The following is a 132682-nucleotide window of genomic DNA, read 5'->3' as shown; positions in this document are numbered from 1 at the left end:
TAAAGTTAGTTAAACTGCCAAATGAAACGAGTTTAATCTGTTTTAATAATGAGAGGAAGGTAAATTCTGCTGCTTTGTTTTTATTGTTTCAGAAAGAAGTAAAAGTGAACCCGGTCCGCTTCCCCCGGGGTAATTATGGAGGCTTTTTACTGCCTGCATGGAGGTGAGAAGAGCCATGAGCTTTAATTTGATTAGCAGCAGGAGCAAATACACAGAGCCACTGTTCAGGATCCAAACCAGAACCGGAACCGAGCCAGGACAGACTTGGAGAAAAAACCCTCCAGAAATAACCTCTCAGAGCCAGAATGGCTTTGAAAGCTTAACTCACTGCGTTGTTTTCTTACAGATTTCCCTAAATGTGGGTCAGTCAAACACAACATTTTCCCCACAGAGCCAGGCAGTCTGCCCATTACTGGGAGTTTTTCTGCTCTTAAATGTGCCCTGAAATCTTTATTTGCTGGCGCAGGCGAAGCTTACCCTACAGGATTGTTGCTGCTGCTGCTGCTGCTGTGTAATTACAGTGAGGTAATGAGGATTTAACAAATGGAGAATGCAGATGCACGCTGTTTGCAGGTCACACTGCAGACACATCATGTTTACGGCCCCTGAAGGAGCCTTAGAGCCAAATTAAACCCAGTTCCCTCCGGCAAAGAAAGATGCGTTGGTTGGTGGAATAACCGATTAACTTCTTACAAGGTTGCACCGAAAGCAAAATATGGCCTTGCACTGCAAAAACACAAGACCAAGTAATTTTGGTGTAGTGCAGAGTGCAAATATTGTATTACTTGAAATAAGACTAAATTAATTCAGAAGTAACATTTCAGCAACAACAAGGTTGTTATAAGTCAATAATTTGTTAATGTTGATGAAAAGGTTCCAGTGGCTGATTATTTAACTTCTCACATGGTAAAAATGTCAAATGTTTTAATCTGCAAGTGGAACTATACGGAGCTAAATTGGAGCCATAAAGTTTTGCTTAAAAGGGAAAAAAAAACAATTGAAACTGAAAAACAGTTTGAAACTCAAAAATTATTTTGAAACTGACAAAAATTTTAACTGAAAAAAAAGTTCTGAAATAAAAAAAATGTTTTTTTTAAGTTTCTTGAAACTGAAAGAAATTTAAAGATAACATTGTTTTTTTGAAAATGAAAAAAAAGTTTTTTCAGTTGCAGATTTTGAAAAGTTACTTATAAGTTAGTTTTATTCTTGTTTCAAGTGTACTTAAATATTTGCACCTGAAACTAGACAATTTTTATTAATAATAATAATAATAATAATAATAATAATAATAATAATAATAATAAGTCTCAAACAAAAAGAGAAAATCTGAGAATAAACACTTTCGGTATTAAGAAAATGTTCCAGCCAAGAGGTGGGGTCACCCTGGACAGGTCACCAGTCTGCCACAGGCCAACACAGAGACAAACAACCACACACTCACACCTAGGGACAATTTAGAGAGACCAATTAACCTGACAGTCATGCTTCTGGACTGTGGGAGGAAACTGGAGTACCTGGAGAAAACCCACCATGCACAGGGAGAACATGGAGACTCCATGCAGAAAGACTGGGAATCGAACCCAGAACCTTCTTGCTGCAAGGCAACAGCTCTACCAACTGCACCACTGTGCAGCCCTATAAATTTTGTTCCTTAAATTTGAGAAAAAGTTTCTATAAAGTGTTTGCTTCTCAATTAATCTTTTGTTTGAGACTCCTGTTTTATTAAAATGAATACTTCAAGATTTTTGGTCTTTCATGCTACAAATTACTCCAGCGCACTGCAAAAACACAAAATCTTACTTTTGGTCTGGTTTCTAGTGGAAACGTTTTAGTACCCTTGAAATAAGACAAAACTAACTTACAAGTAACTTTTCATTAATAAATAGAACCTTGTTTTAAGTCAATAATTCCTTATAATTGGTGAAAAAATGTCCAGCTCCTTTATCAGATTATGTAATTTGTAACATGGGAAAAACGTCTTCCTATAAGTGGAATTTCATCAATATTAGTGAATTATTGACTTAAACAAACTCGTACATCTTGCTGAAAAGTTCTTTGTGAGTTAGTTTTGTTTCATTTCCACTAGAACTAGACAGAAATACTATTTAATGTTTTGCAGTGCGGGACTTTAGCGTTCCCGCTCCTGCAGTATTTGGGGTTTCTGATGTGTCTTCATCTTAGAAATCACTTCAAACGAAGCTGAATTATCTCTCTTGCTCTCCCTCTCTGCTCAGGGTGGAATGTGTAAACCAGATAAGAGCAAAGTTGCACAACTCCTCTGACAGATGTGGTTATATCACACAGCAGGAATTACACACAGAAAAGACCTCAGTTAATCAAATCAAGATGAGGTGGGTCCATGTGAAGAGCACAAACAAAGTCCTGCAGAAGGCCTCCAGCTCCCCCTGCTCTGGAGGAACCCCATGCCAAGACCCCTGGAGGGGAAACAGACTGCAGCGCTGCAAAAACAAACTCTGACCGAGAGTTCCTGTCTGGATTCCAATGCAAACATCTGCAGCTAACGCACAAGCAGCTTTTCAGCAAAGAAGAGCTTGTTTCAAGTCAATAATTCCTCAATATTGATGAAAAAGTTCAAGTTCTACTGGCAGATTGTTCCATTTATAGCCGTTACCTAGCAACCCCAGCCTAGTCCAGTGCGTTACCTAGCAACCCAGTTCTAGTTCCAGGGACAAATTATAACATGGCAACACTGTCTTGTTATAAGTGGAACTAGAACCTGATCATCAATATTCAGGAATTATTGACTTAAAACAAGTTTATATTTCTTGCTGAAAAGTTTTTGTAAGTTACTTTTGTCAAGGATATTAAGATATTTGCACTGGAAACTAGACGAACATCCTTGGTAAGATTTTGTGTTTTTGCAGTGAACCCCACATATTTTTGGTCTTCACTGGAAATACTGATGGTTATTTTACTAATAAAATTGAAAAAAATGTCTTGTAAGTTAATCAGTCAACCAGTGGAGCGATGACTTTTTAAACTCAAGATGAAAAAATGTACTTAAAACAAGCCCCTATATTTTACCGAAAGTTATTCATAAGTTAGTTCTATCTTAATTCAAATGTACTAAGATATTTGCAATAGAAAGTAGACCAACTTGGTAAAATTATGTTTTGCAGTGAATGTTTGGGTCTGATTGTGATTAAGCTGCAAAACTCTCTGGAAGTGACTCATCAAGTGTTTTGGACAATAATAACAATAATGGAAAACATTTAAAACAGCAACATTGTTTTATCTTCACAGCAAACTTCCAATTTTGTTTCAGTTATTCGTCTAAAAACTGCTGATCAAAGAAGAGAAACAGAATTAAACTTTTCCTGCTGCTTGGAAAACATGTCAGCACATGAGTCAATCCCTCTGCTGAGGTTTTCATGTCGTTGTGAAACAGGCCCGTTCAGCGCAGGTGGAGCAAATCTGTCACCATGAAACTGAGAATTTCACAATTAAAGATGATCAGACTGGGGAGAAAAATGATCCCACACCTGAATCAGATTCAGTCTGTCTCACTGTAAGTTAACATGTCTGCCACTGACACATGCAGGATAACTGCTGAAACCTTCAGAAGGGTGACGTCACACCTAAATAATTCATTTACTTCAGTTAGTTATAGTTTGGTTCTGATTCACACCAGAGACTATAGATACACCCTTACCTTCACTCAAAGTTTGACAGTTAGTTTCAGGGGGGAGGGGGTGGGGGGAGGTGGGGGAGGGAGGGGGGGGGGGCTAGAACCTTTCGTCAAAATTTTGACAGTTAGTTTCAAGGTGGGTGGTCTTGCGGGGAGGGAAGGGAGGGGCTAGAACCTTTCGTCAAAATTTTGACAGGTAGTGCTTTAGAGAGAAAACAGGTGTTTTGAGGACATTGGGGTGTTATGGACAGCGGCAGCTGTAAAGGGTGTCGTTGGTTTCTTTCTAAATAAACGCCGACCTATGAACAACTGTGGATAAGCAACTATAATAAATATCCTTAAATCTTCTTCTATATCGGAAATAATTGAACGCGTTGTTTTATTTCCTCCAGAATTGGATGCGGCTTGGATCGTCTGTAACGGACTAATATTTATCTTTCACTTTTCCCAATGTTTAAAGTTTTTACAGTGCACAACCACACTCCAAGAGTTGCTCCAACATGGTAAATTGTTTTGTTAGCTTTAAAATTAAATTATCTACAGCTTTTGTCTCTGACTTATACGCAGTTTGTTTTTTTGGCCCAATGATTTCTTTCCCTCCATCCGTTATCTTACATGCTTCAATGTGTTCACCAACAAAATATAGTACACCCGTAGTTGTTAAGGTTCCAATACTAAGAACTTATAAATTATCAATGTGAACCATCAGTCTGTATTAAAATATTTAGTACAATTTGTATTTTTTTATTTAGATTTGATGTTTTGATGTGAGCATTTGGATTTCTATCAATTTATTGAATGATACTCTGTGTAAATATTTATCAAACTAAATGGTCATTCAGGTTTTATATAGTTTTTTTTCTCTTCATTCATTGCATGTTGCAGAAATTCAAATTCATGCTGGCTATCGATCAACAATTCAATCAGTGAATCTTTGCTTTTTTTTTTTTTTTTATCAAGCAGCCCCTCTCACGGAGACTTACATCTTCTGACATCGGGCCCAGCTTATAATAACATTAGCCAAGTTAGCTGTTGGTACACTTACCTAAAGAATAAATCACGCTTGCTACACAACCAGGCTCCAAAAGTTGGTCACAACATGGTAAATCGTTTTGTTACCTTTAAAATTATCTACAACTTTTTTTTTTTTTTCTTGGTTCTAATGATGCTATCTGTTCAATAATGTTCACTAACAGACAGTACACCTCTTGTTTTTGATAAGCTTATAAATGATCAATGTGAAGTATCAGTACGCATTCAAGAAGATCACATCAGTCAGATTTCATAAAATATTATGATACTCAAAGGAATCAAAATTATAGTTCACAAAATTATATTTTCAGGGAGCTTCGACTGTATGAAAGGAATGATTGAAATATACTATGAAAATATTCAATTTGCAGAATCCTGATAATAAAACTTCAAATGTGAACTGAATAATTAGATTGCAATTAGACACAAAAGAATCAACTGTTAATTAGTAATCATACTATGGAAATGACTAGCAAGAGCTGAACAAACAAGAACTTGACTACCTCAAGAGATTTCACTCGTAATGAACCGTCTGACTTTCTTCAGCCGACTAAATTAATCTTACCAAATTTTTGCCAATGAGTAAACAGGTACTGAGTTTGAAGCGTGGATCAGATGCCTCCAGCCGTCTGCTAAAGCTAGACTCCGGCCTTCCTCACTGTAAAATAAACATTCTGTTTAATAAAGAGTTCAAGTGAACATCACTTAATTCTCATCAACTTGTTGTTTGTACTCATCTTAAACAGCGGCAGGAACTTTTGGATTTAAAAAGAAAAAAAAGATGCTTTACAAGTTTATCTATTTAAGTTGAGTCTGCAACAACTAGAATAAAATAAAAGTGAACTATTTGAAAGTAACGAGGATTTTGGGTGGTAAATGATGAGTTTAAGAATATTGTTTGTCAAAATCACACAATGTAACTACACTGATCTCCCTCAGAAGATGAAAAGACATGGTGACTGAGTTTTAGACACTAGTTGACAGCTCATGCAGCTTTTTACTAAACGGCAGCCCTAAAAGTATATATCTTTAAACTATGAATAAATACGCAAAATTTCATAATTATTTGATCCAGTGGTTATAGAAATTTGATAATAATGCAATTTGGGGATTGTTGTTTCTTAATGTCAGTGTTTCTGCTACTAGAGTGAGACAGTAAGAAGACAAGGAATAGGGTTAAACGAGGATTTAGAAATACAAAGATGATAGTTGTATTTACTGGGAGAAAGACTATGGCTAGTTATCAGGACAGAATGAGACCAGTAAAACTGTGGCGTCCATGCAGTTATCTGCAGTCACCTGCTCCAACAATTTATTACCCTTTAGGAACCATGTCTGGACACAAGGAGCAGGAACATCACAACATCCTTATATCAGATGTTTTTCATGCTTCTATTAGTGATTTAAAACTATTTCTAATTTTTGATGCCATACGATAGAAAGCAAAGTTGTGCATGAATGTAAAAGTCATTATTTTCTTCACCGACAGAAAAGTGTAATGTGTTTATTATGAGTAGGATTAACTGAGCTGAAGGAAAACAAAGGAGAAAATAAATATTCATTGATACAGAAGCGAATCAGCAAATATGAACTTATGAAACTATTGAACCTTCAAGAATCTTATGTTGTGTACGATATTTAAGAAAATAATACTGAAACCGCACTGATGAATTTCTTTATTTGACTATTATCTCTAAAATATGTTACTTTTTATGTTGAACACCAGACACATCTCACCTCTTTCCCACAGTTTTTCACTTAGTTCCACGACTGCCGCGGATTTTATAGTCAATTTTAAAAGCCAGCAGAAAGTCTGAAGCGATGGAGGACATTTACGTCAACATGGAGCCTGTTAGACAAACTGCATCTAATCACACAGGTAAGAATAAAGTTTCAAATAAATCTAGTATGTATTTAATTACATTTTGCTAAGGTTCAGGTTTTTGTTAAGGTTCGAGCAGCTCCAAAGAGAGGCTCCGCCTCTGTGCGGTTTTGGGAATCCTGAATGTTTTACTTTTGGCCGAACTCATCGCCATCAGTGTATGCAGTGAGTCTTGTTCTAGTCATCTTAAAGATGAGTACATTTTATGTTACTGTAATAAAAAATGTCATCGGCTCTTCTGAAATCAAACTGATCAAATAGCAACGGTTTGGAAAGCGTAAAGCTTGATGACTCAAAGTGTTGCAAAGAGGTGAATCATTACACTGTTACATGTGTTTGATTCATTTTCAACAACGGATGCATTTGCAGCCATTGAGGTTGGCGAACACCCTTATGTCACACAAATTTTGACGGGTAGTGGTCTAGAGAAAACAGGTGTTTGAGGACATTAGGTGTTATGGACAGCGGCAGATGTAAAGGTGGGAAGGGGGGAGTTTTACTGGTATAAATAGGGTTTCAGAATATGGTGCTCTACTCCTGGCTGTGGTCTGGTTCTACTTGCGTCATCATGTTCGAATAGTTAGCTCATTTTATACTTATTTAGAAGTTAGGTCATTTCATACTTAGTTCGTAGATAGGTCATTTTAAATTTACTTAGTAGTTAGGTCTTTTTATACTTGTTCATGTTTACTGGTTAGTTCATTTTAAACTTAGTTAGTAGTTAGGTCTTTTTATACTTGTTCATGTTTACTGGTTAGTTCATTTTAAACTTAGTTAGTAGTTAGGTCTTTCTATACTTGTTGATGTTTAGTAGTTGATTTTAAACTTAGTAGTTAGGTCATTTTATACACGTTCATGTTTTGTAGTTATGCCATTTTATGCTTGTTCATATTTACCAGTTAGTTCATTTTATACTTTTTAATGTTTCGTAGTTAGGTCATTTTATACTTGTTCATGTTAGTAGTTAGTTCATTTTATACTTGTTCATGTTTACTAGTTAGTTAATTTTATACTTGTTCATGTTTAGTAGTTAGGTCATTTTATACTTGTTCATGTTTAGTAGTTAGTCAATTTTAAACTTTTTTAGTAGCTATGTCATTTTATACTTGTTCATGTTTTGTAGTTATGCCATTTTATACTTGTTCATGTTTAGTAGTTAGGTCATTTTATACTTGTTCATGTTTAGTAGTTAGTTCATTTTATACTTGTTCATGTTTACTAGTTAGTTAATTTTATACTTGTTCATGTTTAGTAGTTAGGTCATTTTATACTTGTTCATGTTTAGTAGTTAGTCAATTTTAAACTTTTTTAGTAGCTATGTCATTTTATACTTGTTCATGTTTTGTAGTTATGCCATTTTATACTTGTTCATGTTTAGTAGTTAGGTCAATTTATACTTGTTCATGTTTAGTAGTTAGTTAATTTTAGACTTTTTTAGTAGGTATGTCATTTTATACTTGTTCATGTTTAGTAGTTAGGTCATTTTATACTTGTTCATGTTTAGTAGTTAGGTCATATTAAACTTTTTTAGTAGGTATGTCATTTTATACTTGTTCGTGTTTTGTAGATATGTCATTTTACACTAGTTCATGTTTAGTAGTTATGCCATTTATACTTGTTCATGTTTTGTAGTTATGTCATTTTATACTTGTTCATGTTTAGTAGTTAGTTAATTTTAGACTTTTTTAGTAGGTATGTCATTTTATACTTGTTCATGTTTAGTAGTTATGCCATTTTATACTTGTTCATGTTTAGTAGTTAGGTCATTTTATACTTGTTCATGTTTAGTAGTTAGGTCATATTAAACTTTTTTAGTAGGTATGTCATTTTATACTTGTTCGTGTTTTGTAGATATGTCATTTTACACTAGTTCATGTTTAGTAGTTATGCCATTTATACTTGTTCATGTTTAGCAGTTAGGTCATATTAAACTTTTTTAGTAGGTATGTCATTTTATACTCGTTCGTGTTTTGTAGTTATGCCATTTATACTTGTTCCTATTTTGTAGAAATGTCATTTTACACTAGTTCATGTTTAGTAGTTAGGTCATTTTATACTTGTTCATGTTTAGTAGTTAGGTCATATTAAACTTTTTTAGTAGGTATGTCATTTTATACTTGTTCGTGTTTTGTAGATATGTCATTTTACACTAGTTCATGTTTAGTAGTTATGCCATTTATACTTGTTCATGTTTAGCAGTTAGGTCATATTAAACTTTTTTAGTAGGTATGTCATTTTATACTCGTTCGTGTTTTGTAGTTATGCCATTTATACTTGTTCCTATTTTGTAGAAATGTCATTTTATACTTGTTCATGTTTTGTAGATATGTCATTTTACACTAGTTCATGTTTAGTAGTTATGCCATTTATACTTGTTCCTATTTTGTAGAAATGTCATTTTATACTTGTTCATGTTTTGTAGATATGTCATTTTACACTAGTTCATGTTTAGTAGTTATGCCATTTATACTTGTTCATGTTTTGTAGTTATGTCATTTTATACTTGTTCATGTTTTGTAGATATGTCATTTTACACTAGTTCACGTTTTGTAGTTATGCCATTTATACTTGTTCATGTTTTGTAGATATGTCATTTTATACTTGTTCATGTTTTGTAGATATGTCATTTTACACTAGTTCATGTTTAGTAGTTATGCCATTTATACTTGTTCATGTTTTGTAGTTATGTCATTTTACACTAGTTCATGTTTTGTAGTTAGTTAATTTTAGACTTTTTTAGTAGGTATGTCATTTTATACTTGTTCATGTTTAGTAGTTAGGTCATTTTATACTTGTTCATGTTTAGCAGTTAGGTCATATTAAACTTTTTTAGTAGGTATGTCATTTTATACTTGTTCGTGTTTTGTAGTTATGCCATTTATACTTGTTCATATTTTGTAGATATGTCATTTTACACTAGTTCATGTTTAGTAGTCATGTCATTTTATACTTGTTCATGTTTTGTAGATATGTCATTTTACACTAGTTCATGTTTAGTAGTTATGCCATTTATACTTGTTCATGTTTTGTAGTTATGTCATTTTATACTTGTTCATGTTTTGTAGATATGTCATTTTATACTTGTTCATGTTTTGTAGATATGTCATTTTACACTAGTTCATGTTTAGTAGTTATGTCATTTTATACTTGTTCATGTTTTGTAGATATGTCATTTTACACTAGTTCATGTTTAGTAGTTATGCCATTTATACTTGTTCATGTTTTGTAGTTATGTCATTTTATACTTGTTCATGTTTTGTAGATATGTCATTTTATACTTGTTCATGTTTTGTAGATATGTCATTTTACACTAGTTCATGTTTAGTAGTCATGTCATTTTATACTTGTTCATGTTTTGTAGATATGCCATTTATACTTGTTCATGTTTTGTAGATATGCCATTTATACTTGTTCATGTTTTGTAGTTATGTCATTTTATACTTGTTCATGTTTTGTAGTTATGTCATTTTACACTTGTTCATGTTTTGTAGTTATGTCATTTTATACTTGTTCATGTTTTGTAGATATGTCATTTTACACTAGTTCATGTTTAGTAGTCATGTCATTTTATACTTGTTCATGTTTTGTAGATATGTCATTTTACACTAGTTCATGTTTAGTAGTTATGCCATTTATACTTGTTCATGTTTTGTAGTTATGTCATTTTACCCTAGTTCATGTTTAGTAGTTAGGTCATTTTACACTAGTTCATGTTTAGTAGTTAGGTCATTTTACACTTGTTCATGTTTAGTAGTTTACTTTAAAATGAGTTAGTAGATATGTCATTTTATACTTGTTCATGTTTAGTAGTTAGTTCACTTTAAACTTATTAGTTATGTTATACTTGTTAGTGTTTAGTAGTTAGTTAATTTTAAAGTTAGTTAGTAGTTAGGTGTTTTTATACTTGTTCATGTTTAGTAGTTACTTGATTTTAAACATAGTTAGTAGTTATGTCATTTTGTACTTGTTCGTCTTTAGTAGATTGTTCACTTGTCTGACTCACTCTGTACCTTAAAGCACCACCCACTTTAGCTGATTTTTTATTTTTTCACATTTTAATTTTTCTGAGCCAGATTCAGGAGCAAGAATGTTTTCACAAGCTTTTTTTCTCATGACTTTATGCTGATTCTTATGCTTGTTTTTAGACTTTATGTACTGAGAATTATGTTGAACAGGATATTATGACTAGTGTCTTAGAAAATTGCTTCGTAAGTCAAACTTAACATCACGGTTTCTGACAACAGCTTCTTATTATCGCAAGGGTGACCTATACCTGCTCAGACACCAGGCTATGGTATGTCCATACCAACTGTCCAGTCCGTTGGACAAATTGTAACCTTTCTTAATATAATTCAGTTGATTTATATAACACTAATTTACAATAGGTAATCTCGAGACAATTTACAAAAAGTCATTTCCATTGTACTTAACAGTACAGCAATTTAAATGTATTAAGTCAGTAAAAAAAAAAAAGTTATCTGAGTTAAAAATGCAGATTGCATCATGTCATTGACATGTTATTGACTTGTTTATATGCTTCCCCCTGTTCAGATTACTTTTACCCTGTAATGTCTGATTTGATCTATATTTTCAGGTGAACCCTGTGGAACCAACATATACATTTGCTGCCTTCTTTTTTTTTTTTTTTGTTTCTTTATTACTGGACACAATTGGAGTTCCATAAAGTCTCGTAGTAAAAGTCACATTAAGACACAATCAGAACCCTCGTGCTGAACCAATCCTCAACACAACCATCCTCCAACTTTTGTTTAACATGTCAGAGTTTTAACAAGAAAGAAAAACACAGAGTACAACCAGTAAATTGTTGCTTTATAAATCACAACAAGTGTACATTTTATCTTTAGGTTTCATGTCAGTGATTCTTGAGAATAGGGACAAAATGGGTTTTAATTTTCCCTTTTTTTTTCATTTCTCAACCTTAAGTATGTAAAAATGACAAATGATGTTTTGGTAATGTAAAGATGCCAAGGTGCAGGCTCCCAGTTGCAACATAAATAAAAAAATAAAAAAATTACATTTTTAATCGATCTGATCTAGAACGTTGTCATCACCATCTGACAAAAATAAATATAAAATAATTTTTAATGACCCTATTAGTGATATTTTACTCATCTTACCGACAAATGCTTCTCAAGAAACAACATAAATATTATTTAAAACAAAAAAAAAACTACAAAAAGTACGTCTGTCGGAGTTGACACAGAACTGTAGGTGGTGACAAACTAGTGAGTAAAATGAAAAACTTGGTACATGTGATGTAATGCAATTTATTTATTTTAATGTATTTTACATAAATTGCATTACATCAGATGTACCAAGTTTTTCATTTTACTCACTAGTTTGTCACCACCTACAGTTCTGTGTCAACTCCGACAGACGCACTTTTTGTAGTTTTTTTTTGTTTTAAATAATATTTATTTTGTTTCTTGAGAAGCATTTGTCGGTAAGATGAGTAAAATATCACTAATAGGGTCATTAAAAATTATTTTATATTTATTTTTGTCAGATGGTGATGACAACGTTCTAGATCAGTTCGATTAAAAATGTATTTTTTTAATTTTTTTTATTTATGTTGCAACTGGGAGCCTGCACCTTGGCATCTTTACATTACCAAAACATCATTTGTCATTTTTACATACTTAAGGTTGAGAAATGAAAAAAAAGGGAAAATTAAAACCCATTTTGTCCCTATTCTCAAGAATCACTGACATGAAACCTAAAGATAAAATGTACACTTGTTGTGATTTATAAAGCAACAATTTTACTGGTTGTACTCTGTGTTTTTCTTTCTTGTTAAAACTCTGACATGTTAAACAAAAGTTGGAGGATGGTTGTGTTGAGGATTGGTTCAGCACGAGGGGTTCTGATTGTGTCTTAATGTGACTTTTACTACGAGACTTTATGGAACTCCAATTGTGTCCAGTAATAAAGAAACAAAAAAAAAAAAAAAGAAGGCAGCAAATGTATATGTTGGTTCCACAGGGTTCACCTGAAAATATAGATCAAATCAGACATTACAGGGTAAAAGTAATCTGAACAGGGGGAAGCATATAAACAAGTCAATAACAAGTCAATGACATGATGCAATCTACATTTTTAACTCAGATAACTTTTTTTTTTTACTGACTTAATACATTTAAATTGCTATACTGTTAAGTACAATGGAAATGACTTTTTTGTAAATTGTCTCGAGATTACCTATTGTAAATTAGTGTTATATAAATCAACTGAATTATATTAAGAAAGGTTACAATTTGTCCAACGGACTGGACCGTTGGTATGGACATACCATAGCCTGGTGTCTGAGCAGATATAGGTCACCCCTTGCGATAATAAGAAGCTGTTGTCAGAAACCGTGATGTTAAGTTTGACTTACGAAGCAATTTTCTAAGACACTAGTCATAATATCCTGTTCAACATAATTCTCAGTACATAAAGTCTAAAAACAAGCATAAGAATCAGCATAAAGTCATGAGAAAAAAAGCTTGTGAAAACATTCTTGCTCCTGAATCTGGCTCAGAAAAATTAAAATGTGAAAAAATAAAAAATCAGCTAAAGTGGGTGGTGCTTTAAGGTACAGAGTGAGTCAGACAAGTGAACAATCTACTAAAGACGAACAAGTACAAAATGACATAACTACTAACTATGTTTAAAATCAAGTAACTACTAAACATGAACAAGTATAAAAACACCTAACTACTAACTAACTTTAAAATTAACTAACTACTAAACACTAACGAGTATAACATAACTAATAAGTTTAAAGTGAACTAACTACTAAACATGAACAAGTATAAAATGACCTATCTACTAACTCATTTTAAAGTAAACTACTAAACATGAACAAGTGTAAAATGACCTAACTACTAAACATGAACTAGGGTAAAATGACATAACTACAAAACATGAACAAGTATAAATGGCATAACTACTAAACATGAACTAGTGTAAAATGACATGACTACTAAACATGAACTAGTGTAAAATGACATATCTACAAAACATGAACAAGTATAAAATGACATAACTACTAAACATGAACTAGTGTAAAATGACATATCTACAAAACATGAACAAGAATAAAATGAAATAACTACAAACATGAACAAGTATAAAATGACATATCTACAAAACATGAACAAGTATAAATGGCATAACTACTAAACATGAACTAGTGTAAAATGACATATCTACAAAACATGAACAAGTATAAAATGACATGACTACTAAACATGAACTAGTGTAAAATGACATATCTACAAAATATGAACAAGTATAAATGGCATAACTACAAAACACGAACAAGTATAAAATGACATACCTACTAAAAAAGTTTAATATGACCTAACTGCTAAACATGAACAAGTATAAAATGACCTAACTACTAAACATGAACAAGTATAAAATGACATACCTACTAAAAAAGTCTAAAATTAACTAACTACAAAACATGAACTAGTGTAAAATGACATATCTACAAAACATGAACAAGTATAAAATGACATAACTACTAAACATGAACTAGTGTAAAATGACATATCTACAAAACATGAACAAGTATAAAATGACATATCTACAAAACATGAACAAGTATAAAATGACATAACTACAAAACATGAACAAGTATAAATGGCATAACTACTAAACATGAACTAGTGTAAAATGACATATCTACAAAACATGAACAAGTATAAAATGACATGACTACTAAACATGAACTAGTGTAAAATGACATATCTACAAAATATGAACAAGTATAAATGGCATAACTACAAAACACGAACAAGTATAAAATGACATACCTACTAAAAAAGTTTAATATGACCTAACTGCTAAACATGAACAAGTATAAAATGACCTAACTACTAAACATGAACAAGTATAAAATGACATACCTACTAAAAAGTCTAAAATTAACTAACTACAAAACATGAACTAGTGTAAAATGACATAACTACAAAACATGAACAAGTATAAATGGCATAACTACTAAACATGAACTAGTGTAAAATGACATATCTACAAAACATGAACAAGTATAAAATGACATATCTACAAAACATGAACAAGTATAAATGGCATAACTACAAAACGTGAACTAGTGTAAAATGACATATCTACAAAACATGAACAAGTATAAAATGACATAACTACAAAACATGAACAAGTATAAATGGCATAACTACTAAACATGAACTAGTGTAAAATGACATATCTACAAAACATGAACAAGTATAAAATGACATTTCTACAAAATAGGAACAAGTATAAATGGCATAACTACTAAACATGAACTAGTGTAAAATGACATATCTACAAAACATGAACAAGTATAAAATGACATTTCTACAAAATAGGAACAAGTATAAATGGCATAACTACAAAACACGAACGAGTATAAAATGACATACCTACTAAAAAAGTTTAATATGACCTAACTGCTAAACATGAACAAGTATAAATGGCATAACTACTAAACATGAACTAGTGTAAAATGACATATCTACAAAACACGAACAAGTATAAAATGACATACCTACTAAAAAAGTTTAATATGACCTAACTACTAAACATGAACAAGTATAAAATGACCTAACTACTAAACATGAACTAGTGTAAAATGACATTTCTACAAAATAGGAACAAGTATAAATGGCATAACTACAAAACACGAACGAGTATAAAATGACATACCTACTAAAAAAGTTTAATATGACCTAACTGCTAAACATGAACAAGTATAAATGGCATAACTACTAAACATGAACTAGTGTAAAATGACATATCTACAAAACACGAACAAGTATAAAATGACATACCTACTAAAAAAGTTTAATATGACCTAACTACTAAACATGAACAAGTATAAAATGACCTAACTACTAAACATGAACAAGTATAAAATGGCATAACTACTAAACATGAACAAGTATAAAATGACATACCTACTAAAAAAGTCTAAAATTAACTAACTACTAAACATGAACAAGTATAAAATGACATAACTACAAAACATGAACAAGTATAAATGGCATAACTACTAAACATGAACTAGTGTAAAATGACATATCTACAAAACACGAACAAGTATAAAATGACATACCTACTAAAAAAGTTTAATATGACCTAACTACTAAACATGAACAAGTATAAAATGACCTAACTACTAAACATGAACAAGTATAAAATGACATACCTACTAAAAAAGTCTAAAATTAACTAACTACTAAACATGAACGAGTATAAATTGACCTAACTACTAAACATGAACAAGTATAAAATGGCATAACTACAAAACATGAACAAGTATAAAATGACATAGCTACTAAAAAAGTTTAAAATTGACTAACTACTAAACATGAACAAGTATAAAATGACCTAACTACTAAACATGAACAAGTATAAAATTAACTAACTAGTAAACATGAACAAGTATAAAATGAACTAACTACTAAACATGAACAAGTATAAAATTAACTAACTAGTAAACATGAACAAGTATAAAATGAACTAACTACAAAACATGAACAAGTATAAAATGACATAGCTACTAAAAAAGTTTAAAATTGACTAACTACTAAACATGAACAAGTATAAAATGACCTAACTACTAAACATGAACAAGTATAAAATTAACTAACTAGTAAACATGAACAAGTATAAAATGAACTAACTACTAAACATGAACAAGTATAAAATGACCTAACTACGAAACATTAAAAAGTATAAAATGAACTAACTAGTAAATATGAACAAGCATAAAATGGCATAACTACAAAACATGAACGTGTATAAAATGACCTAACTACTAAGTTTAAAATCAACTACTAAACATCAACAAGTATAGAAAGACCTAACTACTAACTAAGTTTAAAATGAACTAACCAGTTAACATGAACAAGTATAAAAAAGACCTAACTACTAACTAAGTTTAAAATGAACTAACCAGTAAACATGAACAAGTATAAAAAGACCTAACTACTAAACATGAACAAGTATAAAAATTTCTAACTACTAAGTAAATTTAAAATGACCTATCTACGAACTAAGTATGAAATGACCTAACTTCTAAATAAGTATAAAATGAGCTAACTATTCGAACATGATGGCGCGAGTAGAACCAGACCACAGCCAGGAGTAGAGCACCATATTCTGAAACCCTATTTATACCAGTAAAACTCCCCCCTTCCCACCTTTACATCTGCTGCTGTCCATAACACCTAATGTCCTCAAACACCTGTTTTCTCTAGACCACTACCCGTCAAAATTTGTGTGACATAAGGGTGTTTGCCAACCTCAATGGCTGCAAATGCATCCGTTGTTGAAAATGAATCAAACACATGTAACAGTGTAATGATTCACCTCTTTGCAACACTTTGAGTCATCAAGCTTTACGCTTTCCAAACCGTTGCTATTTGATCAGTTTGATTTCAGAAGAGCCGATGACATTTTTTATTACAGTAACATAAAATGTACTCATCTTTAAGATGACTAGAACAAGACTCACTGCATACACTGATGGCGATGAGTTCGGCCAAAAGTAAAACATTCAGGATTCCCAAAACCGCACAGAGGCGGAGCCTCTCTTTGGAGCTGCTCGAACCTTAACAAAAACCTGAACCTTAGCAAAATGTAATTAAATACATACTAGATTTATTTGAAACTTTATTCTTACCTGTGTGATTAGATGCAGTTTGTCTAACAGGCTCCATGTTGACGTAAATGTCCTCCATCGCTTCAGACTTTCTGCTGGCTTTTAAAATTGACTATAAAATCCGCGGCAGTCGTGGAACTAAGTGAAAAACTGTGGGAAAGAGGTGAGATGTGTCTGGTGTTCAACATAAAAAGTAACATATTTTAGAGATAATAGTCAAATAAAGAAATTCATCAGTGCGGTTTCAGTATTATTTTCTTAAATATCGTACACAACATAAGATTCTTGAAGGTTTCAATAGTTTCATAAGTTCATATTTGCTGATTCGCTTCTGTATCAATGAATATTTATTTTCTCCTTTGTTTTCCTTCAGCTCAGTTAATCCTACTCATAATAAACACATTACACTTTTCTGTCGGTGAAGAAAATAATTGACTTTTACATTCATGCACAACTTTGCTTTCTATCGTATGGCATCAAAAATTAGAAATAGTTTTAAATCACTAATAGAAGGATGAAAAATATCTGATATAAGGATGTTGTGATGTTCCTGCTCCTTGTGTCCAGACATGGTTCCTAAAGGGTAATAAATTGTTGGAGCAGGTGACTGCAGATAACTGCATGAACCCCACAGTTTTACGGGTCTCATTCTGTCCTGATAACTAGCCATAGTCTTTCTCCCAGTAAATACAACTATCATCTTTGTATTTCTAAATCCTCGTTTAACCCTATTCCTTGTCTTCTTACTGTCTCACTCCAGTAGCAGAAACACTGACATTAAGAAACAACAATCCCCAAATTGCATTATTATCAAACTTCTATAACCACTGGATCAAATAATTATGAAATTCTGCGTATTTATTCATAGTTTAAAGATATATACTTTTAGGGCTGCCGTTTAGTAAAAAGCTGCATGAGCTGTCAACTAGTGTCTAAAACTCAGTCACCATGTCTTTTCATCTTCTGAGGGAGATCAGTGTAGTTACATTGTGTGATTTTGACAAACAATATTCTCAAACTCATCATTTACCACCCAAAATCCTCGTTACTTTCAAATAGTTCACTTTTTATTTTATTCTAGTTGTTGCAGACTCAACTTAAATAGATAAACTTGTAAAGCATCTTTTTTTTTCTTTTTTAAATCCAAAAGTTCCTGCCGCTTGTTTAAGATGAGTACAAACAACAAGTTGATGAGAATTAAGTGATGTTCACTTGAACTCTTTTATTAAGCAGAATGTTTTATTTTACAGTGAGGAAGGCCGGAGTCTAGCTTTAGCAGACGGCTGGAGGCATCTGATCCACGCTTCAAACTCAGTACCTGTTTACTCATTGGCAAAAATTTGGTAAGATTAAATTTAGTCGGCTAAAGAAAGTCAGACGGTTCGTTACGAGTGAAATCTCTTGAGGTAGTCAAGTTTCTTGTTTGTTCAGATCTTGCTAGTCATTTCCATAGTATGATTACTAATTAACAGTTGATTCTTTTGTGTCTAATTGCAATCTAATTATTCAGTTCACATTTGAAGTTTTATTATCAGGATTCTGCAAATTGAATATTTTCATAGTATATTTCAATCATTCCTTTCATACAGTCGAAGCTCCCTGAAATATAATTTTGTGAACTATAATTTTGATTCCTTTGAGTATCATAATATTTTATGAAATCTGACTGATGTGATCTTCTTGAATGCGTACTGATACTTCACATTGATCATTTATAAGCTTATCAAAACAAGAGGTGTACTGTCTGTTAGTGAACATTATTGAGCAGATAGCATCATTAGAACCAAGAAAAAAAAAAAAAAGTTGTAGATAATTTTAAAGGTAACAAAACGATTTACCATGTTGTGACCAACTTTTGGAGCCTGGTTGTGTAGCAAGCGTGATTTATTCTTTAGGTAAGTGTACCAACAGCTAACTTGGCTAATGTTATTATAAGCTGGGCCCGATGTCAGAAGATGTAAGTCTCCGTGAGAGGGGCTGCTTGATAAAAAAAAAAAAAAAAGCAAAGATTCACTGATTGAATTGTTGATCGATAGCCAGCATGAATTTGAATTTCTGCAACATGCAATGAATGAAGAGAAAAAAAACTATATAAAACCTGAATGACCATTTAGTTTGATAAATATTTACACAGAGTATCATTCAATAAATTGATAGAAATCCAAATGCTCACATCAAAACCTCAAATCTAAATAAAAAATACAAATTGTACTAAATATTTTAATACAGACTGATGGTTCACATTGATAATTTATAAGTTCTTAGTATTGGAACCTTAACAACTACGGGTGTACTATATTTTGTTGGTGAACACATTGAAGCATGTAAGATAACGGATGGAGGGAAAGAAATCATTGGGCCAAAAAAACAAACTGCGTATAAGTCAGAGACAAAAGCTGTAGATAATTTAATTTTAAAGCTAACAAAACAATTTACCATGTTGGAGCAACTCTTGGAGTGTGGTTGTGCACTGTAAAAAACTTTAAACATTGGGGAAAAGTGAAAGATAAATATTAGTCCGTTACAGACGATCCAAGCCGCATCCAATTCTGGAGGAAATAAAACAACGCGTTCAATTATTTCCGATATAGAAGAAGATTTAAGGATATTTATTATAGTTGCTTATCCACAGTTGTTCATAGGTCGGCGTTTATTTAGAAAGAAACCAACGACACCCTTTACAGCTGCCGCTGTCCATAACACCCCAATGTCCTCAAAACACCTGTTTTCTCTCTAAAGCACTACCTGTCAAAATTTTGACGAAAGGTTCTAGCCCCTCCCTTCCCTCCCCGCAAGACCACCCACCTTGAAACTAACTGTCAAAATTTTGACGAAAGGTACTAGCCCCCCCCCTCCCCTCCCCACCTCCCCCCACCCCCTCCCCCCCCTGAAACTAACTGTCAAACTTTGAGTGAGAGGTAAGGGTGTATCTATAGTCTCTCACACCTTCAAATCAAGAGGGAAAAATGATACACTTACTGCATTTGTTATTTCTGGGAATGGTTTCCTGCGTTATGCCTCGTGCGACTCATCGAGTTCCGCCTTTATATACATTTAAGCACCAATCTTCTGCATTTCCACCAAGCATAAAACTGCACAAATTGAAATTACGAAATAATTCACTGAGTATGTAACTTTTATAAAATATTTGTACGTTTGTTGAAGCTGTCATCATGTCGTGACAGTTTGCTATGAGGCAGATAATGTATGAAAAACTCGAGCTCCTCTATCTTCTCCCAATGCTACCAAGAAAGAACCAATCAGAGCCAGGAGGCGGGCCTTACCGCTGCCAATCACTCCTCCCTTTTGCATAACCTAGCTAAGGCTAGTTAGCATGGCCACTGATGACAGCACATAAACAGTTTTCCTACAACGGTAAGTTGTTTCTTTGCCATTAGCACATTGATTGACAGCACTAAGCCCCGCCTCCTGGCTCCGATTGGTTGTTTATGGTGCTTTTATGGTGCAGAGGACATCAATCTTTTCACAGATTATCATATTAAACTGTCACAACAAAGTGATATTTTTAATAAATATATAAAAAACATATTTTTGATTTTAAAAAAACATATTTTTGATAAAACATAAATTTTAATAAATTGTGAAAAAACTCAGAAGTTTTGAGATTAATTTCAGAAATTTTGTAGAAAATCTTGAAAATTTCGGAGTTTCAAGAAATTTCCAACAGTTTCAAGTTGTGAAGCTCAGAAATGTCCAATTTTTGTTCTAGAAAATTTCTGGTATATATCTCAAAATGTCTGTGTTTTTTCCAACAATTTTTCAACTTTTCAAACTCAGAAATGTCAAATTTTTTTCCTACAAAATTTCTGACTGAAATTTATTCCTCTTTTTGTTTTGTCTTTTAAATTTCCAATTGCCCTAACACGCTGCCTAGTCAAAGGGAACGATATTATTCCCTTTGGCAGTCGCTGCCCATTTTTCTTTCTATTTAAATTGTCATTTTGATAAAATCCTTGAATCTCTGTTGGCCTCTGCAGGCTGACTTATATCCTCACTGCGGTTCTGACATGTTTTCTTCCCATGTCCGAGTAGAGAAAGCCATGAATGACTCACAGAGGAGACACAGAGTGACCTCACGGACAGGAATTCTGGGAATTTCTTCGTAAATGAGGCTCCATGTGTTTCCACTCAGTTTTCCGGGATGTGAGCAAAACCGCTGAGGTTCGGGGGAGATGGAGGAGGAACAGAAAACACTCGGAAAGGCTAGGAAGGAAAATGCTAAATCTTTAATTCCTCCTAATAAGAATACATTAGTTAGTATTTTTGAAATATTTAGTTTCGATGAAAGTTAGGCTGTATCATGCAAAAAAAAACAAAAAAAAAACCCAGCTGATTTGTAATCAGATAAAAATGTTGGAATCCGTAACTATGGCAACAAGATGTTTTGTTTTAATGACAGGGAGCAGCTGATTATCCTCTCAAGAGCTCAGATGACCCCTGAACTTTGACTCCAAGAGCAGCGAGAAAGCCACAAAAACAAAAAGTATTTTTGTCTTGTTTTGAGATCAAATATCGTACTACACATGAAATAAGTCAAAACTTAACTAGAAAGTTTCCAGCAACATATAGGAGCTTTTTTTTTTTAGGTCAATAATTCCATGATAATGATGAAAATGTACTAATTCCACTGGTAAATATTTCATTTATTCCGTAGTCAACGGGCACAGAACCGTTACCTAGCAACACCAGCTAAGCCCAGCCCGTCACCTAGCAACCAAATTCTAGTTCCACTGGCAGATTATTTCACTGATAATGGGAAAAATGTCTTGTATGTGAAATAATACAAAAGTGGAACTTTTCTTAAATCAATATTTAAGAAGTATTTACTTAAAACAAGCTCCTACATTTTGCCGAAAAGTTACTTGTATGTTAGTTTTGTCTTATTTCAAGTAAAGCAAAGGAGACGGATTAGGAAAGCTTTTAACAACTGATAAACAGTAAATTCTTGAAACAACCTACATATTCTCTTTTTGCTCTTATAATTGAGCAGTTTTTTGGTGGGATGCCACGTTTTTATGTATCTATGAAGAATGGCGAGGGAATAAAAGTAAAACGATGGTTAAATAACTTGAAAATGAGAAATTTGCTTCGTCATAACAAACTCTGCCCATCCGCTTCTCCTCATTCTGGGATCAGCCCAGCATGAGGATCAATCCATTCGGATCCTTCTCGCCGGCCTCCTTCCTTTTCCCACTGTCCTCTCCTCCCCTCTGCCTCCCTTGTAAGGCTGGAAGGTCATTGCAGAGGTCAAAGTCGTCGCCCGCCTGGAACCAGCGAACAGAAATAGACAGCAGCAGAGAAAGAGAGGAAGGGACGGGGCCGGATGGCGGCGTTTCTACGTAGCACTGATTGCGAGTGAAGCAAGGACACAGAATACGTGTCGTAATTTATTTTTCTTGAACCCTGAGAGTCAGGACATTGTGTACAGTCATCTCAAAACAATATATTTAAAGTGAAACTGGAGATTTGAGGGTGGGATTGCTATCAGTGGGTGGAAATATATAGCTAACAGTTAAATAAAGGACATAAAAATATTTTTATTTAAAAATTACAGTGGAGAAGCAATAAACTATCAATCCTTTTTCGCATACTTTTGACTAACAACAAATTAGTCAAAATCCAATATGGCTGCTGTTGCAGTGAACTTGTTTTTTCTTTTTCACACCTCTGTTTCTTTGTACAAAATAAAATACAGTACTGTGCAACACTTATGTCTTAATATGTTTATTTACTAAGTGGATGCATAACTAGCAATTGGAATAATCTGGAAATGATGCAATCAAATGTTTGCTTTCCAACTTTAATTCATTTAACCACATAAGCATCAAACAAAACAGCATTTCTGATGTAGCTTATTAGCTTTACCTTTTGCTAAATACGACATTGTTTTAACATTTAGCGTTAACTTTTGCTAACTATCTTTCTGACACGTAGCTTTAGCATTAGCTTTTGTTCATTGCTGTGTTGGAAAAGCGCTTTAAGGTTGACTTTTACTAAATATCGTGCTGGTATAGTGATTTAGCATTAGCATTTGTTACATATCAAGTTGCTATAGCACTTTAGCATTAGTTTTTGCTAAATATCATGCCAGTGAGGTGATTTAGCTTTAGAACAACTAAATATTTAAGATTGCTTTGGATTTGTACAACAAATGTTTTAGTTTGAGGTGCACAAACTAAAACTACAGCCTATTTCAGATCCTATACTTTTTTAATTTAAGGTTTTTGTATGATTAGTGGCCTGAAATAGACAGCACATACTTTTATTTTTATTTTTTCTTTGTATGTGTGTTTGTTTCTTTTCTTCAAATGATCAATTCGATGGAGATAAAGTCCTAATAGAAGTATATATATTACATTTTTATTCTAATTTCAACAGTCTATTCTGCAGCGTCCAAAGTTAATTAATTGCAGCTGTGATTGTTTAGCCTCAAAACTGGTTGGTAGTAAATTTCACTCAAAGATTCAAGAATATTGCAGCAACAAAAATGAATTCACTATCTAATAATCTGGTTTTTTCCCTTTATTTAACCAGGTGAACCCCGTTGAGATCTAGATCTCCTTTTCAAGAGGGACCTGGGCAGAAGTCTGCAACACACAGCAACCTGGTTACAAAATAAAACTAATTAATACATAAGCACAAATGTAAAACAACAGAAAAAACTTTTGTTCTCTTAGTAGACACTTGAAAAAACAAAAAATCCATTTCTGCTTTAAACATAAATCACTGTTTTGGATTCAGAGACACGACATTGTTGTTTCTCCATCTCTGTGGTTCCTTGTTATGTAAAGACGACTTAAACGTCACTTTATATCCTGCATGTAACTCACAGTGTGGAAAAAGCGCTAAATCCTCCCCTTTGGAACCGGGGACCGTATCAGTGTTCTCATCTGACTCACTGCAGGAAAGAAAATAGGTGTATTTTTAAAAATGTCAGCCGCTTCCTTTCTCACACTGCTTGAGAGTTGAAGCCAATTACCTTCATGGTAATTTAGGGATTATGGGATATGAGGAGCGCAGTTCAGTTTATTGTGCAAACATGTTTACATGTAAGTTACTGACGGACAGAAAAGACCTGGGAACGTCAGAGGATCAAATACAAGACAAACAAACATCCATCTCATGCCCTGTTGGTTCTGGAAAGCTTCCAGATGGATTTAGGTGTGTGTGTGTGTGTGTGTGTGTGTGTGTGTGTGTGTGTGTGTGTGTGTGTGTGTGTGTGTGCGTGTGCGTGTGCGTGTGTGTGTGTGTGTGTGTGTGTGTGTGTGTGTGTGTGTGTGTGTGTGTTATACCCAATAGTACAGAGGTTGTCAGGTTTGATTACCAGGAGAAAACCGGACAGGACGACTTTCTGTTTCCATTCTGAAGGAAGAACCCAGGAGATTTGGGTCCAAAATCCGGTGGCATTGTTTACTGCAGCGCCGCAGAGTGTGTTTGTGTGTGTTTCTGTGGAAGTGAACATAAGTGTGGGAGGAGGCCAACCCCGTCCCGGTTTAAATTTAACCTAGGGCTGGATGGGCCTCTCAGCGGCGGGAAGTTAGCTTGTTGATGTTGGAGTCTCTGGGAATGAAGAAGGACGCCATTCGTCACTTAAAACAAATGCTCCGTTCGGAGGGAAGCAGTTTCATGTTTCTTGGTGCTGTTTTGCTGATAAACCTGTTTACTGGGAGCTGATATTTAGGTCACATAGTGAATAAATTACATTTTTGCTGCAAAACGCTTAAAGCTCAGTAGTATGTAAAATCGACATTTTAGAGCTTTTCATCTTGTTATTTTTCTCAAATCAAATTCAAACCTGGAGTGCTGCCTTGATTCTTAAATCTCCGTCAATCTCCATGGCAACCATTCAGTTGTGCAAAATGCCCGGATGGACCTAGCTCCACCTTCAAGACAAAGCTCCTCCTTGGAGCTGCAGTTTCCAAGCTTCAGAGCAGCACTGCCCCACTCAGCTCCTTCAGACTAGCCAGCAGCAATTAGCAAACACCTGGTGGAGCTGCTGAGCTCATGATAGGAGCTACCTCTCAGTGAAACGCTCAGAAGTAGCTCCTATACTGCGTTACCAACGCTATTGTGTTGGTATAGCTCCTTAGGGTTAGCTTTTGCTAAATATTGTAGTGGTTCAGCCCTTTAGCATTAATGTTGGCAAAATATTTATAGACTATCTGCTTCATATTTAGTTTTTAAAAAAAAATAAATCTATCATAGAAAATTCACTTTTCACACATTGTTGCACTTTCATGCATTTCTTACAATCCAAGCACTTAAAGAAAACCAACCTGTTGTTTTTGTTGCAACAATATTTTGTGTCTGGAAAATGAGAAGTTTCAAAAACCTCCCAAATTTTGAGTCATGTTAGACAGGCACTGCACCGTTACCTAGCAACCTCAGGAAAGTCCAGCCTGTTACCTAGCAACCCCAGACGTAATGTATCAAAATGTATTGAACGTGTTTTGTAAAGTCCACAGACCGTTCCTAACCTGTTAATAGGTCACCTTTAAGGTTCACAGTTCAAGACAAAGCAAATGTAATTTCAAATTCTGCAAGAAACATCCCTCTGCTGATCCTCAGAGGTTGTTTGGTGGAATATCCATCCATCCATCCATTTTCTTGCACCCTTTTTCCCTCAGTGGGGTCGGGAGGGGTGCTGGTGCCCATCTCCAGCCAACGTTTCGGGCGAGAGGCGGGGTCACCCTGGACAGGTCGCCAGTCTGTCGCAGGGCAACACAGAGACACACAGGACACACAACCATGCACACACACACTCACACCTAGGGGCAATTTAGAGAGGCCAATTAACCTGACAGTCATGTTTTTGGACTGTGGGAGGAAACTGGAGTACCTGGAGAAAACCCACGCACGCACAGGGAGAACATGCAAACTCCATGCAGAAAGACCCCAGGCCGGGAATCGAACCCAGAACCTTCTTGCTGCAAGGCAACAGCTCTACCAACTGCGCCACTGTGCAGCCCTGTTTGGTGGAATATCAAAACTTAAATAAACAAAACAGACACACACAAGCATCAGACTCTTTTAAAATGCCACGATGCTCGTCTCCAGAACCAGATAAACAGGACAACTACTTCACAGCAGAAAGAGAGCCACTGTTTTCCCCCCTGGCAGGAAAAGTACCGCCTCCATCGGCTTACAAATGATCCATCAAGGACAAGGAATGGGACCAATATGGAGGCGAAGGGTGGAAGAGGAAAACTGGAGGAGATATGGAAAGAATGTGTTTTTATGACTGTAAGGTGGCGATCGAGTGATGTGGAAAAAAAACCTCACAGTTTCCAAACTGATGTTAAGATGATTAGATCAATAACGTTAACGGCATTCTGTTGTGGAAATTTAATGAATTATTCCTTTAAAAACTGTTGACGCATTTTTCAAGCCATTTCTGTTTTGAGAACTTTTAGCCTGTTTCCTGTCAGTCAGATTCTATTTAAGCAATTAGTCGATGCTAATTGTCGGTTCAGGGTTTTAAAATAGGTTTTAAAATGAGTTTGGGTAGCGTTCTTTTACTTCTAAAGAAAACTAAACACTGCATTTCAAATTTACTCTGGCTTTCTTTATCTGATTCGAACATAATAATAATAATAATGATACGACAATATCCTCACATGTGAGACTGCCACTTCACCAATCAAAGCAAAGTCCTGCAGCGAGCAGGGCGGAGCCACTGAGAGTGAGAGCCGAGCAGCTTTTCTGATTCACTACAATAAAAGGTCATGCCACAGCATCTCGCTTAGATTTAAGTCCAGACTTTGACTAGGACACGCTAAAGGTTCATTTTGTTTTGAAGACAAGTAGTTAGAAAGCACTAATTGATCTGTTATACTTCACATTTGCCAAGTAAACCTAAATATGATGTTAAAGATGATAAAAATGAAAAACAGTTTGTGAAAGAATTGGCTCACTGAAAAGAGCCAAAACATCAAATCAGGAGAGGAAAAGAAGTGGCTGAATTAAACAATTATGCAAAGAATTGATAGCTGTGGTGTATTGTGGCTACTTTATATATGTAAAAAAATTATTTCTGCCAAAACACACAGAAATATTTTGATTAATCTCAGAAATTCTGGAGAAAAATTCTCTAGAAAATTTTAGCTTTTGAGATGTTGAAAATGTACTAAAAGAAAACTTGAAATGTTTAAGAAAAGTCTCAAGGAAAAACATGGGATATTTTTAATTTTGAACTTTTAAATATTTGCTAGAAAAAACTTTTCAGATAATTCCCAGAAATTTTCTAAAAAACAAACAAAAATCTCACTTTGAAAGTTTTGCAAGAAAATATAAAACCTTTGCGCAAAAATCACAGAAGTTCTCGACCATTTAAACTCAGAAAATGTCTAAAAGAAGAGAAAAAATTTTTTGCAAATTTTTGTCTTTCCAAACTGGGAAATTTCCATTTTTTTAGTTCCATTATTTTTGACATTAATGTACTCCTCCGTTTTTCTTTTTCCATCTACAATGGCCCTAATACATGACCTTAAATATAAGTGACTCATTTCAGGTTACAGTAATGGAAATTTTGGATTACTCCAGGTCGTCTTTGTGTTGGGGTTTCAGGTGGTTTGTGTTGGTTGTGACTTGTTTTTTCTGCTCCGTTCCTGATTGGCTGCTGAGCTCCGGCTGGTCATGACTGAGAATCACCTGCCAGTGAACGTAAGGTTGAGTCAGACCAAGACGCAATGCTGGAATGTCCCAGATCCTCAGGGTATTTCAGACTCTAACCTCTAAAATTTCCTATTTTCTTCAAGTAATTTACCGAGAGTCTTTTGGGCCCATCTTTGCAACTAAGGAGGATCGACCTGGAGTCAGCAAAGCTTCAGTTATTACAGCGAGAAACTAGAAATCAGGCTGAAATCTGGGTGTAGTGATGGACTCAGACCTGAACCTTCATAGCCACATAAAGACAGTTACAAAGCCGGCCTTCTATCACCTGAAGAACATTTCCAGGGTTGGCGGACTGACGTCCCAGCCAGATCTAGAGAAACTCATCCATGTGTTTATCTTTAGTCACATTGATTATTGCAACAGTGTCTTCGCAAGTCTGTCTGAAAAAAATCATTCAGATCCAGAACGCTGCCGCTGGTGTTCTGACTAAAACCAGGAAGATGGAGCACATCACCCCGGTTCTAACGTCCTCACACTGGAGAATGGACTTTAAAAGGGCCGTATTGTGTATTACTATGGGTTTCAACTGCTTCTAAAAACTACGCAGCTGATTTTTCGCAATGATTTAATGTTTTTTGGTGTCTGGAAAATGAGACATTTCCAGAACTTCCAGAACGTAAGGTCACAAATCAGGAGGCCCTTCCACTGGGGTTGCTAGGTAACCCCAGTGGAACTCTTGCCTTGTTACCTAGCAACCCAAGCTGAGCTCCTGCACGTTGGGTCTTACTGCTTACTGCTGTATGTGCTGTGCAATGGCTGCTGGAAAAAAAACAAGTGTTTTGTTGTTGACTTGCCATCCAGAAACTATTCGCTTGCTGCATTCTTCTTGGTTGTGCTGGAGGCTCCACTTCTGCTTTTCAAAGATGTACGGTTGTGTTATTGCACATTTGTTTGCGGCCATTTTCAGGTGCGAGCGTAAATGTTGAGATAGGAGGGCGTGACCTGCAGCAGCTTATTTGGTTTCAAAGTGACAGAAGGTCCCCAAAAAATGTCATGAACGAGTTTCATAGCCCTTAGATGCTAAACTGTTCAGGTCACCTTTAAAAGTGCTTCTGTTAGTGTATAAATCACTGAATACTAAGTTCATTTAAGTAAAAGAATCAGATAAATCTGAGATTTTAAAATGGTGAAACTATCAGAAACAGTTTGTGAAAGTGGGAACAGCATTGATTTAATCATTGTGAACTCCAGGCTTTGTTATAAACTCATGAATCTCATGACGTCAGCCGTATTTTCACTGAGACACAGATACAGAACCCTCTGTTGCACATCGCATACACCACAAGCATGTGGCCACCACAGAAAGGGCTCCTGTCACATGTGGAGCAGATACATACCAGCACACTGATGTCAGTTTGTTCGTCTATTCACCAGAAACGCTGCAGCTGGAGGCCACAGCGGAGCACAGGCGAGCCTTTTCTTCTTCAAAATCAGTTGTTTTCTGGATCTTGTGGCGTCAGGAGGAGGCGATGAGTGAACCGGCCACACATGAAGCACAAAGCGCAGCCTGGTGTAAACCTGCTCTGCTGTTCTTATTGTAATGATTTAATGTTGGCAAAAAGATCAAAATAATACAAGAATTCTCAACATTCTCGAGATTTTCTATTTATCTCTCATTCTCTGTCCAGTTTATGTGTCTGATTGTGTGTAAAATTGTGAAAAATGTGAGGAAATTGCTTAAAGATGTTATTTAAAGGGGCAGCGTCATGTAAAATCTTTTTAAGCTTTACATCATGTTCTGCTATTCCCTCCTGGAGTGATTCTTTAATATTCATAACAAACATTCAGCTGTTAAAAATGGCTGGGTGGACCAAGCTCCGCCTTCGAGACAAAGCTCCTTCCTCACTCAGCTCCTTCAGACTAGCCAGCAGCAATTAGCAAACATCTGCTAAACTCATTATAGGAGCAACTTCTCAGTGAAATACTGGTAAAAACGTTGTTAAAGGGTTAATAGAGGAGCCATGTTGTGATGACTTCCTGAAGGCGGAGCTTCAGAAAGAGCATGAGTTTTTAAAGAGACAGAGGTCAATTTCAAGTCATACTTAATATAGCTTTTTTATAATAACGGAAGCTAACATAGTTTCTTGATTATGCTAAAAAATGGCAGCTTGTGTGAGGATTTGGTTTTCTCTGTGTTAATTAGTTCCTGTGTTGTCTTGTCTTCCCTTTGATTGATTCCATTTGTCTCCTGTTTCCCCTGATTGTCTCCCCGTGTATTTAACCTCACCTGTGTCCCCTGCTCCCAGTCGGATCCTAGTCTGTGTCGTGTCTTACCTCCTGTCTTAGTTGCCGTTTGTTTGAGTAACTCCCAGTGCTACCAGTGTCTGTGGTTCCTTGTCTTATCACTCACCTGTGCTGCCTGGATTTCTGTACTCATCTCTGAAAACTAGTTCAAAAGGTTGGCTATCCCTGCTGTGCCACATTTTTTCCTTCCACTAAACTTTACTATTTCAACTGTTAGCTCAGTTAGCAATGACCTTTTCTTGGTCATCCTACCAGAACATTTCTGTATTAAGAAAATAATCAGCTCCATGTTTGTGAGCGAACCTGACCAGTGTCTTCATTCATCTCAGTCCTGTGAGTGTGGGAACATTTTCTCACATTTATTAAGCTGAAATCCCCACAATAACAAATCCAGCAGAAACAAACAAGCAGGTAGAGACACAACACACACTGAGAGTCTGAAGGTTGAGCCGAGGCATCAACATCTCTGTTCGCACACCCGGCAGAGAGCCGCAGCCCGTCCAATCCCTGCTGCAGTCATCCTCTAAGAGGATCACTGCTATATATACACCAAGCACAGGTGAGTCCACACCTTAAAGGCAGATTACAGAGGAGAATGTTGCTGGGGAACCACCATCTGTAACTGTACGATACAAACTACCAGATTTGTTTTGTTTGCAGAAATTTCACATTTTAAACACTTAAAGAAGAAACCAGTAATAAAACGTAGAGCTTAGTTTTCATTTTGTCAAATTTACAGCATAATCCCAAAATCTTACCACCTTTTTTTTAAATTTATTTATTGTGCAAATGTTTAACTTTCCAGTAACTTTTTTATCAAGAAGCTTGTTTTAGCTCAATAATTCCTTAATATTGATGAAAAATTAGGCAGATTATTTCTAAGACATTTTCCCCGTGTTACAAGTGAAATAATCAACCAGAAGTACGAGAAGTTTTTCACCAATATTATGGAATTATTGACCTAAAGCTAGCAACCCCAGTGAAGCCCAGACCGTTACCTAGCAACCCCAGTGAAGCCCAGACCGTTACCTAGCAACCCCAGTGAAGCCCAGACCGTTACCTAGCAACCCCAGTGAAGCCCAGACCGTTACCTAGCAACCCCAGTGAAGCCCAGACCGTTACCTAGCAACCCCAGTGAAGCCCAGACCGTTACCTAGCAACCCCAGCGAAGCCCAGACCGTTACCTAGCAACCCCAGCGAAGCCCAGATCGTTACCTAGCAACCCCAGTGAAGCCCAGGCCGTTACCTAGCAACCCCAGCGAAGCCCAGACCGTTACCTAGCAACCCAAGTGGAACACCAGCACTTTTGGTGAGCTGGTTTTATTGCTGTACACTGCAAAAACACAAAATCTTACCAAGTACTTTTGGTCTAGTTTCTAGTGTAAATATTGCATTGCTCTTGAAATAAATGTTAAGTAAACGCTTGTTTTAAGTAAATAACGTACAAGTTCCACTGGCAGATTATTTCACTAAAACAATATAGTCTCCCTGTGTTACAAGTGAAATAATCAGTGAGACTAGTAGTTTTTCATCAATATTAAATAATTATTGACTTAAATCTAGCTCCTGTGTCTTGCTGAAAACTTACCTATAAGTTAGTTTCGTCTTATTTCAAATGTGCTGAGACATTTGCACTGGAAACTAGACAGGAATAGCTGGTAAGATTTAGTGTTTCTGCAGAGAAGAGGTGCCGAACATCAGATTTGTGGCCGGGCGTGTTTGTGTGCGTGATAGGAAGCCTTTGAGGTAGGGATGAATGCTGTGCCTTCCTGGAGCCGGAGCTGCAGGATGGGAGGGGAGCAGGAAGCGAGTCGTCAGACGGATCACGCCGAACCGGGCAAACCAGCTACTGATCCGAATCCACAAGACAAAACGCAGCTCTGCTGCTTCACAAATGTTCAAATCAAAACTCACTGAAAAAAACCAAAGGGCAGGGGTTTTCAAGGTGAGGTACGGGGGGCATGTGTGGCCCCTGAAATGATTTTATGTGGCCGTCCAGACCACAGTTCAAGAATAAATAGTTTAATTAATTTACAGTTTAAAAGGAAATTGTTACATGTTGATATACAACAGTTTTGACAGAAAAAGGGCAAGAAAAAAATATCTTGCATATTATTATTTTACGATAAGTAACTAAACATCAGCCATCGATGTTACTGAAGGGCTTTTAGAGCCACTGAAGAAAAGAAAATTGACTGTTGATCTCAGAAGATTAAAGTCTGAATTCTGAGATTAAAGTTGGAAGTATTAGAGCCACTCTGAGAAAATAACGTGTTTTTAGAAAAGTTAAAATATTACAGCTTTATTCTGGTATTATTTCAACTTTACTCTTGTAAAATTACTTTATTCTCGTTCAACTTTATTCTTTTAACGTGACTATTTTCATAATATTATAACTTTACTGTCAAAACTCTATTCTTTAATTTTATTTTTATTATCGTGGCTCTAACACTCCGTCATACAACAGAGTCCACTTCACTCACTGACTTTTACTCTTAATCAGCGTTTTTCAAACGGGGCGCCTACGAAAGTTGAACAAAAATTGGGGGGAAAAAAATTTAACTTTGTCAAATTATAAAACATAATCTGTTTTTAAATCTTATAATAAAATATAAGATGACATTGAAATATTATCCAAAATGCTCATCTGATTGGCTCAGTCAAACCCAAAAAGCTGCTCAGGCAGAATTTTTGCTAAATGAATGTAATTATTGAATTGTGAATAAAAGTGAACTTCATAAATTTTATGCTAATGTTGTTTGGAGGTCATGTCTGGAAAAGTTTGGGCACCCCATGAATTACGGCATGTTGCACCCAAACGTGTTTTTAGTTTAAAACTCCAGGAAACATTTTAAAATAAAGATTGACCTGCATCCTGTTTTTATTGCCGAGAGTTTCAACATAATTATCTAACTGGTAAATGTGAAAAACTATTTGAAGTTACTTTATTTTTCCAATTAAATAAAAAAAAAATCTGCATGATTTCATTTCTTAAAAGTTTTTTTTTTTTTTGGGCGGAAGTCGCAAAAAGACACCAAACCATAGAAGAAGAAAAAAAAGAAGAGAATAAGGAGTTTGTTCTTCTTCCAATGACATCATCAGAGAAAACAGTTTTATTGTGATTTTAGGCATTCTTACATAAACACGTCAGATGAATCAGCTGAGGTAATAAAAATACAGAAAATAGAGTTTTTTTTAACCTTCTGATCATGTCTGGACTTTATTTAAATACTTACATCCTCACCTAAATGTGTACAGTTAGAAAACTCCCTCCAATGATGTTAAAGACTCTGGTCAAATTTACAAAGAGAAGAAAAACATAAAAATGTACAAAAAAACCCCCCAAAACAATAAATCCACTTTCCTGGCGAGATTCTAACAGGTTAACAAAACGACTGCCTGCGTCCGCTGAGGGGAGCTGATTTACGTGCTGAATCAGAACCAGAATAGGTATAAAAAAAAAACAAAGCAGAGAAATAAATTAAAACAAGTAACGTTTGTACAGAAAAACGCATCGTTAGCAATTCTGGGAGCTGTTTTCACTCTGAATCTGCACACAAAAGATCCATAATGTGAATCAAAACCTGAAAATGAGTACGACAATCGAGACGATGAAGATTCATTTCTGTTCCTGAACAAGAAAGCAAAGAAAAAGGAATAAGTTGGAGTAAGAGAAGGAAAAAAAGAGGATTGTAACGAAACTGTGGAGCACTGACCAATCAGATTGAAGTTAGCTTCAACGAAATGTGTGAATTAAAATAAAGACAAGATGAAAGCAAAAGTTTTGCACAGTACAAATAAATCAATCTAAACCTCAGACAAGAGCTGACAGCGCCAAGAAGTATAAAAATAAATACTAAAAAATAAATCAGGCAGGTTATAGATTTATATTTAGATGCTTTCATATCTTTTCTCCAGAAAACATAAAAAAAAGAGTTTAAATATTCAACTCAGAATGAGACGCGCGTTGACAGGATCTGATTGTTCCCAGAGGTTGGAGCTGAAGCGGCGCAGCAGAAAAGCTAAAATGTTCTGTAGAAACGTTGAAATCCGGGTCGGGAGGATTTTACACGTCCATACGTTTAAAATAGAAACTCTTTTTCTCTCAGTGCAGCGGCCCGGTCCCGGATGTTTGGGTCTGTCAGGCGGTTTCCACAGCAACGTCTCTGCTTCACCGTCCAGTAACTGTAAAACCTGCGAGGCGCCTGATTGGCTCCCCGTTTCCATGGTTACTGGCAGAAAGGCGACGCCGTGGGGTCGAAGCCTTTGAACACGTCCTTCAGCGAGGCGTTGTCCTGGTCGGTGGCGGCCGGATCCGACTGCGCCGGGCTGCTTCCTCCGAACGGGCTGCCGGCGCCGACCGCTTTGGACGCCTGCTTCACCACGCCGAACAGCGACGGCACCGGCAGGTTGTGGACTCCCGCCGGCGCCGGGTCGGCGGCTCCCCCGGGAGCGCCCGGCGACCCGGCGGCCGGACCCGTTTGGGAGGTGGAGTTTGGCGACGGAGCGGGTTTGGGTCGCGGCCGGTTGTAGCTGTTGTAGCGGTCGGTGCCTTGCTCTGAGCTCTTCTCCGGTTCCGGCTGGTCCAGAGCGGACTTCCGAACAAACAACGGCTCTTTGGGTTTGGGTTTCCCCGCCGTCGGGTCGCTGGGTTTGGGCTCGGTGCCGGCCGAGTTGGGGGACCCGCTGCTGGTACCGGGGCTGCCCGGTTTGTTAGTCCGTGGGTCATACAGGCTGATGCTGCTGAGCACGCTGGCGCCCCCTGGGGCCCCGGTGGCCCCGCCGCGGCCGGACCCCCCGGCAGACAGCAGCCGGGGGTCGTAGGGCGCGATGCCCGGCGGGGAGGAGGTGGACGGAGCGGCTGGGGGCGGAACCGGAACGGACGGAGCCGGGTCCGGCTGCTTCAGCGCTGATTTCTGCGGCTGCAGGCGCGGGTCGGACGGAGGCTTGCGTACGCGCGGGTCAACGGGTTTGTCTGCAGGGGGCGGCTGAGCGAGCAGCGCCAAGGGGGGGGTGGGCGGCTGGGGCGGGGACGAAGTCTGGGAGTTCACCGTCTTCAGGATGCGAGACAGCAGCTCAAAGTCTGGAAGGGACGAGGAAGAGGAGGTAGAGGAGGAGGAGGAGGAGGAAGAGGCAGGCGGGTCCTGCGGCTGCGTGGAGGCGGGCGGCTGGGTTCTGGTGAGGCGCGGGTCCGCCGGGGGGGCGGGTGGGATGCCAGGCGGCAGCGGCAGCAGGTCCTGTTTGGGCGGCGGCAGGGGGAGCAGGTCTTCGGGCGACCAGGTGACGGTCTTGGCGAAGGCTGGCGTGTGCAGGACGATGTCCTTCTTGATGTGGCTGAACTGCTGCAGCTGCGAGCGCGGGTCCCTCAGCGCCATGCCCATCAGCGGGTCCAACGGGATCGGCACCGGCTTGTCCCGCAGGACCCGCTCCGTCTCCTCCTCCTCGGCTGCCGGGGCGGTGAGCGGCGGCGGCTTGTAGACCAGCGCCGGCTCCACCTTGGCGGCTGCCAGCCTGGCTAGCCGTGGGTCGGTGGGCGGGCCCAGGGACGCCGGCGGCGCCGGCTGGGGGCCGTCCGCTGCGTGGGCCGACTCGGCGCCGCGCGCCAGGCGGGGATCCCGGGCCAGACGGGGGTCCGCCGGGCGAGCCGCGGCCGGCTTGTGGAGGCGGGAGTCGCCCGTATGTCCGTCGGGTTTCTGGGTCGGCTGGGTCTGCTGGCGCAACGTCTTCAAGATGGAGGTCACACTGCTGCCGCCGTCCTCATCCTCACTGGAGTACCAGTTCCCCGAGTCGCCTGGAAGAGGAAAAACATAATTTAACTCATTAAAATGAAACTTTATTTCAAATCTGAGGGGATTTCTGCCGCAGGATCCATGGAAACATGTCCAGTAAAAAGGTCCTGGGTCACTGCTGCCATTTTCCAATCCAGTAATCAGATTACAGCTGCAGGATGTAACTTTTATAGAAAAAAAAAATTGCATATCTGCTGAAACTGATAATAAAGTAAATATTGACTTAAAACAAGCTCCTGTATCTTGCTGAAAAGTTACTTATAAGTTAGTTTTGTCTTCAATTTAATAACATATTTGCACTACAAACTACATCAAACATTCTTGGTAAGATTTTGTGTTTTTTGCATTAAAGTCACTAAGTAGATAAATTGTTGCTTTCCTCTTGTGGGAGACGCGTCTCTTGTAGCAGCAGCAGCAACACAAACAAACAATGGAGGAAGGAAAGAGAAGCACGTTTTCCAGCTGGAAATAAAAGTGAGATTTCGTTTGTGTCGCTAAAGACGATGAAATTAAGGTTTGTTGTTCCCTCAAGGTGCAACAATGATTCTGGGAACAGAATCATTGTTGCACCTTTGAAACCAGGGGAGACAGAAAAATTAGAAAAAGTTTCTGTATTTCTGTCATGCTGCAGTTTGATGCAGTGAGAGCAGAGTGTGAACGCCCCCTAGTGGAGGATGGAGGCGTTACCAATCTATCCCAGAACAAACTGACGTATGATCACAATTTCCTTGAAGAAATAATAATAATAATAATAATAATTTTCCTAGATATCTTGCTTTAAAAATACTGCATCAAATTTGAAGCTGCCTGCCAGAAATCCAGCCAGAAAGGAGCTGATGGATTTTAAAATACCTTCGACATCTTTGGTCTTTTCTGCTCCGCCCTCGGCCATCCTGCGAGCGCGCTCCTCCTCCTCCTGCTGTTTCTGCTGGATCCTCATGAACAGAACCCGCTGGGCAGGAGGCAGGAAGTCCGGCACAGAGATGCCTCCCTGGCCGGCCGGCGCCCCGTTAGCAGAACCGTCTCTGGGTCCGGCCGCTCCTCTGTCGTCCATGGCGGGAAAACTCTGAAACCTGTCGCCTGAGAGAGACAAAGGAGGAAGTTGTTGCTTGTAAATGTATTTTAATCATAACTTCCTGGTTTAACCTGTAATCCGTCCTCACCCTCCTGCGCTCCCTCCATCTTCATCCCGTCCTGCTGATTGTAGAACTCGTTGAAGAAGTTCCCTCCTCCCTGCGGCGGTCCCGCCCCTCCGTCACTGCAGCCGAACCCTCCCATCATGGGGGCTCCGCCGGGCCCCAGGCTCTGCGATTCGGGGGGCATCATGCCGGCGGGTCCGGGGAAGCGGGGCGGAGCGGCTCCTGGGGCGCCCTGCGGTCCTGGCGGTGCGGTCTGAGCCGGACCGCTACTGGGAGCCTGGCTTCTGATGCAAACAGGGAATGTGTGATTCAACAAGTACAGAGCAGGATTCATGACAAAAATAAGATTTTTTTTTTTCATTATTAAAAGATAATTATACACAAATAATTTACAAATTACAAAAACTATAATAAATACTTGAACACAAGTTACAAAATTAAAAATGTGTTCTAGTAAAGTCCTGATTGTTTCCATCAGAATTAATAATAAAAATGTTTTGAGCAGTTTTAAAGCCATGGGGAAAAAATGCTACCAATTACAGCATATAACAAGTTTCTAAAGCATTTCTTTCAAAATTGTCTGATGCAAATAGATCTAAAGAGTTCGCTTTTTAAATCCAGACTCAATTCCTTGTAAATAACCGTTTAAAGAGGCAGTGTTATGTGTTTTCCAGGCACATAGTGTCATTTTATAGCACAATCAAGTAAACATGCTAATATCTGTTATTATAAAAATGCTGTGTAAATTAAATATGACTTAAAAGAAATAAGACATCATAATTTAACAACCTGAAATTGGGCCTCTGTCACTTTAAGAAGGTAAACCTCATTCTGAAGCTCCGCCTTCAGGAAGTGCTTCCAGCATGGCTCCTCTATTAACCATTTAACGTTTTTACCAACGTGGCTCTGAGCAGCGCACAACTGAATGGTTGCCATGGCGATTACAGGATTTCTCAAACATTAATGAAAGAATCAAAGCAACACTACAGGTGTGCTTTTGATGGGGGAAAAACTTTATAACATGGTGTAAAGCTTAAAAAAGTCGATTTTACACGTTACTGCCCCTTTAAACAAACAAGCTGGAGTTTTTCCTGAAGCGTCTCTGGTCTCGTACCTGACAGCCAGTTTCTGAGCCAGTTGTCCAGTTGGCTGGACTTTAATCTCAAACAGCGAAGGGATCTTCTTCCCGGCCGCGGCCCCTGACCCACCAGCGGGCGGGGGCACCATGTGTGGGGAGGGGCAGCCGGGATTGGAGGGGGGTCCTCCTGGGAAGGGGCTTCCATCAGGACTGTGGACCGGACCAGCAGGGACGTTGGGTCCGGGGATGGGCGGCGGAACCAGTGGACCTTTGCCTGCAAGAGGAACCTGGCTGGGTCCAGGAGGACCCCCGAAGGCGTCAGCCACAGGCCCGCCAAAGTCCCCAACCCCCATGTTGGCGTCCATGGAAACAGGGCGGGGAGGGGTGGGGAGCAGGCCGACTCCAGGAGGGGGTTTGGGAAGAGGGTTGATGCCCTGCTTCTTCAGCTCCTCCACCTCCTTCTCATCCTCGGCTCCAGCCTCAGCATCTTCTGCCAGCATCTGGGCAGAAACACCAGAAATAAAACCACAGCTCAGTTACTCTGATGCCTGCGTGTTCACATACATGTGTTCACATATAAGGTTCACATACATGTGAACACATGAATTGCGCCGGTCGCTCAGCTGAAAGAGGACAAGCGGCTGTCGCCTCATCGCTAGAGTTCCATAGGAAATGAATGAAGGGGAACGTTTCTAAACCTTCCTGAATATAAAAGCCTGAAAAACTGAGAATCTTCACGTTTGGTTTGAGACGAATATTTTATGAACAAGTGCATAGAGCTGTAGTTTTTGATATGGGCGGTTGCCCAGGGCGGCATCAGAAAGGAGTGGGGTACCCAAAAACTACAAAATAAAACAAGCATCTATAAAATATCTCATCTATCAGCTCCTGACCACATTTGCTACGACTCGTCTGCCTGTGGAGTAAATTTCGTCGCCTGTGGGAGACGATATTACCTGTTTTCTGCTACAAACAACAAACAAACAAACAAACATGAAAGACACATAACTGCTTGAATGTGATTGGTTGGAAGGATGGGCTTGAACAATATTTATAAATCAAACTTATAAAAGTAGGCATAGTGATTAATCTGATTAGTTTTGTCAATGGATTGACAGCAGCAGTAAAACAAACGGATCTTAAAACATCTTAGCGACCCCTGCAGGCATGTGGGTGCATTACGGTGTTATGCAGGTATGGATGTTCCCACCTTGTTGAGCAGCTCCTGGGTGTCGTTGTTGAGGTCTTCATGGGAGAACATGCACTCATCTCCGTTCACACAGTTTCCTGTGGTGTGGAACAGCTTACATGGAAACTCGCGTGAAGTTGGAGTCAAGGAGAAACGACAGCATGGAAAAACCTGAGCAGCGGGACCACTGCAGGCTTTTGAAGCATGGAGGACGAGAGCTGACGGGATTACAGGTCACATAGTAGATTGGTGGGAGTAACTGTGATTCATTCATTCTTTAGATTATTGTCAACTAATTTAGTCACTGATTAATCGTTAACTGGAGTAAACACACACAAAAACGGACATTTGCTGACAAAAAGAACACATTCAGAGCAGCAACTAAGCGAAAACTAGACAAAAAAATACATTTGAATTTATGATTTTAAAAAACTTCTACCCAGAACTCCTTAAGCAGCAGTTTCAGCTTCAGCTGGTCAAAATTCTGTCCTGTTCTACTTTCTTATTAAGCACTTTTGCATCAAAGTATTCAGAATCAAAAAGACAATTAACCTTACACTATATCTATGTTAGAAGCATAATTAGTTATGCGAGAGTTTGACTCTCTCACACACACTCGGTAAATACGCGCTCCTCCCTGATTGCTCTGGACACTGACTCTGTTACTTTGGAAAGCCAAAAGTGCCACAAATTTCCGCTTTTACAACACATCTGGTTATAAGATCAGGTAAAAAACGCCGGATTTTGACTTACAAAAATACTGCAAAAAACCCTTTGAAGTTCCGCTTTTTACATCATCATATGACTACTGTCTGATGAATAGTGAAAATTATTGCATTTATTCATGGCTTTGAACGCTGCCATACGTCACTATAAGCCGTCGTGCGTAATATCCCAGCATTTAATGACTGGAATAGATGTTCACTGTTCTTGACTTACAACGGTGTGAAAAGCAACGTTTTGAAGGGACTTTCAAAGATTCATAAACCGTCATTTTCCTGACACTGCTGGCCCGGATGTGGTAAATGTGGCGATTTGTGTCACTTTTGGCTTTCCGTAGAGACAGCGTCATTTGGAGGGATCACCGTGAAGCAAGTCAGAACAAAATTAGCGAATGTGTGTGAGATTTAAAGACTCTCCCTACTAATTATTGTTTGTTCACATAGATATATGCGCTGACATCAGTCTCACTGCACTCTCAGATTGGTGGCAAAAATGTAACGTCTCACAGTACTTGAACTAAACTGTGGGAAAAGTGGGATGTTTAACCACCCACGGCCCCTCAGGTGCGACGCCCCTAAATAAAACGCCGCGCTGCCAGTCGAGCTGTAACCATAAAAGCAGACATGATGGGCTGCAGCAGCAGAAAGAGATTCAAACGTTCCCAGTGGAGGATATCATGCATGTAGGGACAGTGGTCGGCGCGGGCGCAGAATCCAGTGATGTAGAATTTGCACAGCTCCTTCTTCTTCGGCAGCTCGATATCATGGCTGAAGTTGCAGTGGTCCCCCTGGTGGTTGAAAATGGTAAGCATGGTTACGTCACAAAGACTGTTAAAGCTGCAAGGATGTAAGGTTTGTCAAATATATTATTTTACATATCTGTTGAAACTGACAGCATGTTGTGACAGTTCGGTATGAGACACATAACCTGTGAAAAAAATCAAGCTCCTTTGTCTTCACCCAGTGGTAACTAGAAACAACCAATCAGAGCCAGGAGGCGGGACTTAGCGCTGACAATCATGCTCACTACAGCTTCTTCCCATCAGCAGATCCTGTTGTGAATGCCAACAGTAGTTAGCATGGCCACTGATGACAGCAGATTTTCCTGTAACGGTGAGTTGGTTCTCCACCATTTGCACATTTAGCAGCAGTATATGAGGGTGATTAACAGCGCTAAGACCTGCCTCCTGGTTCTGATTGGTTGTTGTTGGTGCTTTTCTTCAGATGGCAATAGTAGCTCAGGGAGGAGATGGAGGAGATCGATCTTTTCACAGATTATCTGTCTCACACCATCATGATATGGTGACATTTTTAACAAATATGTAAAAACTATATTATTTATTAAAGCTACATTCTGCAGATCGAATCTGAAATATTGGAACATTTTTAAACTGGTGATTTAAGAAGATTTTACCACAAGTTTTAAATAAACAGTTTAAAGCGGAGGACACTCGTACCCAGGTGCATCTGCCCTCGATGTAGTACTTGCAGATGGCTTTTCCTTTCTTATCCTGGTGCTTTTCGTGGTGATGCCTCCTCCCCGCTCCCGGACCGTCGCCTCCATCCTGAGTCACGGAAGCAGCAGAAACTCGTTAGCGACGTCAGACTTTGAAACGTGGGATCTGATGGCGGTCAGTGAACGTACCCCGTTGTCCATGTCGCCGTTGTTGTCGTCGTCGTTGCCCATGTCGCCTCTTCCTCGCCCTCTGCTTCGGCCCTTCGCTCCTCGGATCATTCCTCTTCCTCCTTTGCCTCTGCCTCGACCGCGGCCTCCTTTCATTCCTGGACAAGAAACGTCAGGTCAAAACTTATTGTTTTGATGCGAGGCAGCAAAGTAATGAGGCAGAACAGAAAACGCCGCCGACCTCTGCCTCTGTCTTTAGAGCGTTTGTAGTGGCTGAGTTCTTTGGAGTAGTCGTCATAATCATCGTCCCCCATGTTTTCGTAGTCTTCCTCTCCGTACTGAAGACAAAGAGTTACTTAAAAGTTGGATCTCAACGACAACATTATTCACAAAAAAAAATTTTTTTAACTTTTGCAAATTACAACACCAAACTCCAGTGTTTCATCCGGTGTGTATGTGATAAATCAACACAAAGTAGAAGGAAAATTATGCCAAGGCCTGTGGCAATAACCTGAAGGCTTAAAATAAACTGTTGTTTTGTTTGTTTATTTTGGATATTTAAAACGTCTTCCAGGTCCAGTGATAAATGTTTATTAGATTTAAAGTGTCTTGATCCTGCATCATTATGCCATTTCCATAACATTAAATTGAAAATGGCCTCAAATCACAATATTATCGTTTATCATAATAACTTCTGGGACAATTTATCATCCAGAATTTTTCTTTTTACAGTGGCAGGTCTAATGCTGCACCGACTGCAGTTTTCTGGCCGATAAAATTAGCACATTCTGCAGATTTTTCATTTAACTACTTAAGTTTTTTATTTATACAATATTAGAAATGCATGACAATGGCAAAAATTAATTTAATTCCTTTTTCTAGAAAGAAAATACACATTTTACTGTTGAAAATGCAAGAACAGCATTCCTTTAGTGAACACTTTATCATCTGCAGCAAAGGATGAATCTGCAGCTGAAAAATCCTTCTACATCCAGACAGTGTAGGGAAAGTCTGTTTATTTTTACAATTAATAACTGGATGGCAAAACGTGCTAATCGGACACTAGAATTTTAACCAGGTGAAGCTAAAACTGCAACTTGAGGAGTTCTGGGTAGAAAATATTTACAGATAAAGATCTTTTTTAATATTTAATGCAAAATTAACATAATTTTAATGTAATTTGTGCTTAATTATGGCTCTGAGGGTTTTGTTCTTTCAACAAATGACAAGTTTTAGAGCCTATAGTCTCCGGTTAGCGATTAATTGATTGCTAAATTAGTCGTCGGTTATTTCAAATATCGATTAATCATGATTAATCGTTTTATGACTAATCAGAGAAGCAGCAAAGGGGCCTACTGGACTGTGCAGAGATCCACAGGTCGGGTGGGAGAGTCAGAACTCGATTTATCAGGCTTTACAGAGCCACACCGCCTGGAGACACCTGGGAAACCTGAAAGGCTTATAGATGAGTCTCTGTGAAGTTCCAGAGCTGAACTAGACTGATTACAAATGCACGCCACACTTTTCAGATTGACAAATATTTTGAAAACGTTTCTCATTTTCGACTGCTTTGTGTTTTTCCGTCACATAACTCCTGATGAACAGCAGAGAGAAGCTGGAGTTGTAGGAGAGACGCCCAGTGACCCCTGACCTCCATGTCCTCTCCGTATCCGTCCCCGTCGTCGTCTCCGCCCATCCGTCCAACTCGTCCACCCCGTCCTCGGTTTCCTCCTCTCCCCCGCCTGCCTCCCCTCATCCCCCCTCGTCCTCTCAGGCTCTTCATGCGACCTCTGCCCCCTGCAGGAGACAAATAAAAGCAGTCAGGGTTTAATGTCTTTGGATTTTCTTATATTTGTCGATTATTCTGATGATTAATGTAGTAATCAGATTTTTTTTCTTTAATTGACACATTTGGCTGATTTTCCATTTAACCACTCCATCTTATTTGAAACAATATTAAAAATACATGAAACATGCAAATAAACAAATAAGAAAACAAACATAGTATTGCCTAAAATGTGATAACTTAGCATTCTTTTAGTGAAAACTTGATCATTTGTAGAGAGAGAGCAAAAAATAGCTTAGCTTACATGAAAAGCTCAGGCCTTTGTGCTGGAGTTATACAATGCAGGGATGATCTGATTAAAAACTGTTAGCAAAAGATGCTAAATAGGAGGTTTTTTTTGTTTGTTTTTTTTTTTTTTTCAGAATTTGAGCCAGGAGATGTTAAAACTGAAGGATTTCTTGGTTGAACATATTTGAAGACAAAGGTGGTTTTTTTTGTTGTTGTTGTTTTTTTTACCTTAGATGGAAAACATTTAAAAACTATATATATGTTTGTATAGTTTTGCCATAATTAGTGCTCTGAGTGGTTGTTCTTTTAGAAAATTACCTTTTTTTAAAGTTTGTATACTCCAGCGAACAACTAATCAATTAATAAATTATGTCAATAACTGATTAATCCCTAATCTAATCCAGCCTTAATCTTTAATAATGTAAAAGCATAAATTTCACAGTGTTTTAATCCAATTTTATCCATTAAGTTTGATCAGAAATAAGGAAAAGAACCTCTTCCGCCACGGCCGCCCTCCTTGGCCTTGCGGTACTGGTTGAGCTCCTTTGCGAAGTCGTCATACTCTTCATCGCCCATGTCTTCATCCTCCTCTCCCTCGTAGATGTCGTCTTCATAGTCATCATAGCCGCCATAGCCCTGTTTGTCCATCTTCATGTAGCCGCCCTTCTTCGACCCGCCGTAGCCGCCGTGAGACTGCGGACAGAAAACAACAAAGGATTCACGGATCAGAAACATTTTTCTCCTGTCAGAGAAACTTTAAAGGTGACTATTATACTTCATGAGACAGGTTAAGACATGGTCTATACAAATCATGTTCATTTCCCACAAAATTATTCTTAGATAGTGAGATTTTAGTCTGCTCAGTTCTAATTATTTTGAGCTGTTTTAGGGCGTCCTGTCACTTTAAATCCAAATCAGCTGCTGCTGACCACGGCCCCAACTCATCGGTTGCAATCACAAGTTAAAATGGCTGCAAACAGATGCGCAATTATACGACCGTACATTCTGGAAAAGCAGAAGTGGAACCTTCTGCACAACCAACAAGAATACAGCAAGTGGTTTCTGGATGGAAAGTCAACAACAAAACACTTGTGTTTTCCAGCAGCCATTGTACAGCACATACCCTGCAAAAACACATAAAACCAAGTTTACCTAGTTTCTAGTTCAAATACATTAGTATACTTGACTTAAGACCATATGTACTGGAGCCTCAGCTTGGGTTGCTAGGTAACGTGCTGCAGCTCTACTGGGGTTGCTAGGTAACAGGAAGTGCTTGCTGATTTGTGATGTTACATTTCAGATGTTTTTGAAACAGCTCATTGTCCAGACACCAAAAACCAGAAAACTGGCTGTTTTTTTTTTAAGCACAACAGTTGTTTTTATAAGCAGCAGAAACATTAAAGGAAGAACAAAATGTGCATAATGAGATGTTTGCATAATATGTCCTCTTTAAAATTACATTAAAACTCACAGAGGAGGTGTACTGCGGACTGTAATCTCTGTACTTCCTCTTCTCGCTTGGACTGTAGTCAGAGTCATCGCTGAAGTCTGAGTGATCGTCGTCAGAAGAAGCGTGCCGCTGTGAGGAGCAGAAAGCGGTTATTAGAGGAACAGAGAGAACAGAAGGCGATTCAGCTCCACGGTTGAATGTCAGCTCACTTTATGCTTGGCTTTGCGTTTCTTCTTGGACCTCCTCTTTTCTTTTTCCCGCTCCCGTTCCTTCTCTTTCTTCCGTTTCCTCTTGTGGCGATGGGAGCGCTCGTCGTCTGAGGCGCTGCTCGGGTGGCGGTCTCGGCTTCGGCGAGGCCTGTCCGCCGCCACGTCTCCTCCTCCTTCACCGCCGCCACCAGCGTCCTCGCCCCGGTCTCCGCCCGGTCCCGCCGGTGCAGACAAGCCCTGGCCCGCCTCCTCCTCCTCCATGTCCCCTGCATCGTCTTCCAACTCGCCCTCCTCCAGCTCTCCATCTTCAGGCCTGGGCATGAAAATTAATCACGTTTATTCCTGCTGACCTCATTATTCTGCCATCTTAAGTTTAAGCAATCAAATCTGGAGCCCAAATATTAGATGGAAAACGAGAACAGAGGCTTGTAGAAAATTATTCATTATTAATAACCAACACCAGATATTTATTAGGTTTAAGGTTTAAACTCTGTTTCATACAAAGAGAAAACAACAAACACTGATAGCTGAACGATAGATCAAATTTTAATCAAATTTTTGTTGTTTATAGATTTCATTTATGGAAAATCTGGATTTTCTTTTAAAAATGCCCGTCTTTGGTTTCCATAGTAAAGAGCCAAAGGCGGCCATCTTGTTTCACAAGTGTTTTTCTAACAGCTTCTTTTATTTGTTCTTTGAATTCAAGTCTACTCGGATGAGATATAAGGTCAGGCTAAGACTTTATTTTTTTTAAACGAAAATAAAGTCACGATTTCAGTAAAAGTTGTAGTAATATGAGAATAAAGTCTTAATGTTACCAGAATAAAGTTATAATATTTGGAGAATGAAGTTGTCATTTTTCAACCTCATTAAAACTTTTCCTCGTAATTTTAAGGCATTCTTCCAGTAAAAGTGCATCTTATGAATTTATCCTCATAACTTCCTAATACTTGGTCATTCAACTCACAGAAGGGAGGATTGAAATAAAACACTTTTAGAAATTGTTTTGTCATTTGTAATTTCTATTTTTTAGAAAAGCAAAAAGGGAAAAAAATAAGATTAGGAAATAAACTGGAGATCTTTTGTTCAAGCCATAAGTTCTATTATTAATTTATTTATATTTTATGACGATAATGCGTTTAATGGCTCAAAACTTTTGCACACCTTTCACACAAACATCAGTAACTCTGATCTTGATAATAACAAACCTATTTTTGTCTGAGGTTCTGGTCATTTATCTGTTTTGGTTGCTTCTCACTGACCGATCACTGATCTTTAAGAAGTCTGATCTGCTGATTGTGATTTTGTTGGACATCAACTTTTTTTGTCTGAAAATTCACTAAATTTAGAGACAAAGTCACAGAGTCAGTTTCTCACGCAAGTATTGACCGATTGCCAATCTTACAAAGTTAAAGAAATCGGAAGAAATTTATTGGGCAGCTGATTTATCGATTAATTGATTTACTGGCTGTCACAAGAAATCTATTAATCAGATGATGAATTAAAATGAATTTAATAATAACAAATCCTAAACGGTAGTCTTAAATGTTTTTCCGATCGGAGACGAATTATTAAAATTTTTTGAGGGGCAATTTTGTTTACAGAGACTTTATAATGCATTATTTTTATGATTTAGGTTTTGTTTGGTTTTTATTTACATTTTTTATTGTTTTTGGTTGTTTTGCTTATTTATTGTGGATATTTAAAATGTCTCCCAGTCCTAGATTTAAATGTTCTTTAGAAATTAAAGTTTATTGACCTTTGAGAATATGTTCTTAAATTATTATTATTATTCCATTATGATTATATTTCTTCAAAAGGATCTGAAAACAATATTACCGTTTATCACATTAACTTCTGGGACAATTAATCGCCCAGCAAAATTTCTTATGATAACAGACCTAAGTCCAATTAAATTATATGGAACATTTTAACTTTATTGATATCCTTTAACAATTTGTGAAAAAAAATTATCATTTATCAAAAGTTATAAACTCATATGCATTAGGGTCAGTACACGTAGACAGGATAAAAATGGAGATGCAGATTAGCATCGAGGGGATTTAGTGACCTGTACGAAACACATCTGCAACCAGATTATAAACATTATTTGCCACAGAAGCCAGAAACACTAAAGGCATGTCAGAGGTTTCAAAATGTCACAAACATCAAATGCTGAATTTTAAAATTCTTGTTTCTAATTTCAAAATTGGGGCAAGATTTTCTGTATTAATTCTCTACACAATTAACAAAAAATAAAAATATGGTGCAAGATGGATGCTCTAGAAAAAAACAACAGCAACTAAGGTGCAGTTGACGTTTACTGGTGCAACGTTAATGTTGACCTTTTAACTCAGTTTAACCTGGAATTCAACCAGCTATTGATCAGACACACAAAGCACATTAAGGCAAAGTTGGAGCTCCGTAACAGAGTATTAATACATTATATTAAACATTTCACACACACAAACAGCCAAAGCAGGGCAGCAAAGTTCAGAGATCTGAAACAGCAGGTGGTTCAGATGATCTACTTTGGAACAAAATGTCAACCATCTCTGCAAAACACAGCACATCTCTAATATTCAGAGCATAGTCTCTCCATCAAAACAAACAGAAACAATCATCTACCGACACATTACACAAATGTATGCCTCTAAATAATTATATTCAAAGTTGTGGTTTAAAAATTACACTAATCAAGTTTTCAGCCTTCTCATCACAGTTCAAAAATAAAAAATGCACATCTAAAACCACAAAACATGAAAAATGCAAAGTGTATTCTGTAAATTTTGAATAAATAATAAAAAATCTGAGCCTTTCCTACTTCAGCAACGCCACCAGTAGATCTCGACTGTTTCACTAACGGCACAAAGACGAGACACAAAGTAATGTCTCCTGTCACAGCAGAGGGGCTTAGTAACATTATGTGAGCTGGTTTTTATGAATAGGAAGAGGATGGCTGGGATCAACTACGGACAAACCAGTGGCAAGTTCTGGTTCTATGCAAACATCACCTGATGCCAACCAAACTCCCAAAGTTCAGAAACCTAACAAGTTAGATTGCTGCATGTTCTTATAATAAAAACAGCTCACATTAACCAATCCAATCCAGAACTAAAAAGCTGATATTTACACAATGGGTCATTTATTAGACTCTAGGCACAAACAAAAAGAGATGCTCAAGTTTTAACAAACACTGCACCAACCTCTAAATTCTCCTTATACACCTTTTTGCTTTGCTCCACTTTCCTTCTACTTTAAAAGCTCCTGTAATAGTCATGTAAGCCTTGATTAAAATGGGGAGATACTTACAGTGATGGGTTTTCTTCACAAAAACAAGAGAAAAGAAAGTTTCCCCTACTTTTCTAAGGGCTCTAGTCTAGTGGGGGTGGTGGGTAGGGATTGTAAGTGGGCACTTTAGGAAAAGGGAACGTTAGTGTTTGACTTCAAACACTCTGGGATGCTTTGCAGACATTTTGGGGGAGACTTATGGGGATGTTTGGGTGAATAAAAGGGACATGTTAGGTTAATACACAATACTGAAGTTAGCTTCTGATTAGAACCTTGATTAAAGGGCTAGTTCACTGCTGTTAGGGGGTAATAACAACTTTTAATAAGCTCCAAAGTAAAGGTTAAATTACTTAGACAAATCCTGTGTGGACTTATATATTATACATCAATTACAGACACTATTTAATATGTAGTTTAACAAAAAAATGGGTGTTAGAGTGATGCTTTGGTGGTTAGGCCACCTCCAGAAAGTTTTTGACACCAAAAAGTGTTCTAAATAAAAATATAGAATAGCTCAGAGAAGGCTTAACCAGTTTTAGTATTTAAAATTTTTGATTAGTGTAACAAACCCTAAAGTCAATGAAAAAAGAACTCTTTGTTTTCCAAGTGCCAAGTCAGAAGGTAACTTCAGAGTCGTGACAAATGTATTTAGTGACTGTAATAATTCTCAATCGATTCCTGTAAAAAATTAAGTAGCTTTAAAAATGAAATTACCTTTAAGGTTTTAGGAGCACGATTGGAAGAATTTAAAAAGGCTTTCGTTCGTCCCAAAACGATGATACCAAAAAGCCCGGATGAAACTGCGTAGTTTTTGTAGCGGCGGTTGCTTTTCAAACCGTCAAAAAGTGTGGAATTTAATAAATTTTTTGATAGTACCATTTTAAACAAATAAAAGTAAAAAAAAAGTGTAAAAAAAAGTTTGCTATCGATATAACAAATGAATAACGCCGCGAACGCAACGTGAGCAAATTTGCAAATGTCTAACCCGATTAGCCGTTAGCTTAGCAATTAGCTCCAGTTGCTAAGCTAAATGCCAGGCCGACACCTGGAGAAACTAACGGTCGGTTCTTTAGTTTTTAGATTTTCAACTCATTTTACCTGCGATGGCGAGGTTAACTCCACATACAAATTAAAAACCGTTGAGAAATGTTCCAAATAATGGGAGAGCGCTCAATTTCCGAACTTGTAAGGTAATTAAAACTATACCGTGACAGTGAAAAACTATAAATGATCAGCTGTTTCGACCTTGTCTTTTCCTTTTTGACAAGCTCGCTTGAATCGACTGGTCGCTGATTGTAATACTGTAATAAAATAGAGGGAATAACGCTGTTCCAGTTGCTATTAGGCCTCCCAGTAGGCGATGCCGTGTCAACATGGCCGTTCTCTTTACCTCTGTACTCGTTTTCCAGAAAAGGCGAGTTTAATCCCTTTGACAGAAAAAAAACAACAAAAAGAACCCCCGGGCTTTTGTGTAAAAGCACAGGACAAATAAATTAATTCATTTAAATATGACTGTAGAATTACTCGACCTTTCGTCAGTCAGAAGACTGTTGTGTTCGTGGTTGGTAGTTGGGGAGTTTGGATGGACAGTCATGCTTTCCACAGCCATTTCCTCTAGCTACATTGAGGAGCAAAAAAATTACAACTCGACGCTGGACTCTACTGGCTTATGCGTCACTTCACTAGGATCTACTTGTTTTTGTTTTAGGAAGAGATTCAGTTCATAGTAGGCAATTCTCCACTACAGTTGTAAGAGAAATATGCTGAAATTGAATCCTGACGTTCTCCGTCCTACTGTAGCGGTGTGAAATGACGACTGATACACTTAAAATGGACGACCGTCTTCTCCAAAGAGAAAGGGGCGGAGTTTTCCGAGAATGACGTACGTACATTCACGGATGTTACCGAAAGACAAACTTAGCGTGTGAAGTAAACCCTGGGTTTGACTTGCAGGCAGGCATCGTAACTGTTATCAGAACATGAGGTTTTCTTTGTGCAAAATTAAAATGATTGTTGTTGCCGTTTTCATCTGTAGATACAGAAATACATATGTAAAATACAAACAAACAACAAAAAACATTCTTCACTAAACATAAACATAAAATTACTAGACCACGGTTTGTTTCGGTCTATTTTCTAGTTGGTTATATTCTTAACCACATTGTTTTCTTCAAAACAGATCGAAATATTGAATCTTTCAAATAATTTTATATGAAATATTCTGTTTTTGTATGTATAATTTTATTTTAAATTAATTTATTTTGGATTTGCCCATACTCTAATTAAAGATGAGATACTAGATATGTTTATTTTATTTGCAACAAATTAAAAATAAAATCACAATATTTGAGCACTTGTACAAACCAACAGATGTTTCTGTTTATTATGTTATTTTAATCAAACACTATTATTCCCCATTAAATTGAACAAACTGTATAAAAAAAGTATTTTATTTTAAGTGTTTGGTTACTTTCGTATTTTGGGGGGATTATTATATTGTTAAAGTTCTTCTAAAATTTGCATTGCTATTTAAACAAATTTCTTTGTCATGACTGTTGTTCTTCCTTTCTTTATTGACAGATTAACTGGTTGATTGACATAGTCACAAAAAAATCCAGTTGATGCATTTATTCAACAGCTTCCACACTAAAATAAAGCTATTCATAACAAATAAAAATCTGAAATTATGTTAAATTTATTTCTGTATAAATACACACAACCATATGATCCTTGCCCATTAGAGTCTATGGAAAAAGATGCCCAATCATAAAATGACAGCAGAAAAAAACGACGATTATTTCACATTATGCTATTGTTTGCAACTATATTTATGGGTCATTAGGAAAGCAAGAAAGACACGAGTGTCATTCGAGTCTGCATACGGTCTTTCGACTTTTCCTGAAAGACAACACCGAGGGAAAATATCCCTTTCGATTCCGAAGAAGAAACAAAGACATACGTATTAAATAACAATTTAACCGAATGTGCATACCGGGGCAAATTATGTAATTGACGATGTATTCCTTTTCTTTAACAATATCGAGAACAAATTAAAGCAGCTTGCCAAATTAGAACAAATACAGGTTCAAATCACAAAAATAACACTTAGAGCAGAATACAATATAAAAATAAATAATTTAAATGCGCCCTTTGTGAAATCAAGGAGCTAAAAACGTCTCCAGAAAGGAAGTAAACGGAAAGAAAACGAAGAAAAAAGACGATAGCGTTGCCACGTAACGAAGTTATTGTTTCAAGCCAGAGGGTGGCAGCAACGAGCCCCGAGGTAGTTTCCCAGTTATGAAAAAAAGAAGAAGAAGATTATTGTTTCTATCTGCTGACGTCACAATTGAGCGTCCATTCAGCGGGACACTCGGAGCCTTTTGAACCGTTCACCTGTGTTGCTGCAGAAAAGTTGATTTTGTAACTTAATTGAAGCTTTTTCAGTGACCCAGAACGGTTGATATGATCGAGAAAGAGGACCCGGTAATCAGCGAGGAGGAAGCGGCACAGTATGACCGCCAGATTCGGTTGTGGGGGCTGGATGCCCAGAAGAGGTGAGCTAGCACAGTTAGCCCTGTAGGCTAATCAGAGCAGCGGAAGGCTTCTCTTGTTCTTTTCTTCTATTGCTTCTAATCCTAGCCTCTTTGTGTAGGAATTTATCAGAAGAGGTATATTATTTACTAATGTAAGTTTAATAAATCACTTAGGAGTCTGTTCTAGTTCTGGATTTTATTTTTAAAGAAATTGAAAATATGTAAAAAAAAAAAAAATTGCACGTTTTTAATTTAAATCTGATAAGTTATTAAATTTTTTACATTAAATAATGTTTTTTTATTTTTTGTATGCTCCCGTTTTGTATACTCCTATGAACGATGTTATAATCCCTAAAACAGTGGAGTCTTGATCCAAAATGGACTTACACTTCTTTTAATAAACACATTTATTTTGTTTAATTTTCTAAATTATTTTTTGTTGTAGTTTATTTAAAATTTAGTTAAACTTTTTCTTATTACTATATTTTTTAAATTATTTGATTGAGATTGTTAGGTTTGTTATGGTGAATAATACAATGTTGTTACATTAAAACTGTCCACTCTATTCAGTGATTACACATATTTTCCAGTAACCTGACATTCTTTGTGTTTTTATTTATTTTTTTGTTAATGAAACAGGCTGCGAGGGTCCCGGGTGCTGCTGGCAGGGGTGGGAGGTCTTGGAGCTGAACTGGCTAAAAACCTGATCCTCGCTGGAGTTAAAGGACTCACTTTGCTGGATCACGAACAGGTACGAACATCCTAACCCTGAAGCCAGTCTCTCAGTGAGTCATTATAAAAAAATGTTGCAAATCTGGAAGTTTTTCTTAACAATTATTAATGTTTTGTACAATGCATTTGTTATGGTTCATACCTTTAAGATTTGCAGTACTACTTTTCTCCACCAGATGGCAGCAGTTGAAAAAATAATTCTTAGCAAAGGTGACTAGATAATATATTTTTCATGCATGTTTGAATGAACAGAGTGCCTCTCTTGGATTTGTCATTCAGGAAAGTAATTGATCTGTAGTGTGAATTAAGCTGTAAAGTTGGCAGAACAAGCCACTGTAAGTGCTGCCTGTGTGTGAATCTCCCCAGGTCTCGGAGGAGTCGTGTCGAGCCCAGTTTCTGGTTCCGGTGTCGGCTCAGGGTAAGAATCGGGCTCAGGCGTCCCTGGAGCGAGCCCAGAACCTCAACCCGATGGTAGAGGTCCACGCCGACCCGGACAGAGTCGAAGACAAGCCAGACGACTTCTTCCTACAGTTTGACGCGGTGAGTGAGAACAGACGGTGGATGGAGTCGGTCAGACATGAGGCGGGAAGCTGGAAAGTTATTTCTAAACAACTGACAGCACTGAATTCAACCAGAGGATTGATCTTGTGCTGCAGGACTCAGGTTGACCACTAGATGTTGCTGTTAGTCCATGTTGTGCATTAAAACCTGAACCTGTAATAATTTTCACCAGATGTTGGTGCAGCTCTTCTTCTATTTTAAATTTGAAATACAGGCAAGAAAGTCATGAATAAATGGTAAATAAAGAAAACATGTCAAGCAGCAATTTTATTTAATTTGTATTTAATTGTTTTCATATCCAACCTTCATGAGGCAGAGAACTATCAAATTATTCCTTGTGTTTTTCTCTTCTTCGTTGCAACACAATTATCAATCACTGGTGTTTATTTTTATTCTACTTGGCTGCATAAAACATGTTGCCTTATTTGAAACGATTCAGAAATACTTTATTTATCCCAAAAGGGAAATTAAATGATGACGTAACTGAAGCTGCACAATATCTAGTGTATATATGTCATCATTGCCTTTGTGCAGTTTTCATATTACACAGAATTGTTTAAAGTGCAGTAATTGTTCACCAATATAGGAACCTGCATTTCTCATGCTAATGTGATATTTAGTCAGTTGAGCTGAGCATAAATCATTTAACTGCATGATAAACTAAAATGAGCTCAATAATTTTCCATTTCTGTGATTTATTGTTTTTCTCTTTTCTCTCTGGATGATAAAAATCTTCAACCTGCTCTGGTTGTTTTCTTTTTTCTTTTTTTTGAAGGACAATTTTGTTTACAGAAACTTAATGAATAATTTTATTAGTTTTTTCTGTTGTTTTATTTATTTATTTTGGATATTTAAAATGTTTTCCAGTTCCAGTGTTCATTAGAATTTAGAGTTTATTCAACTTTGGGAGTGTTTCATGGATTATTAAGCCATTATTACCATTATATTAGTTGAAAATGATCTAAAAACAGTTTTATTATTCATCGCAAGAACTTCTGGGACAATTTATCCTCCAGCAAAACTGATTACTGTGACAGGACTAAGCATAGATGGAAAAGAGATACAACCACAAAATACACAAATATTACAACTAATATTGTTATGCAATAATTTCCTGTAGCAGTCAGTGTTGCAACAAATCTGAAGAGGCCTCTGACATAAGACTGTTGCCGTATGACATTCTAACATGACACACACAGCAGTTTGTATAGTCGGTCACACACTCGGCCTCCAGGCGGCTGGCAGAGAGGAATCCGATCGGTGGCCTCAAAACGACGCTGTGGGGCTTTTCTTCAGGTTTCTGTGGCCTCTTTCTCTCTGCTCTTTTCCTGGCAGGTTGTCTCTGAACAAAGAGTTTAGATTCTGAATTAATGCGTTACAGCAACATTTCATTTCCCTTTGGGATCAATAAAGTGTTTTTTGATTGGATTTGACATTCTAGCACCAGAAGAGATGTTAGAACTTCCTCTTTCTCTCGCTGCTCTTCATCCATGAAGGATGTTGACAGATATTCACAAACAGGTAAACATTCAGACAGGAATGTAAACTTATTGTTTAGGGTTTGAAGAGAACATCGTCACAGTTTGTTTCAGTTTTATCATCCACAGCAGCACCCATCTTTGCTTTGGGATCAACAGAACTCCCACTCTGATTTTTATTTAAGTTCTATTTTTACTAACCAGATGAAGCTTCAGAAAGGTTCTTTCCATCCTCCCTCAGTTTTTCCCCAAAGCTCGTCTCCTCCTCCTGACCTTCACGTAGCACAGCGGTGTCCAAACTTTTTTGCACTGAGGGCCAAAATCCCCTGGATGGAAGTCCTTACATGCCAAAATTAGCTTTTTCTCTCCATTAAAAAAAACGCAAAAATCATATCACTGTAAATTTTTTATCCTTTACCTGCATCACAACAAATTAAACAAGCTGACAGAAACCAACAGAAAGTTGTGTTAATGTTTACATTTATTTAAATATGAGTCCATTATTTTCTTGGTTTATAAATTGTTTTTGGTTTATTTCTAGCAGTAAAAACAATAATTTTCTTTAAATCATTTGTTGTGTGTAGCCCAGGGTGCTTTAGAGTGAAGAATTGTGTCATGACGTTATGCTATGATCTGCTAATGGAAAAAAAATATTTCTTTGTGTTGTACATTTTCCATTTAAGATATAAATATAGAAATCTCACCCTAAAATAATTTTAAAAAGATTCCATCTTATCTGCATCAGCTCCAGCACCGTTTTTCAACTGCATTCAGGGGCCACACAAACTTGTTCCAATGGCCACAAATGGCCCTCGGACCACACTTTGGACACCCCCGACTTGGCATGTGCAAACCGTGTGACATATGTAACTTTAGATATCAAGTTACTATAAAAACAGTAACTTAACATCATAATGAATGAGGACCGGGATCAAATCTGAGCACAAAACGGTAAAAAGTTGCATTTTGACCACAAAGTTTTGCACATGTACAGTCGGAACAAAGATTTCTTCAATTCTGGCCCATTTGTGTTGTATAAACAATAACTATGTGGCTGTTATTCTGTTTTTTTTTTATAAACTTAATGTTAAATGTAAATAAATTTAGACCATTTTTGCCGTGACTGAAGTAGAAAAGCCTCCGACCTCCTGAACCAGAGACTATCTGGACCCGTTGGGTTCTGCAGGACCAGCATGGTTCTTATCAGCTGTTCACAGTCCGCAGCGGATTTATCATAATCTGCTGCAGGAGTTGTTCCAGCTCTGCCTCTTTTAACCACCAGTTGTTATTGCTTTTTGTCTGTAAATGGATTATATCCAGTTTTCAAACCCTGAAGTTTCCAGAATAAATCGAGACCAGAGGAATGTTGCACTTTTTACACTTTAGGAATTTAAGTTGTTTTAAGTTATTTATTTATACATACATTGTTTTCATGTATTCCTTTATATTTTATTTTTGTCAGTTGTAATCTTCAGCTTTTAATTGTAGCTTTTTATAGATTTTTGTTTATTTTAATTAATAACTTTAATGTTAATTTTGTTAATTAAATAAAAAAGACAATCAGATAAACTGTTGATAATGTTAATTGTAGAATTTTTATTTTGTACTTTTCAATTTTTTATTTTCAGCTTCTAATTTATTTCATTTAGTTTTTCATTAAATCAAATTTTTACATTTATTTTGTTTATAATTATCAACTGTTTATTCAAATATATTTTTATGCATTTAATTATCTTTTACTTTTAAATTGTATTTATTTTCTGCTTTTGCTTTACTTGTTTATATTTTGTTTTCACTTTCAACTTTAACATGTTAAAATTAGTTTAATTACATTTTAATAGTCAAAACTCTTTGATTGTATTTTATGAATTTTAATGTTCTACTCCAATTTTTTATTTTAAACTTTTCATATTTTATTTAAAAGAAATTCATTTTAAATTTTACCTTGATTTATTTTTTCATATATATATATATATATATATAATTTTATTTATTTTTGTATTTTTTAATTTTTTTACATAGTTTTATCCATTTTTTTATGGACTGATTGACATTTTATTCTGAACGTCTACTATTAAGATAAAATACCCAATAAATAATCTTTTCGGGACTTTAATCCTGATCCAATCAGCTGCTCTGCTCCCCAGGTGTGTCTCACAGGTTGCTCCAGAGACCTGATGATGCGCGTCGACCAGCTCTGCTCTCAGCACAACATCAAGGTGTTCTGTGGCGACGTCTACGGTTACTATGGTTACATGTTCTGTAACCTGGGACAGGAGCACCACTATGTGGAGTGAGTTCACCTGCACTCACCTGGGTGATGTTGCTCAGTGGCGTTAATCACAGGTTCTGCTTGAACGACTAGAAAAATATTAAACATTTTCTGACAACATTCTCGCTGGATTACTAATTTAAAAATAATTAGATTTTTCCTAAGTTTATATTTTTATTAATATAAGTAATATTACTCAATCTTTTTTATTTTTAACAATGCTATAATTTTATTTATTTACTGCTATTGTTAACAATAATACTAACTAGATTTAATATTTTCATTGTTTTAACAATAATACTAACATTATTAATGTTCTGTAATTACTGATTATATTTATTAATAATAATAATAATGGTGAATAAAATATTTTTCTTAAAATTTTTTTTATATTTCACAATAAAATAATCATTTTTCCTCACTAAGCTACACGTATTTGTATATTTTATCATCCAGCAGTTCAGGTAAAGAGTTGGTTTTTATTTCTCTCTGTTTATTTATTTATTCAAACAGAGAAAAACTTTAAGCTTTTATTTTTAAAATGTTGTCGTCTTCCATTTCCTGTTTTTGTTTCAGGGAGAAACCCAAACTGGTGAAGCCGTCGTCCGACTCCAGCGACGGTCCGGAACCAAAGAAAGCTAAAGTCGACCCGAATGAGACCACCATGGTGAAAAAGGTACAGTACGTGGTTTATCTACAAATCACATTTTATCTCTTCACAGTGGTGATGTTTAATGTTTTTATCGTTTAGAAAAATTACATTTTTATGTCAAAAACGATGTTTTTGTCTGTTTATGACATTAATGGTCTGGTTTGTTTGCTATATGTAGATGTTTTTATTTGAGGTAACGTAAATATATTCCTTTACTCAAGTTTAAAAAAAACAATTTATCGCAGTAATTCAAAAGGGAAAATAAAATTTCTCTGGTTTTGTCAAAAAAGTCCCAATGAGTAAAATCTCAGACTTGTTTTCAGATTTAAATCTGTAATCTTACATGGCTAAGAGATTAAACTTTTCCTCTTTAGTTGCCAAAGGATTCTTTGGTAAAATGTTGATTTATTTGTATGTACAGGCATCAGTTTAGCCAGAGATGCTGCTTGTAATCAAAGTGCTTCTTGCTAAAACTGCTCTGATCAGGATTTTCAGGCCTTTTTGTATCTTTCTTTCTTTTTTTCAATTCAATTAAAATAATTGTTATTACTTCTCGTCAACCAGACGGCCAGTTTCTGCTTGCTGAAGGCGGCTCTGGAGGTTGACTGGACCAGTGAGAAGGCCAAGGCCAGCCTGAAGCGAACGCCTGTTGACTACTTCCTGCTTCATGGTACGTATGTAATATAATTTCTTATATTTATGACATTTTAAATTAAAATCAAACCTGTCATTTGCCTTATTGCAGCTTAAAGTGACTGCAGCTATGCACAGGGTTAATTTCTGTGAAGCTCCTCTTTTCCTGACCTCATATTGTGGAAAATATGATGCGTAGAGGAATGCAATTTCCATGGTAAAATATGAAATGAATGGGTTTTTCTTAGCTGATATTCATCCATACGTAAAGGAGGAAGAGCTTTAATGTCACCAACGACGACAGGAGGGTCTAAAGAAAGTACCGAAAACTGAAACTGAAAATGTGGGTGACTCTCCAGCAGCCATGATGCCCAAATCTTTGTTCCACTCCGACTTATCCAGACAGTTTGTAGATCATCACCTCAGCTTTGATGGAAAACTTCACATTTGAATCAGCGTTTCTCAGAAGAAAGACTGTTTGCTCTGATAAATAACCACATGCTTGTAGTTTCTGGATGTTTTTGACAGAGTTCTATCTTTCATCTTCCTGTTTTTCTCGTTCTTGTCCCTCTCGTCACCTGGCGCTCTCGGCGTCCCCGCGCACAGCGTGCTAGTTTCCATCACAGGCCGTCCATGGCCAGTCATGTGCACTGAGCGTAGCGCAGCCCGACTCCCACGCTGAGCTGGATTTAAACGGCTTCTTCGCAGATTAATTCACCAGAAATTATCATTTTACAAATAATCTCAGGCTTCCGGGTCCATTTTTCCCCCCAAAATGCAACTAAAAGAAAACGTGTTTTTTCTTCTCCTAATCAGAAATATTAAAATAGTGAACCCTCTAGTTTTAGTTAACAAAAACTCACAAAATGACAATAATTGAATCTGAGAAAACATTTTTAACTGAAATTTCATTTTTGTGGGTCTCATTTTAAATTTTTTTGAACTGAACTGAAACGCGCTGAATTCCACAGCACATCTACATGTAACTGACCTACTTCCCTCTTCCTCACTATTTTCTTTCTTAATTAAAACTTTTTCCTGACCTTATTTAGTTGTTGTAGTGTTGACAATTAGCGGCACGTTAGGCTTTTTTTTTTAGCATTTAACGCGTTACGTTGGCAATATGACAGCTAAAAGCAATGATGGTCGTTATTGGCTAGCAGCTCTTTGCGTCCAGCAGATAATTACTAGTCCGAACAAGGAGACAGGAAAGTCTGGAGGACAACACCAGAGTCAGTTGGTTGTTAATTTAATACGTTTTTTGAAAATGTTATCTTCTGTTGAATATTCATTACCTAATTGATGTTTACATAATCACAACACTTTGACCTTGTTTCAATTCTGCACTTAAAAATTCTTCATAATTCATGCTTTTTGTCGTTTCTGTTGTTTTGTTTATTTGTTTTGGATATTTAAAATGTCTTCCAGTCACAGTGTTAAATGTTGATTAGAATTTAAAGTTTATTGATGCTTTAAAATGGTCCCAAAATGACAATATTATCGTTTATCGCGATAACTTATGGGACAATTTATCACCCAGCAAAATTTATCGTGACAGGCCTAAATTCTGTTACATTATTTTTTAGAATTTATTCTGTTTTATAGAAAGAATTAACTGTAAAAACTGATTGAAGGTAAAACATGAAGTTATCCAAACCAGGGTTATGCTCTCAGGTAATCATTGTGTCTGGATAACTTTGGAGTAAATTTACAGTTTTAGCTCCTAAAGTTTGATGAAATCCACCTACATTTGCCGCCTCGCCCCGTTTTCACATCACTGCACCTCAGAAGAGTTTTCAGCAGTGGAAACATGAGTTGTTGTTGTTGTTATTTAGTGGAGGGGAGACAGGAAGCGCTGTTATTATTCCTTCTCTGTTTCTATAATTGGAGCGAGCAGTTGTTGTTTTGGGCGACCAATGAGGAAGTGGCTCTTCCTCTGTTGTAACTGTTTCCTGTCTCACTAGGAACAGTCGGCTGATGTGAACCGCAGGCTGGGTGTGTGTGTGTGAGTTTTGGGCTTCTTTTTTTTTTAATTAGTCTGATTTCTTTCTTCTTTTTTTTTTCAAATATGTTTTTTGTTTATTTTAATTTCCTGTCCTGCAGCTTAAAGAGTCTCTGATCAGCTGACCAGGAAGAGAAAATTCAAATTTCTTTTAAACTAGAAACTAAAAAAGGAGTTGATTTCAATTCAATCCTAATACCAACATTTTTCCAATAAAATAACAATTTTATTGGAAAAATTGTTATTTTTCCAATAACAATTTTATAACAAATTATTTGGATTTGTATTGCATAAATATTTTTACGGTTTAGAATTGTTTTTGTCAAATGATTTCATTTAGGTACGGCTGTTTAGGCCTGTCGATAACAAATTTTTGCTGGACGATAAATTTTCCCAGAAATTATTGCGATAAACGATAACATTGTTTTGAGACCATTTTTGACTAATATAATGAAAATGACATAATAATACGTTTGATCAAAAATCAACAAACTTTAATTTCCAAACATTTGGCCAGTTTTGTGGAGGTTCAGATGGAGCTGGACAATAAATCAATCACACTATCAATCGCAATAGACACGTGATCAATATCAGTAGATATTACAGCTGATAGAATATTCAATCATTTCAGTGAACTTTGATCCAAAATCGCACAGCATTCTGGGAGATGTAGGCAGAGGAAAGGCTTTAGCAGCTTAAACTCTCATAGCTAAGCTAAGCTAAGCTAGGTTGGCGGGATCAACTAACTGCCTCGTTCTTTGGTTGCTTAGCAACAACCTGTTGAGTAAGAAGCAGTTTCAAGTTTCCCCCTGACCCCTCACCCCCACTTTCGGTTACCTAGCAACAGCCTGAAGAGTCTCAGCAGTTACACTTCATAACTGCTTAAAAAGAAAAAAATAACGGAGTGAAGTGAAAACTGGATAAAACGGGGAAAGTTTGACACAATGCCAGATATTTAAAACACAAAGCGTATTAATAATGATCAGTATTGACTGATATGAAACGCTTCAGTCACATCGTCCAGTCCTAGGTTATATCTGATCTGCTTTGTTTTGGCTTTTTCCCGTGACGAGGCTCCATTTAACTCCAGATGTTGTGAAATAAAATCTTTTTTTTTTTTTTTCAGCCACTTTAATCCAAGTTGACCAAGTGTCAAAAGTTTCCTTTTTTTAAACTGTAGAAATTCAAATTCTACAGTAACTCTTTGAAGAGTTTGAATTGATGAGTAAGAACGACATTTCATTTCCCTTTGGATCAATAAAGTATTTTTGATTTGAATTTGAAATCATTTGATCTGAGCTGTAAATTAAACCAGCGGGATGAAGAAATGGTGTCCATTGTTTTTGTTGTAGAACCAGATTTGTGTGTGTCGCTGCTGCTGTGTGGGCTGAGAGATACAATCATATTTCCACCTATGCTGATGATATTATATTGTTATGAAATCGTATTTGATTTCCTGTCAAAGCTGAATGTGATGCCATTTGTGCCAGACTTTTAACTTTCTTCTTGTAGAGTTTCTCATAAAAGGGCAGAACAGAGGTGTGAAAATGATTCATTGCCACTCGTGTGTGTGTGTGTGTGTGTGTGTGTGTGTGTGTGTGTGTGTGTGTGTGTGTGTGTGTGTGTGTGTGTGTGTGTGTGTGTGTGTGTGTGTGTGTGTGTGTGCGTGTGTGTGTGTATGTGTGCGCGTGTGTGTGTGTGGTGGAAATGGCCGTGGGAGGACTCCACATCCTCATGTGGTTGAACTTAATGGACGAGCCGGAAACATGTGGGCGAGGTGCTGATGTCTGCGCACACAGAGCCGTCTGAAATATTGCTCATAAAGAGCACAATTCAGATTTCTTTCTCTTTTTTTTTTTTTAATCTGTCAGAGGATGAACTAACACTTCCTTCCTGAATTTGTGCAGCAGGGGTGTTTGTCTCAGCAGGAGCATGCTTTTAATTTGATGTGGGGGAAACGTAGGCCAGATCGGATGAAATGGTCGATGGTGCAACCGCATTCAGATTCTTATCGTCTCTCAAAGGGAGCAGCAGCGAATTTCCACGCAATGATAATTCAACGGCATGATGAAATTACAAATGGCAACAAAGCAGCAGATTATCTGGAAAACGTTGTCTTTGTCCAAACCTTTTGTCAAATCCGTAGACTCGAAAGCAGTGGCAAACCAGAACAAAAAACAAACGGATAAATAAAGTAGCCCGATGTCTATTCTGGATCCAAAACATGAAAGGGATTTTTAGGGCCACTGTAGAAAAAAAGGAGAAAATTTCAGCCAAAATAAAGTTTTACACAAAACTGGGACATTTTCAAAAGAAAAGTTTTGACATTTGAAATTTGGAAATTTCCAAATCTGTTTGTAGAAAACTTCTGTTATTAATCTAAAAATAAAAGAAGGAAAATGTCCCAAACACGCTGTAGCAGATCTTACAGGTTTGCTGAAAGAAAGGCGTCCAGTTTTCAGTTTCTTTTGCTTGATTGAATACATTTATTTTCAGGAATAAGAACATGATTTGGGTCACTTTGTTTCAAAATGTTTGCTATATTTAGCCACGTTTAAGAAAGACTAAAAGCTGATTTGGATGCAGCAAAAGTTGGCTTCCGGTAGAAGACTCTGGATTGATTTGGTTTAACCTTTTGTTAAAACTCGGCTATAAGAAAACAAAAACTTTCAGTTGAATTCAAAACTACTTTATTGATCCCAAAGGAAAATTTCATTTTTGTTGTAACTCATTAATTAAAATTTTGCTATTTGGTGTTGTACTTCACATTTTCTTGTGTAGGAAAATTAAGTTGGTAGTAAGTTTCACCCTGGTTACTGATTTAAAGTCTCCATCTGCATCTACAGGCCAGGTTTGTATAATTTTTGAATTGCAGTTGGGGGCCGCACAAAATCAGAGCAAGGGCCACAGATGGCCCCGGGGCCGCGCTTTGGACACCCCTGCTTTAGTCAGTCAGATGGTTGAAACTTGAGTTTCCAGTTTCTGAGCCGCTGCTTGTTTCCTTTTCATGCATTCTGTCCATCCACAGTTCTGTTGAAGTTTCGCACAGACAAAGGTCGCGACCCCGACCCCAAGGCGTGTGCAGAGGACAGCCGGCTGCTGAAGCAGATCAGAGACGACGTGCTGGAGGCCATGGGGCTGAGCGGCGACCTGCTCGCCGACGACTTCATCAGGTGGCTTCCATTTCACAGGGGCAACATCTAGGAAAGTTTTCTACAGTCTTCCATGTTCTGGTTGATTGAATCAGATTAAAGTTCATTTGTTTTTTCTTTTTACCGCAAGATATTAGAGCCATATTAAGAGAAAATGAAAAAATATTACAGGAATAAAGTTGTACATAAATAATCAAAAAGACAAGACATTTGGAAATCCAGTTTTCTGCCTGAACTGCAGCCTGAACTCACTGCTGCTCTGTTCGTCCTCAGCTACTGTTTCTCAGAGATGTCTCCGGTTTGCGCCGTCGTGGGAGGAGTTCTGGGGCAGGAGGTGGTCAAGGTGAGAAACCGTGTTTCAGGTGAAGCGCTCACTATTTACCTCATCAGGTAATAATAACGCTCGCCAACGCACTGCACAAACCAAAACAGGCAACAGCTAGTAACATTTTCTACAATCTTCCATGTTTTGGTTGATTTCTCGTGTTTTTGTTCATCAGATTTAATTTTCCTTTGCAGTTTTTTGTTTTTACGATGGAGTGTTAGGCCCATACTAAGAAAAAATTTAAAAGTATTGCAAGAATAAAGTCAGAGTGCAAGAATAAAGTCGTATGTTTATAGTGGAAATAATTCAAGAAAAAAGTTGTGACATTACGATAAAAAGTCGGAATATTTCAAGAATAAAGTCGTACGAAAATTATGAGAAAGTCAAAATATTTTGAGAATAGCTTTAAGAAAATATTTGTAACATTTCAAGAATAATGTCTTTATTATGAGAAATTGTAATTTTATAAGAATTATTTTACGAGACTTGTGTTACAGGGTTTCCCCCAGTGTATTATAAGCCTGGCGGGCCGCCAGACTTTACTTATGCATTGCTCTTTTTTTTTTTTAATTTCTGTTAACGTTTTGCATTTTTGAAGACTTTATAGCTGGTGTTTAGATACCAATCGTCTAATAACACATAAATATCAAGTAATATTTTCAAATTTTCTGTCAACTTTAAACATTTTTAACTCAAAAACACGGCGGGCTGCATCGGGCTAATGGACGATATAAATAACTCCAGGAATGTTTTTTTCTGCATCAGAAACGTATAATTTTGTTTTGGTGCTGATATAATCATCGGTTCATGTTTGGGTTTCAGCTTCTTGCTCTCTCTCACTCACCGGTTGAAAACTTCTGACCCGAAGCCTCGAGAAAACGCCTCTGAACATTTTCCTTCCAAAAATCAGGATTTTATTGAAATGTTCTGCATCAGTTCTGTTTGGTTCGGCTGCTTTTTTCCACATTTTCACGTTCTGTTTGAAAGGAAAACATGAAACATTTTGTGATTTTTTTTTTTTTTTTTTTTATCACCAGATTTATTGTCAATCTGTTCAATCGAAATAATAAAGATAAATCTCTGCTGCCATCTTTCTCTGTAGGCTCTTTCCCAAAGAGACGCTCCTCATCGTAACTTCTTCTTCTTCGATGGTCGTAAAGGCAACGGCATGGTCGACTACTTTGGACCAAACTGAAGACGCGGGTCGACCTTTGACCTCGGAACGGTTTTAACGCAAACCCAAGCTCCACATACCAGGTTCTATTTGTCCTACCTGGGACACCGTCAGCTACACCATTAACACAAAATAAGTTTAGCAGTTTTCTTTTCTTGTCACAAGTGGTTTGTTTTTTACATTTGCTAATAAAACGATGTAAACAAATCTGTTTGTCTTTTGTTTTTTTTTTTCTTATTTAATACAATTTTTATCGTTAGTAGTCGTGAGAACCTCTACAAAACTAGTTTTTTGGGGGGTTTGCAATTTGATCTCAAGACTCAAAACAGCGTTTTTTAGAGAAAACCAAACGGACCATGTTCGTACCAACACACCAGAATGACTGAGCGGACACACAGTAGCCATGTTATTGCAATGGCCTAGTCAAAGTTCAGACCTCAGCTTTGTTGAAGTGCTGCAGAAATTAACGAACAGAGAAAGTTACCAATTAAGGTGGATATGTAAGCTACTCGATCTCTGACTGCATTTGTTTTTATGTCGGTTTGATCAGTAATGAGTCTGGTAGTAACGTGTAAACACTGTAAAAACACAAATCTAGACTCTAGTGAAAATATCTTGGTCCACTTGAAATAAGACAAAACTAACTCATATGTAACTTGCTGAAAAATTGCTTGTTAGCTTTGCCTTATTTCAAATGCATTAAGATATTTGTACTAGATATTTTACTAAAGTACTGGGGCTACACTGCAAAAACTAAATCTTGCCATGTATTTTTCTTTGAGTTTTTTGTGCAAATGTCTTGGTGTACTTGATAAAAGACAAAACTAACTTACAAGTAATTTCTTAGCAAGATATACGAGTTTGTGTTGGGTAAATAATTCCTTAATACTGATGAAAAAGTGCTAGTTTAGTTGGTAGAATATTCCACTGCGCTGTTACCTAGCAACCCCAGCCAAGCCAAGCCCGTAACCTAGCAACTCGGTTCTAGTTCCACTGGCAGATTATTTCACTTATGGGAAAAATATCCTGTTATAAGTGAAATAATCTGCCAGCCAAACTAGCAGTTTTCCATAAATATTAAGGAATTATTTACGTGAAACAAGATCATATTTCTTACAGAAAAATTACTTGTCAGTCAGTTTCCTCTTATTTTAAGTGTGCTAAGATGAAACTAGAGAAAAATGACTTGAAGATTTAGTGTTTTTGCAGTGCAGGTCATGGTTCTGCAGGTTGGGGTGAAGTCTGAGCTGAAGCGTTTCCTGTCGCCTCAACTCCACGGTCCCACCTTGACCCCTGGGTAGTTTAACCTGACAACGTGAGTCTGAATGGAAAAAATGACACTCATGTTGTTGCAGATTAACTCCAGGCAGCTGAGTGCTGCCGTAGCTCTGATGCCGTTTACCAAATGACTAAATTACTCCAAAACAACCTGAAGATCACCACTTAGATTCATATCACACTGCAGATATTCTCTAAGCATTTAAGTGCTTAGTACTTATTTACCATAGCTAAATCTAATAAAGGGTTGGCCAGTAGAAATTCTAAAAGTAGAATGGGAGCTCCCAGTTTTAGTCAGTGAGGCGGACACCTTCTCGACTTTTAAGACTACTCTGCAAAAACATGAAATCATGCCAGGTGATTTTATTCTAGTTTGTAGCACAAATGCCTTGGTGTACTTGAAATAAGACAAAACTAATAACAAACTTCTCAGGAGGTTCTTGTTTTAAGTAAATAATTCCTTAATAATGGTGGAAAACTGCTAGTTCTATTGGCAAATTATTTCACTTATAACAAGACATTTTTCCCATAAGTGAAATAATCTGCCAGTGGGACTAGAACTGGGTTGTTAGGTTACGGCCTGGGCTTGGCTGGGGTTGCTAGGTAACAGCGCAGTGGAATATGCTACCAGTGGAACTCGAACTTTTTCACCAATATTAAGAAATCATTGACTCAAAAAAAGAGTCAATGATTCTTGCAGAAAAGTTTCTTGTGAGTTATTTTTGTCGGTAACATTTTTTGAAGGGTTGTGCAGAAGACTGATATTACACTGTCATAAATCAATCAATCAAATTTTATTTGTATAGCACATTTCAGTGGCAAGGCATTTCTAAGTGCTTAAAATAAAAACAGGAATAAACAGTGAGAAAGAAAAGGATTTTGAAAAAGATTTTTTTTAAAAACGCCTGTTATGAATGTTTGTGACGGTTGTCATGAAGTGTCTCTAAATAATGACACTTTTCATGCTAAGTTGCTATAATGGTTAAATTAAAAGTGCCATCTTTGCATTAAAGTGTCATTATTTACTAAAAAAAAATACGAAGTTGCAGTGACTAAAAACACTAAGAATTGTGTTGATTGCTTAACTTTTTAAGTGATGCTGCACTTTAATATGGAAAAGCCGCCTGACACAGTATAAAGTAGTTCTCATGACCTTTTTGATGCAGAAGTCCCAGCTGCTGGTTTTCTCTATTTTCCCACTCTGAGCCTCATTATAAATATAGTTTGAAGGGTAAAATTTGTGCTGGTGACGGGCCTAATCATTGCATCTGATCTGATTCAAACAGTAAACTTGTGTCTCTCATCAGGTGTTTTCCCCCAGCAGTTATCAAACCATTGATTAAAGAACAATCTGGACATATCACTAGGATCTCCAACCTTCAGTTCATCAACAAAAATATTACATAGTTCCCACAAGTCTGAACCGGAAGTGATCCTCGCCGTCTTAGTAGGTCAGTGCAGCACAAAGCATAATGAACCATGACTTCCACACCAAAAAAGAAATAAAGTTTATTGAATATATCGACAAAATGGCTGCTGTTGGGATCGACCCGTATGAGACGGATAATGAAAACATGTCGGACAATGTGGACTGCAGCCGATCTCCTTCTATGACATACTGTTCACTACTTGGTGAACACGAAGAGTCTGAACAACATGGAGGAGCTTCACGGCCTGAAGTCCATGCAATCAGGATTGAAACGGATTTGTAATACCTGGTAGGTAAAAGCTACATTAGCTAATATAAGTACTAATAATTATAATTTATTTATTTTAGTATTACACAGAGGTGGGTAGAGCACTCAAAAATCGTTTATAAGTTATATAGGAACGAGGCGAGAGCCAGTTTCCAAGCTTGTGGCTTGTTTGTTGTCATAGCAACTGCCTGCCGAAATGACTGTCGGTTACAGTTTGACATGGCACGAGAACAGCTGTTAAGCAGTCGCTTCTTTCAGTCCGGTTTCCATGGTTACCACAGCGCTGAGACTGGCCTCATTAAAGCGTTAAATTACATTACACCGTATTATAAATGAACATGTCTGTGTTCCACTTGGAGATTGTTTCACTCATGACTAGAACTTTTTATTTACATAAAACAAACTCTTATATCTAACTGAAAAGTTATTTTCAGCAACTTCAGTTGTTAGTTTTGTCTTATTTCAAGTGAACTAAGAGATTTGCATTAGGAACTAGATCAAAAACACTGGATAGAATGTGTTTTTGCAGTGTAAATCTTTATAAAATGGCTGTTAAACTGGTAAGAAGTATTACACTTTTACACAAAATGTTTTTGTTTTTGTTTTTTTTACTGTACATTTACCACTTGTTCCTTTTTGATTTTATTGCAAAAAGAGCAAAGAATAAAACAGTAGAAAGCAGCGTGTGCTTTAAACCTGAGGAAGAAGAGTAAAGGTTTATGGTTAAAAGCTAAGATAGTTTTTTCCATTACTCATGCTCATCTGATTGGCTCAGGGCTTTGCTCTTAGGAAAGTTTTGTTATTTACTTTCCATCTCGGAGGTTTTGTCTGTGGTTGATAAAACACACAAAAGGGGCTTTTTAAAGTTATCTGTGTTAACACAAGGACAGAGTTGACCTCTGCTCCTGCTCAGTTCAATTCCTGTCTAATAAAACTAGATTAATATTTCTCTAAAAACAAACATTATTCACTCTTCTGTTGAGGCTATAAAACGCAGTAAAGAACGAATTCTTGATCTAATATTTTTAGAAAAAAGTGATTGTAAACAGGGTACTCCGGGTTTTATTTCTTCTCTGTGATTCACCGGCTGGTCCTGTTACCGAGTCAACAGGCAGCTCTGGGAACCAGTATCCCCAGTTAAACCTCAGAATGAGCCAATCACACGCCTCCCTGGGGCAGAGCCAACGACCTGATTGGCTGCAGCGGGAGGAGAGAGTGACCACGCAGCAGGGGCATCTGATTGGATTAAACTCGCAGCAGAAGAAATAAAAGCTGAAAAACAGAGAATGAGAGCTATTCTGAGAGAGACTTGGGCTGAATTAAACAACCTGAAGTTTAATGTTGTCTGAACAAGTTTGTCTCCTAGCAGAAAAGAGCTAAGATGTAATTAAGCAGGCAGGATGAGCTTAAGGAGGCATTTTGTAATTAATCTCCTTTCCTAATCCCAGGAAATGAGCAGCGGTGCTCCGAACTGACTAATCGCTCCGCCAGTTTTATTTCAGGTCTTGTTTTGGTTCTCGGCAGTAAACATGGAGCCAGATTGTGTGGTTTTTAGCTGAGCACCAATAAATCTACATACACTTTTTAAAGGTGTTTCTCCACCTGTTGGCACCCAAAGTGGCAACATTTGTTACATTTCCAGCTGCTAGAGTTCACTTTCTCATAAACAATTCAAACTAATTGAGCAACATGTTCCCCTCCTCACCTGTAGGGGTGCTGCACCAAGAACCACTGAAGAAAACGACACAAAAACCTTGCACATTTCACAAAATGTAAACAAAATGGAGTAGCATCAGATTTTAGCGGCTATATAATTTCTCTTTTGTCTTTGGCTGAAGAACATCAGCCACTACTCCCACGTGGTAGCCTAGCACATTTGTTTTGGTTGTATTTACCCAGAATGCCCTGCATCGTAGTCCACTTCCTGCTTTTGGTGTGGTCTCAAATCCGCTTGGTGTTCACACCAGAGTTCACTTCAGCCGAACCGACAGAAGCGTTTAGTCGACCAGAGTTTGCTTATTTGGTTCACACCAGAGTTTGATTGCGCATTCACACTTCCCCAAGCTTACTGGACTTCCTAGACAAACGGACTGGAGTTGGATTAAAATGGACTAAACCAGCATAATCAAACTCCAGTCCGTTGGTGTAGAAAGTCCAGCTCGTTTTGGGAGGTGTGCATGTGTAAACAGACCAAATAAGCTAACTCTGGTCTGCCTACAAACCTTGATCTTGGTTGAGTTGAAGTGAACTCTGGTTCAGTTTGAATGTATTTGTGAACGCCAAGCGGACCAGAGACCGCTCCAAAAGCAGGACATGGACTGTAAGCGTCCACCCAACCACTGATGCTCAAGATGCTCCAGAGCTTCTATAAATCTGTTGTTCAGAGCGTCATCTAAAAAGGCTCAACAACCTGAAAAAGAAGGCTGCTTCTGTTTTAGGGACAACTCTGGACTCTCTGAGATGGTGGTGCATAACATGAAAAACATTATAGAAAACCATGAACCTTCCGAGCCACATAAAAATGGTTACAAAGTCGGCCTTCTGTCAAATGAACATTTCCAGGTTTACAGAAAGAAAAATCTAGAGAAACTCATCCATGCATTTATCTTTAGTCACACAGTGTCTGTCTTAAAACATCTGCATAAAAAACCAAACATGGAGAAGCAGCATTCAGCTTCTATGCACCGCAAATCTGGAACAAACTTACAGAAAAGTGCAAAACAGCCAAAACACAGTTGCTTTAAAACACGGCTATTTAGAGCTGATTTTATTAATAATAACTGGATATTAATCAAAGTATTTGATTATTTCTGATGACGGTGTTTGACAAAATGTAATATTTACTACTTGTTTCATAATTGGTTACCGTTTTATGTTTTTTTATATAAAGCATTTTGAGCTGCATTGTTGCTGAAATGTGCTTTACAAATAAACTTGATATAAAACTCCCTCCTAACTGATTAAAAGAAAAACACCAAACAAGATTTTTTTTCAATTCTTATCTTTATTGTATAAAAAAAGTACAAAATCCATGTAGAAATTTTACAATAGAAAAAAAGCTGAAAAACGGCAAAATACAACTTTGTTTGTTCCACTGTTGGATAAACGGTATCAAATCAAGAAGTGCTCATTTTCTTTTTTTTTCTCTTATGATGAAATCTGATTTCAGGAAAAGAGCAGGCTTGGTCCATATCTAACAAACCCAACAAATGAGTGAGAAACAACGGATAATCCTGAATTAAAAGTTTAAATATTCCAGTAAACGTGAATCTGGAGTATGCTACAGTACATACATGAAACTTTTTAACCCGTTCAGAACCGGAAAGTCCAATTTACAGCGAAACCTGATTTATTTTCAGTCGTTTTTAAAGCTGCGACGCCTGATTTCTACCTCTTTGTCTTTTTCAGTACCTTTCAAAGCCCACATCAAAGCTGGAACGTCCCAGTGTCGAAGCTTTTTCCTGTATTGTTTTATTTTTGTGCAACTAATTTTCCAAATCAAAAAGTGATTTCTCCATCGCCAGTGTGTGCAACAGCAACTCAAACATTTTGAGTCTCAGTTGGTAGAAAAATAAATACATCATCATAGAAAACAAATAAAAATGCTACAGATTTTTTTCAAAATAAATTACACATTTTCTCTTCGGCTTCAAAAAGTGGGGTCATGTTTACAAGAATTCAAATTTTCTTCCTGCTGCTCGTTAAATACCTTCTCAAATCCACTTGGGAATAAAAACAAAAACAAAACAAGTCATCTGAAATTCCATCTACTTCTTGGATAACTTAAATTCATCTTCAAAATAAACTATTTACAGTAAATTGAGGGACTATGAACACTGTAAACAACCTGCCAGTCAGAACTGAGGGACATTTTAGTTTAATGCAAATCGCTCTCAGGTTCGGTGACTGCAAAAAACAAGCACAACGCTGATTGTCGTCGTGTTGGAGGTGAACCTGGAGGCAGGAAGGCACGTCGAAGTGGCGAAGAGAAGCAGGTCCGTGCTTCACCCCAAGCACGAATTTTTGCACCCAAAAATTCCCTGCAGATGCAACCTCAGCGTCCGCTTTCACAGTTTCTTTGTTTTCATTAATGGGAACACGGGTTGCAGAGTAAAAACGGCGTAGTTAAAGGGAAGTTTAATGCTTGTGAAGGCTGAATTCACAGCTGCACTGCAAAAACACAAAATATTACCAAGTTTATAGTGCAAATATAAGACAAAACTAACTTACAAGTAATGTTTCAGCAAGATGTAGCAGCTTGTTTTGAGTAATTAATTCTTTAATATTGATGAAAAAGTTCTAGTTTCACTTATGACAAAATATTTTTCCCATGTTATAAATGAAAATCTGCCAATGGAGCTTGTACCTATTTTTTTTATTAATATTAAAGAATTATTAACTTAAAACAAGCTCCTTCATCTGGCTAAAAAGTTACTTGTAAGTGAGTTTTGTGTGCTAAAATATTTCCACAAGAAAGTAGAACAAAAATCAAAAATCGGTAAGATTTCGTGTTTTAAACATGTAGTTGAAAAATGTCTTTTTGTATTCAAGGACATTTTGAATGTAGATTTTGTTACTAAAACTGGAAAAATGTCTCTATAAAGTGGTTTATTCTGAGATTTCAACCTTTGTTTAAGAATAACTTGTTATTAAAAAGAATACTCCCAAGTTTTCGGGTCCTTCGTGCTACAAATTACTCCAGTACTCTGCAAAAACACAAAATCTTGCCAAGTATCTTAGGCTAGTTTCTACTGCAAATAGTAAACTTGAAATAAGACAAAACTAACTTAAAATAAACTTGTTTTAAGTCAGTAATTCCTTAATATTGATGAAAAAGTACTTGTTCCACTGGCAGATTATTTCTCAATCAACAGCACTGCACCGTTACCTAGCAACCCCAGCCAGGCCTACTCCGTTACCTAGCAACCCCAGCCAGGCCTACTCCGTTACCTAGCAACCCAGCTCGAGTTCCACTGGTCTTGGAATAATCTGCGAGCTGAGCTAGTACTTTTTAAAATCAATATTGAGGAATTACTGACTTAAAATAAGTTCCTATATGTTGTAGAAAAGTTACTTGTAAGTTAGTCTTGTCTTATTTGAAGTATGCTAAGATGTTTACATGAAAATACTCGGTAGAATTTTGTGTTTATTCAGTGAATGTTCTCAGCACCACCAAAAAACAAAGTTTGACCCAAGTCTCCAGCTATTTCACAAAGACCTGGCCCCCCGAGACAGGACAAAAACAAAAATATATATATATTTTACAAAATAAACAGGAAGTCCATCCGTCCAGTCCAGCGGCTGCAGTGTGTAGCGGCGCCGACTGACAGGAGAGGTCCGGTTCTCACGGGCCGAGCTGATCCATGAGGCGAATGACAGTCCGGCGACCCATTAGCAACAGAACGTTTCGGCCCAGATGGCAGGAAAAGGTCCGGATCGTAGCTCTACGTCAGCCGGTAGAGAGTGCTGAGCGATTGGGCGAGAAAGTCCAGGAACCCCAGGCAGACCTCTCTCCAGTCCTGCCACTGGGGGGCGATGTGCTGCAAGACGGAGAGATGTAAAGTCAGAAAACACACTCTAGAAAAATAGAACGGCGATACAAATTTATGCAATCACCTGGAGATAATCGCAAGCTGCTTTTTACTTGCTATATACCTGATGCCCAGCAGATACGGGGTGAGTTTAACCAATACAGACACTTTTTATTTAAGTCTGATATATCATCAAACTTCTGACTTTTAGTGCTAAACAAAAAATTAACTCCGCTATTGGCGCATTAGCAGAAGTGTGTCTCCATTTTAAAGCTGCTGCCTGTCACCTAAAAAGAAAGACCAATGAGAAACCAGCAGGTTTTCAAATCGACCTCCACGGTTTCATGACCAGCTGCTTTTGCATTTCCTTGGTGTGGAGGGCTGATCATATCTGATCATTTCATGTTGTTGAACTCCGAATCAGTGAAAGTAGACCTGAAAATCTTTACTAAACTGATCAAAACAAACCAATTAAACATAGTGCACTGAAATAGTTCTTTAAACTTTCCATTCAGTCACATTTTTTATGAAATTGACTCTAAAATCAAAGGGAAACCAGTTTTATCTTTGTCAACGTTTGAAGTCTAATCTTTATGCTCATTCTGTCGCAAACGGTAAAATTGGTTCAAATTCTTTACTGAGAAAACCAACAAGACTTTTCTTGAGGAACTTTATGTTGGGGATCTGGGACAGAGCAGAAAAACAACTGCAGGATTTATGATGGCTTTGTTTGTTTACATGTTTCATATCCAAACTGGTATGAATCTTACCAGTTTGGGTATGAACTGGTGCGTTTCATACCCAAACTGGTATGAATCTTACCAGTTTGGGTATGAACTGGTACGTTTCATATCCAAACTGGTATGAATCTTACCAGTTTGGGTATGAACTGGTGCGTTTCATACCCAACCATCTCATTACTAAAATGAGCTGGTTGTTGATCCTGGGTCTGGAGATGGAGCAGAGCAGGTTTGACCGCCCCGCTAACGGACTCCACTCTTTTCTTTCAAGCTACACACAGGTTTTCATCATTTTCCCCAGCAGACAGAGTGAGAGAGGCGAGTCGGGCGCGGCGGGTGAAGCGAGAGCCGAGCGAGGATGACGTCAGCTTTGTTTATGTGCACAAGGCGGGAGGAGGAGGGCGAACGGCAACTCCTCACGCGATCGAAAACAGCAAGAGGGAGGGAGGAGAGCGATAAGGAAATAACAACAGACAGGCAGCCGGAGGGAAAGCAGTGACTGCTACACCACTGCCTTCAGTTTTACCATGAAACCTGCTTAAAGTTGTTTTCTGTTGTGATAAAAGTTAATTGTTTGCTGTTTTGCGAGGAGAATGAAGTTCCTGAGAATGATGCAAATAAAGAAAACAAAAAGAGGGAAAGCGAAGCAGATGGAACAGGAAGGAAAACTTGAAATTTGAAGATTTTCCAGGTTTTTAACACTTTTACAATTCAAGCATTTTCAATGTAAGATGTCAAACTTTTCCAGCAAGACTTTAGAGATAAAAATACAAAATAAGCACAAAAAGACGACCTCAAATCACTATTATGTGCCCTAATTTATTACCGTTGTTAATAGTCTTTTGATAGAATCCTAGCAAACTAAGATACAGCAAAATTTTATGTTTGAAAAACCAAAATACCAGATTGGTCTGTGAACAAAACACTAATATATCAAAAGAAAATCCACCAATTTCCATAATGATGTTTAAAATAACAAGAAATCAATAAAAAATATATATTGCAATAGAGACTTAATCAATATCAATGGATCTGGTAGAATATTCAATAATCAGTATGAATGAAGAGGAAAAGCTTCAGCTGCTCAACCTTTCATGGTTAACTAAACTTGGTTGGTGGAGTCTACTAACTCACTCACTCGTTGGTTACCTAGCAACCACCGGCTGGGGGGCAAGAAGTTTCAAGTTCCCCCCTAGGCAACTTCGGTTGCCTAGCAACAACCTCCTAACTGCTTAAAAACTGGATAAACGAGGAAAGATCACGAAACCAGTTTGACAACATTTTAGATATTTAAAACAAAAAATGAATCAATAATTATTGATAGATTGATATGAAGCACTTATATCGCGATAAGTTTTCAGTTATATCGTCCTAAAATATAAGATAATAAGTTGTTGAGCCATTAGTTATAATAAATACTCAGAAGATTTAAACAATACAAATGAATCATGTTAAGGTAAATTACCTTCCTGCTCAAATTAAATGCTTAAACACAAAATATAAAAAGTTACAACAAAATCCCCAATATTGTTATGTTTTCTGTCGCTTGGTAAATAGAATAACATTGTTTATTATAACTAACCTAAAAAAAGTTTAGTTTAACTTAACGTCAGATGATGAGAAAAAAATTATTTTGCATCTTCTTATTAGGCGTAATTAATATTTTGCTTTTATTAGAAAACTGTGTAGTTTGAATATCGAGCACTGTCTAAACTTTGAAAACACCTTTTTGAAATTCAAGCATTTTCACGGATTTTTGTGGAACAAAACAAGGAATAACAGATAAAACACCGAGAAAAAGAAATTGATTCACTCTCACAAATCTGTTTCCATAGAAACAGGAACACAAACTCACGTTTGCCCAAGCAGAGACAAACGAGCCTGTTTGCATGAAAGGAAACATCAATCGTGGTGCGTTCAAGAGCAATAAGCAAACTTTACGCTCATATTCTGGGTTGACCTACCGCTCTGTGGAGGATCATGGCGTTGAATTGGTCCCCAATCATCCTGAGCTGACCGGCCACCCTGATCACGTCCAGCTGCTGCGCCGCCTCTCCGCCGACGCCCAGCTGCTGGGGCGGCGAGTCCCAGGATGAGTGCTCGTTCTGGGGAAGCAGGTCGGGGAGAGGACCCTGCTGCCTGGAGGCGTCCTGCTGCTCTTCTTTGTTCGAATCTGTGGAGAATCAGACGTATTTAGAAAGACTCTTTGCGAACTGCAGACGATAAACTGAAACACTGCAGCTGGGCGATTAATCAGTTTTATCAAATTTTTGGTTTTATGAAGATTTCATTTTTTGAAAAGTCTGAAAAAGGACTCCTTTGGTTTCCATAGTGATGTCAGGGCGGCCATCTTGTTTGACATATTTTGCAGCTTTTATTTATTGTTTACAACAAAATATAAATCAGTCATCTTTGTTCATTAAAAAAATCAAAGTTGAAGTATTACTAGCGCTCCAATTTTAGTAATAACTTTATTCTATCAGTTACTGTGACAACTAATCGATTAGTTCACGATTATTTCAGTAATCAACTAATCGCGATGTATCCGATTAATCGTTACAAGAACACATTGGTAGTGATTTGGATCACACTGTATATTCAAATGGGACTGAAAAATGAGGCAGATATAAAACAGCGACTGTTTGGGGCTCAACAGCTGATTCATGTTTATTCCCTGTGGGTTTGTTTAGTTCTCACAAATCCACAAACAGCCCTTAAGGAGCCTGGCGGTGACTTATTTTCCTCTTCATGGAATTTGGGAGCGTAATCTTTTAATCTGCTTAATAAGTCTGGTTTGTTAACTTCTGCTATTTGTGTGTTTTTGTTTATTTAACAGGTTTCTGAACCTTTTGTCTGGTCACATAAACAAACCTGTTGGAGGAAATGGAGTTTAGTAAGAGGAAATATCTTTTTTATGCTACGGGGACGGCCATTTTCAAGGACAGTAACACATGAAACCGTGTTTACTTATGTTTTCTCTTTTAAATTTTCCATGTTTTATTATTTTAAACATTTTTATTGACCCCAAACTAAGCCTGTTACTCAGTTAATCGGTTAATCTCAGGATAAATTAAAATGAACACAATAATTTCCATTTGGACTATAGTCGTTTGCACTGCCTGCCACTTTTGCCTGTTTTCCCTGTCGAAGCTGGATGATTATTATTTTTTTAATGCAATTTTGGTTACTGAAACTTCATAATCCATTTTTTTATCATTGTTGTTTTGATTGTTTTGTTTGTTTCATATTTAAAATGTTTCCCAGTTCCAGTGTGAAACGTTTTTGTCTCTGAGAGACTGTACCTGCATTTATGTCACTATCATTATTATATTAGTTGCAAATTGTCTCAAAATGACAATATTATTGTTTGTTGCAGGAATTTCTTGGACAATTTATCCAGAGCTGAAATGATTAATCATGATTAATCAATTATTGGAATAATTGTCAACTAATTTAGTGATTAATTAATCATTAACTGGAGAAAACAGACAAAAAACAGATTAAAGAAGAACACAGTTAGAGCAGTAACTAAACTAAAACTGTACAAAAATATCTACATTTTGCATTTAAGATAAAAAATTTAAAAAATCCCTTAAGTGTCAGTTTTAGCTTCACCTGCTTCAAATTCACTAAAGGAATCTTTTGTTATTTTTTTTTTACTTTGTCCAACCTTTGCTTCCTTTTTATGTTTGTTTTTGTTTGTTTTAAAGACGTCATCTGTTTTGTTGGGGAGATAAAAAACGATCCAGGGAGACGAAGAAGGAACAAAAAAGACAGCAGAGGCAAATAAAACCCCAAATAAACAGGAAAACCCTGGCTTGTTGCCAAGGCAACTCTGACTCACGGAGATGTCTGCGTGTGATTGGAGGAGAGCGCAGGAGGGCTGAGCTGTGATAGGATAAATTAGAGTAAAAGAGGCGGGGATTAGGATGAACCTGACTGCTTGATGGAGCGACAGGGGGACTCAGAGACCCCCGGACCAGTCAGATAAGAGACACATGAGGGGCGGGACGACTGCTGGGTGGGGCTCATTGACCAAAAAAAACAAAATGATACAAAACACAGAGAAGACGGCTTGTTTTATTATGTGGACACAGTTAAAAATCTAATAAATGAAACACCAACAGAATGTGGAGCCACTCAGAAGCAATAAACAGAATAATTTTCCTATTTTTGGTTGAAAACTTTCTGATATAATATTTGATCTTCATCAAACTGATGGCAGATTTTAATGCACAAATGTGGATTAATCCCTTAAATTCCTTGTTGTACTTTATTCAGTTACATAATTAAATACTTCAGCTTTACTTATATCAACATATCTGAAAACTAATAGTATTAGCCACTTTAGAGGGTTTACGCCATCTTGTACAAACGGATGTTTTACAGTCGACTTGAAAACATAAATGGAGAACGTTAGTGTTAGCATGCTAACTTTAGCAGCTGATTGATTTGCATTAAAGCTGTTGATCAGTGAGTTTGACTGTTTTGGTAGACTCAACATTGTTTCATTATCACTGATTAAGCAGTGATGAAAATGTATATTTTTAAAGACATTTCTCCCATGTGATAAGGGAATCAATCAACATTGAGGAATTAAGAAAAGTTACTTGCACATTTTGTCTTATTTTTAGTGCACTAAGATATTTACACTAGAAATTAGACCAAGAATATTTGGAAACATTTGTGTTTTTGCAGTGTGGCGACACAAATTCAAGTATTGGTAGTAATATTTTCCTTCTTCCTACCAGCAAAAACAGAAAACAACAGAAGACTGTTCTTTCTTTAAACATTAAAAAGATTATTAAAAAATAAACTAGATTTACTCACACATTTGAACACAAATTATAAAATACCTTCCATTATTGTTTTCTCTGATAACTTCTCTGAGCCTGACTGGCTGGAGAAATGCAGCCTGACTAGTTGACTTGCTGAAGCTCGAGGAAGTGCAGCAGATTACTTTGCTCCTGTCAGGTTGCACAGGACAAGTCTGAACATGCCTCTCTGCACAGCTGACCCACAGCTGAGGGAGGCGGAGCTCTCTCTCCCTTTACAGAGTTAAAAATCTCTCCCTGCACCACCACGGACGGCGCTGAGCCAACCAGACACCAACCAGACACCAACCAGACACCAACCGTCCTTTTCCCACCACGGCCAAATAAGAGTTTCCCTTCAGATTATTGACATTTTAATTACCAGCTGCACACATCAGTCCTCACGCCTGACGCATGCTGTCATGCAAACCAAACTGGTCTGTAGCTTCGCAATGGCTGTCCATTCTGCACATGCACTGCAAAAAACACAAAATCTTACCAAGTATTTTAATCTCATTTCTAGTGCAAATATCTCAGCTCACTTGAATTAAGACAAAACTAACAACTTTTCAACAACAGAGGAGCTTTTTTTACGTCAATAATTCCTTAACATTGGTGGAAAACGTTCTAGTTCCACTGGAAGATTATTTAACTTATTTCATAATCAATGAGCACTGAGCCGTTACCTAGCAACCACAGCTAAACCCAGGCCGTCACCTAGCAACCCCGTTCTATTTGCACTGGCAGATTATTTCACTTATAACACGAGAAAAATGTCATAAGTGAAATAATCTCCCAGTTGCTGAAGAGCAACAGATAAATTAGTTTAGTCTTATTTCAAGTGTGCTAAGATATTTCCAATAGAAACTAAACCAAAAATCTAAAACACTTGGTTAGATTTTGTGTTTTTGCAGTGTTTCAATGTCTGGTTGTTTTTGTGCCCAAAGACATTTTGCGTGTAGATTTTGTTCCTAAAGATGTGAAAAGGTTTCTATGAAGTGTTTGATTCTGAGATTTCAGCTTTTGTTATTAAAATGAATGTTCACTTCAAAACCTTGGGTCTGTTATGCTACTAATTACTTCAGTTCACTGCAAAAACACAAAATCTTACCAAGTATTTTAATCTAATTTCTAGTGCAGATATATATTACACTTTAAAAAAGACACACCTAACTTCAATAAGATGTGGGAGCTTGTTTTAAATCTATAAATCCTTATTATTAATGAAAAAGTACTTGCTACACTTATAGATTATTTCCCATTTTTCCCATTTTCTAAATAAAATAGTCTGCCAGTGAAACTTGTACTCATCAGTACATAATCAGTATTATGGCATTATTGACTCAGAAAATCTCTTTTTGGGTAAAAAGTTACTTTTAAGTTTTATTTTCCCTAAAAACCAGACATAAAATACCTGGTAAGATTTTGTGTTTTTGCAGTGTTTGTTCTCTGACAACTAACTGCAAGACAGTTCATCATCATCTTCATCATCTTCATCATCTTCATCCAACCCAAACAAACCCTGGCTGCAAAAATGACGCCTCCAGTGCGACTCCCACATAACCGGTACGGTCCTGCTAACTGATAAGGCTCATATTTACTTTAGGGTGGAGGTCCAAAAGTCAAACTGTCCTCTGCTTCAGCCACGCCTGATATGTCCCACTGTTTTATAACAGTGTTCACCTTTTATTACCATTTAGTCTTGGATGTGAGGTCAAAGGTCACGCTTAAAGGGAGAGTTGTTTGGGTTTCTGTGGAGTAGTTAATATTTGCAGCGATTTTACTTCACAGACTAACCTTTATGGAGCGAGTAAAGCTATTAATCTGAGATGTGTTAGAACAGCTGTGCTTCCATTGACCACATAATTGTGCAGTTTCACATTTTGAAAATAAATTTGCTTAATGGAAACCAGTTTAGAAAAAACTCACTGGTCACGAAAGGTTTTAGCGTTAGAAGGAAGTGGTTTTGAAACGGTTTATTCTACAAAACTGCAATGGAAACACGAGTCACGTGATCAACAACAGGATGTTACTACTGGCGGAAACCATGAAGAAGAAGGGGACAGAAAGTGGTATGAGAATGATGGTGCAGCATCTTTTTAATTACTTATTGCGTAAAAAATCTTATTCACAAGTGATTATAATTGCATTTCTTATCCAATAGAAACACCGCAGTTGGAAAATTTTGTTTTTGCAACATTAGTAGTATATCATCAACTTGCACATTTCTAATGAAATGCAGCCACTATCGCTGTGAAGTGTATTACAATTGGGAGAGTTTTTTTCAAGACCATTATTTGTGTTTATGGGACAATGAATGCTGTCATGCAGTCACAGCCATACAGTTATCTAAAAAAATTCAATAATCAATTCTTATTATTACATTTTTTTATTGTTATCCTGGACAATAAATTTCCCCAGGAGTTACTGGGACAAACAATAATATTGTTGTTTTGAGACCATTTCCAATGAATATATTGGTAATAATGGGACAATAATAAAGCAAGAGCACATTCTCAAAGATCAATAAACTTTAGATTCTAATGAACCTTTAACACATTTAAATGGAAGACATTTTAAATATCTCAAACAAGTAAAACAACAGAAACAACCAATAAAATGAATTATGGAGTCTCTGTAAACATTGAGCTAGTTGAGATAAAAACACCAGACTGAAGACTTTTATCGTCCACTTTTTGGTAGAAAGAGAAAAAAGAGAAAACAACAAATCGTGCAAATGGAAATTATTGAGTTTGTTTTAATTTATCATGCGATTAATTGATTTATTCCTTATTGCGACAAGCCTAATTATAATAGAACCACAAAATATTATCATAAAACTTTAAGTCATATCAACATACCTACTACTACTACTGACTGCTCGTAACTACTCTACACATCCCCACTTTCAAGCATAAACAGCATGCTTTGAAACCAGTTTCGCTTTTCTGCCTTTCCTGTTTGTCAAAGCTAATCCACATACTTCAGATATGACAACAGCTTATTACAGATGTAATTACTATTATTGGTTTCGGTTCTGTTTAGGGCTGGACAATATGGCTATAGTATAGTGTAATATAGTGTTTGTTTCAGTTGAATGATCATTATTGATTCGTTTTTTTGTTTAAAATATTTGAAATACAGCCAAACTGGTGGTGTGATGGTTCCTGTTTTATCCAGTTTTCACTCCATGTCGTCGTTTTTTTAAATTTTTAAGCAGTTATGAGGCAAAATCTTAAACTGCTGCTGTAAGTTACTCAGCAGGTTGTTGCTAGGTAACGAATGTTGGGAGGGGGCTGGGGGGGGAACTTGAAACTGCTTCTTACCCAGCAGGTTGTTGCTAGGCAACCAAAGAGCAAGTGACTTAGCTGATTCCACCAACCTAGCTTAGCTAGCCGTGAGAAGTTGAGCGGCTAATGTCTTTTCTCTGCCTACACCTGTTCTATCTGATGTATTATCAATTGATATTGATCACGTTTCTATGGCGATAGACACAGTTATTGATTTATTGAGTTCTGACCATCTCTTTTTTTAAACACTTTTCTAGCCTGAACAAACCTGACAGACCTGGTTTTTGTTGTTTGGAGTAATTACCAGTTTCTTACCCGGCTCTTCTTGCGATGAATCACGACTAGCTGTTCTCCGGCTGGTTTCCAGACGACAGGAAGGAGCCGGCGATAACGCCGGCGGCTGCTGGTGGCCCTCTGGGTGGGAGTAAGGCAGCTGGTTTGGCAGGTAGAGGCCCAGTAGTGGTTCCCTGTGGGGGGGGGTGTTGTGGACACTGGGTTCAGTCCGCGGGCCTGGCCGGTTGTGGAGTGGTTGGGGTAGCTCCATGCGGCAGGTATTGTGCAGAGACAGCGGGCCGTTTCGTCCGCCTCCATTTTCTCCGACAGTCTCGATGGTTTCTGCTCGGGCCATCTCAACGGGAGCCTAAATGGTCCAGAAAAGACAAAAATGCACATTTTACACCAGCTGCTAACACTAACTGATGACTCAGGTTGATATTTATCTGGTCAACTCTGGTTGTGTAGAATTGGCCTGTTACCATAACAAATTTTGCTGACCAATAAATTGTCACAGAAATTACTGTGACACAAATATTATTGTTTTCAGATCATTTTAAACTAATGATAGTTTAAAATAATAATAATGCAAGCATATCCTCTCAAAAAGCAATAAAAACTTTAATTTCTAAAGTACATGTAACCCTGGTAACGGGATGATTTTTTTAAAATAAATAAACAAAACAATAAATAAAATGGGTTATGAAGTTTCAGCAAAACAAAATTTCCTTTCAAAGCCTATCATTAGACACAGAGAGTTCTTTTAGAATAGCTTATCAGACCAACTGATTTTTTAATTTTACACTAATAACTTACTTGACAAATCTTTTTTTCTATGAATAAAAGTATTAAGCACATCTGCAGTTAATAAATAGCATATATCTGGTATATTACATGCAAAATGCACAAATAATGAAACATAAGTTCAACGGGGCATTTAGCCAAAGGCTAATTTAGCTGACAATGTCCATAAATTGGGCTGTACAGTGGCGCAGATGGTAGAGCTGTTGCCTTGCAGCAAGAAGGTTTTGGGTTCGATTCCTGACCCCGGTCTTTCTTTATGGAGTCTCCATGCTCTCCCTGTGCATGGTGGGTTTTCTCCAGGTACTCCGGTTTCCTCCCACAGTCCAAAAACATGACTGTCAGGTTAATTGGCCTCTTCAAATTGCCCCTAGGTGTGTGTGTGTGCATGGTTGTGTGTCTCTGTGTTGCCCTGCGACAGACTGGCGACCTGTCCAGGTGACCTGTCCAGGTGACCCCGCCTCTCGCCCAGAAGCTCCAGCGTTAGCTGGAGAGGCGCCAGCACCTCCTGACCCCACTGAGGGACAAGGGTGTAAAGAAAATGGACGGATGTCCATAAATTAAATATAAGCAGAAAAACATTAAGCTAACAAACCTGTAATGATCATTAAACAATTTAAAATAAATTAATATTATGATTAAAAACAAAACAGGATCATAAATATGTTAGAAGTGAGAGTTAAACTCACTTGTCTATTTTTAGATTCGTTTTCCCTTCAGTTTCACCTGCTAACCTCAATTCAACAGTTCGCCGCCAGGTGGCAGCAGATGCGCCGTCTGCCTGAGCACGAGACTTGTGTTTGTAAACAAATCCGTGCACGAGGGTGCACGCACAGGTTGATTAAATGGGAAAAACTCATAAATTAATATTTTTATTATTCCTGAAGCTGAAAAAACTGCTATGAAATGTAAAATTAATGTTTTGTTTACTAAAACAGTTTTTTTTTGTTTTTTTTTCAAAATGACATTTTATTTGATTATTGTATATGTATATTTACTACGTTCACGTGCAGTTTAATTGTAAATATTTATTTTGAACGGCGCATATTTATAAGTTTTTGTCCCTTTCCTGACCCGACATGTCTGGGCATGTCTGACAAAGCGACGGCATCATCAGCGCACTGACCAGCAGCAAACCTGATTTTAATATCTGGGTCTTCAGATTGTTTATTTAGAAGAAGAATTAGATTAATACTAAATCAGATTAAGCTGACGGCGCGTTTTCCTCGAACGGCTGCAGAGATGACGCAACATTGCGCTGTCAGAGTCTCAACTTCAGCCTCCATCCGTCCACTTACTTGCTGAACGGGATCCGTGTTGATGCGGTCTGCGGATGTTGCGGTGCGGAAAAGGTGGACATTCGAGAGAACTGAATGTTCCAGAAGATCCAGTCCAGGATTCAGATCACAACATGGAAGTAGAGTCCAGGCTGCTGGCGGGAAACCGAGCCGTCATTCCGTGTCAGGAGCTCCGGGATGGCGGGTGTTTCGATGTAGGTTGACCCATCCAGACGCGGAGAGATACCGGTGCTTTCAGCGCTGAGGTCGGTCTGATCTTTGGGTCTGCTGCTCCACCGCTTTAAGGCTCCTGTCAAAATAGAAAACAACGGCGGCGTCGCGAACTGCTTCCTCTTTCACCCTGTCAAAATAAAACGCTTCCGTCTACTAGCTAGGAGCCGATGCTAGCTAGCAGAGGCTAACTGAAGCGAAACATGCCTCATAAAATAACTAAATACCTCACTTTATTTATTTTAAATTTATTTTAAGTAGGTAGTGCTAATCATCTAATCAGCTAATCATCTAGCTGATTAGCTAATATTATGTATTATGACCACTGGTCTTAAGTGGTCATAATACTTAAGACCAGATTAAACTGGTCTTAAGTATAATGTTTTAATCCTAAATGAATTATTACAGTTGAATAAGTTTATTTATTTATTTATTTATTTATTTATTTATTTATTTATCACTCAATTTCAAACATGTAAAGGACGATATAGATTTTTTTCCTCTCCCTTTCTTTGTTTTATTTCTACTGGGGATTTTTTCTCTCTCATTTTTGTTCTTTATGCGTTTGAATCTAAATTGACATTAAAGTGATTGAATAGAATGTATTTATTTGTTGTTCTATAATGAGGATATTTATTTATTTGTTTATGATGTTTCTTTTAAATATGTATTTTAAAAAATGTATTAATTAATCAATTTATTGCTGTTTGATTACTTCTAAACATGTAGAGTTTGAGTAATTAATTATAGGTTTAACCTGTAAATTTACTTTGAATAACTGATTGTAAGTCTTCACTTTTGCCCAAACCAATATTTTTTATTTATTTCTTAATTAATTAGAATGTGTATTCTAAGAGAGAGCAGTATGTAAAAGGCCATTTAAGTTTGAATTAATTGCAATAAAACACTTTTTACAGCATGTTCTGATAGTACACTGTAAGTTCCAGTTCTTGAAGGCTGAATAAAAATGACAGAAAATGTATGAACCTGTTCCTGTTTTTAAACATACATTTTTACATTTTTCCTATGCTGAAGCAAAATTTTGTAAACCAAAAGGATAAGGATTCAAACGTTAAAAAATTGCGAAAAGTCTCATAAAAGCAACATTTCATCCATATTCAAGAAGAAAAACTATAAACTGAGGAGAAAATTAGGCCAATTTATTTATTACTCAGCAACAAAGTTTCATGTTATTGTTTAAGTGCAGACGCTTTTATTGTGAAGTGATGTGATCTAACTTCCGGTTCTCCTTCATAACAAGTGCTGACATGCTCCCACGCAGGATGCTGCTGTCTCTCCTTTCCTTTCTCTCACTCTCACAGACAATTTTAACAAAAACTGGTAGAAAATGTTTGATTTTCATAATTTTGTATGTCAGCAGCCAATAAATGTACCTTTTACAAATCTCGTGATGAATCACGAGATTTGTTAATCTCGTGATTCTCCACCAGAGTAAAGTTGTGGGGTATTTCCTCATCACAGCCCTGCACACACACCACCCACACCCTAGTGAAAACAAACCCCTCCTTTCTTCCACCAACCTAATTTCCTCTCAGTTTTACACACATTTTCAGCAGCTGTGAAGTTTGTGTGTGAAGAGAGGAGAGTCAGCCTCAGTAAACACTTCACTGAAAGTGTCATCAGCTCTTCTTATGTTGATTTGTATTGGTTAATGATTTATGCAAATATATTATTACACGTTTTTGACAGTAAGACGCAAATTAATCTATGTTTTGGTCATTTCCAGTTCTGAATGTGGATTTTATATCATTATTTGTACAGAATAAATACAGATTAATCGATAAGTTTTGTGCTTCATCATTTAGATGCAGCTTTGCAAACGTGTTTATTCTTAAACGACTGTTTTCTGTCTTAAAAGTTAATATTTGAAACTGTTTCTGAGAGGTTTTAAATTTAAATTCCCGAAAGGGAAAATAAATGTTCACGTTAAACACAAGGATCTCCAGTAGCAGTCAGTATCGCAACAAACCTGAAGAAGCCTCTGACTGAAGACTGATGTTTATATGTTACAATCTCATGATTGTCAACAGAGACGGTATTTCACAGTATGTCAGGTTGTTTATACCACTGCTTATCCACCTCCTTTGCTTTTGCCGCTCCTCTTTAAATCTCTGTCTGGCCATTTGGTTAGAAAACCTTTTCAACTTCTCCTGGATTTAGAGTCACAGTTCAGGTGTTATCTGAGCTTTAGTTATGCTAATCAGCTGCCCCCAAGGTGTAAAAACTACACCGTGTTGCCACGGTTACGCCACTGTCAGGTAGAGTAAGTTAGGGTTTGCAGCATTTAGTGCCTAAGTTATCATTAAAAATTGCTTTGGTATACAGTGAATAAAATCAATAAGTAAATAATAAAATAAAACATTAATTACTAAAAATAAAATGAAATAAAAAATTAATAGATAAAAAGAGAGAATATTTATAGCATCTAATGTGTAAGTCATAATAAAAAATAGCTTTGCTATACAAGTAAATAATAAATAAGTACAAATAAAATTAAAAATTGATTACTTAAGATAAAATGAAATTATAGATACATAACTAAAAATAATAATAAAAAAGAATTAATACAAATAAAATCAAAAAATAGCTGCACAGTGGCGCAGTTGGCAGAGCTGCTGCCTTGCAGCAAGAAGGTTCTGGGTTCGATTCCCGGCCTGGGGTCTTTCTGCATGGAGTCTCCATGTTCTCCCTGTGCATGGTGGGTTTTCTCCGGGTACTCTGGTTTCCTCCCACAGTCCAAAAACATGACTGTTAGGTTAATTGGTCTGTTTAAATTGCCCCTAGGTGTGAGTGTGTGTGTGCATGGTTGTGTGTCCTGTGTGTCTCTGTGTTGCCCTGCGACAGACTGGCGACCTGTCCAGGTGACCCCGCCTCTCGCCTGAAACGTTGGCTGGAGATGGGCACCAGCACCCCTCCTGACCCCACTGAGGGAAAAAGGGTGCAAGAAAATGGATGGAAAATCTAAAAATAAATAAAAACATCAAAAAGTCAAACAAAAAATGCTTTGTTCTTCCTCCCTTATGATTATTATTTTATTAGAACCTCCGCTAACAGCATTCAGTGAAATGAGACCTCTTATTGAAAAATCTCTTGGAAATGTGTAATAATTAACCCACTGACTGATGCTCAAAATAGATTTAAACCCCACATATTTAGAGATTATGACTGAGGTTTACTGTTACGTAATGATGATGAGAAACACAGTCAGAGATCAAACACTCAGTTTTATCCATAAACCAGCAGAGGTTGGTGCTCAGACTCTGTGAAACTCGGTGTGAATAAAGGAGCAGCAGGTCACAGCAGCAGTCGGATTATTGCAACGAGAACCCTGCATATTATTAGCATCCTAAACAGACCTGGAACCCCCCCTTCCATCCCGACCTTTGACCTTTATTGTCCTGTGGTAGCGCCTCTCAGCTGCAGGGCATGAGACAGAACCCCCGGGTTTGTTTGGGTGTCAGGGGGCGGAGCCTCTCTCAGGTACATGCTGAGGCAAATATCCTGCTGCAGCTTTCACTCCTGAAAGCTACAAAATATGTTGCAACGACCAGATAATGAATGTTTATGTCTCTGAGGCAGAAATTATACACCAATACTGATTTGTTGCACATTATTTAAAAACGGAGATGCTGGATTATTGTGAATAGCATAGATTTATTTTTTAATAATAATATCTAGAAAAAAAGGCCAGGTAAGTTTGCTTATGTTATGAAAAAATTCATATGTAAGGAACCTGAAGTGTTTTAAAATCAAACACAAAAAGAAAATAACATTAAAGGTGTTGTGCTTCCTGAGATTTTATTCTGATCAGGTCCAGTTTCTTTCACAATGATCCGTTTTAGGGCCTCTGTCACTTTAAATCCAAATCAGCTGCTGCTGGCCACGCCCCCCCCAACTCAACGTTTACACTCACACGCGAAAATGGCTGCAAACAAATGTGTAGTTATACAGCCATGCATCTTTGAAAAGCAGAAGTGGAGCCTCCTGCACAACCAACAAGAATGCAGCAAGTGGTTTCTGGATGGTAAATCAGCAGCAACACCGCAAAAACACAACATTTTCAAAATGTTTCCAGTGCAAATTGAAATAAGACAAAACGAACGTTTCAGCAAGACAAATAAACTTGTTTTAAGTCAATAATTCCTTAATATTGACAAAAAAGTTCTAGTTCCACTGGCAAATTATTTCACTTATAAAATGGGAAAAATGTCTTGCAAGTAAAATAATCTGCCAGAGGAACTTTTTAAAACCAAAGTTAAGGTATTATTTTGCAGTGACAACTCGTCTTTTCCAGCAGCCATTGTACTGCACATAAAGCTTTAAAACCAGTTGACCAAACCTGCTGGAGCTCAACTTAGGTTGCTAGGTAACTGTCTGGGTTCTGCTGGGGTTGCTAGGTAACAGGCTGCTGACCTTACAAGTTTGGTGTTTCTTTGACATTAGAGGAATGTCGTCAAAGTTTTGTTCACATTTGTAATTGAAACGCAAAATGAGATGGACTTTCACAATTTTGTTATAATTATTGAGGGTAATAATTAGAACTAGATCATTAGAATTAGAAATATAGAACTTTTTAATTCTATATTTCATCAAAATCTCCATTTAAAAAATAAAACTTTTTGTTTGTGTTGGGGTTGTTTCATTTTATTTTCTTCTGCTTTTTTTAATGCTTCAGAGCTTCAGAGGTGCCTGAACACTTTTGGTACTTTCCGAATCTTTTCTGGCGGCGGACCCGGGGCGGCCCGAACGCCTGCCGGGGCCGCCCCCGGACCGATGCCACCTGCGATGAAGTCAGCTGCCAGGGTTTGGGTTCCACGCTGCATCTCCAGTATTGTTTATTGTCCTCCAAGGTGTGTGATTGGATTTAGAGGGTATTCAGTGTAACCTGAGTGCAGCCATGCTGCAGAGAGACAGTATGACGGCACCAGATAAGGTTTATACACACACACACACACCCTCCGACAGGTAATCTATACCTGCGTGGTTGTGATAAGGATGTAAATGAGATCTGCTACCGTGGGTCTCATTTCTGCAGTGGCACCAGCTCCTCTGTGTTTTCTCTCTGACAATCAGGCTTTATTTTCTCCACCTACTTGTCAGCAAAATGCTGGATCTTCATCAGTTGTTTCATAAAAGAAACTAAACAAGCTGCTTTTCAACTAATTTAAGCCACTCGGATGTTTATTTTGTGGTTTCTGAAGCCGCAGCCGGATGCATGTCGCAGACAGGATGGCATTGCTTGTTTTTAAACCTTCAAACCACAAGATATTTAATCCCCAATTCAACCAAATGACACATTTAACTGGTTCTGCACAGCAGAATGAAAAATCTCCACATCAGCCATGACCAGCCGTGATGACCCAGATCCAAGATTTCATTTCAGTACATTAGTTTGTTGGCTCCAGGTTCATTTAGAAATTATTTTAAATATTTAGTCACAAGTTCAAACAAAGTTAGTGAGCTAAATATTTAGCTCCCACCTAATTATTTAGCTTAGAAGCTAAATATTAAGCTTTCAAGTACGCAGTTAGTCACCTGTCCATATATTTAGCTTCTAACTAAATGTTTAGGTTGTAAACTAAAAATCAAATTCCAAGCTAAATATTGGAGACTCTAAGTATTTAGTTAGTAAACTAAATATTTAGCTTGCTAAGTAAATAAATAGTTTAAATTGTGACATTTTTAAATCAATGAAAAACTTGGTTAATTCCCCCCTCCTCACACACACACACACACACACACACACACACACACACACACACACACACACACACACACACACACACACACACACACACACACACACACACACACACACACACACACACACACACACACACACTCTTATTCACATGTTAATTCCTGAAATAAAATATTTATTGATACTTTGTGCCAGTTCTGCATTTCCAGTGTTTCTTGTTGAGTCTTTTAAAGTCCAGCCTTGAACTGGTCTGGTTAACGTTGCTCCCTGTTGAGGTTTTCTGGATTTGTCGGCCCGTGTGAGACATGATGAGTGTATCGCCCGCCCTGCTGAGGAATCCCCGCCGTGTGTGTTTAGCTGCTGTTTGCCTTGCAGTAACCAAAGCAGACAGACTCGGCGTTTGTCACCTTGGCTGAAAGCTGAGCCTCTGTTTGGGCTGCAGCAATGACCTCATGTTGTTCACCCCCCCATTCCTGCCGATGACTGGGTGTAGTCCAGCTGTAATCTCTGAAAGAGAATAATGTGTATTTTACTCAAATATTAACTCATGTTTCACCATTTCATTCATTCATTCTGGCTTATAAGACAAATATTTGGCCTTGTTGGTGATTCCCTCTGTCTGTGTAAAAGTCTGCAGAAATAATTTTTGCATTTACATTTAATTTCTTCCTCTTTTCTTTTTCCTCACCTGCTTTAAACTAATTATCTCCTGGCGTTGTGGTAATTAGCAGCTGAGGAGGCAGCAGAGGTGCCGCCGCTCGCCGTCAGCAGGTTGTCCTATCAGATGGAATATTTGCAAAAGTGGAGACAGGAAGTTAGCATGACAGGATATTAGAGCTACTGTGGATAGAGGGAAATAAAGGAGGAGTACATTTCTGCCAGAAAACTCAGAAAATAATTTCAGAAAAAAATCTGAAATTTCAGAAAGTTTGAAAAATCTAAAATTTGCGAGAAAAAGAATAAAATGTATTATTTTTCTCGCAAGAATAAGAATACAATAAGAATATTCTTATAAGAATATGAGAATATTCTTATTCTTATAATTCTGAGAAATATTTTATTTTAAAAAATAAGGAAATTTCTGAACGGGTTATCGAGTTTTAAAAAGAAAAAGCAAGTTCCCTAGCTTTTTCTCGAGCATTTTTGAGATTAATCTAAAACTTTCAGAATTTTTCTCACAAAATTTCGACTTTTAAAAAATTCAGAAGTTTTTTCTAGAAACTTCTTAAATCTCAAACTTTCAGAGTTTTCTGGTAGAAATTTACTCTTTTTTCTATCTACAGTGGCCTTAAAAGGCTCTAGTAATGTATAGACCGTTTGTTTTGGTTGTATTTACCCAGAATGCTTTGCGCCGTAGTTCACTTCCTGCTTTCTGAGCGGTCTCCTGTCTGCTTGGCGTTCACCGATGTATTCAAACCAAACCAGAGTTCATTTAAACGGAACCTAGACGAAGGTTTGTAAGCGGACCGGAGTTCGATTAGCGTTCACACCTCAACAACCGAACCGGACTTTTTTAGAGAAACGGACTGGAGTTCAGGTGGTTTCCTACTTTCTCCCCTGGGAGCTGCTAGGTCTGCAACATGATCTCAAGTAAAATCTTCACAAAAAATGTAAATTAACAACATGTTAAAACATTTTTAAATAAATTTCACTTGAGATTACAGTGAATATGGAACAAATTTAAAATTCTTTCTGTCTAAAAGTGCCTAATCTGACTCTCCTGACTTTCTTTAAAGAGATTACTGGGTGTGAAACTGAAATGGTTCTTCTTCACTGATTGCAGAACAATAAAGATTTTGCTGTGAATAAACCTGGCGGACGGTTCTTGTGAGGGGAGAGGAAAGGTGTCGGCTCCGTTACCTCATTCATTTGGACAGATGGACCTGCTGTGTTTGTGCATGTGAGTGTGTCAGCCAAACGGATCCCTGTTGTGATAGGTCGGGTCACCGCAGCGTGGAGGAATGTGCATCTGTAGCACATCATGGCCGTTTGCACATGACTTGTTTCTGGTTTGAATATGAAATATCCCATCATTCGGTTCGGCTTATCTCAGGTCCAAACGGTCCCATCAGACCGGCCCTCCGGCTTTATCTGGCACCTTTTATATCTGCAGAACTTTCCCTTTTGCTTATATTTTCTGTGATTGCAGCAATTTTCTGTTTGCAGAAATTTTTGTTGTATTTGTGCATTTTGGAGTTTGAATCATTCACGTGTCTCACCATTTGCTGCATGTTTGCACCTGTTGGCCTTCATCTAATCTTTATTTTAGTCAAATCTTTCTTTGGTAGGATTGCATTAATTGTATTTTTCATGTTAAGTTCTCCTTTGATCTTTCTTACATAATCTTCTTGGCTTTCTAATTCCTCCCTCACAGTTTCCACATCCTCTGAACTAATAATTGGATTTTGGGCTTAATTTCTTTTTGATTATTGATTTCTTCATTCTGCATCTAGACCACACAAGCCTTTCAGACAGTAGAAACTTACTTACTTAAGTCTTGCTGAGCTCAAGGCCAGTTAACTCTGGTTAGTCATTATTCTGGAAGTTTATTTTTGCAGTATGCACTGATTACCCAACGCTCAGATCAATAGGAAAGTCCCAGAAATTCAGTGAATATCTAAAAAAAAAGCTGTAGATTTACACAAGTTGGAAAAGTCTTAACAGTAGCTGTGTTTCCTTTACAAATGTGGCCAATCTTTATCGATATTCTGCTAACATAAAAGAAAACACAATTTTGCAATTGCGGTGTTTCCATTAAATAAGAAATTAAATAAAAATCACACATGAATGAGTCATTAAACATCATGACAGCGACAGATGTAAGCAGTTACACCAGATATATTAATAATTCAGCCATCAGAAGAGATGTTGGCGTCTCATTCAGGCATTGGAGCGACAAACCCCGGCTACTTGGGAGCGGCTACATATCTGGCGTTTTGGGGAAACTGAAGTCGGCCATTTTGCAGAAAAGCAGCGAATTCAACACGTTGGAATGGCACACAGCTTTCTATGAACTGATGCTGTCAGAGCTCTGGTGGAGCCAGAGAAAAACAAAAACAAACCATCATCTTCTGATCACTTCCTGTTGTCTTCTTCATCGTTTCTGCAGTAGTAACATCCCGCTGTTGATCATGTGACTCGTGTAATCCAAAAGAGTTCCCATTGCAGTTCTGCAAAGTTTTTTTTATCGAAAGACGTTTCTTTTCTAAATTGCTGTGTTTCCATGAGGCAATATTTTCATAATTTCAATTTGCACAATTTTATGGCATCGCAGCAAAGAGACTCTCAGATCAGTTCAGCCCTGATGATCCTGGTTTTAGTGGGCGGTTGTTAGTGCAGCGCCCCCACAGGCGAGAAGGGGAACAGGTTTTCCAAAGCGTTTGCTTGTTTTAACTCTGAGCAGTGAGAAAGAACCACAGCAGCTGAAAATGTAGCAAATGTTGCCATTTTTGTCCCCAATCATCTCCTGGACTATGAGGCAGGAAAACAACCCAAGACTGTAAAAATATTTACAATGGTAATGATATTTTTCAGCTCTAAAGTCTTGTTTGACAGTACAGACATGATTGATCATGTCTCTGATCAGTTTGACATTTTTATTTCTTGTGTGTGAATCCTAGTTATTCCTAACTGGGCTATAAATAGAGAAACAGCTGAGTATCCATAGAGCCAGACGCCATGTAAGGCAGAAGTGAAGGTCAGTGATGTTGGAAAGTTTTCAGATTTCTCAGAGGAAACTTATTGACTTCCCCCTTCATCAGTGAAGTCGTCATCCGTAGCATCTGCCCGGTGACACATGGTGCAGTCGCTGATATTGGTGACTTAAACCCCAGAGTGCTGCTTGTTTACATCAACAGGCGAAACCACCATCACTTTCCTCGCTGCGTGATCAGGGACACTCGGGGGTTCTCGTGTCGTCCCTGGGGAGGCCGTTGTTTAGCTCTGACAACAATGAGCTCATCAGGTCCGCCCACCCAGGCCCTGTATCCAGGCTGAAAGGGGATCCACATGGCTCCACCAGGGCACCGTTTCAAACCAGAGCTGCAGGTTAATTAAGCCGTGATTAATCCGACATGCATGTACTCTCGCTGACCTGCCTCACTGGGCGACATAAGCCTCCAAATTAATAAGTCAGGAGCAAGAAGGATTAAAGCTTTAGTTGCTTTGTCAACTGAGACACCAAGTTTGATCCAAAAAGTCTTTTTACAATTGACTGGGCTTTGTTGATGCTTTAGCAAAGAGAAAATGAATGTGAAGGAATCTTAAAATATAAAAATGTCTTGAATGTCAAATCACTGTATTTTGTCTGGGTAATTTTGTTAACTTAAATCCTAAAATGCCAGAAGACATTTGGAACAGAAGATCCTTAATAAAGACTCATCAAAGTTACAAAAGGAAACATTTTAGAGTTGAGTTAGATTGTTTTGTAGCCGCATGATGTGGCATTTTATTGGAACGCTGCAATTCCTCTGCTGCAAAAAACATTTCTATTAGTCTACATGGCATCCATCCATCCATCCATCCATCCATCCATCCATCCATCCATCCATCCATCCATCCATCCATCCATCCATCCATCCATCCATCCATCCATCCATCCATCCATCCATCCATCCATCCATCCATCTAGATGTCAAAGGGCGAGAGGCGGGGTCACCCTGGCAGGTCACCAGTCCATCGCAGGGCAACACAGAGACAGACAAGACCAACAACCAGACACACACACACACACACACACACACACACACACACTCAAATTTAACCGATTAACCTGACAGTCATGTTTTTTGGGACTGTGGGAGAAAGCCGGAGAACCCGGAGAGAACCCACCATGCACAGGGAGAACATGCAGAAAGAAAGACCCCGGGCCGGGAATCGAACCCAGGACCTTCTACCAACAGCGCCACTGTGCAACCTGCTTACATGGCTAGTAACGGTCAAAGTTAGCATTGGAGGTTGGGGTTATTAGCATAAGCTAATGTCAACAGGTCCACTGGTTTCCCATTTTTAACTGGGTCCGTTTTAAGCTAGTAGGAAACAGAAGCATTAAAAATGCCTATTTGTTCAAATAGGCATCAGACTAAACATTACATCACTTTTCATGTATTCCCTGTCACTGAGACTCCATGTTTCCTATAACTGTGTGTCATGAGGTTTAATCTCACCTTAACAAGTCATTATTACGTTACATTGTTGAGGGATAATCCTCTTTTTTTAAAGGAGGATTATGTAAAGCCATATATGAGCAGTTTGTGTCTCATCTGCAGCAGACTGTGGTTGGCAGATAAATGTGCTTCACTCTTCCTCTTTCCAAAATGAGCAAAATATCTACTTAAGTTTCACTGATATAAATCTTTTTATTGTGTTAGAAGATTGATTAATTCACAGATTGTCTGCCTTTCAACTTGGTGACAGTTTTAACAGACATATTTTTTAATAAAAGTTACATTAAACGACTTCAGAATCGGGTAGTAACTAGTTACAACTAGTACAACTAGTTACAATCACTCAATTACATTTATTTGAGTAACTTTTTTGGGGGGGAAAATTACTTTCCGTTGTATTTTTACTACACTGCAGTTTTTACTTTTACTTGAATAATTTTATTATGAAGGATTTTTGCTCTTACTTGAGTAAAATTTCTGGATTTTCTACCCACTGAATGAAAAACAAACATGTTTTAACCAAAAATTCACCAGCCTCAGACACACACCTGCAGTTTCTGTTATAGTTTCTGAAGTTTTTCATTGAAAGAAACTGATTTAGAAAAGTTTTTTTTTCCTGATTTTGTTATTTTTTTGTTACTTAAACTAACAAATTATTATCATTTTTGTTCTTAAAATACCAAAAATTCCACTTAACTTTATATTCTGGCCCATCTGATGATGTAAATTTAAAATATTAAATGACTGATAATTTGATCAGCTACTCAGTACTTGACTAGACTTTTTAACAAATACTTTTGTACTCGTGTAAAAATATGTTGAAGTAGTGCTACTTTTACTTAAGTACAATTTGTGGGTACTTTAATCGACTTTAAAGAAAAGTCTTGCATAACAATTTTGACGCACGCATGTAGCTTAAATTAGAAACCTTGTGTGGTTGTGTTGGATTCATTTGCATTTGGAGGAAACCCGGCTTCTGTCAGTGACAATAGTCTTATCAGAGTAATCTATGCTGCTGTCTGACACGTCCCCTCACCTGTCTCCACCTGTCTCCACCTGCACGCAGGCAGCAGGTCTCCTCAGTGTCCTTCTCGTGATATGATGGTGCAGAAACAGCAGCTCTGGTTTCAAGATCTTATCAGGCGATTAGCAAATCCTGCGTGGTCATTACTCAGTGCTCTGCCTAACAACAAGCTAGCTGTTTGTTTTGACTGTCCCTGCTGGAACTGGGCCACATGATAGTCTGGCCTGGTTGTTTACATGAGATGCCGTTGTTGCTGAGAGGTAAATAAATGGCATTTTGAAGCTGTGAAAGTTAAAATACTGCAGATGTTTTTTGAAAAATCTATTTTTTGTACTGAATCCCATTTAGTCGAGTAATCAGCTTTATCCACCTTGTGGTTTTCTCTGTCCAGGCTGATTAGACTAACAACAGGTGCATCATCCCTCCAGGTGGAGACTAATGAAAAAGGCTTAGTCATTGTGACAGAAGTAAATACTGTTGTCCTTTGTGATATGAGCTATTTCTGTGCTACAAATGCATCTATCTATCTGTGTGCTAACATCCGTACCTGCTATCGATCTGATAGCGAACTAGCAGCACAACTTCACAACAGCTACATACTAGAAAGAAATTGTTGGACGTTGTTACGTTTTCTGCTTACATTTTTTTCTGTTATGTTGAAAAATATGTTCTCAGAATAATTATATGTCTGTTTTTTTCTCTTCTCTATAGAATTTGTTTTTAACTGACTGGCTACAACATTACAATTCCCCTGTGTTCATTAGCATAAAGGAAAAGGGCACCTGAGCATCTCTGCAGACCCCACACCTCCTGGACACAAACTGTTTAGTTTTTTACCTTCAGGGTGGTGCTAAAATGTGCCACTTTTACAAATAACAGAAACCATCTCTTTGTGCCTGACTGTCTCTATGATAAACACTTAACAGTCAGAGTGCTCAGGAAAATACTGTACATAGAAACGGTGTACATACATATTTACAAGAAAGAAAAGACTGCGTATATTTATAGTTTATTTGAAGTCATATTCCCTGTTTGTGTGCTAAAACTTGTCAAATAAAGATGACTAAATCTGATTAAGTAAAATTGCAGCTCTGCAATGGTGTTGCATGTTTTTCTCACTTTTACAGAGTTGATGTTTTGTGCACTGTGATTGTTAGTATTAAACATTAAGAGCGAGCTATTCTGCTTCTTTGGAGTTTTTGCTTAATTTTTTTTAAACCATTTTTCCATCTTTTGCTGAATTTTTAAAAACTAAAATAATTGTAGGTTTTCTGTGTATCAGACATTTTTTTTGGTGTATATACCTTTAAGAATTTGGGCGGCACCTTTTAACCAGACTACCGTTGCTTCGTCAGGTGAAGTTTAGTAGCTAGCCTCTTCCGCCCTCTAGTTGTTAAAATATATCATTACATGTAGCTTAATTTTTTTTTAAATGTCTTCATAATTTTTATATTTGTTTCCAACCGTTCAAATTAATTTGAAACAGTCCGTTTTTTTCTGTCGTTGCGGTAATAAGTGTCCGTGTTTGTATCACCGGGCGGCTAACGAATAGCACTGCCTCTTTAAATCTGCCGAGCGGGTCATTATTTGGCAGGAAGTTAGCAGAAGCTAGCTCATAACCAATAATGAAGACACTGAGGAGCATTTAGCTGCCTTTTAACGCTCCTTAAAGAAGGTAAATATGAATACCGCGTGATTTTTAAAGACATAAACGCGTGTCAACTGCCATTTGTCGTTGTTGCTGATGTTTGCGTTTGGTTTAAATGGAGGTTTGGCGGTTTGAAACTGCTCAGACATGGCTCATGTTGCCAGAATTACATGTAGACAAACAAATACATTACTGCTACTGATTATTAAGAATAAAACACGGGTTTATTGAGGCTGTGCACCTGTTAGAGTCTGTGTGTGATCCTACAGGCTCGGTTATTTTGAATGTGAGCGCAGCTCTAAGACGCTTAGAGAAGCTTTGGAAACGCATGAAGGATTTATTCATGTGGGTTGCTGTGTGTATACCTGGATGAAAACTCATATATCTAATATTTAAGTGGCTAAAATGAATGATTACAAAACAACCAATTCAGACATTTTTTCCAAATTTGCTTCTTTCAGTATAAAACGTATCCATTAACTACATTCGTTAAATGTGCATCTAACCTAGTTAGATCAAACATAGGGGTGTCCAAAGTGGAGCCCCGGGGGCCATTTGTGTCCCTAAGAATGAGTTTGTTTGGTCCCTGACTGCAGTTGAAAAATAGTGCAGATTTGGCCCTCCGGCATATTGGACCGATGTACATGAGATGACAGCCAAGATGATAGGTTATATCTTATAATGTTAACTAAATGAAATAGGGTTTTAAAATTAAATTTTTTACATTACAGAACCAAGTTTTTCACTTGTATTTGAAGGCAAAGTCCAAGGCAGCTATGGTAAGTATAGAGAAGAAAAAACGATTAACTTTGAATACGATGGATGAAAATCCATCCCTACAAACTGTATTTTAGGATAAGTTTTTGTCTCATAATTCACTTATTTTCGCTCCTCTTCCTCCTCCTCTTCGTCTCAGTCTTCAGCAGTGGACCTGAAGACGAAGGAGGAGAAAGATGCAGAGTTGGACAAACGAATTGAAGCTCTGAGGAAGAAGAACGAAGCTCTGGTGAAGAGGTACCAGGTAGGGAGAAACTATTTAATGTGAACATACCACATATTGTCATGGTTTATACAGACTCTTACAAAGTTAGAATCTTAACTTTAGGCCATTAAAGTACTTTAATTACACCTACTTAAGTCTCAAATGTCTATATGTATCCATTGTCTTACACCCTTGTCCCTTAATGGGGTCGGGAGGGTTGCTGGTGCCTCTCCAGCTAACGTGCCGGGCGAGAGGCAGGGTCACCTGGACAGGTCGCCTGTCTGTCGCAGGGCAACACAGAGACACACAGGACACACAACTATGCACACACACACACACACTCACACCTAGGGGCAATTTAGAAAGGCCAATTATTCTGACAGTCATGTTTTTGGACTGTGGGAGGAAACCGGAGTACCTGGAGAAAACCCACCATGCACAGGGAGAACATGGAGACTCCATGCAGAAAGTCCGGGGCCGGGAATCGAACCCAGAACCTTCTTGCTGCAAGGCAACAGCTCTACCAACTGTGCCACTGTGCAGCCTCAAATGTCTATATATATATATTTTTCATATACATTCCTGTTTTTCCAGCTACAGATTCCTTCTTGGCTACAAACGATCAGCTGTTCATAAAAGGAATGCTGTTATTGAATTTTATGAAATAAAATGTGTTAACGTTTTATTACATTTTTTTATTTTCATCTATCAATATATGTCTTATATTTTAAAAAATCTGCAGAATGAGCCATTTTTTTATCTGATAAATTGATTGATCATCGGAATAATCAATTACTAAAGTAATATTTAGCTATAGCTCTAATTTAAAACTGTTTTTTTTCTGCTAATGTGGGTTTATTGTAAGTTTTATTAATTAAACTGATTATTTTTTTGTTAAATTCTACATTACCATCTCATACAAAGTATGTAGTTAACAAGCTTTGTCTTGAAACTTTATGTGCTATTAAAAAAAACCTGTGAATTTAGGTTACCTAAGTTTATGAAACAAGATTTAATTCCAGCAGTAAAAAAACATTTAAGCTTCAGTTAAAACTATCGGTTGACATGTTTTTTGTAGTTCATGAAGGTTTACATTTAAAAAAACGAATACATTTTGTTTAACGGTTTTTCTGTGGGGTTGTAATGTTGATGTTGGTCCCAACAGGAAATTGAGGAAGACAAGAAGAAGGCGGAGCAGGAAGGCATCGCCGTGACGACGCCCCGGAAACCCCGGACACACGAGCCGGAAGCGGACAGGAGGAAGACGGAGAAGGAGAACCTGACGGTCACAGTGGATCTGTCCAAACCGGCAGGGGTCAGGCGCAGCTGGTTCACATTATTCACCACAAATTATTAGATTTTTTACAGCAATAATTCAGTGATTTTATAATAATAAATCAACGATTCAATAGTTTTATTTTAAGAACAATTCCATGATTTACGATTACAAAAAACGGTGCATCACGTACAAAAGCAAAATCTCAAAATGTTCCTGCAGTGTTAGTGCTGCAGCTCGTTTCCCAACACTGCCACCTGGTGGCCACTGCCTGGAATAAACTCATGGTGATTTTTACATATCCGCATTGGATGCTCAATACTGACTGAATATGTTTTATAAAGAGAAATACAAGCTGATGTCTGGAATATTTAGTTATTTTAGTTTCACAAGCAAATTTGAAAAGGTTCAGTGGGTCGGAGTGGAAGACCTCAGAGGATGTAATGATGTTGAGTCATGTGGATAAAACAGATTAAAAGACCACAGGCTCACCCAAACTGATTTATTCTGGGAAATTCACTTCTGCTCCAGCTGAGCTATTCTCCTCCTTCCTGTTTATGGACGTTATGAAATTATTCTCTACTGAAATGAGTCTGAAATCCACTGTGGTTGGAGAAAACGGGCCACCTGGTCTGGACAATTGGAGCATAATGAGGCTTGTGTTTCCTAAACATCAGCAAATGAGTTTGAATTTTTACTTCCTCCGTGTGGCGTTAGTTCAGACAGATTTGATTTGTGTCTATTGGACCTGGTAGACCAGGGGTCTGCGACCGTTACAATCCAAAAATAAATGTTTGAACTCATCTGTTCCTGTGTTTTGTGTGTTTGCAGCAGGACAAGAGAGTTGTGAACGACTGGAAGCCCAGCACACCTCGCGGCCGGAAGAAGTCAGAGGAGAGCGACAGTCCTAAAGGTCAGAGCGATGGCCGCAGCCCCCCCAGGAGGACGGGGTCGGGCAGAGTGGGCCGAGGCGGTCAGAGAGGAGGAGGGGGAGGAGGGCGCCAAGAGAGGATGGACTGGGAGACCAGAACTCCCAGGGAGGGAGAGTCTGCTGAGCCAGGCGGCCAGGGACGGAGAGGAGGAAGACGAGGAGGAAGAGGCGGGAGAGGAGGAGGAGGAGGAGGAGGAGGCAGAGAGGGAGGAGCAGGGAGTGGAGGCGGAGACGAAGGTACACCAGGAGGAATGGACAGAAAGTCAAAGGTGAGAAAAGGGCAAAGTTTATTTATATGGATGCAAAGATATGAAAACATGAGACGACATTAATATTGAGGTTGTGACTTTGATGTAAACTAATGATTAACTTATGCCTAATTGTCAGTTTATGGTTTATTGATTTTAAATTGGTTCCAGTTGGTTAACTGATCTCCGCTTAGACCAGGCTGTTTCCCAACCTGAAGGTCCGGTAGACTCGGTTCTACTGGGACCAAACTCCACCATCTGCTCCACCTCCAGCTGCTGTGGCTCTAAGTCAAACCAGCCTGTTCCCCTCCTGGCCTGTGGGGGCGCTGCACCCAGAACCACTGAAGGAAACGACACAAAAACCTCTGAAGGCACTGAGAGCAACTTCCTCCATCACCAGATGGAAACAAAAACTGCGTGGCATCAGATTTTAGCGGTTGAAGGATTTTATATATGTATTTTTTTAAGGTTTTCAAATAAAGAAACACGTTAAACTTTTATGGAAAAAAACGAGTAATTTTCAAACTGATAACAAAACAAATAGATAAAATATATTTTATCCAAATCCAATGCAATTATCCCATAAAAACCTTTGTTTTAAATTACAGCTGTTTAAAAACGTTAGCTGACCCATAGTGGAAGTTTTATTATAAACTGGAACCAGTTTAGGTGGAAAACAGCATAAATCTGGTTATTTTAACCCAGATACACAGAAAAATCCCAGAATCTAAATATTTATAAATATATTTTACTTCCTGTTTGAATGATGATGTTTTGCATTTGTAAAATGTCTGATGTTTGGTTTTTTTTTTTTGGACAGGAATGGGAGGAGAAAAGGCGGCAGAACATTGAGAAGATGAATGAGGAAATGGAGAGGATAGCAGAGTACGAACGAGGGCAGAGGGTATCCGAGCCGCCCGACGTAATCTCAGATTTTATTCTGTTGAGTCACAGATTACAGGGTTTGGTTTCCAATTCCTCCGTTCAGGTGGATGGAGACAAGCCCATCCGTAATTTTCTGGACGACCCGAGGCGTTCGGGTCCGGCTCCGGACAATGACCGGAAAGAAGGCAGCAGGAGACATGTCCGGAACTGGGGAGGGCTGGACTTTGACAACGTGAAGACAGGACACGAACTGGAGCGAGAGTGGACCGTGAGTCGTTCAGGCCATCCTAAACCGGGATTAAGCGAGAAACGTTTCATTTTTTTAACGCCGCCCTGCTTTCCGCCGGTTCTGTTGCAGAGTCGGCGGCCGGGTCCGAAAGGCGGTTCTGTGGACATGACGATGTCGATGACCGGCCGCGAGAGAGCCGAGTACCTCCGCTGGAAGAAGGAGCGCGAGCAGATCGATGAGGAGAGACTGGCTCGCCACCGAAACGCCACGGGCCAGTGGAGGCGGGAGTGGGACGCGCAGAAGACCGACAGCATGTGAGAACGGCGCCACGTGTGACAAACTGCAGGCCCGGGGGCCGAATTCGGCCCGCCGTCGCTTTCCATGTGGCCCTCAGGGCTCTGCATAAATAGAACCTTTAACATAACAGTCGTGTGTTTCCAGATTATTTTGTCAATCAAATCAAAACAGTTTTTATTTGTTTACACTGTTTTGCAATTTCACACAAAATCAACAAATCCTCTCACTTTTTCGCACTAATTCATTGTTGCCACAAGTCTGGAAGTAATCCATCTCAGTAGGCAAACAATCACAGAGCATGGTGGACCCAAACCAACAAGAAGAAAATACGTTGATGCTCTTGACCAATGTGTGAGATTACATGAGCAAAATGGCTGCTGTCGGGATCGGTCCGAACGAGACCGAGAAGGAAAACATGTCAGACAAGATGCTACCACGACATGGAGGAGCTTCACCTGAAATCCATGGAAACATACAATCAGTGTTTCTTTATTGTTCATTTATAAGTGGGTTTGTAAATCAGGCCCTTTAAGGACATCATGATCAGAATACGCCCCAAAATAAAAATGAATTTTAGTTTTTATTTATTCCTAGAATTGCTTTCGGCTTGTGGCCATAATCTTTTGCTGTCTGTTACTGATGTATAAATTAACATACTATTAATAAATAAACAAACTTTAGCCTAAAGCTAAAGCCTGGTGACCCGCCAGGCTTATAAAACACTGGTGGTGACTGATGTCACATGAGCAAATTATAAAGCTATAAAACAGCAGAGAATTGTTTGAAAGTAAATAAGATTTGCTGGTTTGATGTCAACGGGCTAAAAGTAGCGAGGAGGACGGCGTTCAGTAGAGAACAAAGTGTTTTTCTGCTGAAGGAGATTTCTAAATGTTCTGCTAATCCAGCCTCATTTAGAAAGGTCGTGTAGGTCATAAAGAGCGCGGTGGTCTTGCAGTGTCGCGTTGCCCTCGCTGTGTAGCCGTGCAGTTCCCTCATTAAGGGACAGTCTGGTTTATTCTTCCTAACCCAAAGTAAATCATAAAGTAAATGAAGCTGAAACGTCTGTTTTTCCCCCTGTGGCTTTGTTTTCAGGTTCAAGGAGGATCCGTTTGTGGCTGCAGAGGGCGTAACGGCAGAGGAGGGTGGCAGGAGAGGCGAGTCGACCCAAACAGGCTGCTGCCTTTGACCCTCCATCACATACACACTTCCTAGCAGCTTCACACATCAGACAGCATCATCTCCTTCCTCCAGCTAATTAAGCTGCTTATGTAAACGCTTGCTGTATTTCCCCACGGCCCAAATGAGCCTCAGCGTTGAGCTTCAGTCGTTCTGTTATCGGAGGAGCTTTTATAAAAGACGCCGGCTTCTTTCCTCTCTGCTTGATGATGAGTGGCGTCCATCACTAGCGTCGCCTGTCAAACCGATGCTTTCACATTCATTAACGTCGCCATAAAAGAGGGTAAAACCATCAGAAAATCAGATTTGGTTCACATTAGCCCGCTGTATTCAGTTTATGATAGATTGTTTAAAAAGGGGAAATATATTAATATCACCATTTACCAGCACTATAACATTAGCTCTGCTAACGCTAAAGCGCTACACCAATACCGTATTCACTATCATGGTAGCAGAAGCTAATGCTAAAGAGCTACACCAAGGCTAATGCTAAATTTGTACGTTATCATGGTATTTATCAGAAGCTAATGCTATCGTGCTAATTTCCACCATGTTTACACCCACTGGTGTCAACAGCACAACTTAACAGGACCATTTGTTCCACACCGTTCAGTACGGTTTGCGTTTCAGGAAGTGATTCTTTGGAACAGATTCATTACTTCAGTTTTATAGTTGTTGTTTTGCTAGCTCTGTTGCTGATGTTGCCTAGCTAACCACAATACGGCTTCAGTCAGCAACCAGCAGGACGTCAGTAGGTTTTTAGCTGTTTACTGATGCATTCTGGGTACAGAATAAATGGCATTTGCTGCTCCACATCCCAACGATGTGAGGACAGGAAATGGAACAGCACCTTAAACGGTCTTCACCTACTTCAAAATAAGAGCATGAATATGAACATTTAACTACTTTCATGTTTTTTAAAGTTAGCCAAAGCACTAAATGATAAATGAGCTCCTCTGTTATATCTACCTGTAATATTTACAACATTTCCAACAGACGACAGCAAGCGGCCTCCTAGAGGACCAACATTTGGCGACTTCCTGTCCCAGGGCAGGAGCCAGGGGCCCCGCGGGGACCGGAGCAGAGGACGGGGCCGAGGACAGAGACAGAGCTACAGGCGAGTCCAGAAACCTTCCAGACCAACCGCAACATGTCAACGCAAACACAAACCTCCAGTGTTGAGCATGGTGGTGGCGGGGTGATGCAGGGGGTATCAGAACCAGAGCAAACCGACCAGAACCTCCATCTGAAGGTTCTGATCTTACGCCGCCCTCAGGGACAAGGAGCAGAAAACATTGATAAAAGATGCTAAATCTGGTGAACGCAGCCTTAGTTCCAGGGTATTTTGTATGGGGGAAAAAATTAAGAATTTTATTTAACAAAATCTAAATTGTTTGCATTTAGCAATGCTAAAACATTAGTTATGCTAACACTGAAGCATTACACCTACACAGCATTTAGCAGAAGCTAATGCTGCGGCGCTTACGGTGATTAACTGTTTCCTTTCCGGTCTCATTGACAGCATGCACGACAATCGCTGGGAAGGAGAGAAAGAAGAAGAAGAAGAGGAGAAAGAAAAGGAGGACAAGACCAAGAAAGAGGTAAAAACTACAGCAAAGAAAACAAAGAAAGAAGAAGAAGAAGAGAAACCCAAAGCTGAAACTAAAGAGCCGAAGGTGAGCGGGTTCAGCTGGAGCTAATCGTACACATGAAGCTAAACTTTATCCCTAATTTCTCTGTCTTCTTTTTTTTTTTTTTTAGGTGGAAGAGAAAAACAAAGACGAGGCAGGAGACGATGATGATGAGTGGGAGGACGCCAGCGAAGAAGAGGAAGCTGGAGACAAAAGCGACTCGGAGAAAAAAGACAAAAGCAAAGCCGTCTCTCCTCCGTCGGCCAAACAACGTTTGCAGGAGAAAACGGCAGGAAGCCCGAAGGAGCAGCGGGCGCCGAGGCCGAAGGTCCACATCCCTCCTCCTGCTGCTGCGGCGGCGGCCCAGGAGTCATCAGAAGGGGGGAAGCCCCTCAGCCCGTTCTTCAGCCTGGACGGCCACCACCCGGTGTCGGACTGGGGCGAGGAGATGGAGATGCAGTCGCCGCGGAGCAGCATGGGGGCGGAGAGCCCGCTGAAGCCCTCCAGCACCGAGTCCAGCCCGCCGCAGAGAAAGGAGAGCCAAGATGGCGGCGCCGGCGAACCGGGCGGGGCGCCCGCGGATGAACCTGCTCCTGCAGCGGACACCCAGGAGAACGTCACGGAGTCGGAACCGGAACAGACCGCCTCAGAACCTCCATCTGAAGGTTCGGACCCCGCCCCACCCTCTGTTGCTCCTGAGGTCGATGAGGTCGCCGTGACGACCAACCAGAATCCACTTCCTGCTCCATCAGAAGGTAAAACATCAACTCGACATGAAGAACATCAAAGCTGCAGTAAGTTACTAAGATTTTAAAACCATCGTTATGTTGGGACAGTAAAATACGAGTTTTATTTCATTTCCCTTTCGAGTAAAAAGTATTTTTGAATTTGAGACAATCAGTGAAAAAAAACTGAGTTCCTCTGCCTAGAAACAACCAATCAGAGGCAAGAGGAGGGTCTTAATGCTGTCATAAACCTCATGTATGTGCTGCTCACAAGCTCCCTCTTGTTCTCTTTTCTAATATCAGAACCTGTCATGAATGCTAATGCCAGTTAGCCATTAGCACATTTAGCAGGGTACACGAGGTTGATTGACAGCCTTAAACCCCGCCTCCTGGCTCTGATTGGTGCATCAGGGAGGAGGTTGTTTGGATCGATCTTCATAATATTACAAACTGTTTCCTCCTATCATTATGACTTTATTCTTGTATTATTACGACTTCTGATGTTATTTTCATTATTTTGATTTTTTTTTCTTGTAATATTACGACTATCGTCGTATCAGTGCGACTTAATTCTCTTAAAATTACGACTTTATTCCTGTAATTAAGCACTAATTTCCCGTCCTGACCACGTTTTAGATAAGATTGTGTGATTTATGCAGCTGTTTTCCACTTTCCGTGTCTCTCTGTCAGAGGGTCAGTCGGACCCTCCCCGTCCCGCCGAGCCCGTTAACGGCGAACAGATTTCCTCCGACGCGCCGGTAGAGAACGAAGACAACATGGCGGCCGCTGGGAGCGACGACGCCCCGGCAGCCGAAGCCGAACTTTCCTCGGATCAGACGTCATCAGGTTGGGAAGCTTTTCTCTGACTTCATTAGAGTCCAAAACGGCAAATTATGTTACAGAAAGAAAGACTTAGAAACTAAGAGACGTACAGTTGAAACTTGAGAAATGAGGGATAAAACAAACAGACAGCAAGTTCACAGAATATACGGAGAGTAAAAACTGTCGACAATAACCACAGTGACATGGAGTCAATAAAAACAGGAATCAGCCCAATAATCAGATGAAACTCAATTCAAAAATATCCTAAAGGGAATTAAATAAACTCCTCTCATCTTTTCCTGCATTAAAAAGGGATTAAATCACAAGTGTCTAAACGTGAGGCGCAGGGGCCATTTGCGGGCCTTGCTGCATTTTTGTGCGGCCCCTGGACTTAGATTAGAAATTATTTAAATGTCAACAAACGGAAGCTTTTTGTTTTTTTGTACGACATTTTCAATAACAAATTGTACAAATAAGTGTTTTTTTTTTTTTTAAATGTCAGTAAAAATGACAACAAATCTCCTTTTTACTTTTTACTCAAAAATGGTAAAACATCCAATAATTAAATACATTTTGTAGTTTTCAAGCTCGGCTCTCATTTTTTATTGCTGGGGGGAAAAAACTAAAATTGATAGGAAACAAGTTTTAGACATTTTTCAGACCTTTTTTAAATTAAAATGCAATTATTATTTTACATTTTTAATTTAAAAGTACAAATACATTTTGGCCCCTGAGTGATTTCAACATGCTGGTTTTTACTCTGTAAAAAGTCTGGACACCCCTGAACCCCTGAATAAATTAATTTATTTGCATTCAGTCATGTTTAAATTACTTGCATCACTCTTAGATACATATTTTATAAATTGTATTGCTTATGATTATATTTGTATTATTAATATTTAAGAGCTTGTCAACTAATAAGCAGTTTCCCCTCGGGATCAATAAAACATATCCTATTTTATTAGGATGCTCACCTTTAAACCTTTGAATCAATTCAGAATAAAACCAAGCCTGCATGTTTTGAATCAAATCTACTGGGTGCTTCCTGTATTTTTCGTTTAAATGTTTATCGTTCAGAAACGAGCGTCTTTATTGGTAATTTCCCCGTTATTGTCTCGTTTTTGTGTGTGAGCTACTCGAGTCCCGATGCTTTCCATAAATCGTTAGCGTGTCCATTTGCAGAGCGGCTGCAGTGGGGAGGGGAATCAATAATCTGCTCACATTTCCTCAGCAGCTCTCCGTCGTCTCAGCGCTGTGGTTTGAAAGTGGAGCTAAGTGAATAAACCACAGGCTGCAGTCATTATCCCTCTATTTACAGCCGTTTAGCTCCTGTCCTCTGTGTCGTCGCTTAAGCTAATGGAAAAGTTCGGTTTTACATATTTGCAGCATAAAAAAGAAAAACTAAAAAGACATGAATCAGAAACCAAATGAGCCTTTCCTACTGGTTTTTATGAGTAATAAGGAAAAATTCAAGTAAAATGACTAGAAAATAAAGTAAAAATTTAATTTTCTTTACATTTGTGTTTAAAAATGAGTAGAATTATAAACATAACATCCTTTATAAGCTCCACCCTGAGAGCAAATGCTAAAGATGCTAAAATAAGAATCAAAAACATTTTTGTTACATGTGCATCAATATGAAAATCTGAGCCGAATTCGATATCTGATATTAACAAGATGGATTTAATATCGGTTGTTGGTATCGGCCCAGTTTTATCAGACCAATACGTTAAAAAATGAATAATGTTGTTCGATTCCGATGTTGGTGCCGATACATCGGGAGTCTAACGCTAGTTTGGCTTTTAGCCAAAAACAAAGGAGAACTCCTAAACTTTGATTTGTTCATGTTTTTCTGGAGAAGGAAGTTGCGCTCATTGTTTTTCTTCTGAGCTTTTTGTCGTTTTCTTCAGTGATTGTTGGTGCAGCGCCCCCACAGGCGGGGAGGGGGACAGGTTCCTCAAAGGGTTCGGTTGGTTTGACGCGGTTTAGAGAGAAATGGAACCACAGCAACTGAAAATGGAGCAAATGTTGCAACTTTGTTCCCAAATAAAAGCGAGTCGACCAGAATATCGGGTGTGAAAGCAGCCGGAATGTGAAGCGGACGTTTCCCTCGTTGTTTTAGGTTAGCTTTCATTTTCTGTGAATTTACTCAACTACAAGAATAATTTTTTGACCATTTACGTGTTCAGGAAAAATATAATTTCTTTACTTTCAGTTGAAATACAGAATAGATAGTTATATTTTACGGACAGATTCACTTTACATGAAACGGCTTTAGATTCAGAGTCGTCGTCTTTAGCTGCTGTTTCTGTTTCCTCTGTCGGGTCTAAAATAGCTCCTGTCAGCTCTGACGGCAGCTTGTCCAAAAAAGGAGTCGATTTGCTGTGAAGGAATCTCCAGACCAAAACCGTCATCTAGACTAGATCAGGGTCAGTCCCGCTCTCCGACCCTGAAGTACCGGCTGGTCCCATACCGCGACACCACAGTGCAAAGCTTTATATGTAAGGACAAAGAAATGATTAAAGGTGACCCATTATGCTTCTTTTAACAGGTTATGGTAGGTTTACGGTCTATACAAAACATCCATCCATCCATCCATTTTCTTGCACCCTTGTCCCTTCGTGGGGTCGGGAGGGTTGCTGGTGCCTCTCCAGCTATCGTTTCGGGCGAGAGGTGGGGTCACCCTGGACAGGTCGCCAGTCTGTCACAGGGCAACACAGGACACACAACCATGCACACACACACTCACACCTAGGGGCAATTTGGTGAGGCCAATTAACCTGACAGTCATGTTTTTGGACTGTGGGAGGAAACCGGAGTACCTGGAGAAAACCCACCATGCACAGGGAGAACATGCAAACTCCGTGCAGAAAGACCGGGAATCGAACCCAGAACCTTCTTGCTGCAAGGCAACAGCTCTACCAACTGCGCCACTGTGCAGCCCTATACAAAACATGTTGTATATTTTTTTTGCATAAAATAATTCTTAGATGATCAGAGTTTAGTCTGTTTATTGAGATTGAGCAGTTTTAGGGCCTCTGTCACTTTAAATCCAATTAAGCTGCTGCTGGCCACGCCCCCAACTCCACGTTTACACTCACATATGAAAGTAGCTGCAAACAGATGCACCACCACACAACTTTACATCTTTGAAAAGCAAAAGTGGAGCCCCCTTCACAACAAACAAGAATGCAGCAAGTAGTTTCTACAATGTATTTTCCAGCAGCCATTGTACACTGCAAAAACACAAAATCTTACAAAGCATTTTAATCTACTTTACAATGCAAATGTCTTGGTACACTTTAAATAAGACAAAACTCACAAGAAACCTTTCCGAAAGAAACAGAATTTAAGTCTACAATTCCTTAATACTGATATAAAAACGTTAAATTATAAAAATGTTATTGTTAAGCTGCCAAATTATTTCACTTTTTAAATAGGAAAAATGTCTTGCTATAAGTGAAATAAACTTTTTCATCAATATTAAGTAATTATTGACTCTAAACCGGCTCCTGTTTGATGAAGTTGCTTGTAAGTTGGTTTTGTTTTATTTCAAATGTCCTAATATATTTACACCAGTAACTAGACCAAATATTCTTGGTAAGTTTATTTGTTTTTGCAGTGTACAGCGGTAAAACAAGCTCACCAAACATACTGGAGCTTGGGTTGGGTTGCTAGGTAACAGGAGGCGGAGTTCCCCTGTGGTTGCTAGGTAACGGCACAGTGCCTGCTCATTTGTGAGGTTTTTGAAGGGGCTCTTTTTCCAGACACCAAAGAACATGAACTTATTGCCAAATAACAGCTGAGTGTTTTTTTAGAAGCAGTAGGAACCTGAAGGAAAGCACAGAAATGTCCAAAATGTGAATTTTGCATAATAGGTCCCTTTTAAAGATATTCTATCCATCCATCCATCCATCCATCTTCTTGCACCCTTGTCCCTCAGTGGGGTCAGGAGGGTTGCTGGTGCCCATCTCCAGCTAACGTTCTGGGCGAGAGGCGGGGTCACCTGGACAGGTCGCCAGTCTGTCGCAGGGCAACACAGAGACACACAACCATGCACACACACACTCACACATTGGGTCAATTTGGAGAGGCCAGTTAACCTGACAGTCATGTTTTTGGACTGTGGGTGGAAACCGGAGTACCTGGAGAAAACCCACCATGCACAGGGAGAACATGGAGACTCCATGCAGAAAGACCGGGGCCGGGAATCGAACCCAGAACCTTCTTGCTGCAAGGCAACGGCTCTACCAACTGCGCCACTGTGCAGCCCTATTCTAGATAATTGAATTAATATTTATTTTGATTATTACAAATATATTTTAGGTATTTAGACAATATGTCAAATTTAAATGTATCAATAAATTACCATGAAATGTGAAAGTTACACATTTAAATTAGTTTAGTTTTATTTTCAACTTGATTTATTTTTTTTAAACAACTAAAACTAAATTACTGGATCTTCAGGTCTGAATCATTTTGTAGGGTTTAAATAACTAAAACACTTGTTGATTTCAGGAGCCATTTTGATTTTCTTCCATCAGCTCACTCGATCTTTACCGACTGGCAAAAACACCGTAACGTGGTTGAGACGGCCATCGTTCTATTTTCTTTGGAATAAGGAGGGAGGCTGATTGCATTTACGCTTCTGGTAACTGGTGTGTGATTTCCAGCAGAAGTCAGACGAGCTCATGTGTGTGTTATGTTGTGTGTGTTGCGATCGGGTGGGGATCAGGAAACCAGGGAAATCAGAGGCACAATTAAAGCTTTTAAACGGCTCCTTTGGAGGAAATGAGCTGCGGCCTGCAGGAGCGACGATGGTGCCGATACCAGGGAGGCGTTTCAAGCCTGATCGAATTAAATCTCGTCATGTTTCCGAGGCTCCTTGCTCAACAATCTGGCGGCGACAGGCGAATGTACACACACACACACACACAAAAAAAACTTTCAGGAATAAAAATAAAAAGCACAAGCTACAATATAGCTCCAAATCCAATTTCAGCAGTGGAGACACTGGTTGCTATGGTGATTCCCGCCTAAAGTAGAGCTAAATGTTCATCGGAAAAAAAAGCGAACTAAAAAGTCTTAAAGATGTAGATCCTTCTGACCATTAATCGATTATTTTGATAAATAAACTTGGCACATTGTGCAGAATTTTCCTGAAACTCTTGAGTGTTTTTTATACAATATTAGAAATACATTTAAAGATGAAAGTAAACCAATAATGCAATTAATTTTTAAGTAACACAACAAATATTGCTTATAAACATAATTCCTTTAGTGAACACTTGGTCATTAACAGCAACAGATTCATTTGATAGCAGAAGCTGCTTGATACATTTTTTATACAGAATTTGAACCAAGAGAAGCAAAAACTGCCTCTTGATGAGTTCTGGGTAGAACATTATTTTTTATCTTAATTACAAAATGTATGTATTTTTTGTACAGGAATTACTGCCCTGAATTTGTTGTTCTTTCAGCAAATTGCCAATCCAATTAATCACCAATGAATTGGCATTTATTAATAGCATTAATCATGATTAATCCAATTGTAATGATTAATCACAAGAAATCTGATTAATCACAATCACTCTGATTAATATGATAATTAATCTGATTAATCGTTTCTGCTCTGGAGTCTCGCGGCTCGAGTCCGTTTGAGTTTTTCTCCCCATCTAATCCTTCTCTTCATGTTTCTACCTACAGGTTGAGACGGACAGGAGAGGGAGCGAAACATCGGCGGCACCGAGGTTTACATCTAAATATGACTTTAATCATCATCATGAGGAAGAGGAGTGACGGAGCTTTACACGCATGGACCAACCGGTCGCTCTCAGCTGGTTTTAAGACTTTGGATCATCCTGATCCACCGAAGCATCGCTGGTCACATCTCCATCCGTTTCTTCAGTTTTCATCAAAAACTAAGGATTTCTTCCTCCAGTGAGAGAGAAACCAGACGTCAACCTAAAGTCTGGCTGTGGCTTGTTGAAACGAGCCCAGATCTATTAAAATAATCTGTTTTTTTCACATTTATTACATGGAATAATGGTTTTAAAACTACAATTTTTAATTGCTCTCATCTTTTTCCCACTTCAAATTTCTTTGAGGAACTGAAATCTGTAAAAAGGAGCATTTTTAGCATCTTTTACCACCTTTTCTGTTCACGTGATAATCTAGTCGGAGGGCAAACCTCATTTTCATCAAAGTGAGTTAATTTCAGATTTTTAGATTAGAAATGACCAGATTATGTTGCATAATTCACAATTTTGCAGAAAAGTCGGGCTTGGTGACGTCACCTGCAGCCGCTAGCGATGCTAAGCTAGTTGATTCAAAGCTTCGCTCTCAGGTTAAAGCGTGATTGTTGGTTTTAAATCTACAGTAAAGGGAATCTGACTCATTAATCCCGTGTTGTAAATAAAATCAAAGTAGATTCAGTGATTGGAAGGATTTGAACGTAAACGATGCGGTAAACTGATAGAAACACTTCATGGAGACAACATGGCGTCCGAGTCTGAAATGCTGATTATTGTGTTGCTTGGATTTAAATCATAAAGTCTGTTTTTACTACATCATGTAACAAACAAGTTTGTTTTTTTTAAATTAAATGTTGCATCATATCAAATCATGTTTTTAATTTTGAACAATCATGTTTTGCTTTAAACCAGCTCCTCTTTTCTCTTCATCCATGAATTGTGTCTGAGTTTGTTGCCACAGTGATGCAAAGAACAACACTGCCTAAAAGTTTGTTTTTATACTTTAAGTTACCTTAAAAGGATGTATTGTTCGGATGCAGTATGTGTGTTTTGTCTCTCCCCTCATACCTCAGCAGACCAAGAGGGTTTTTAGTTGGTTTGTTTGAGTTTTTCCTCGTCTGTAAATGGTGTTTTATCTGAGCAGCTGTGTGGCGTTTGAGGACAAAACGACAAACTGATTGCTTTAAAGTCTTTGTGTCCGGGATCTGATGAATAAAAATCATGAATTTGGGTTCAAAGATGTCGCAGTTTCTCGTTTTTTTTTTATGTTCTTCAGGTGTTTCTGCTAAATCCAGCATGTAAAGTTGATTCCTTTAGTTTTATGATAAAACTTGTTATTCTTCTACGATAACGACAAACTACGATTCTCCCGTTAGTGGAAGAAAACATCTTAACTCTCCATCATCCAAGCAGCGGCTAGAGTGAGATGAGTACCAAAGACGGCCACAACATTCTTTTTATGCCCTGAAATAATTTCATGTTTAATTTATATGATCAATCAACTTTACAATCGATCATTTGCATCTACTTTTCCGTAAAAAAGAAAATAAATTTTTAAAAAATATCTTATTTGGACATTTTGGTAGCCGATTAATATTGGTTGTTAGAAAAATTTAATCACCAGATCAGATCAGCTTTTCATATGTTGATGTCAGAAACATATTTAAACTGCATATTGCAACAAATCATTGACTATTTGTATATTGCATTTCAGGTAATATAGTGTTTTTTCTTATTTAGAAAATTAATTAAACTACTTGCATTTATTTCATCCATTTCTAATATTGCACAAAGTAAACTTAAGCGGTTGCATGAAAAATCTCCAGACGTGCTTTTTAGGATGTTTAATTTATTTAAAATTAATTAAGTCGTCTTATTTGCATATTTGAATGTATTTCTAATGTATAGAAAAGCTGAAGTGGTTAAATTATTAATCTGATTAATCATCCAATTAATCATCAGAATAATCGATTTTGGTGTTGAATTTGCGGGAAAAGCTGCTTTTGTTATTAATGTTTTCAACTTGTGACTCTTTTTGTTTTCCGTCGAATGAAAAATTAGTTTGGAAACCGTTTTATAATCCTCCAGTTGCTTCTCTAATTAGGATAATTGCTGCTCCAAAATAGCAAATCTCTGATTTACTGAGTTAAATAAATCGATGCTTATACGTTAAAATCAAAGATTTTTTATTTGATTTTATTTTTTAATCATTTCTGCTTATTTATTTGATAAATCTCGGAGCTCTGGGGGATGATTTGTCTGTTTTATGATCGAAAAAGCCTAGCTGTAGTCTTCCTTACTGCAGAGTTTTCCCACCCGGACCAGAACCAGAACCAGAACCAGAACTTCTCTGGTTCCCAGGCGGCTCGTCTCTGCTGCTGCGGGACGTTTCTCTCAAACTGGGACCCAATCGCTGAATGTTGCGTCCTTTCAGCTCCTCCTCGACCCAAACGGCGTCAAGCCGAACAGAAACGCAAAGAGCGAGGCAGGAAATGATGCCGGCTGCTTTTCAAAATAAAACCTTAAACATTATCAAGAATTCTTATTTAAAACGAGAATTAAACTGTCAAACAATCTCTGGTTAAAGATACTTAAAGTACAACTTTTCAACTATAAAAGCCATTAAATGGCCCAACTTATTCACTAATGAAATATATATCACTTATTTAGTCAAATGTTCATGGAGATGTATGTATTTGTATTATTTATTAATTTTAAATTTAGTTCAATTATTTCTAGTGGCACAGCAAAAACCTAAGTTTTTTGCTGTTGAATTTTTCATTTTTTATCATATTTCTATGTTTTTTGTACATACTCATACTTTGTTTCAAATATGGTATTTTAGAAAGTTTAGATTGAAATGGACTTTTATGAGCTTTATGTTATTGTGTAATCTCTGTTCTAATGTTTTTTTATCTTCAAAAATCTTATAATTATATTCCCTTATCAAAAATATAAAAACATGATAGTAATGTTGTTGTTGACTTCCTGAAAGCCGAGTGTCAGAGCAGGAGCTTCTTAAAGAGACAGAGGCCCAATTTCAAGGCATTAAATTACAAAGTCTAATTTCTTTCAAGTCACAGCATTTTCATAGCAACTGGTTACATAGCTACATGATTGAAATGGTACTATATGCCTGAAATACATAATGCTGCCCCTTTTCATTTTATTTATTTATTTATTTCGAACAGACATTAAAAACAGTCTAAAAAGAACAAGAAAACAAAATAGAATGAGACAAACTTAAGAAATAAAATGTAAAACAAATTATTTTGCCCATGTGACATGCAATTTTATATTTTCTGTTCGAAAAGGAGCAGGTAGAAGATACATCTTATAATATCCTGCCCCTTTCATACTTGTCGATGTATTATCAATTGACTTTGAGAACATCAACAAGAGACAACTTGTTTCCATTTTTCCTTATGTTTAACTATGTACAATTATTTTAAGTACTATTTATATAATCATTTACATTATAAACTATTAAACATGTTATATAGCATATTTTGAAATGAGTTCTGCTTTTTAAAAACAGTAATAGTAAATAAAATTATTTGCAGCGTATACAAAAAAAAACAATATGTAACTAAATGAAAATTCTAGAAAACCACTTTTTGCATGTTAAAAAGTCCCCATAAGAATACAAAAATAGAAAGAACCAGTTTTGTTTTTCATGTTTCTTTATGCCACATTTTTCATTTTCTGTTTTCTTTGTAAATTGCACATTAAATCTCTGTAATCCTTATGGTTCTAAATTGGGCCATAATGTTTATTAAAAAGAAAAAAAAAACTTGAAGCTGAAAAAAACGATCTGAAATAGAAAACAACGCAAACTTTTTATAAACTACTGTTAAAAAGTAGCTCTGAACATTTTATTTTAAGTTTCAAAACGTTTTTATCAGCTTCATATTTTTTCTGTTTAAAAATATTTTTTCAGTATCAAAACTTTCTTTTTTTCAGTATAATTTTTTTTCCTTTGAACAAACTAATTCGTCCCAATTTAGCTCCATATAATCGTATTTGGTTTAAACGGCACGTTTCCGTTGCGCGCATTTATTTTGAAAGCGCGCACCGGAAGCTCTTTGTGCGGCTCCCCGCAGCTTCACAGCGGTCCCATGCAGCTCATGCCTGGAAAGCATCAGTGAGTTCAGTTTGCCCGGTGCGCACAGAGGACTCTGCGGGGTCACGGAGCTGCAGCGTCCCGCGGACCGAACCCGAACCTGCTCGCCCTGCGACCGGCACCAGAGCCTGAGGAAGACCCGTCCCGACCGCCGCGGACTCCAATGAACAGACCGCATCCATCTGAGGAGCAGATTCCAGCGCTGGTTCCGAGATGAAAGCGGTCGGCAGGCAGGTCGGGGTGCCCTCCGAGACGCCGAACGGAGACACGAAGCGGAGGCCGAGTTACCCCGGAGAGCTGCGGGCCAAGCACGCCAACATGTCGGCCAAGATCTGGGTGAAAGTGGCCATGGCCATCGCTTACTTCTTCAGCGTGTCCGTGGCCGCCTTCATCCTGGCCATCTACTACGCGTTCTTCTGGAAATCCAACTCTCCGTCCGGGAACAGCACCGAGGCGCCGAACCGCACCGAGTGCGTGCCGAGTTTCGGATGACTGCGCGGGACGCGGTAGACAGGTGAACGCACACACCTGACAGGCGGCTGCGGGGTGATGGAGAGGATTCTGCATGGATGGACGAGCTTTTCCGTTTTTATCCCCGAACCCTCTGGGTCTCACTCTGCCCGTCAAACAGACACAGAAATGTCGTTTTTGGACTTTTAGGAGACCGGATGCTGCGCTTTTGTCAACCTGTAAGCCAGGGCCGGATTCAGTTTGTCCGAACCTCTGGGCGCCGAGGCGTCCAAAAGGCCCCAGAAGTCCCTCCGGATGCAGAACGACGATTCCCAAAAGAGATCCTTAACAAAACACCTGATTCGGTTTGATTAGGGAACAAAAATACAACATTTTCAGCTGCTGAGGTCACTGTGTCAAACAATCCAAGCTAATTAAAAACAGTTCCTCTCCTCACCTGTGGCGGCGTTGGAGGAAACGACATGAAGAAGACATTGAGCCGAACTTCCTTCTTCACAAAAATGTAGACAAAAACGGAGTAGCATCAGATTTTTTGGGTTTTTTTTTTGTTTTTGGTTTAAAAGAAAAAGCCCCAAAAGCTCCTTCTCCCACTGGCACGAGATCAATACGTTTGGTTTGATTGTATTTACCCAGAATGCCCTGCGTTGTAGTCTGCTTCCTGCTTTTTGGAGTGGTTTCCATCTCAGATGTTTTTTTCCCACCTGATAGGTAACCAAAGTTGAAACACTGAGTCAAACCATCCAAAGTAATTGAAATACCTGTTCCCTTTCTCACCTGTGGGGGCGCTGTACCAAGATCCCCTGAAGGAAACGACACAAAAACCTCTGAAGAAGACAATGAGCGCAACTTCCATCTCTGCAAAAATGTAAACAAAAATGGAGTAGCATCAGATTTTAAGATTTCTCTTGTTTTTGGCTAAAGACCACACTAGCCTTAGACTTATTCATTTGGTTTGGTTGGATTTACCCAGAATGCCCTGCTTTGCAGTCCGCTTCCTGCTTTTTGGAGCGGTCTGCATCTCAGATGTGTTTTTCCCACCTAATATTGAACCAAATTTGCAACATTTGCTATATTTTCAGCAGCTGTGGTTCTCTTTCACACTGCACTGTTCCCCTCCTCGCCTCTGGGGGCGCTGCACCAATAACCACTGAAGGAAACGACACAAAATCGTCTGAAGACGACACTGAAACCAACATCCTTCTCCGCAAAAAATGTAAACTAAACGGTCAGATTTTAGGATTGCAGGATTTCTCTTTTGTCTTTAGCAAAAAAAAAAAAAACTACAAGCCATTATTCCTGCTAACGCTAATTAGCAGGCTTGTTTTGGTTGTATTTACCCAGAATGCCCTGCGCAGAAGTCCACTTCCTGCTTTTGGAGCGGTCTACGGTCCGCTTGACATACATATATGCATTCAAACCACACCAGAGTTCACTTCGACCGATCAGAGACCGAGGTTTGTAGGCGGACCAGAGTTTGATTATTTTGGTCCAGTTATTCACAACTGATCAACTGTTTCTAGAACCAAAGTTTTTAGAAAAGCGGACCGGAGTTGGATTAAAGCGGATTAAGCAGGGCTGGTGTGAATTCACCCTTTATCCCAAAAGGATTGGCACTTAGCTGTCAAGCCAACAATGCAAACCGACAAAGGCTTTAATTAGTCAAGCTAAGTGGGTCCCATTGTGAAGTTAAAACTTGTGATGGCTGGGATTAACTACACTGAAAAAAAAGACTGGAGCTCCAACTTAAAAAAAAAGAGTACATTTGTTACATGTAATCAAATTAAGTTTGTCAAACTTACTTTATTTGTTTGTTTAACATGACGACTTAATAAACTTAATATATTTACTTGGATAAACTTAATTTTTGAAGTTGGATCACTTGTTCCCTTTTTTCAGTGTAGAATGTTTTCAAAACTTGCTGCTTTTTTATGTGTTGGACAGAAAAGGACTCTAATGCCACATCATTTCCACTCCTTATGCTTACAAATAGGTAGCGAAGTAGCATCAACATTATCTGGAGTGAAAAACCGTTGAAAAATAAAAACGATCAAGTTTTTCAGCGTTTTTCTTCTGAAATATCTAAATATTCACATTCTCTGCAGCAGAATCGATTCCCTGCATGAACCACCAAGCGTCTTGACTGCTGCTCCTGTTATCCTTGTAGAAGTTTTTTAAAAGCAAGCATTGTTGCTGCTGAGTAATCCACCCATGCTTTAACTCAGGGGTGTCCAAAACGTGGCCCGCGGGCCATTTGTGGTCTTTGGAACAATTCTGTGTGGCCCCTGACTGTTCAAGAATGCTTCAAATTTGCTGCTCTAGTGGTTAATAAAAAAAAATCATTTTTAGGGAATTTAATTCTGTTATAATGGAAAGTGTTAAATTTAATTTCATAGTACGTACCTACAAATTTTTACTAGTGGGGAAAAAACTGGAGTACATTTATTTTATTAATAAACTTGTTTTTTGAAGAAAGTTCTCATTTGTGTTGCTGGAAATAGACAAAAAAATTCTAGATCAAAATAAAAAAAATAATCAGTTACACTGCAAAAATTTAAAATCTAGTAATGTTGGTCCAGCTTCTAGTGCAAATAACTTATTACGTTTAAAATAAGAAAAAACTATTTTAGATTTTTTCCAGTTCCAATGACAAATTATGAAATAATCTGTCAGTAGAACTAGAACTGGGTTGCTAGGTTACGGGGTGGGCTTGGCTGGGGTTGCTAGGTAACGGTGCAGCTTCCATTGTTAGCGAAATAAGAGGACTAACTTCCCATTGGAACGACGTTTTCATAAATATTAAGGTATTGTTGACTTAAAACAAGTGAATATTTTTTTTACTGAACTGTTACTTTAAGTTTTGTCTTATTTAAAATGTCCTAGGATATTAGCATTAGAAACTGCTAGATCAAAATTACGTGGTAAGATTTTGTGCTTTTGCAGTTTGGGGAGAATGTCCACATAATATTTTAGACAAAAAACGTTTCTACTTTGCTTCATTAAAATATTGCAAAAATATATATATATATGTATGTATATATATAACACTAAGTAATTATTTTGCGTTTCAAGTTGGAGAAAGAATATGGCCCCCTGGGTATTTTCAACGTTGGATTCTGGCCCATGTTGGACACCCCTGCTTTAAGAGCTGAAACTAAGACACTTTAAATCTGCCCAGGAGGAGAATCTCTCTGCATCTGTTGAACTCTACCCAGGAAGACGACAAACTCCCGCAACGTTTTAATAACATAAGAAAGAAGCGAACTGACGTTTGTCCCCTCCTGCAGCGGAACGGTTGCCTTCTTCCTTTTTCTTTGCACGGCAGGAAGCTGTTTTCATTCAGGTACCAGGAGGATGTTGAACCTTTTGTTATAATTGTTTTTAGCGCTGCTTTTGTTTAGCATTGCCTCACAGAAATTAGCATAAATATTACAACGCAGTGTCACTCTATGATTCCGATGACACCGTTTGTTCGCCTCACTTTATAACTTAGACTGCATTAAATGTAACCAGACTGTTTTATTTACTGTTATGATATGATAAACTATGCATTTATTCCAAACTGTGTGCGTGTTGTTCTCAGTGTGGAGGACAGATGAGGGGAAACAGACGAGCTGCAGGCTGAAATATGGCAGAAGGGAAGCAGCCGTGCTGACGTCAGTTTGATGCTGCTTTCAATCTCAGATGTTTCTAGTTTCAAAAGAATAACTTGATACGCACGTTTGAAGGTTTTACGTAAAGAAATGATCTTTACTGGGTTCTAAAATTACCCAAATGTAACACTAAGTGCAAGATAAACACAGATTTTAAAGAAAAAACACAAAGGAAACAGAGAAAATATACCCTTATTATGCAAATTTCACATTTTGTACACTGCAAAATCTTAACAAGTAATTGTGTTTATTTTCTAGTGCAAATATTTTAGTTTACTTGAAATGAGACTAAACTAATTTACAAGTAACCCCCTCGCTGTGGCAATGCAGCTAGCATAGCATGTTGTGAATGCTAAAGCTAGTTAGCATGGCGGCAGATTAATGGTATAACAGCAAGATATGGGAGCTTGTATAAAGCAAATAGCTCCTTAATATTTTTTAAAAGTTGTATTTCAGATAACATGGTAAAAATGTTTTGTTATACATAAAATAATCTCCCAGTGGAACAAGCATTTTTCATCAATATTAAGGAATTATTGACTACAACAAGCTCCTATATCTTCCTGAAAAGTTCAGAATAATTGCCATAAAATGTAGAGTAAATGTTGATTCCCCTGCATGCAGTGCTGCATTAGACCCCATTTGATCCAAGTGTTTTGCCATTTCCTTCAGTTGGAATCACAGAGGGGATAACAGGCCCAATAAAACCAGAGCGATGTGTTTCAGCCAGTCTCCTGTCACCGCCTGTCACGCCCGCTCTAAATCTCATCATGTTTTGCTCCAGAGATTTTAACTTCATGCATTATTTGCTCCGGCTCAGCCACAGCCGTGTGCAGCTGCCGGAAGGTGGCTGCGCCTCCTCCGATCAATAATTAAATCAGCAGCAGCTGAAGTTTTCAGCAGCGGTTCTGCAGCTGTGACCTGGAGACTGAGCCCTGGCATGACTCAGCAGATCTCTGAGCTTCAGACTGCAGCAGCAGCAGCAGCGACACAAAAACAACAACCCTCTGCTGCAGACTGCATCCCCCCCAACCGCTCCAAGGTTTCACTGTTTGCTCCTTTTCTCTCCTGCAAACATCTGCAGCGCAAACGGAGCGACTTGGATAAAGTGCAGGCTCTGCATCGTTCATTGATGCTGATTTTAATCTGCTGTTTAAATTGAAAGCTGCAAATGCTTTGGGGATTTGGTGCAGGGTTTCTGGTGAAAGAAGGATTTTCTCTCTTTAAATCCTGCATATTGTTCAGCTGTAGTGCTAATTATTCACCAAAAATAAGCAACAATGAGCCTAAAAACAAAAGGTTGGTTTTGTTCTCCACAGGAAAGGAATGCACTACAGACAAACACAATCAATGCAGTAAAACCAACAGAAAAACTTGGGTTTAAAACAAACTAGTGCTGCAACTAGCCATTATTTTAGCAATCAATTAATCTGACGATTAATTTATTAATCATCAATATCGGCACTTTCTGCAGATTTTTGATGTAACCATTTAAAGTTGTTTTAAATATTAGAAAATGATGAAAAAATGCAAATAAACAATTATTTCAGTATGTAAATACTGGATGATTTGTAGCTAAGGATGCGTCTGCAGCTCATAAATACTAACACGAGATGAAGCCAAGAACAGAGGAGGTGTATTCCTCCAGGTCTACCTCTCCCTCATGAGTAGCTGCCTCTCAGAAGATCAACCAATCTGTGGGATGAAAACAGTCCTGGAGCACAAAGGCTGCATGTCTGGGCCACACAGTGACTGTCTTCTTCGTTGGTCTAATCCGTCTCATCAGTGGACGATGTGCTGGCACTAGGAGGATGGAGATGTGTTTGGAGAGGCCAAGGTGAGGGTGAGGAAGAGCTCTGTACGCACCGTGAATGTTGGTGTGGACAAAGTCCAGAGTGTAAGATGGATGAAAACTGGGCAGAATGTCCGTCAGTTTCACGTGGTTAAAGTCCCCCAGCTCACGTGAAACGCCTCCGGGTGCTTCATCTGCATTGAGCTAACGATGTCATACAGCTCCTCCGTTGCCGTTAGCACCCGGTGGAATGTAAACAATGGTGACGAACACCACAGTAAACTCCTGAGGCAGATAGGATGGCTGACAGCTGTTAACCAGTCCACAGTTCATGCACCAATCTGCATTCACTTACATACATTGTCCTGCTCCTTCTGACATGCATTGTTTTTTCTGAGTGTTGGTCGCGGTCTGCTTGGAATAACTGAATACTGTTAATCTGGAAGGCTCAACGGCATGTTGCTGTTAAACCAGGTTTACGTTAGGCAAAGAATGGCACAGTCCATCTCTGCAGAAACTCTCAGCCTCAGATGTAACAAATCCACCATCTTATCCAGTGAGCGGATATTAGCCAGAAAGAGAGTCAGGCACCAGTTGGGTAACATGCTCGCCCGTTTCCCCTTTTTCTGGTTTTGGGCACAAACTTTTCTTTTGACCGTTGGTCCTGGCTCCCTTGCTGTGCCAGTCCATTATCCTCAAGAGCCGCTGTCTCCCAAGTGTGGATTTCAGCTTTGGTAATATTTTACCAGCTGAACTGTCTCCAGTGGCCATCAGCTTAACCCAGCTGCATTCAGCCTTAAAGTTTGTTTTTATTCAAACTTCAGCAGTTTTCTAGTTGCCCTGCTGAGGTAGTGACATCAATGTGTGACATCACGCAATTTGATGTCACAAAGAGTGATGCACAAAAAGCTGCACTCTTGAATTCTACTGTCATAACCATTGCAGAACCTAGACAGCAAGAAGGAGTGTATCCAAGCAAGAGTTTGACAAGGATTTTTACAAACAATTCATAATGAGTGAAAGCAGCAAGACATCGTTTTCGGATTCAGAGGAGGAAAAAGGACATCAAATGTTAGCGAGAGAAAGACAGAGGCTTCATGACCTCTTGGAAGAAGTTGGAAGGATGTCCTTTGACACGCACTCATTAATTAAAGCCAATGAGGATTTAAAAATCAAAGTACTAAATCTAGAGCAAGTGGCGTTTGAAAGAAACAAGCTTGCTCAAGACAAAGAAGAAGAATTTAAAAAACTGGTGGACAAGAACATGAACCTAGAAGAGGACAAATCCATACTGGAAAAGATCAACACTGCAATGGAGAAGAAAAACATGGACTGTGATAAGGAAATTGCTGCACTGACGCAGAAATTCAGGTCTCTTGAGGAGAAAAACACCATCCTGGAGGAAGAAAATTCAGTTCTCGAGCAGGTGAATTACATCTTGGAGACCTATAACACAGTCCATGTCCAGGAAAACGCCGACCTGAGGCAGCAAAGCGAGGCTCTGGAAAGAGAAAACACAACCCTGGAGGAGAAAAACACCGACCTGGAGGACAAAATCACCGCCCTGAAGAAGGAAAATTCTGATTATGAGCAGGTAAACTTTATCTTGGACGGGGAAAATAAAGTTTACGCCGAGGAAGTCTCAGACCTGAGGCAGGAAAGGAAGGTTCTCTGGAAGGAAAATGCCGTCTTGGAGAAAGAAAACGCCGCGCTGAAGCAGGAAAACACCGCACTGGAGGAGAAAAACACCACCCTGGAAAAGAAAAACACCAACTTGGAAGAGAAAAACACCATCCTGGAGGAGAAAAACACAACATTGGAGCAGGAAAACGCCGCCCTGCAGCAGGAAAACAAGAAATTATTGGAACAGCATAACCAGGAGCCATCTGATGAGGAAGCCCATAAAGACATCCAGTCGATTTCCGACCAGCCACAGAAGGAGCCACATCTTTTCAGACGTGTGATCGGAGGCGTCTGCACTACATTTCTGAAAATGTATCAAACAGGCACTCTGAGGTACTGGGTTGAAAGATGGTACTTCTAACTAAAGAAGTGAACCTCCAGGGCTTCATATGGAGTCCTGTCGCTCTCCCAGCCTGCTTCCGTCTTCTTCCTTGACTTGGTAGGGAGTCCTGTGGGTCTCCGGTCTGACCTCTAGGGTTCACAGCGAGTCCTGTTGGTCTCCGGGCTAACCTCCAGGGCTTCTTAGCCAGTCCTGTCGCTCTCCCGGTCTGCTTCCGTTGCTTGGTAGGGAGTCCTGTTGGTCTCCGGGCTGACCTCTAGGGTTCATAGCGAATCCTGTTCGTCTCCCGGCCTGCTTCCGTGACTTGGTTGGGAGTCCTGTGGGTCTCCGGTCTGACCTCTAGGGTTCACAGCGAGTCCTGTTGGTCTCCGGACTAATCTCCAGGGCTTCGTAGCCGGTCCTGTTGCTCTCCCGACTGGCTTCCGTCTGCTTCCGTCTGCTTCCGTGACTTGGTGGGGAGTCCTGTGGGTCTCCGGTCTGACCTCTAGGGTTCACAGCGAGTCCTGTTGGTCTCCGGGCTAACCTCCAGGGCTTCTTAGCAGGTCCTGTCGCTCCCCAAGCCTGCTTCCGTCTGCTTCTGTGACTTGGTGAGGAGTCCTGTGGGTCTCCGGTCTGACCTCTAGGGTTCACAGCGAGTCCTGTTGGTCTCCGGGCTAACCTCCAGGGCTTCTTAGCCAGTCCTGTCGCTCTCCCGGTCTGCTTCCGTTGCTTGGTAGGGAGTCCTGTTGGTCTCCGGGCTGACCTCTAGGGTTCATAGCGAATCCTGTTGGTCTCCCGGCCTGCTTCCGTGACTTGGTTGGGAGTCCTGTGGGTCTCCGGTCTGACCTCTAGGGTTCACAGCGAGTCCTGTTGGTCTCCGGACTAATCTCCAGGGCTTCGTAGCCGGTCCTGTTGCTCTCCCGACCGGCTTCCGTCTGCTTCCGTGACTTGGTGGGGAGTCCTGTGGGTCTCCGGTCTGACCTCTAGGGTTCACAGCGAGTCCTGTTGGTCTCCGGGCTAACCTCCAGGGCTTCTTAGCCAGTCCTGTCGCTCTCCCGGTCTGCTTCCGTTGCTTGGTAGGGAGTCCTGTGGGTCTCCGGTCTGACCTCTAGGGTTCACAGCGAGTCCTGTTGGTCTCCGGGCTAACCTCCAGGGCTTCGTAGCCGGTCCTGTTGCTCTCCCGACCGGCTTCCGTCTGCTTCCGTGACTTGGTGGGGAGTCTTGTGGGTCTCCAGTCTGACCTCTAGGGTTCACAGCGAGTCCTGTTGGTCTCCGGGCTAACCTCCAAGGCTTCTTAGCCAGTCCTGTCGCTCTCCCGGTCTGCTTCCGTTGCTTGGTAGGGAGTCCTGTTGGTCTCCGGGCTGACCTCTAGGGTTCATAGCGAATCCTGTTGGTCTCCCGGCCTGCTTCCGTGACTTGGTTGGGAGTCCTGTGGGTCTCCGGTCTGACCTCTAGGGTTCACAGCGAGTCCTGTTGGTCTCCGGACTAATCTCCAGGGCTTCGTAGCAGGTCCTGTTGCTCTCCCGGCCGGCTTCCGTCTGCTTCTGTCTGCTTCCGTGACTTGGTGGGGAGTCCTGTGGGTCTTCGGTCTGACCTTTAGGGTTCACAGCGAGTCCTGTTGGTCTCCGGGCTAATCTCCAGGGCTTCTTAGCAAGTCCTGTCGCTCTTCCGGCTTGCTTCCGTGGCTTGGTAGGGAGTCCTGTTTGTCTCCGGGCTGACCTCTAGGGTTCATAGCGAATCCTGTTGGTCTCCCGGCCTGCTTCCGTCTGCTTCCGTGACTTGGTTGGGAGTCCTGTGGTTCTCCGGTCTGACCTCTAGGGTTCAAGAGAGTCCTTTTGGTCTCCGGGCTAACCTCCAGGGCTTCGTAGCAAGTCCTGTTGCACTCCCGGCCTACTTCCGTCTTCTTCCTTGACTTGGTAGGGAGTCCTGTGGGTCTCCGGTCTGACCTTTAGGGTTCACAGCGAGTCCTGTTGGTCTCCGGGCTAATCTCCAGGGCTTCTTAGCAAGTCCTGTCGCTCTCCGGCCTGCTTCTGTGGCTTGGTAGGGAGTCCTGTTGGTCTCCGGTCTGACCTCTAGGGTTCACAGCGAGTCCTGTTGGTCTCCGGGCTAACCTCCAGGGCTTCTTAGCTGGTCCTGTCGCTCCCCCAGCCTGCTTCCGTCTGCTTCTGTCTGCTTCCGTGACTTGGTGGGGAGTCCTGTGGGTCTCCGGTCTGACCTTTAGGGTTCACAGCGAGTCCTTTTGGTCTCCGGGCTAACCTCCAGGGCTTCGTAGCAAGTCCTGTTGCACTCCCGGCCTACTTCCGTCTGCTTCCGTGACTTGGTTGGGAGTCCTGGGGGTCTCCGGTCTGACCTCTAGGGTTCACAGCGAGTCCTGTTGGTCTCCGGGCTAACCTCCAGGGCTTCGTAGCAGGTCCTGTCGCTCTCCCGGCCGGCTTCCGTCTGCTTCTGTCTGCTTCTGTGACTTGGTGGGGAGTCCTGTGGGTCTCCGGTCTGACCTCTAGGGTTCGCAGCGAGTCCTTTTGGTCTCCGGGCTAACCTCCAGGGCTTCGTAGCAAGTCCTGTTGCACTCCCGGCCTACTTCCGTCTTCTTCCTTGACTTGGTAGGGAGTCCTGTGGGTCTCCGGTCTGACCTCTAGGGTTCACAGCGAGTCCTTTTGGTCTCCGGGCTAACCTCCAGGGCTTCGTAGCAAGTCCTGTTGCACTCCCGGCCTACTTCCGTCTTCTTCCTTGACTTGGTAGGGAGTCCTGTGGGTCTCCGGTCTGACCTCTAGGGTTCACAGCGAGTCCTGTTGGTCTCCGGGCTAACCTCCAGGGCTTCGTAGCAGGTCCTGTCACTCTCCCGGCCGGCTTCCGTCTGCTTCTGTCTGCTTCTGTCTGCTTCTGTGACTTGGTAGGGAGTCCTGTGGGTCTCCGGTCTGACCTCTAGGGTTCACAGAGAGTCCTTTTGGTCTCCGGGCTAACCTCCAGGGCTTCGTAGCAAGTCCTGTTGCACTCCCGGCCTACTTCTGTCTTCTTCCTTGACTTGGTAGGGAGTCCTGTGGGTCTCCGGTCTGACCTCTAGGGTTCACAGCGAGTCCTGTTGGTCTCCGGGCTAACCTCCAGGATTTCGTAGCAAGTCCTGTCGCTCTCCAGGCCTGCTTCCATAACTTGGTAGGGAGTCCTGTGGGTCTCCGGTCTGACCTCTAGGGTTCACAGCGAGTCCTTTTGGTCTCCGGGCTAATCTCCAGGGCTTCTTAGCAAGTCCTGTCGCTCTCCCGGCCTGCTTCCGTGGCTTGGTAGGGAGTCCTGTGGGTCTCCGGGCTGACCTCTAGGGTTCACAGAGAGTCCTTTTGGTCTCCGGGCTAACCTCCGGGGCTTCGTAGCAGGTCCTGTCGCTCTCCCAGCCTGTTTCCGTCTGCTTCCGTGGCTTGGTAGGGAGTCCTGTGGGTCTCCGGTCTGACCTCTAGGGCTCACAGTGAGTCCTTTTGGTCTCCGGGCTAATCTCCAGGGCTTCGTAGCAAGTCCTGTCGCTCTCCCGGCCGGCTTCCGTCTGCATCTGTGACTTGGTGGGGAGTCCTGTGGGTCTCCGGTCTGACCTCTAGGGTTCACAGCGAGTCCTGTTGGTCTTACGGGCTAACCTCCAGGGCTTCGTAGCAAGTCCTGTCGCTCTCCCAGCCTGCTTCCGTCTGCTTCTGTCTGCTTCTGTGACTTGGTGGGGAGTCCTGTGGGTCTCCGGTCTGACCTCTAGGGTTCGCAGCGAGTCCTTTTGGTCTCCGGGCTAACCTCCAGGGCTTCGTAGCAAGTCCTGTTGCACTCCCGGCCTACTTCCGTCTGCTTCCGTGACTTGGTTGGGAGTCCTGGGGGTCTCCGGTCTGACCTCTAGGGTTCACAGCGAGTCCTGTTGGTCTCCGGGCTAACCTCCAGGGCTTCGTAGCAGGTCCTGTCGCTCTCCCGGCCGGCTTCCGTCTGCTTCTGTCTGCTTCTGTGACTTGGTGGGGAGTCCTGTGGGTCTCCGGTCTGACCTCTAGGGTTCGCAGCGAGTCCTTTTGGTCTCCGGGCTAACCTCCAGGGCTTCGTAGCAAGTCCTGTTGCACTCCCGGCCTACTTCCGTCTTCTTCCTTGACTTGGTAGGGAGTCCTGTGGGTCTCCGGTCTGACCTCTAGGGTTCACAGCGAGTCCTGTTGGTCTCCGGGCTAACCTCCAGGGCTTCGTAGCAGGTCCTGTCGCTCTCCCGGCCGGCTTCCGTCTGCTTCTGTCTGCTTCTGTGACTTGGTGGGGAGTCCTGTGGGTCTCCGGTCTGACCTCTAGGGTTCACAGAGAGTCCTTTTGGTCTCCGGGCTAACCTCCAGGGCTTCGTAGCAAGTCCTGTTGCACTCCCGGCCTACTTCTGTCTTCTTCCTTGACTTGGTAGGGAGTCCTGTGGGTCTCCGGTCTGACCTCTAGGGTTCACAGCGAGTCCTTTTGGTCTCCGGGCTAACCTCCGGGGCTTCGTAGCAGGTCCTGTCGCTCTCCCAGCCTGTTTCCGTCTGCTTCCGTGGCTTGGTAGGGAGTCCTGTGGGTCTCCGGTCTGACCTCTAGGGTTCACAGTGAGTCCTTTTGGTCTCCGGGCTAATCTCCAGGGCTTCGTAGCAAGTCCTGTCGCTCTCCCGGCCGGCTTCCGTCTGCATCTGTGACTTGGTGGGGAGTCCTGTGGGTCTCCGGTCTGACCTCTAGGGTTCACAGCGAGTCCTGTTGGTCTTACGGGCTAACCTCCAGGGCTTCGTAGCAAGTCCTGTCGCTCTCCCAGCCTGCTTCCATGACTTGGTAGGTAGTACTGTGGGTCTCTGGTCTGACCTCTAGGGTTCACAGCGAGTCCTGTTGGTCTCCGGGCTAACCTCCAGGGCTTCTTAGCAAGTCCTGTCACTCTCCCAGCCTGCTTCCATGACTTGGTAGGGAGTCCTGTGGGTCTCCGGTCTGACCTCTAGGGTTCACAGCGAGTCCTTTTGGTCTCCGGGCTAATCTCCAGGGCTTCTTAGCAAGTCCTGTCGCTCTCCCGGCCTGCTTCCGTGGCTTGGTAGGGAGTCCTGTGGGTCTCTGGTCTGACCTCTAGGGTTCACAGCGAGTCCGTTTGGTCTCCGGGCTAACCTCAAGGGCTTCCTAGCAAGTGCCGTCGGTCTCCCGGCCTGATTTAAAAGAACCATTAGTGTCTCTACAACACAAAAACAAAATAAAGTTTAAGGATGAAATCTTAAACTACTGAAGGCAACTTGGTATTGATGAGATCAGCATTTCTGATCATTCACCTTTAGAGAACCACCTTATTTGAGTTCTCTGCTGATGGTCCCTTTTCTTAGAATAGCGTTTAAGCGTTTAAAAATTCCTGAACTAATAAGGAAAATATTATGTTCTCTAGATGCTGAAATTATTATTTTTTTTAATTTTGCACTAGGAAATATTTATTAAAAATTATTCTTTAATTTATTTCAGCTATCATTGCCTGTTCTGAATGCTAAGCTAGCTAGCATAGCCACCGATGACAGCAGTTTTTTGTTTCTCCGCCATTAGCTGAAGGTTCTTTTAACCGTTTTTCCTGTTGAAATTCTCTTCTTTTTGTTTGTCTGTACCTTGTGACCGTTTGCTATCCGCTGTTTTGTTTTTACACTAAACTTGGCATCCCGGCACTAATTGGTTCTCTGATTCAGAGATGAAAGAGTTCAGCGCAGATCGGCTCACCTGAGGGACGCGACCAGGAGGAACCTTTCCGTTTCAGGTGTGGAACATTTGAGCCTCAGCCTGCAGCGTGAATGAACAGCCGATGCGTGAATGAACAGCCGATGCGTGAATGAACAGCCGATGCGTGAATGAACAGCAGCTCAAGTGAAGACAACACGGACAGAAAATATTAAGTCAATAAAAGGCCTTAAAATGTGAGTTTTTCTAACTTTGTACATTCTGTTTGGTTTTATATTAAATAAAAACACATATATTTATTGACTTTTACTCAGAATTACCAAAATCTTTTTTTAAATGAATTAGTTAAACTGGATCTTGACCTATAAAGTGACAAAAATCCCTTTTCCCCCATAAACGTGTCTGGTAAATGGTAAATGTTCATCATGCTTTTTATTTTTGCAATAATTTATGAACACATTCTTACAAAATCTCCAACCGCTTTGTTTATTTCCATTATATGCTTAATCTATTGTTGAACAGATAAAATTAGATATTAATTTAGAAAATTTTTTTATATTTGGCTGCAATTCTGATTAACCCATTTACTAAAGTTTATAGCCAAGGTTTAAATCACTTTCATATCTTTATATTTCTTTAAATGTACACACAGTAAGCAGGATTTACAGTCTAAAAATCAGTTTAAATGGCACATGTGAACTTTCTGTAACATCAGGGAGCAAACTCAGCAAAAAACAAACAACACTTTCCACAGGACAAAAGTTGCAATGCAAATGAGCTTTAAAAATACACGAATAATTAGCACTTTCAGCTCTTTTAGGGTTTATTGATCTCAGTTTGCAAAGTGATGAGAAAAAGTCAATGTTTCTGGGAGAAACTCAATGAGTTTCTGCTGCAGGACAAAGTGGCTCTTTCACCTGCTGAGGAGATTTAAAGAAGTTTTAAGAGAAAAAAATTACATTAGTATAGTTATTTCACTTAAAAAAAAAAAGTAAATTAGTGTTCTTAATGTATTTTTTGGGGGATTGAGACAAACAAGGTTGTGAAGAGGAAGGAAAATGATTTCCTGAAAAGTGTGGCTTGAATTTGAGGTGATTGCGCAATACTGCCTTCAAAACTAATTAGTGAAATGTAATGCGAGTATTTCCCCTCCTCTTTGCATGAAACATAATTTCCCAGATAGAAAACTTTTTTCTTGATGATTTTTAATCATCAAGCATTTATCTGACTGTATTATACTGAGTTTTATTAGAATAAATTCAGCTTAAAAATGTCAGATTCAGTTGGATTTAA

The 132682-nt window shown here is 38.9% G+C and overlaps 5 protein-coding genes across 12 annotated transcripts; 3 read left to right on the top strand and 2 right to left on the bottom strand.

Moving 5' to 3' along the window:
* Nucleotides 1-33244: 33244 nt before the first annotated feature.
* On the bottom strand, nucleotides 33245-50592 carry zc3h4 (zinc finger CCCH-type containing 4). 4 transcript variants are annotated; one of them, XM_081614473.1, is made up of 14 exons: nucleotides 50272-50592; nucleotides 45452-45764; nucleotides 45264-45371; nucleotides 44287-44485; nucleotides 43370-43515; nucleotides 41960-42056; nucleotides 41740-41876; nucleotides 41552-41659; nucleotides 40771-40882; nucleotides 39394-39503; nucleotides 38220-38683; nucleotides 37130-37389; nucleotides 36819-37046; nucleotides 33245-35968 (listed from the first exon to the last, which is right to left on the bottom strand). In XM_081614473.1, the coding sequence occupies exons 1-14, from the start codon at nucleotides 50349-50351 to the stop codon at nucleotides 34407-34409; spliced, it is 3924 nt and encodes a 1307-aa protein (XP_081470599.1). In that variant the 5' UTR covers nucleotides 50352-50592; the 3' UTR covers nucleotides 33245-34406. The 4 variants fall into 4 exon arrangements, with proteins under 4 accessions (XP_081470599.1, XP_081470600.1, XP_081470602.1 ...); XM_081614474.1 differs by having other exon boundaries at nucleotides 37130-37386; nucleotides 50272-50591; XM_081614476.1 differs by lacking the exon at nucleotides 50272-50592 and adding an exon at nucleotides 49841-50193.
* Nucleotides 50593-52036: 1444 nt separating this feature from the next.
* On the top strand, nucleotides 52037-65463 carry sae1 (SUMO1 activating enzyme subunit 1). The gene is made up of 9 exons (XM_008426645.3): nucleotides 52037-52296; nucleotides 52915-53026; nucleotides 53374-53547; nucleotides 57194-57339; nucleotides 57895-57994; nucleotides 58535-58640; nucleotides 63634-63778; nucleotides 64031-64100; nucleotides 65185-65463. The coding sequence occupies exons 1-9, from the start codon at nucleotides 52205-52207 to the stop codon at nucleotides 65275-65277; spliced, it is 1038 nt and encodes a 345-aa protein (XP_008424867.1). The 5' UTR covers nucleotides 52037-52204; the 3' UTR covers nucleotides 65278-65463.
* A 5752-nt stretch (nucleotides 65464-71215) lies between these two features.
* Nucleotides 71216-85404, bottom strand: bbc3 (BCL2 binding component 3). 2 transcript variants are annotated; one of them, XM_008426646.3, is made up of 4 exons: nucleotides 84979-85404; nucleotides 82922-83246; nucleotides 76467-76675; nucleotides 71216-73771 (listed from the first exon to the last, which is right to left on the bottom strand). In XM_008426646.3, the coding sequence occupies exons 2-4, from the start codon at nucleotides 83232-83234 to the stop codon at nucleotides 73676-73678; spliced, it is 618 nt and encodes a 205-aa protein (XP_008424868.2). In that variant the 5' UTR covers nucleotides 83235-83246; nucleotides 84979-85404; the 3' UTR covers nucleotides 71216-73675. The 2 variants fall into 2 exon arrangements, with proteins under 2 accessions (XP_008424868.2, XP_008424869.2); XM_008426647.3 differs by lacking the exon at nucleotides 84979-85404 and adding an exon at nucleotides 83381-83467.
* A 7301-nt stretch (nucleotides 85405-92705) lies between these two features.
* Nucleotides 92706-114940, top strand: ccdc9 (coiled-coil domain containing 9). Of its 4 annotated transcripts, none has more exons than XM_017308350.2 (14): nucleotides 92706-92810; nucleotides 99479-99526; nucleotides 99664-99768; nucleotides 100895-101044; nucleotides 101837-102205; nucleotides 103005-103088; nucleotides 103173-103337; nucleotides 103428-103612; nucleotides 104688-104749; nucleotides 105768-105888; nucleotides 106294-106447; nucleotides 106533-107157; nucleotides 107818-107973; nucleotides 113656-114940. In XM_017308350.2, the coding sequence occupies exons 2-14, from the start codon at nucleotides 99524-99526 to the stop codon at nucleotides 113658-113660; spliced, it is 2184 nt and encodes a 727-aa protein (XP_017163839.2). In that variant the 5' UTR covers nucleotides 92706-92810; nucleotides 99479-99523; the 3' UTR covers nucleotides 113661-114940. The 4 variants fall into 4 exon arrangements, with proteins under 4 accessions (XP_017163839.2, XP_081470717.1, XP_017163840.2 ...); XM_081614591.1 differs by lacking the exon at nucleotides 92706-92810 and adding an exon at nucleotides 98433-98454; XM_017308351.2 differs by lacking the exon at nucleotides 92706-92810 and adding an exon at nucleotides 98463-98774 and having other exon boundaries at nucleotides 101840-102205.
* Nucleotides 114941-123162: 8222 nt separating this feature from the next.
* LOC103475210 (uncharacterized) lies at nucleotides 123163-131629 on the top strand. The gene is made up of 2 exons (XM_081614686.1): nucleotides 123163-125754; nucleotides 131401-131629. The coding sequence occupies exons 1-2, from the start codon at nucleotides 124751-124753 to the stop codon at nucleotides 131504-131506; spliced, it is 1110 nt and encodes a 369-aa protein (XP_081470812.1). The 5' UTR covers nucleotides 123163-124750; the 3' UTR covers nucleotides 131507-131629.
* Nucleotides 131630-132682: the final 1053 nt, after the last annotated feature.

This window comes from Poecilia reticulata, chromosome 13 (genome assembly GCF_904066995.2).
Source record: "Poecilia reticulata chromosome 13, P_reticulata-male-v2, whole genome shotgun sequence".
NCBI classification, from domain to species: Eukaryota; Metazoa; Chordata; class Actinopteri; order Cyprinodontiformes; family Poeciliidae; genus Poecilia; species Poecilia reticulata.
This window is presented reverse-complemented; position numbering and strand designations above follow the sequence as displayed.

What these genes read in the sequence shown, in the direction of transcription:
- zc3h4 (XM_081614473.1), bottom strand. Translation starts at nt 50,351, where the DNA reads ATGGCTGTGGAAAGCATGACTGTCCATCCAAACTCCCCAACTACCAAC. An exon ending in AACGCAAAGCCAAGCATAAA is followed by an intron (nt 45,372 to 45,451) that starts GTGAGCTGACAT and finishes TGCTCCTCACAG; the next exon opens with CGGCACGCTTCTTCTGACGA. An exon ending in CCCAGGAGCTGCTCAACAAG is followed by an intron (nt 38,684 to 39,393) that starts GTGGGAACATCC and finishes GTTTCTGCCCAG; the next exon opens with ATGCTGGCAGAAGATGCTGA.
- sae1 (XM_008426645.3), top strand. Translation starts at nt 52,205, where the DNA reads ATGATCGAGAAAGAGGACCCGGTAATCAGCGAGGAGGAAGCGGCACAG. An exon ending in CTTTGCTGGATCACGAACAG is followed by an intron (nt 53,027 to 53,373) that starts GTACGAACATCC and finishes GAATCTCCCCAG; the next exon opens with GTCTCGGAGGAGTCGTGTCG. An exon ending in TGGGGCAGGAGGTGGTCAAG is followed by an intron (nt 64,101 to 65,184) that starts GTGAGAAACCGT and finishes CTTTCTCTGTAG; the next exon opens with GCTCTTTCCCAAAGAGACGC.
- bbc3 (XM_008426646.3), bottom strand. Translation starts at nt 83,234, where the DNA reads ATGGCCCGAGCAGAAACCATCGAGACTGTCGGAGAAAATGGAGGCGGA. An exon ending in TTCATCGCAAGAAGAGCCGG is followed by an intron (nt 76,676 to 82,921) that starts GTAAGAAACTGG and finishes GATTCTCCACAG; the next exon opens with ATTCGAACAAAGAAGAGCAG. An exon ending in CCATGATCCTCCACAGAGCG is followed by an intron (nt 73,772 to 76,466) that starts GTAGGTCAACCC and finishes TCCGTCTTGCAG; the next exon opens with CACATCGCCCCCCAGTGGCA.
- ccdc9 (XM_017308350.2), top strand. An exon ending in AGTACGAACGAGGGCAGAGG is followed by an intron (nt 103,089 to 103,172) that starts GTATCCGAGCCG and finishes TCCTCCGTTCAG; the next exon opens with GTGGATGGAGACAAGCCCAT. An exon ending in CTGAAACTAAAGAGCCGAAG is followed by an intron (nt 106,448 to 106,532) that starts GTGAGCGGGTTC and finishes TTTTTTTTTTAG; the next exon opens with GTGGAAGAGAAAAACAAAGA.
- LOC103475210 (XM_081614686.1), top strand. Translation starts at nt 124,751, where the DNA reads ATGAGTGAAAGCAGCAAGACATCGTTTTCGGATTCAGAGGAGGAAAAA. An exon ending in TATCAAACAGGCACTCTGAG is followed by an intron (nt 125,755 to 131,400) that starts GTACTGGGTTGA and finishes TCTCTGATTCAG; the next exon opens with AGATGAAAGAGTTCAGCGCA.